At 44.0% G+C, this 144,179-nt stretch overlaps 1 protein-coding gene across 1 annotated transcript; it reads left to right on the forward strand.

The window, feature by feature from the left end:
• Positions 1 to 46,012: 46,012 nt before the first annotated feature.
• Positions 46,013 to 104,818, forward strand: ADGRA3 (adhesion G protein-coupled receptor A3). Its single transcript, XM_066632551.1, has 19 exons — positions 46,013 to 46,337; positions 65,687 to 65,758; positions 67,545 to 67,616; positions 70,683 to 70,754; positions 71,548 to 71,619; positions 72,019 to 72,179; positions 73,814 to 74,027; positions 74,763 to 74,927; positions 82,390 to 82,591; positions 83,581 to 83,730; positions 87,485 to 87,646; positions 87,939 to 88,142; positions 89,612 to 89,825; positions 89,975 to 90,183; positions 91,881 to 92,005; positions 93,052 to 93,175; positions 95,941 to 96,086; positions 100,138 to 100,233; positions 101,099 to 104,818. Exons 1-19 carry the CDS (start codon positions 46,105 to 46,107, stop codon positions 102,345 to 102,347), a joined length of 3,942 nt encoding a protein of 1,313 aa, XP_066488648.1. The 5' UTR covers positions 46,013 to 46,104; the 3' UTR covers positions 102,348 to 104,818.
• Positions 104,819 to 144,179: the final 39,361 nt, after the last annotated feature.

Here is a 144,179-nt window from a genome sequence, read left to right on the forward strand (position 1 = left end):
TCAGTCCGGGTTTTGTCCTATCACATGTACTTGGCCTAGCCTCACAACATCCACCCCACAGATTGCACAATGAAGGCATGGGGGAGGGAGGGAAGGTAGGAAAGGTCTTTTTTTGTGAAATACGACCTGTCAACATGGTAGGTCTAGGCCATGTTTAACCTGGTTCTGCCACAACACACTCACCACACCCACTCTTCGCTCCCTCTCATCAAATTCACTCCACACTTATCCTCACACACCCTCCCTCACCACCTCTCACAGGGGTGCAGGCTCACAGCCCCTTCTTCATCCCCCTTTAACTGGGGTGCAGGCTCACACACCGTCCCTTAGAAAAGATTGGGCTGTTGTTCTGTTCCTCCTCTTTCTACGCTACACACTCCTAATTGTCCTGAGTTTCTGCAGGATCAGAACAGCTCAGTCCACAGCAGAGAGGTCCTTCTGCCTGTTGCTTTCCTCTATGACAGTTTAGCCAAACACCGCTACTGGTTCACCACCTCAAATTCCCTCGGTGTATTCGCTTTTCTATATGAGTCAAACAGGATCATCTATGGTTCAGCTGCTGCAGCCTGCAAAGAAACTTGTGAAATGCCATTATGCAGAAAGCATTTTTCTCCCCCTTCTCCAATCCTGGGCCGTATTTTCCCCCTCAAGAAACACTTGTTTATTGTGTGTTCAATTTTTATCCTGCAAAACATTAATGGATGCTTTTTCAAGCACCTGGGAAGTAAGATAAGTAGCACAGCGGTAGTTTTATTTGACAAAAGTAATCTAAATGCCTATTTGAAATCTAGTAAATACAGGTTATTTTTTTAAAAAAAAATAACTTATGCTTTCATAGTATTTGGTGTTCCAGGCATTATTAAAGATGTGCAGTGATGCCTGGAGATGATTATGTTGTTCTGAGAATATCACAAAACACATACCTGACCCTGAAAGCTGAGCTAATGGAATTAGAAAGAAGGAGAAAAGATCAATGCAGTTTTTCTTTAGCATGTGGCTGTCTTGATTTAAACACAAAAATGAAAGTGAGATTAAAGGATACAGTAGTTAGGATGCGGTGGTGTTGAGTGTTTTTCCTCATTAGACTTAGAGGTTGTCTCCTTAAAAAAAAAAAGGAGAGATGGATCCAGTATCTCATTCCATTTCAGCTCTTTTGTTCTCTCATTTCCTTTTAGTTCAGTTCAGAGAGAACTGAAAAGGTGCACAGTAAAGATGAAACCACACACATATCCCTTGTCTTCCTGATGAAGATAACACCACCAAAAAAAAAAAAAAAGTCTTGCGGTTATGCAGTAAGCTTTCCTAGGCTTTCCTGGTAAAACTTGACACCTCTCCTGTTAGCCTTTTAGAAAATCTGCTTTGAACCTGTTGCAGCAGATGTAGCCAAGCTGCTGAATTCCCCTTACTTGCAGGTAGGAATGAGCCATCACCCCAGAAAGAAAAATAATAGAGGCAGTTCACACGTTCAGCTGAAACTCACAAAGTGATATACATGTGTACAGGAACCAGAAATACTTGAGATCAGCACAGTGCCAAATTTACTGCAACCAGAAACTGGTCTATGAATGGGCTGCAACAGCAATCAAAGGTGTGTGACTAGAACTTCCCCACATAAACGACTGCTGACTAAGGAGCATAACCTTGATTCAACTGCCTTTGAAACTGCCTACTGGATGGGCTTCCAATTGGGAGATCCTAGCCCTATGCGGTCATTCAGTGTGTAGATTAGAACAATGAATGGGGTGTGGGTAATGACAGTATGCTAACAAGCTTGACTCTCATGCTGATCCACTCCCAAAGCCACCCCTACCATGAGTACAGCGTTTGTCTGCAGCAAAGAATGCCATGCTGGGGAGAGTTCCTCCCTGTGCCGCCAAGAGACCCAAGGCACCCAGAGGGGAAGATCTCTCCTCAAACACAGTATTTGTCACAGCAGATAAATATTGTACCTGCACCGGCGAAAGACAGAGTCTGGGGAACATGCTAGTAAGGAGGTGGAGCTAATCAGCACACTCTCGGAGGTGTTACTGCCTTGGAATGCACCCAGGGCAGTGGTGGTGCTTACCTTTGGTGGCGTTCCAGAAGTTTGGGGCTGACCCAAGGATGTTGTCACATCATTGCCAGGAGAGCCACAATTTGGAGCCAGCCAGATTCAAGGGCGGGTGGAAGAGCCCTCCAGCGCAGAAAACAACTTCACTTGGCAATAACATGATACAGGCTGGAGACTCAGGTGGTGTGGCCGTCACCCCTGCGGAGCGCCACGTCCAGCGCAGCCCACACCAGTTGCACTTCCGCTAGCAATGCTACTGTCTCCTCTCTCCCCCACGTTCTTCTGCTCAGGTACTGAATGTCTTGCATTGGGTGTCCCTGAAGGTCAAATCCATCATCCTAAAAAAGTACAACTTCCTTCCCAGTTAGTGGTTGTAACTGGCTGTAATGTTCCTCTCCAAAGACATTTCAGACAGTACAAAAAAGAAGAGCTACAGAGAAGAGTAAGGAATAAGCTAAGGGGGAATAAAATGTAGAGGTAGGTAGGCAGCTCTGAGGATGGTAAGGAGTGAAGAAACAGGTATGGAAGGCTAGTTTGAGAATGTGAGGTGATGGTTCATTTGGAAATTCTACTTGCAGAGAATAGATATAAAGTCACCTTGATGATATAAAATATGAGGGCAAGGGAGGCTATTCATGAAGCAAAATCTCATGATCAGATAATTCCGAGGGAGGGAGGAAGGGAGGGAGGGAGTGCTGACTGGAATATGTGTACAACACAGATTGCGGCTGCAATCATATATACCAAGGTGGTCCAATTTTGGGAAGCCGGGAGGCATGACCCTTGTATGACCTGCAGCTGTGCTGACCTGGAAGTAATTGACAGTGATCTGATGATGATACCACCAGTTATTTCCATATTTTGAGCTGCTAGCTCGGGCAACGCAAGGACCGCACAGGGTTGGGCTGTAACATTATGAGGTATATCCCAAGGTTCCTATTCTCTGGAAGGATACCTTCCCCCAGGGGCAGGAAGATCTAACCCAACATGTCACAAACTACCATTAAGCTGCATTAAGTTTGTCCAGAAGTAGCATCAGGCTGTCCCAACACTAATATTTCCATGTTTTTAGAAAAAAAAACACATATTAATGATACTATTCAGTTGAGGTGTAGTAGGCAAGCACTAGAAATGTGCCTTCTGTAGCTGTTTCCATTCCATGAAGCACATGATCATGAAGCACATTATAGTACAAAGCTGTTTTATTCTGTCCCCCTACCCAGAAGTTATGCATTCCTATGGTAAAAGACTTTCCAAGGTCACACAGGTCTTTCCCAGCCTTGTGACCTGAAATAGTGACCTGGAGATGCTGTGGATTCAATCTGGGACTTTTTGCATGCAAGTCATTTGCTGTGATACTGAACCATTGGTTCATCCCAACAACGAATACCGTACATTTTGCTAGGGCAGCGGTTCCCAAACTGGTGGGTCATGATCCAACAGCCAGGGAAGCACTTGTTCCCACCCCATTTGGGGTGGGGAGGAGGGAAAGCAGCAATGTGATCCCCAAGATTGCACTGCTGCTGGGGACAGGAAGGGTTTTTTTTACCTACCTGCAGCCAGCGCTGCTGGACTGGGGGATGCAGGGAGTCCTCCGCAGGGCTCCTTGTGTTTGCAAAAATGTAAAGGAAAGGAAAAAAGACACTTTAGTTTTGTCCCAAAAACTGGAAGTGCCCCCTTTTCCTTTTTTCTTTACACTTTTGTAGGCATAGGGAGGATTCCTAGCATCCCCAGCGCCCTCCAGAACGACACTGCTGACTGCAGGTAGGTTAAAAAAATCCATCCTGACCTCGGCAGCAGCACAATTCTGGGGATTGCGTCGCTGCCTTCTCCCTTCCCTCACAACAACTTACAGTGCTCCCAACTCCCTTGTAGGAGTTTGGGAAGCACTGTGCTAGGGGATATGTGAACCACCCCAACCACTCTCCCGTCAGTCAAGAAATTAGTTTTACAAGAACTACTTGGGTTTCTTTTGAAATTCCTGAGGTCTTCATCCCAAGGACAGCTTGCAAAATTCCCTCTGAATTTCACTTAAGGCAACATGTCACAGTGGCCATGCCAATTTGACCATGCAAAGATTATCAGGTGCAATGTCTGGTTATTTCATTCTGTCTCACCCTGCAGCCTACAGAATCTAATGAGCCTTGACAAATGCTCACCGCACAAGTTGAACAGATCCTGGTGAGCTTTGGCTTCTGTCCTTAGGTGTATACAACAGAAATGGGATTGAATCCATTTGTTCAAGTAGGGTGGTTGGCTCTCTCTCTCTCTCTCTCTCTCTCTCAGGCTCCTGTAATGATTTGGGTCCCAGTCCAGGGAGAAGTTTTTCTGCACAACCCATTGCATTAAAGTGCCTTAGGCCACAATGTGCTGAAGGCACCTTCATGTGATTCACATGGCTTTCTAAAGGCCTTTGAAATACTCCAGGGAGATGTACGTATATCAAATGATAGATTTTCTTCCGCACGTAGCTACAGCATTCAAGCTTTGGCCTGATGCCCAGAACAGACCCAAGATATATGTGTCCCTCATCCCTGCTCTGTTATAAAGCCTGCAATTGTTATATAGCTGGATTATAGCCTCTGACATACCTTTGGAAATTGGTACACCAGAGGATTCTGCCAGATGCAGGGGAGGGCACTGGGACACAGGTTGTGCCTGTTGTCTTGTGTGCTCCCTTGGCATTTGATGGGCCACTGTGAGATACAGGAAGCTGGACTAGATGGGCCTTTGGCCTGATCCAGCGGGGCTCTTCTTATGTTCTTATGATTTAAAACAAACAAACAAAAACTATTGTTCTCTTAGGCTGAGGACAGGCCCGAGATAAGAAGGGAGCATGTTTTTCAGATACACTCCAAGAATGCCTTCAAACCTGAACGATCAGACTTCCTAGCAAATGCTGGCTGAACTCCTGCAGTCTTGCCCTCACCCCTGGCTCCACCTGCTCATCACTACTGCCTCCTCATGCTTGTGGAATGGTCAGGCATCCAAGCTGCAGGATAATTCATTAGCTTCCCTTTAGCAGAGGCAGAAGCAGCAGCAGTAAGTCCAGGGAGAAGTACAGTGTGTGTCAGCAGAGTGGAGGATGCCCCCTGGAGCAGGTAAGCCCAGTGTAGGAGTGGGGTGAGGGCAGCACAGGAGTGCAATTGGGCTGGGGAGGTTGGCCACAGGGGCATGCGTGGCAGATCGGGCCTGAGAGAGAGAGGGATCGGTGGTACCAGCACACACTGAATCCTATCTCCCTTCCCTCCCTATCTCCCTGCATGGATAGATTTGGACTTGTGCCAGCAATATAGCTGGCACAGGTCTGAGTTGACCCATAGCAGCTGCTGGGGCTTACCCTGGGGCAAGGGAACCAATGTCTCCTCACCCCAAGGAGACTTCCAGCAGTCAAAAATCCCCCACGGGATGCAGCATAGCCCACAAGAGCACCACTGAGTCACTGGGTAGGGATTTAGATAGGTTTGGGTTCTTCATTTCAGGTTAAGTGTGTATAGGATTGCAACCTGAAAGGAATGGAGCCACTGCCTGTGTGCAAGAACATTCTAGTTCATGTAATGACACAACTGTATCAAACATATGACACAGTAAGGATGCAATCCAAAGCACAGTGGCATAGCTAGAAGGGGTGCAAAGCGCTAAATTTTGCAGGGAGCCTCACTACAGCATGCTGGAGCCCCTCCTCTTCCTTCCTGAGGTATCCCTCCGTTTGCTTCCCCTGCCTGGAATGGCTCCACAGGGGAGCAGTAGGGGCCCCTGGCATGCTGCAATGAGGTTCCCTGCAAAACGTAGTGCTTTGCACCCCCTCTAGCTATGCTACTGCCTATGCATACTAGGAAAGTTTCACTTACAATAGGCCTTATTTAGACGAAACATTGCTAGGACCGGGCAATACACTACGCTCTTTAAAAATGAAATGTTTTTCTCCAACAGCAGTACGTTTTTATTATCCCCGTAGGCCTGTTAAATATTTCCTACATCCAAATTAGCCCTTGGCAATTTCCTACTAAATGTCACAACTTGAAATTATGGGCTTGGCTGTCGGCAGGCTGCAGATCCCGACAACTCTGAACTGCCAGCTCATTCCATTAGCATTCAGAATGGCTTCTCATATTACTTTTCCACAGACCACTACTTGATGGTCTCCTCTTATGCGTAGAGAAGTCCCCAAAATACATCCATATTTGTAACTTGGGAATAGGTTGAGACACATCTAGCAAACTTCTCACAAGCAAGTTAGCCAGATGTGAGTTTGGAAACCAAACCAAACCTCATATTACTCACAAAGGACTGATTCATACAAGACATGGGGTTTCCCCCCCCCCTACACACACACACAAATTGCAAGTAATTCCAGCTGTCTTTGGTCAGCCACTCACATTAATAACCGCCTTGTGTGACCTGGCTGATTGCAGACACGGCTGGTAGAAATTCTTCTGATTGCAGCAACTGGAAAATTGCTGACATTCTGCTGCAATGTTTGACATTTTGCCAGCCATGATTAGCAGGGTTCATAAAATAGATTTCCCCCTATAAGCACATGATCACACATGCTGAAGACTAATTCATGATACACATATGTACAGTGGCATCGCCAGGGAGGTGTGGGGTGTGTGTGTCACACTGGGTGATATGCATGGGGGGGGTGACACCACTACTGGCCAAGATGTTTAAAATCTTGGTATTTTCGAATAATACCAGCATGTTATTTATCATGTGTAATTTCATGCAGAATACAATGAAACAAACCACATTCTGTCAAAGGTTATAGCCAAAAAACCAGTGGGGCAGGGCAATGCCCACTGCCTGGGACATTGCCCCACCCACTGCATGGGAGGAGGTCCATCATGGGGGTGTTGTGCTGGCCTCCTGCACTAGGTGACTCAAACCCTAGTCATGCCACTGCATATGTACGTAACTTGTGAAACAGCACAAAGATGCATTTTACATTTTCTACAGACATGCATTTTGAGAATTCGCAAAGCAGCTCTCAGTATTCATAGAAAAGTGCGCGAGCACATAGATACTAGCTCTATTGCCCAGTTAAATTAATTAATATATGCAAACCAGCATTTATTACAAAACTCTTTTGTTGCTCAGTCTAGGTAAGAACATAAGAACAGCCCCACTGGATCAGGCCATAGGCCCATCTAGTCCAGCTTCCTGTAACTCACAGCGGCCCACCAAATGCCCCAGGGAGCACACCAGATAGCAAGAGACCTCATCCTGGTGCCCTCCCTTGCATCTGGCATTTTGACATAACCCATTTCTAAGATCAGGAGGTTGCGCATACACATCATGGCTTGTACCCCATAATGGATTTTTCCTCCAGAAACTTGTCCAATCCCCTTTTAAAGGTGTCCAGGCTAGACGCCATCACCACATCCTGTGGCAAGGAGTTCCACAGACCGAACACACGCTGAGTAAAGAAATATTTTCTTTTGTCTGTTCTAACTCTCCCAACACTCAATTTTAGTGGATGTCCCCTGGTTCTGGTGTTATGTGAGAGTGTAAAGAGCATCTCCCTATCCACTCTGTCCATCCCCTGCATAATTTTGTATGTCTCAATCATGTCCCCCCTCAGGCGTCTCTTTTCTAGGCTGAAGAGGCCCAAACGCCTTTCCTCATAAGGAAGGTGCCCCAGCCCCGTAATCATCTTAGTCGCTCTCTTTTGCACATTTTCCAATTTCCACTATGTCTTTTTTGAGATGTGGTGACCAGAACTGGACACAATACTCCAGGTGTGGCCTTACCATAGATTTGTACAACAGCATTATAATACTAGCCGTTTTGTTCTCAATACCCTTCATAATGATCCCAAGCATAGAATTGGCCTTCTTCACTGCCGCCGCACATTGGGTCAACACTTTCATCGACCTGTCCACCACCACCCCAAGATCTCTCTCCCGATCTGTCACAGAAAGCTCAGAATAATAATAATAATAATAACAACAGGTATTTATATACCGCCTTTCTTGGTCTATTCAAGACTTTATTCAAGGTGGTTTACATAGGCAGGCTTTATTAAATCCCTTATTAAATAGGGATTTTTACAATTTCAAAGCAGGTTCTTTCTTTCAAGAACGACTACATGCAAGGTGTTTCATTCCATCTGGCTTCACATTCTGGCCTCCATCCTCCCACGCTCAGAGCAGATGGAATTGCTCGGCTTCAGCTTGTCAGCTGCTCCAAGGTCACACGGTGCCGGTGGCCTCGAACTGGCGACCTTGTGGATGTTATCTTCAGGCAGACGGAGGCTCTACCCTCTAGACCAGACCTCCTGCCTCATTTAATAGTACTACTAGGGCAGCTGACATCTCTCTCTGTCTCTGTCTCTCACACACACCCCCACCCACCGTCATCAGCCTATATCTAAAGTTTTGATTTTTTGCCCCAATGTGCATGACTTTACACTTACTGACATTGAAGCGCATCTGCCATTTTGCTGCCCATTCTGCCAGTCTGGAGAGATCCTTCTGGAGCTCCTCACAATCACTTCTGGTCTTCACCACTCGGAAAACTTTGGTGTCGTCCGCAAACTTTGCAACCTCACTGCTCATCCCTGTCTCCAGGTCATTTATGAAGAGGTTGAAAAGCACCGGTCCCAGGACAGATCCTTGGGGCACACTGCTTTTCACCTCTCTCCATTGTGAAAATTGCCCATTGACACCCACTCTCTGTTTCCTGGCCTCCAACCAGTTCTCAATCCATGAGAGGACCTGTCCTCTAATTCCCTGACTGTGGAGTTTTTTCAGTAGCCTTTGGTGAGGGACCGTGTCAAACGCCTTCTGAAAGTCCAAATATATAGTGTCCACGGGTTCTCCCGCATCCACATGCCTGTTGACATTTTCAAAGAATTCTATAAGGTTCGTGAGGCAAGACTTACCCTTACAGAAGCCATGCTGATTCTCCCTCAGCAAGGCCTGTTTGTCTATGTGTTTTGAGATCCTATCTTTGATGAGGCATTCCACCATCTTACCTGGTATAGATGTTAGGCTGACTGGCCTATAGTTTCCCGGGTCCCCTATAACTATAACTAGTCCCGGGAAACTATAGGTCTCATCATATAGACCAGGGGTGTCCAAAGTTTTTGGCAGGAGGGCCACATCATCTCTCTGACACTGTGTTGGGGGCCGGGGGGGGGAATAATTAATTTACATTTAAAATGTGAATAAATTTACATAAGTTGACATAAATGAATATATTAAAGATGAACTTATATGAATGAATAAAGGTCTTGCAATAGCTCAAGGCCTATAAAAAGCCTTGCACAAAGCAAGGCTGGCCTTTCCTTTGCTGCCGCTACTGCATCACAGATGTGAAACAGCAAGCAGTGAAGGAAGCCCTCATCCCACAGCTCATGCAAGAGGTCAAACAGTCGCCCTCACGCTGAGAGCAGTTGCGTCGGGCCAGTGCAGGCTCCAATAAATCTCTGGAGGGCCAGAGGCTCATTGGAGACTGGGGGCTCCCTGAGGGCCATATTGAGAGGCCTTGAGGGCCGCAAGTGGCCCCAGGGCCAGGGTTTGGGCACCCCTGATATAGACCAGTGGCTCTCAAACTTTTAGCACTGGGACCCACTTATTAGAATGAGAATCTGTCAGGACCCACTGGAAGTGATGTCATGACCAGAAGTCACATCATCAAGCAGGAAGAGTTTTAACAATCCTAGGCTGCAATCCTACCCATAGTTACCCAGAAGTAAGTCTCATTTACTATCATTGTTCAAAGCATATACATAGCCTATTAAAAGTATAGATCTGTAACATTTCCCCAGTGTAGTCACACACCATGGTGGTATCAAGTCTAATATATTAAAAATAAAATATTGAAATGAATGAGGACCCACCTGAAATTAGCTCCCAACCGACAGTTTGAGAAACACCGATGTAGACCTTCCAGAGCAAACTTATTTGTGTTGCTTGTTTCAGATGCTGTTGCCATGAACTTGTGATCTTCTCCTGTGGCAAATACTTTTCATCCCAGATGCAGTTACTCAGAGGAGTACTTGTGAGACAGCAGGAAATGGCTTGTAGCGCTAGCAGTTACGTGAAGTGTGTGTTCTCCAACATAGCCCAGAGTTCCCAAGGTCTGTTGCTAGAGTTGGAATCCAAAGAACTGCAACAAACAGACAGTATTACACTCTTGATCAAGCAAGTGCTACAAGGTCACGCTTAGACAATGTGAGGGGTTCATACTGCCAGTCAATCACATTAGTGTACACCCAGGGTGTCAAACACAAGACCTGCAAGCTGGATTCAGCCTGCAGCTCTTTATCTAGCTTTTGTGATAATTGAGCTGTCACCATCCTTTCAGCAGTGCCACTTCTGCTGAGACTCTGGGAGGCAGAGACTGGAGGTCTCAGATGGCAAGGGATGCTACAGGGGTGGGGGAGAGGGACAGACCAGAGGAGTGAGGGTGATACTGCCAAAGTGCTGGGAAAATCCAATTATTATGCATTTCAGCAGCACCACTTCTGCTAAGGTGTCACTTCACAGAGCACCTGCGCTGCTTAGAGACACCTTGGCAGACAGCACTGCTGAAAGAGCAGCCTGTGTGATAAATAAATAGGCACTCCAAGCATGATAATTGGGCATTCCCATGTCATGAAGGTATAATCAAGATTTGCACATTTTCTCTTCTGTCATATGCAGCTATTGTGTTTCTCTGTGAGACCAAGGTGTTTATTTCTGGCCATCATCTGCTTAGAGATGTCACTTCTGGTTTAATGATGTCCTCTCCAGCCATCAGCAGGAACCATGAATGCTATTCAGACACTGATGAAATGAGTTTGACCTCCCTGGAGTACTCCTCCTTTCTGTGCCTGAAAATGGCTCTGAGGTCTAAGCATACATAATCCTACATAGTATACTTGCTTATGGTCCTGCTTTAGCTTGCAAAACTAGTTCAAGCCCTGATATCTCCCCTCCTACTTTAAATGAAACTATAACATTAAGGCTGCAATCTTATATGCACTTTCCTGGGAGTAAGCCCCATTGAACACAATGGGAATTACATCTGCGTAGACATGCATAGGATTGTGCTCTAAGTATCTCTTTAGCACAGGGGTGTTCAAACTTTTTGGCAGAAGTACCATATCATCTCTCTGACACTGTGCCACGGGCTGGGAAAAAAGAATTAATTTACATTTAAAAATTTGAACAAATTTACATATATTTACATAAATGAATATATCAGAGAAGGAATTTATATGAATGAATGAAGCTCTTTCAATAGCTCAAGGCGTATAAAAGGCCTTGCACAAAATATGGCCATCTTTTCCTTCGCTGCCACTGCTGCTTCATAGACATGAAACAGCAAACAGTGTAGGGAGCCCTCGGCTTGCAGCTCATGGGAGAGTTGACCCTCACACTGAGAGCAGTAGCACTGGGCCAGCAAGGGCTCCAGCAAGTGTCCAGCAGGCCAGAGGCTTGTTGGAAACTGGGAGCTCCCTGTGGGCCAGACTGGGGGCCCCAAGGGTTGCAAGTGGCCTCCGGGCTGGGGTTTGGGCACCCGTGCTTTAGCACTACACTCAATAGAAAAAGAAGCACTAACCTCTCTAAGTAGAGAAAAAGGAAGTGACAGCTTTCATATGGGAACCGTGTGCATTTTTCAAATGGCCCACTTCTTTTCACTGAGGCAGAATGGCCAAAAAGCCAAAGAACTTTTTTTAAAACCAATCAGCAACACAATATGCCTTCATTTTAGAAAGAAGCATTACTTGAGCTTGTGTGACTGACAAAGGAAAAGCAGCTGCACTTGAGTAAAGTGCTTGTTCCAGTGGACCAACCAGTGCATTTGTGTGCTCAATCCTGCAGAAATGAAAGGCTGACATTTCTTTTTCAAACCTGAGTCATCTAATAATGAGGCAAACAGAAGGCCAATTCTGCACAGTTCCTCCCTGGTCTAATACACACATTTACCTCCTAATTTGCACCCAATTTGCCTGTTGAAGACCCAAGAGCCCAATCCTATCCAACTTTCCAGCACTGGTGCAGCAGCAATGCAGCCCCAAAGTAAGGGAACAAATGTTCCCATACTTTGAGGAGGCCTCTGTGATGCAGGACATCACCACCACAGGATGCAGGGCATATCCCACTGGCACGGCTGCACTGGCACTGGAAAATTGAATAGGATTTGGCCCTAATTCACTCAAACTGCCTGCAAGCTGGTGAAACTACAGTTGGTCCTTGGTATTGGAATGTCCGTTCCCAGACCTCCCCCCCCCCCACACACACACAAATACCAAATATCCTGGGATAACGGAATCCATGGGGAGGGCCTCAAGGACATGACTTTCTGAGGAAGTGGCCATCTGAGACCTCCAGGAGGTGTTCTGAGGTGTGAGGAGGCTCTTCCCATTGTGTCCAGGAGGTACAGTGAGGCCCTCCTGACATGAGTCAGGACCCACATTGAGTCAAATTTGAGGATGTCCAATCTATGGATAATGAGGGCAGACCTGTATATTACTTCAAAATGCTGGTAGAGGATTGGAAGATTACCAAATCCTCTTCCATATAAGAACTCCTTGTACCCAGAAAACTAGCATATCAGGAGAAGTGCTGTAGCCTACCAATCCTTTGACAGGCGAGAACTCCTCTTTCGAACATCTACGTTTTGTTGCCTTTTGGATGCCTAGGTTTCTAATGTTCAGAGCACTTAATACAGAGGAGCAAACAATACTGCCATTTCTCACTCCAGGACGCTGCAACCAAAAAGGTAACAGGTCTTCTATTTCATCCACTTCTTTTGTGACCTAGTCCTGAGAACAGAGAATAGATTCCCTGACACAGGCAGAGATACCAGCAATTACCTTCAGGTTTCTAGAAGATGGTTGGCATCCAATACATGTAAAAAGTTTTAAATGCAAACAGGAAAATGGGTTTAGCACTGACTGAATTCAATGAATGGCATCCAACAACCACTGAAAAATCTGTACATTCAGTGCATGGATTATTTATCACAGAACCTTGTACCGTATGTACAAGATTTTTTCCCTACTAAAATCTAAGGAAAAGCTGTTCAAAAACTGAAAGAGATTTTTATATGGAGAAAGCCAGTTACAGCCCCATTGATTTACACATGCACTGAACTTTCTCCATCTGAAATCAATAGGGACTTAAAAGGTGTCATCTTTGGTTGGCCCATACCCAATATTCCATTCTTTTTATCACTGGCATGCACCTTTTTGACATACCAAACGTCTTTTGCTCTGACTTCCCAAAATCATTGGGGAAGCTATCTAGTCTGAGTTTTTAAACTCAGAAGGGGAAAAAAGTTCAGGAGGACTATGTCAGAAAAGCATGGCGTAGAGAAGGTATTGACTGGCAGGACTGTTCATCTTCTAAGTAAGATATCTGATACAGAAGCTGGGCTTTTGAGAAAAATAACAATAATATCCAGCATTTGTAATGTATATAGCAAGTATTGATATTGCCTCAGATTCATTTTTCAATATTCCTGACATTAGCGGTCCAATCCCAACTAAATCCCATGGGGGAATTTCAGCTGTTGGATGTCTCCTTGGGGTAAGGGGACATTTGAATGGGTGGCTCTGGGAGAGTCCAATTATCACGTGGGTCTGATAAAGAGCTTCCGAGGGCCCAATCCAGCCTGCACCTGTTCTATATAATCTATAGAGGTCAGACATAAAATGGTGGTAAGAAACCCTTCTTTCTGCCTGCACCTCTGTGACATTAGAGCAGCACAGCCAATCATCTTAAACTTTTTTGGTTGGCGGCTCCCTTGAACTGCTGGGTCATTGGCTGCAGCTCCCCATTAGGGTTACAGTTCTGTACACTGTATACTAGAGCAGTGGGTTTTTGGCAAGGGTCTCGTGGCTCCCCTGGTTGCTTTCTAAAGCTCCCCAGGGAGCTACGGCTCACAGTTTGGGAATCACAGTGCTATAGTATTCCTACAAAATCCTTTGAATTATAACAAAACATTGCCTGAACAGGCTGGCTGTGTTCTAGAATCGTCACTACACTATTTCAACAATGCGGTACAGCACTTTTTATAATATATAGCAATGAATCAGTATTATGAACTTTAAAAATATGGTGACCAGAAATGGGACATCCTCAAGGCTAACACTAGAACTGACAGAGGAAAAATTAAGAAAATCCTCGGCTCCAACCAAGTTCAATTTCTTACTGAATTGACCCGTGAACCACTAAATCGTTAGTTTCTAAAAACCCAATTTTACCAGCCAATTATTCAGCAGAACATGACATGATCAATGATGCTGAAGGATTCAAGCGAGTTGTATTGATCAATTTTTTTTGTATATGTATGTATGTGTGTGTGTGTGTGTGTGTGTGTGTGTATACACACACACACACAAAACACAACTGTCAGCTCATTTGGGTTCACTGCTTATAAAGTGATGTTTAAAACAATTAATGAAGTAATGCCGTGAACATGGAGGGCAAAAGCAACAATTGATAATAAAAAAAAATCAGAACCCTAAGTGCTCAATTAATAATTTTCCTACTAAATGATTTCTTAAAGTATTCTGGAGGGCAAAACCGAAGTGGCAGGGATCTATAATAATTGTCTCTCCATAGTAGCTTAGCATTTTGACACTTTTCTAAAAGGAACTCAGGGAAAGGAGCTGAAAGACAAGTTAATCCCCCAAATCCATTCACAATTATTCTAGAGATGGGAGGGGGTGGGGAGGGGAGAGACCAAAAGAGACTAGAAGCTAACTCTCCAGCAGCACTTAATTTTGAATCATATATTATAGGTGCTGCAGCTTAAAAATATATAAGACAGAGAAGGACAATCACAACCCACACGTCAATCCAATTTGCAAGCATTTTTAACTAATTTCCTTTCCCCGCTAGTCAAAACTATACATCTGATTGGCTGAGTGGGGATATGGTAGTGTCATTTCCAATCTCTCCATCTTTGGGTACTCAGTATTGTTCTTACCTTCCAATCCTGTTCAGGCATTATAAATCAGTGTCTCTAAGTCAGCAGTTCTCAACCTTCCATGGTCACGCCACTCTTCTTTTGCAGCGGCCTCTTCTTCCTGGCTCTCCCTGGTGGCACCCACCCAGGAGAGCTGGGAAGATGGTTGCTGCCATCCTGGTTTGTGTGAGATGTCACACGATCCAAGATGGTGGCACCCAGGAGAGCTGCTCCATCCCCCTCTTCCTTTATCAGTTATGGGAACGGAGAAACAAAACATCAACAGGTAAGGTGAAACTGCATTCGGCACATTGTGTCAAGAGCCAGGAGGTCTTGCACCTTTTCTCATAGGGAACTTGCTCCAACTCCTCAATCACTGTTGCTCCTTTGATCTCTTTCCAAAGTAATATACAAGCAACAAACCCGAATATGCCACCTAGTGAACACTGAAAAGGAAACTGCAGCCAATCCCAGCAGTCCCATTTTCAGGGGGAGCCATAAAACATCTTAGGTGTACATCTAAAAGCACTGTTCCTACTTAGAGCGCCTTCCACATTAATGCTGAATGTGCAGGTGATCAGGGGCAAGTGCAGTGGACATGCTGACACTAGGGCAGGGTCAACAGGTAGGGTCCTAGTCCCCACTCTGCATTCCAGGAACTCAAGGGAGTGAGGGAGAAACATGCACACCTCCCCTAGGACAGCATGATATTCAAAACACCATGGAAGAATGCAGCCTACGGAGAATGCTGAACTCTTCCCTCACCAAGCTCTTTTCTCCATAACAGTTTTCTCCATAATCCCATCTCTCCAGTTGCCTTCTCCTTAGCAAGGGTTGCAGATGTGTGCTTGCCACATCATGGGGAGAGAGCTTGGTGGTGGTGTTACAGGCGTAAGTATCAAGTAGTTTCCACCTGCTGCTACAAGTTGTTGTGTCCCACAGCTGCCGTGCAGCTCTTCAGTAACTCCTCAAGTTCCCAGACCCAGATTTTCACCAAACATCTAACTCAGGGGTGACCCACCCACAGCATTCCATGAGCCACTTTTTACGTTCAGAATCTTTGAACATGCCACTCTACCTACCTCTGGCATCATCCCTGCTAGGTGCGACATGACCAGGACACCCTGCGCAGTCAAGAGGGGCTCCAGTGCTGCTTGCCTCCACTAGCAGTCAAAGCCACTGTGCTTTGTCCTATCAGCAACCTGGGCGAAACCTCCATGCCTGACCAGGTGGACTGGTTCCGGGTGAAGGCCACCAATGAGGCAGGGCTAGCGCAAGTCAGTCAGTCACTGGTTGCCTGCACCAAATGCCAGGCCAGGGAGGTAGTGCCCCAGCATGCCTTGCATGCGGGCCTGCACTAGCCCCACCTTAGTGGCAGCCTTTGCACCCAGCCAGTTGGTGTGGTCAGGTACAGAGGTTTTGCCCAGGTCACCAATGGAGGATTAATTCTGCTGTGCTTGCCATTTGGAAAGTGTCCACATTCCACTAGAGCAGGGGACGGCAACCTTAAACACTCAAAGAGCCATTAGGACCCATTTTCCGGAGGGAAAAAAACCTCAGGAGCCACAAAACCCTTCTGACATCTAAAATGAAGATAACACTGCATATATAGTTTTTGTTTTTTACCATTATGCTCTTATAGGTCCCATTTTTATAATGTAGCCCCCTTGTAGCTTTTAGTTAGTTTTGTCATACATTCTTGTCCTGTGTTTTCAGACGCCTGGTCCTCTATGGCAGGGGTGCTCACACTTTTTTGGCTCGAGAGCTACTTTGAAACCCAGCAAGGCCTGGAGATCTACCAGAGTTTTTTTTACAATGTTCGCACCATCATAACATATAACATTTATGTGTACAATGTATGTTGGTGTACCTTGAGCCCCACTGAATATAACAGGACTTACTCCTGAGTAGACATGCCTAGGATTAGGCTGTGAGGCTGCAATCCTAGCCACACTTACCTGGGAGTAAGCCCCATTGAGTACAATGGGCCTTACTCCCGCCGTTTCCTCCCAGAGGCACCTGAAGGGGGGGTCGGCACTCTGCGATCTACTCATTTTGCCTCGCGATCTACCGGTAGATCGCGATCCACCTATTGAGCACCCCTGCTCTATGGTGTTTTGCCTGATTCCAAGGCCATTCTCTGCCTGGAGAATTATGCCCACTTTAAGCAAATTAGCTCCCCTTCTTTCCCCCAACAAATGACCCTAGTTCTGCCCTGCAGTCCTGCTGGACCCCACCTCTAGGGTAGCTCGCCTGTTCAACCTGCAGATGTCCTCTCTCCTGCCAGCAGCCTCCCACCACTACAGCAGACCCTGGGTCATCAGCAGGTCTTGGGCACAGCAGCCACACTTCAAACTCCAGTGTCTCCAGCAGTCCATTAGTCACAAAGTCAGTCAGAGTATCCAGGGCAGAGTCCAAAGTCAATAAGCCAAGTCACAGTCCAAGATCAGATTCCAAAGTAAGTCAGTCAAATCAGTCAGAGTATCCAAGTCAAAGTCAATAAGCCCAGTCAGTCAGTCTCTTCTACAACCCACACCCCCTTCCTGCCTCAGGTGCTCCTTATATCCCTGAGGGCCCTAATGCCTTCAAGTGGCTGCAGCTGTGCAGCACACTCTGCTGGATGCCCAGGCCTTACCCTTAAAGGGGCCACTGCTGACACCACATCTAGCTCCTCACCAGATCTTCCAGGATTCCAATACATATGGCGGTTATGACATCTGCTTATCTTACATGGATACTAAAGAACTCCCCCCCCCCCACCTTCCAGAGGAACCCTGCTGGAAGGAAAAAAGGACACAGACTCCAGAAGACTCTGGGGAAGAGAAGAAGCATGGGGAGGAGGGCAGCCACAAGCCCGCTTCTGCCCTGCCTGCCTGCCCTCCCTCACTCACTCAGGCTGCAACCCTCTCCACACTATCCTGGGAGTAAGCCCCATTGACTACAATGGGACTTCTGAGCAGACAAGTTGGTTGGAGCTCTCAAGTTGCAGTCCCCTCCACACTTTCCTGGGAGGAAGCCTCACTGACTACTTGTGAGTAGACCTGCATAGGAGGGAGCTGAGGCTGCAGCCCTACACACCTTCCTGGGAGTAGCCCAGGTTCTACAGTGGGGCTTGCTCATGAACAGACCTGCTGAGGCACGGGCTCCCACTCACCCGTCCTTGCGCTTGGCCTTGACAGGCTCCAAGGCTGCCATCCCAGGCACCCTTTCCTGGGAGTAAGCTTCATCTGCTGTAATGGGGCTTACTACTGAGTAGACACACAGGATGTTTCCTCTGCTGTGGAGGAAAAGCCTCTCCTTGCACTGAGTGGGGACCTGCTCAGGGAAAGGCAGGCTGCAAGGGCTGAGGAGGAGGGCATCCTGCTGGAGAGTTGGGGAAGGGAAAAACAGGGAGCTTAAGCCTGCAGAGTGGGCAAAATTGAAAAGGGAAACCAATGTGGGGCAGGTGGGGGTGAAGGGAGAGGAGGGCAGTGAGCTCAGGGGGTGGAGGGAAGCAGCCTGCCCTCCCAAAACAGGTGCCTCCTGTTACCCCCTTTGCCACTTTCACCGGGAGGAGCCCCAGCAGACAGCTGAAAGAGCCACATGCGGCTCTAGAGCCGCAGGTTGCCAACCCCTGCACTAGAGCCACACGTACCACGGGTTGACCACCCCATCTAACTGTAAAGGCTTATTAAACTTAGTTCTGTTTTTAATCCCTTAAATAAAAAAGTCAATACTTCTCTCTTATGTGTGGTTATAACTCTGTCTCCTTTGCATAAAAGTCCATTTCCCTTGGTATTTACTATGTGTTTTGTCCTGCCTCAAAAGAATACCAGAAATGGCTGCTGTTAGGAGGATAGAGTCAGTATTAATAGCTATGTAGAGGCTTAAATTCAACCCTCCTGTCCTGCCCCCCCCCCAAAATGCACTCAAAATGGACTTGCTAAGCCATCTTGTGTTACTGGCGCTTTTGGATTTTCAAAGCCAAAAAAAAAAAAAAAAACCCAATATGAAGGATTAATGGTTAAGGTTATGCAAAATCCAGTTAATCAGCATGTCTAATTTTAGCTTTAACTTGCGGCTGGCAATGGCATGTAGTTTGCTCTGGGGGTTTATTTTTTTAAAATAATGACTGAATACACTTTTAAAGGTAAATTTATCTTAACTTAGGGCCAAATTAATGCTTTTTAATTGCTGAAGTAGTGATTTGAATAGCATTTGCATGATGAAAAAAAGAAGAATTCTTCAGAGGTGTCTTTTCGGGACTGCCAAGTCAGCATTTCAGTTCTTTGCATTTAGATAATTCTCTTATTGCATGCTCAGTTGTTAAGTTCTCTCAATAAAGCATCAACCTGAACTTGGCTTCTGAGGCCAATTATACAAATTACACCCCTTCTCCTTTCAGCATTAAGCTGGGGGAATCCAAAAACTTGAAAGGTGGACGGTGAGGAAAACCCCAAACAACAGGCTTTGCCTCTGCCCTTTCTCACCGCCCAAGACTAGGAGCTTAAGTATCCGGAATCCTTTCAAGCTGTACGTTTTTTGTCTAAATTAAGGGTTACCACACAGGGAATGAATTACTTCTAAATTAACATCTTAAATCAAGCGTGAAGTGGATTAAGTCAAATGTTTAAATCTTATTATAAACAGAGTTCTTAGTGAAAAGAACTGAGGCCACCCCAGTCCTTCTTACAAGTCAAAAATGTCCAGGCAGGAAATGGAAGTTGTTGCCATTTTGTCTACTATTTATTTATTTATTACAGTATTTATATACCATCTTTCTCATAGACTCAAGACAGTTTATATAGGCAGGCTGATGGTATACCCCACTTTTTTCAAATGGGGTTTTTAGAAGTGTTATTCTATGAGAGAAAATCATAGGATCATCCATTTCTCCAGATGTTTTCCTTCATAGTGCAATCATCATCTTTGATCAAACAGCTTTTGTAGGTTTTTTAAGCACTCCAACCATCTAAGCCAGTGTTATTCAAACTGTGAGGTGCGGCTCATTAGGGAGGCGCCAGGAACTCAAAGGGGATGCATGGGATGTCCTTTCGCAGCGATACAGACATACCCCTGGGCAGAATAAAGTGATCTTGGAAGCTAAGCAGGGTCAGGCCTGGTTAGTACTTGGATGGGAGACCGCCTGGGAATACCTGGTGCTGTAGGCTTATACCATAGTCTTTCGAGACTGAAGGTTGCCAACCTGGGCAGAATACGAGCCCATCTTCTGCCCATCTCTGTGCTTTTTTTAAAAGTAGAAGAAACAGTTGCTCAGCTGCAAGAGTGGCTGCTGCCACCCCGCCCTCTTCTCCCTCCACTCTGAGGCTGCCGCCTTCTGTGTTTGCTGCATGTTGTTTGCAAAGCTCTTCAACCCCCATCTGGCAAGTACCAAGCATGCTCAGCTTGCAGTCCTTAACCTTCGCTGATCCTTGTCTGGTTGGTTCTTAGTTCTCACCCTAGGATCGCTTCTTATCAAAGTGAAATCTCTCTTTTCAACCCCCTCCCTCTGTCACTCCCCCTTTCGATCTCCAAACCTTCTCACTTTCCTCCCCCTCCCCAAATAAAATGCTTCCTATTTTACCAGTCATCAGGACTCTTCAAAGTTGCTTCCATGCAGTTGGCAAAGGGGGAGGGGAGAGACAAGCACACACTTTACTTGGCCAGGAGCAGAAAAAGGGTACTGTTTTTAAAGTGATTTATTAATCTTGTTGTTTGACTGAAGAGGAAAGGCTGTATTTTTAAAGTGATGAATCATGCTATTTGAAGGGAATACCTATCAGCCATTGATGAAGTTATTGCCAGCCCAATCCTATCCACACTTTCCTGGGAGTAAGCCCCATTGACTCTAATGGGACTTACTTCTGAGTAGACATGCATAGGCTTAAGCTGTGCATCTCCTAGTATAGGAGACAAATCAGCTTCCTAACCAAACCCTTATCAGTTCTGATATATTTTCATGGTCTATTTTTGTTTTCCGCACATTTCATTAAATTAATAAAGGGTTCAATCCTATCCAAGGAGAATAGGAGAAATGACTAATTGGATTGGGGTCCACAGGGGTGTGTGTGTGTGTGTGTGTGTGTGTAATGTTGGTCAGACTGGTTGTTCACAAAGTTCATTTGATAAAACAATAATATTGGTATGCTTACAAAGTTTAAAAAAATGAGTTCTCCTGGACCATACAAAATCTACCTACTCCAGCATCCTGTCTCCAACAGTGATCAGCAGCTGATCATTTATAAAGCATGTATATTGCTGTGTATTAATAATATATTTTTAAGATCCGCATTTAATGATATGATTAATATAATTAATATTAATATAGTTAATATTTCTGGCCACTTCCTGTTTAATGATGTCACTTCCAGCCCTCAGGAAAATGATTGGGAGTCATGGCCAACAGCCACGGGGGTCAAGGGAGCCACTGGCCGGAAAAGTTTGAGTACCACTAGTCTAAGCCTATGCAAGTCTAAGCCCTGTTAACCCATTTTTGCCCAGCCCATAGGTCTACATATTTGATCCCTGTTGTGTATATGCAACATTGGGCAAAAATTGTTTAAATGGCTTACTCCAAGGTAAGTTTGTGTAGGATTATGACCCTTCTCAGTGGCATAGTCAGAGGGGGTGGAAAAGCACTAAGTTGTGCAGGGAGCCTCACCACAGTGTACAAGCAGCCTCTCCCCTTCAGAGCCATTGCAAGAGGTGGAAGCAAAATGGAGGTGTACGCCTCCAAAAGAGAGGGACCACTTGCATGCATGCTCCCTGCAAAACTTAGTGCTTTGAACCCCCTCCAGCTACGCCACTGGTTCTTCTGCAATTTGCTGACATTCTCTGATGGAGTGGGCACAGCACAATGGTGCCAGTGTGTCTCAGTGATTGCAGATTGGCAGAGTAGGTTGCCACCTTTATAACGAGGTGGGCCCCGGAGTGACTCTTCTCCTTCCGGCTTCTGTGTTTTTCAGTCCCCTGGAAAGCATTGTTCCACAACCGAGCCAGGGCTTGCTTTAAGCCAATTGGACCAATTTGTCCCAATTGGGTTCCATGCCTAAGGGCCCCCCACACTACAGCCCCCCCCATACTAGTCTTGTCAAACAAAACAATGCATTACAACGGATACCTAATACCACACTGCAAGTTTTATAAAAACCAGCAACAATTTTAATTTTCTTCTGAATTAGTAAAAAGTCAATAGCATTTGTTTATATTGTTTATAGTTTGAATTTTTTTACTGTACATGAATTATATAATATGCTAATTAAACTATCTACTTTTCAAAGCTAATCTACACCTTTTGTCTGTTTACTTGTAGGTTTACATGGATGCAGTTTTATATTAAAATGTGCTTAGATCCATTTGGTTCATTGATTCACATGCCCTTTTTAAGTGCACATTTTGGTTGCTTTCCATTCTACCATAGTAATATAACGTCTAAAATAAATTTTATTTATATTTCTAAAAAACACTACAGACCTTGGCTGTGAACTTGGGGCCATATAAAAAGTGTTTCCAAATGGGTCCCATGGCTCCTAAAGCAAGAACTAAGCCAGGATGTCTCAAATTGTGAGTCAGGACCCATTAGGTGGGTCGTGAGCCAATTTCAGATGAGTTGTGTGCTGCCTAGCTTAGCCACCACTGAAAATACAGAGCTGAAAACACAGGGCATAGAGCTGCTGGACAGGGCAGGCTCCCGGTGGGAGAGAGGCCTGGTGCTTTGCCCTGAATAGGTGGGAACATGGGGCACTGGAAAGACGGGAAGGCTGGGTGGTTCCAAGGATCCAAGTCTGCTTTGACTTCCAAACTGGAATCTTTGAATTCCAAGCTACGAAAAATAACAGCATGAGCCGTGTAATGGGACCTTTGGCTGATCGAGGCTTGGGATTGAAGCATAAATTGATTGTCACTTCTGGCCATGACATCACTTGCAGTGGGTCCTGACAGACTCTCATTCTAAAAAGCGGGTCCTGGTGCTAAAATGTTTGAGAACCACTGAATGAAGCTATGACATCTCTAGAAATCCTTTATCTCATAAGGATGCGGCAGTTCATAAGGCATCAATTTACCAAGTACTGTATCAATTTACCAAGTACTGTACCACTTTAAAGGTTCACACCATCACTTTGAATTGCCCAGAAGCAAAGAGGAAACCAATGCATTTGATGCAACATAGCCTGTGGGCTTCAGTTAAGACCCCTTGCTGCTACACTGTATAACAGCCGAAGCTTGTGAGTGCTTTTCATACATCATTCATACACCTATGAAGAGCCCTTAAAGATCAGCCACATGAGATGGGTGGATGAAAATTAAGATATGGATTCTAACTCAGAAAGGACTGCAGCTCAGAAATAAATCAAGTGATTTTTATATGTAGCATGTGATGAGCTTCAGAATACATCTCTAGGGAAAGTCTTAAGTAGAATCTGAGCCAGCAGCAGGTAACCTGGGATTTCTTCTGCTGTTCAGCTTATTCTTTGTAAGGTGTAGTTCTTCCCTTATACAAGCTAAAGTAAGCTTGGACAGATTTTTTTTTTTTCAGCCAAAGTACTTTCCAAATGAAAAATGTTGCTCCAGATTCAATTTCACATTCAACATGATAAATGCATAAATCAGGACAATGAAATGAGGACTTTCTCCTACAGAGCCACAAGTTTTCAAGGTGGTTTAGAAAAACCTATAGACACTTTACTACATAAAGTACTGCATTAAACAGGAATGCAATCCTAGGTCACAGACTATACGAACTATATCACTTTAGACTGCAAGTAGAAGACTTGATTGAATGCTCATTCATTAAAAAAAATCCTGCATATAGAAAACTAGCATCTAATGGAGAAGATTGCCAACCTAGCCTCTTCCTGGACATGCTAGTTTTCTATGTGCAGGGACAGGGTTCTTTTGGGGGAGGGGAAGAGTCAAGTGGGCTGCTACTTGCAATCTGAAGTAGTGTGGCCCAGGCACCGGGCTTACCACCACTGCAAGAACTAGATCATTGTTAACTGAAGTGCCTAGGACTTTCATTCCTCCAACAAAATCCAGTGGTCTAGGTTGGTTCATAATCAAATGACAAGGCTAGCTTGAGAATTTTTGTTAGGATTTATTGTTTTATAAAAGGGGAGGAATGAAAGAAAAATGGGGGGCATAACCATTTAGTCTCTTTAGCACAACCCTGAGCACATGGAAATCCTCACAAGTAGTCAATGTGAACCTGCCCCTCCTCAGCTTTCAGCCAGGCACACTGCAGCAACACATCCAGGCATCACCCATAGTTACAGCAAGTTCACTAATCTTTCCCTGTCCCCTCCAGATGAGTCTGGGTGCCTTACATAAGTATCCATCAGCCCCCTTCTCACACCATTCTTTTCCAGACCCCAGGACAATGGATACTTATGTACAAGGTGCTGATGCCTGCGAAGGGCCATAAGGAAAAAAATAACCTCCTATACCTACAGCTAAGTCTGCAAAAGGGTATGGATTCTGCCCTTTTATTGTTATAACAGACTACACATTAATCATGCACTTTATTCATGATTTTTTTCCATTCATGATCGGTATGACCCAGTCTAAGTTAAAAGGTATTCAAAAATGGAAAAGTTAAGCACATGATTTATCTCTTCAATTTAAATGGATCCTTGCCTTTGGAGAAGCAAGGAGATTTACAGGGCAATCCTATCTCGCACTGGAACAGGCAAGCCAGGAGGCTTGCACTGTATCCAGCATGAGACAGGGCTGCAAAGTGGCTCACCCTTACCCCCAGGTAAACCACTGCAGCCCCTATGGGTCTCCTCGGTCGTACGCCACCTCCTGAGGTGGCACAAGTTCGAGGAGAGCAGAGCGGCTTGAAGCTGTTCTGCGCTGCTCAGGTGTAGGGGCTAGGATCCAACACAACAGCTGGATCTCAGCCCCGCCTCCCACTCCCCGTCCGTGCGCACGCCCCGGGACTGTCCTCCCCCCACCCTCCCCCCACCCGGACCACCTCCCTCCTGCCTCCTCCCTGCCCACCTAAGAGCCTTGCATCAGCCAAGCTTGGCCAACGCAAGCCTCACTCCCTCTGTCAGTGCAGAGGCTGAATTCAGCCTCCATGCGCCGGCCTAGCCAACTCTCGAGGAGGTGCAAGCGTGCCTTATAGCACATTTGCAACCCTCCTGGGCCGGCACAAGGGACTTGCACTGGCACAAGGGCGTGTAAGGATCGAGCCCTTACAGCCCAATCCTTCCCTTGCCACCTGGTGGTGGTGAGGCTCCCCTGACGGTATTAAAGCAGCTAGCGCTTGTCACACAAGTCAGCGCACTGTTGGGAGATTTTAAAAATTTTGGCCAGTAATGGTCTTACCTACCCTGTGCACATCACCTGGCGCGGCCCTCACCTCCCCAGCAATGCCACTGATACCTAGTTTGTCCTAGTGCAGATCCTGCTGCTTGCAATGGTGGCCACGTCATGCATGCCAGCCACCAAGCGCATTATACTGGTAGAAAAGGCCTCTGCTAAACAAGATTTTGTTAAGAATATTGTCCCCCAAATGAAATCTAGCTCTATCCCTTTCCACTTATGCCTGCAATAGCACCTTGACATGCAGGCTTAGCCCATGCATGTTTAACCTGAAATTCTACCAAGTTACCTGGAATTTAGTCCCCCTCCATTTATCTCTGCTTTACAAATGCATTTGATTATGTGCTGCCACGTCTTCTTCACAGTGTTTACAAATTGACTACTGCTGCTTTACTAATTGTTCAGGTAATTGAGCAAGTACTGGCAGTACATTTAGTGACTTGTACTTTTTTTTCCTCTCCTGACAAATTTCTCCACCTTTTAAAATTACTTTGAAACGATTCCCTTGGTTTAATTTCCCTTGCACTTTCAATGTGCTCACACTCTGCACATCAGTTTAAGAAGAAATCTCCGATTTTGCAAGGAGTCAAAACAGCCTCCAGCAATGCCATCTTCAGAGATTCCAGAAGGCTAGCATGTCCACCTCTTCCCTGCATGGGCCATTCGGAGCCTAGCAAAAAACAATCCAAGCACTTCAGATACACTCAGAGAGGATTTTCAAGGGCAGGACAATTCAAGAACGAATTATGTTTAGCCTCTGATTTAACTGATCTTTTTTTCCCCTTTGCTCCACAAACCAGGTTCTGGTGGACCTGTGCTTTTTGGGTATCATTCAACCAGAAATTGTGCTTCTCGCAAGATTGGGGCATTCTGAGCCTCACAGAGGCAGTATATGGATGCATCCTGCCTCTAGGAGGCTCAGAAAAGCCATTTTAATGCCTTGTCAGTGTGTGCCATGAGATGGAAAAAGTTGAAAATCACTGGGCTAATGCCTCAATTCTTCCTTCTCTCCAAGTACAAAACTACAAAACCTTGATGCTCTCTCTCTCTCTCTCTCTCTCTCTCAAATCAACTGCAATTACCTTCATACTTTGCTTGTGAATGCCCAGACCATTTGGCTGAACAGTTTGCTGTACTGGATGTAATTTGATCTGTTCCAGCAAGATATGATGTACTTAAACACCATCTGCAGTTTTACACATGCAGCCATATAGCATAGGATCTTCTTGGAATCTAGGTACCCTCACTGTAATCCATACACTCCCAGGAACACCAAAACCCAGTTTATGGAGCGAAGAAAAAAAAAAAGGCAAAAAAGAGGGGGGAAAAGCAGAACAATGATTTGAATCAAAGGCTAATGAGAAGTCAAGTAAAAGAAGAGCGGAAGATTGCACACACGATTTAGCAAGTAATTAGTTATTTAAAAGTGAACAAGAGCAGATTCAGTGAAGTGGCAAGAATGAAAATCAAACTGAAAGGGATTAAGAAATTGTCAGAAAGAAAATTGAGAATATGGGTTGTTTCTAAAGTTATCTTAAGTTATGTTCCACTCATGTAGGAGGGCTTGCACATGCAGAAGTTACTGAGTAGGGCAAGGTTCCTGCACATAAATTGGAATGGAAACCTGCCTCGGCTTTGTGCAGTGCCTCATACAAGAGGTCACATAAATCAAACAGTACCTTATGGTTGCACAATTTCTTCTGCATGTACTTGGGCAATTTTTTTTTTTTTAACACAGAACAGCATACAATACTACCTTCTTTCTGCCTGGTCTCATTGGGTATAACCCAACAAGCAAGAACCAGGTGTTAAAGACCATAAAAATTGAAAAGATACAGAATCCTACAATGCAATCTTATTTATGCCTACCTAAGGTAGTCCCCACTGAGTTTAATAGGACTCATTCCCAGGTAAGTGCGTATAGCAGTGGTTCCCAAACTGTGCACTGCGGTGCCCAAGGGCACCGGGGTGCTGCAGGACATCCTTGGGGGCCTCTTCTTCCTTGCTCTCCTGGGCACCACCATCTGAACCATGAGATTCAAGAGGGCAGTGCCCAGGAGAGCTGGGTGTCACCATTTTGGATTGTGCAAGATCTAACACTATTTAAGATTACAGCACCCAGGAGAGCCAGTTGATAGCACCGTTGTGACAGGGCACCATGGCTGTGGAAAATTTGCGAACTGCTTGTCTATAGGATTGCAACCTTAAAGAAAGAAAGAGGGTCAAAGAAAGTCCCCCCCTTCCAGAACAGGAGATCAAGGAAATGTAAATATAAGAGAATGGGAGGTTAAAAATATGCAGTAGAAAGGATTTAATAATAGAAGCACAAGATTTTAATTGAAAAGACAGGAAAGACTCAAGTGCACAGTACTTAGTAGGGAGGAGAACAAAGCAAGATCAGCACAAGAAATATAGACAAAATTATGATGGAAAAAAATGATTTTTGAAAACTGCAGAGTGGTTAAAGGTAGAAAAAAGAGGGGACTGATGCTGGATTTCCTTAATGGCAAGAAAGTCACAAGCAAGGCCTTTTCTCCTAGTGAGAGAAGCAATGATGGCTGCTAGTGGCATCACTAGGGTTTGTGTCACCCGGCGTAAAAGACCAGCACATCACCCCCCATGATGGACCTGGTGGTGGGCATGGTGATGGGCATTGTGGTGGGCATGGTGATGGACCACTATCCCAGCCCCACTGGGTTTGGTGTTTTTTTTTTGTCTAAACAACATGGTTTGTTTCATTGCATTCTGCATGAAATTACACATCGAATGATATACAACAGGGGTGCCCAAACCCCGGCCCTGGGGCCACATGCGGCCCTCGAGGCCTCTCAATGCAGCCCTCAGGGAGCCCCCAGTCTCCAATGAGCCTCTGGCCCTCCAGAGATTTGTTAGAGCCTGCACTGGCCCGACGCAACTGCTCTCAGCGTAAGGGTAAATGTTTGACCTCTTGTGTGAGCTGTGGGATGAGGGCTTCCTCCACTGCTTGCTGTTTCACATCTGTGATGCAGAAGTGGCAGCAAAGGAAAGGCCAGCCTTGCTTTGTGCAAGGCCTTTTATAGGCCTTGAGCTATTGCAAGACCTTCATTCATTCATATAAGTTCATCTTTAATATATTCATTTATTTAAACTTATGTAAACTTATTCAAATTTTAAATGTAAATTAATTCTTTTTTCCCCCGGCCCCCGACACAGTGTCAGAGAGACGATGTGGCCCTCCTGCCAAAAACTTTGGACACCCCTGATATACAACAGGATGTTATTATTCAAAAATATCAAGATTTTCAAAATTTTGGCCATTTTATAGTGTCATCCCCCTCCCCTTGTGCATCACCCCAGTGCAGCTTGCACCCGCACATCCTTTAACGACGCCACTGATGGCTACCTATATTCCTAGCTACCATCAAGGGAGTCACAAATCACTATAACCTTTTGTCACTCACACGGAATTGCTGTGCTATTACAGTTCATAGTAACAACCAATCTACGTATGTATGTATGCATGCATGCATGTATGTATGTATGTATGTATGTAAAGGCACTAAAAAGGCTGAAGACCACTGTCCTACAGTATGCTCCATTTATTTCAATAGAAGGAAAAGATCAGCACACAGCCAAAAACATGAATGCAGGTCTGCTGCTATCAGTGAAATGAATAGAAAACCCCTTGTAAGCAGTGGAAATCTCTGCGCATGGCAGATCACTCACATCTACAGGAAATCACTGAATTGCAGCAGATTTTATAGTTAGCAAATCACTAATCACTACAGACGCAGTCCAGAGAATGAGTTACTTAAGATATACTCCATTCAAAGAACTTCCAAAGGGCCAGTGGTATTCGTGGCTTTCCCCTCTCAAAATAGGAGGTCCCCATACCAGAAGACAAACTGCGCTTGGAATTCCCTCATGTTTCAAAAGTGATTTATGATTCTCTGTACTGTGACATATATTGTTAATATCAATCATCCCTCACAGTTTTCAAAGAGGTAAGGCAAAGAGATTTATTTTCTGGTAAGGCTTCCATCTTGAGTGACATGTTCAATTGTTTTAATTTATTTTCCCGGCAAGTTTATTTTTATAACTTCCAACATGTATCTTGCACCATAATGCACAACTTCATTTACTGATTCACAGAAACAGCTGAATGTCAACACTGAAGTAACCTTCCAGAAGAACTGCGTGATATGTTTATTATCAAAGATAACACTATTTAATATTAGATGACAATAGGCAAGAATATTACCGTTGGGGAAATGTGCTCCCTCGGGTATTCAGAATGTATAGAAATTACATCCTGAATGACACATGAAACAAATTTACAGTGTCTTTAACACCAATTTTAATGAAAAAGGGTGTTATAGAACGATCAGATCTGCAGGGAAAATAGGGAACCTTTCAAATTAGTGTTCCCCATAGCACAATTAATCTCAATTTAATAGGACGACTAACGTCTGTTATTTGAATACTGATGATTAAACATCTACTGATGATTAAAAAGTGTAATAGAGCTGTTACAGGAAAATGGATATGAAACTATGCTGAAGCTTTGAATACTTTGCAAATATATTTTAATGTGCAGTTGGTATTTATTTAATTTGCAGTGGTATTTAATTAACATGCAATAAGTTTTTATGAAGTCTAAATTAAATACTGTACTTGCAAAAAGCCTAATTAGAAAGGTCCCCGGGAAGTGCAAAGCAGAAGTCTCTCTTCTACACCATCGTCTTCCAAATGAGATTATCCATGGAGTTCCAGCAGGCAAGATGGATTCCATTAGCCAGGAGCTGCTATCTTTGTTATCTTTAAATCTGTACTGTACAGATATGGATGACATGAGAAAAGTTATAACGATGATCTGACTACAACTTGCATCGATCAAATGAAAGATGTGATGTCTGATTCAGCACAATTTTTTTCCTTAAATTTTTTTCTGAGATAAAAATGCAATGGCAAACAAATTCCAGTCTCAAAATAGACTTCATCAGTCCAGTGGTGTTGCTAGGGGGGTGTGGGCCACATTGGGTGACGTGCATGGGGGGTGACACCCCACGAATAGCCAAAAATTTTTAAATCTTGGTATTTTTGAGTAATACCATCATTATATATCACTAAATTTCATGTGGAATGCAATGAAACAAACGGAGTTGAAATATTTATATTCTATCAAAAGTTATAGCCAAAAAAAGTTACACATTACAAGGGATGGGCAGCTACTGTCAAGAACAGCAGCCCTGCCTATTTCTCCCCAAATCATCTAGTGAGGAAAAATCACATGATTTGATGTTATCACATTTCCATATTCCAAGAGCAGCAGCCTATGAAGCAGAGTGGGAAATAATAAAATGCAATTTCACATCCCATTTTTTTACTTGCCAAATGTTGCAGGAAAGAAAGAGGCTCAGGACTGCTGATTTCGGCAGCAGCCATGCGTCTAACACCACTACCTATTCCTTCTTTAGCTATCATCTTTGGCAAGAGTATGTGGTAAAAATGCATCGCAAGAATGGCAGATTCAGAAAGCTGGGATTGTGCAGTGGTTTGGGAGTTGAATTTAGACCTGGATGATCCAGATTCAAATCCTTGCTCAGCCATGAAGCTTCCTGGGTGACCTTCAGCCAGTCAATATCTCAGCCTCACCCACCTCACAGGGTTGTTGTGAAGAAACAGGAGGGAAGGAACTAGGTACACCACTCCAGGCCCCTTGGAGGAAGGAAGGCAGGTACAAAAACATGGATAAATAAATTTATAGCCAGTCCTTTCTCTTAGGAACTCAGGACAATGCATGTGGCATCATCCCGCTTATACTCAAACAATCCTATCCAACAGGCTAGGCTGAAAGTACACAACCGTGAGTGATTACAAGCATTACATTGTCACAACAACCCTGTGAGGTAAGCTAGGCTGACAGATAATGGCTAGTCTAAGGCCACTGTGACATGTAGCATGGGATGCAAGGCAGGGCTCTGTGTTAAAGGAAGAGCTTCAGGACAGGAGGCCATCACTTTAAGGAGCAAAGCCTCTCTTCCTCTCTACCTATGCAAAGCGAACATCAGGGGAGGGAAAAGGTTCTGAACCTGAGGGGTGGACTTTCCTAAACCGTTGGCCCTCCTTACCCACAGGCTTGGTATCTCTGGATTTGAATAGCCACAGGTGTGGACCCTGTGATTGGAAGGCCTTAGAGGACATCCTCGATGCAACCGGAAGTGGCTTCTAGTTGCATCCCAGAGGTGTTCTGAGGCATAAGGAGGCCATGTGCAACCTCCAGAAGGCCGAGCGCAGCCCCCAGATTATTTCATTATCCATGAAATTCAGTATGCATTGTTGGGTCCAGGAACAAATCCCCTGTGGATACTGAGGGCCCACTGTATTAACCACACACCCCTTCCCCATTTCTTTTCTGTAGAGCTCCTCAGTAACCCCATTCCTGAGCAGCAAACTATGAGGACTGCAAGACTCTCTTGCCACAAGCACCAGAAGCCATCTCTTCCTTTTGCCATACCACACGGACCTCCCGCCATGGGACAAGCAAGAATTTGAACCCATGTTACTTAGTCATAGCCCAACACTCAAACCACTGTGCCACACTGATTCTCCTTTTTTCAGGGCCATCTAAGTCTCTGGCTAGTTCATTAATTGTGTGCACCAAATGACTATTGTTTACAAAAACCTATGCAACAGTGCGGTATGACAAACTTTTTCTTTGTATGTTGTTACTAGCATGTTTAAGAACATAAGAACATAAGAACAGCCCCACTGGATCAGGCCATAGGCCCATCTAGTCCAGCTTCCTGTATCTCACAGCGGCCCACCAAATGCCCCAGGGAGCACACCAGATAACAAGAGACCTCATCCTGGTGCTCTCCCCTACATCTGGCATTCTGACTTAACCCATTCCTAAAATCAGGAGGTTGCGCATACACATCATGGCTTGTACCCCATAATGGATTTTTCCTCCAGAAACTCGTCCAATCCCCTTTTAAAGGCGTCTAGGCTAGACGCCAGCACCACATCCTGTGGCAAGGAGTTCCACAGACCGACCACGCGCTGAGTAAAAAAATATTTTCTTTTGTCTGTCCTAACCCGCCCAACACTCAATTTTAGTGGATGTCCCCTGGTTCTGGTATTATGTGAGAGTGTAAAGAGCATCTCCCTATCCACTCTGTCCATCCCCTGCATAATTTTGTATGTCTCAATCATGTCCCCCCTCAAGCGTCTCTTTTCTAGGCTGAAGAGGTCCAAACGCCATAGCCTTTCCTCATAAGGAAGGTGCCCCAGCCCCGTAATCATCTTAGTCGCTCTCTTTTGCACCTTTTCCATTTCCACTATGTCTTTTTTGAGATGCGGCGACCAGAACTGGACACAATACTCCAGGTGTGGCCTTACCATCGATTTGTACAACGGCATTATAATACTAACCGTTTTGTTCTCAATACCCTTCCTAATGATCCCAAGCATAGAATTGGCCTTCTTCACTGCCGCCGCACATTGGGTCGACACTTTCATCGACCTGTCCACCACCACCCCAAGATCTCTCTCCTGATCTGTCACAGACAGCTCAGAACCAAAGCTCAGCTCAAAGAAAATGTTTCTTTGCACATGTATGTGGTGCTGTGTCCATGTCAGGAGAACATGGTCCAGGCTAGTCTTGTAGCATTTAAGAGCTCAGAGGCCTCAAGGAAGACCATAACTTTGGCTTGTCAGTGCAATCACTTTAACTACTTTAACTTGATGGTTTGCCAAAGCAAAGCTAGAGAGTAGAGGGTCCATTGCCCTGGATAGCATGTCTTGAGGGGGTGTCAAGAGGATGTCTTCTGGAGGGCTTCTGAGACCTGGGGAGGCCACATGTAGGCTCCCTGCACCTCAGAAAGCCTCCTGAAGGCCTTAGAAAGGTTCATCTGGTTCTCAGTGAAAACTAGAAGTGCCTTTCTAAGGCCTCCAGGAGGCCTTCTGAGTTCCAAGGGTGTGAGTGGGGTGTTAAAAATTTATGGGCACCAGGTACCAGATACCCTAGCTATGCCACTGCTGATTGACAGCAACCTTGCCTCTCACTTCTTTGGAAAGTGCACAGCACATGTGACCCCTGTGAACAAAAGCCATATCCAAGGAGCTTCCTGACCTAGAGTAAACAAAGCTCTAAGGTTCTTTTTAGTGAGGATAGAATTGGGAGAAGAGACACTATTTACCCAATCTCCTTGTAGAACAGTGGTTCTCAAACATTTTGGACTCTCGAGCCCTTGACTGTCTTAAACAGAATTTCAGGGAGCCCTGCAATCACATGTATGGAGTCTTGGGGAGCTCCAGAATGCTGGCACATGCACGAAGTGACATAGTGCAGAGCAGAGTGGCCACTTAAAGTGTGCTTGTGGAGATCCTGAAGGGTTATCAGGGAACTCGAGGGTTCCTAGGAGCACATTTAGAGAAAGGCTGGTCTAACACAATGGCAGGAAGAGTCCAAGAAAATATTCGGTTTAACTTGAAAGTTTATATAACTCATGGTAAACTTTGGTTGGCCTTAATAATGCTATTCTACTTTTTTCTGTGAATTTTTTTCTAATGGATTAACACAGCTGCCTCTTTTCCACCTGTTTTTATGATATGATTCATAGAGTATTTCATATGCAAGATTTACAGCATCGGAGCCATTCGATTCCTTAAGAGTTTGAAAATGTTCTTTTCAAATGTGTTTTTTTTTACTCCACAATTCAAATGCGGCTCTATCTAGAAAACCTCATCAACAACCAAAGTGAATGCAATTGTCTTATTCTTCAGTGATAAGCAAAAACTCTGATGTATTAGTAGTTGGTCAGCTTTATTTCCTTTTGTTATAAAACTGACTGTAAGAGAATAGCATCTTTGGGCTACTGTTTGTGTTAAGGCTAATACAGAAAATACACTTTGTTTCCATTTTATTTAACCGTTATATGTTTATTACTCTACTCACACTGGAAGATAAGTACACAGACATCATGTTACTTCAACCCACTGATAAATGGACCAATTTGCACATTCCAGGGGGGAAAAAAGGCTCAAAATGGCATTTGCAGTGTATAAAACATATACATTTTACTATAATTGCCACACATTTTATCTGAGCAAATGTAAATTTAGAGATTCTATAAAGGGCATCTCTTTTCATGCTGAATGCATTGTTCTGTAGTTTGTACAGATAGGGAGGCATTTAAGCGATTCCAATAAAATTTAAAATTATGGTTCTTTTAAGTACAATCTTTCTAAATAACGCTCTTTTTAAAAAAGAAAACAGAGATAAGCTACAATTCGCCTCAAATTCCTATCATTTTTTTCAGGATCGTTACAGACTAATTATGATTTGGGATTAGAGACTGCATTTTCTCAACACAGTCAATTTATATATATTTAATTCACTCTCCCCCCCCCCCCACTGCTTTTCATAGACAGGCATACTTTTTGTGTTTGTAAGACCAATATATTGTGTGCAGTACAGGACTAATTTTCAAACTTTGCTTCCCAGTACCTCCCAACCTCTATCAACTTTTGGGGGGCCTTCGGACTAACCCCAGCCAACCTGAAGCCAAGCCCAGATGCCACCCCTAGCATTATTAATTCCACTGCCATGTATCAAGGTGAATGAATATCAGACTATTTTGACATGAATGTATCCTATCCTCTTCTCCTCTACTTGCCCCACCAACCCACCTATACCTGGCTTTTCCAGGCATTGACCCAAAGGACATGAAAAGAACAACTCCATCTGCTGAGAGACAGAAAGAGAGATGATAGCTACCCATTATTTTCCAGCTGCCAAGTCCTGGCACTTGCAAGTTCCCTCAAAATATCCCACAAGTCCTCAACCCACACCTGGATGACTGTGGGACAGGAGGGAGATCCCAAACCACAGATTAGGACTTGCGGCCTGCAGGTTAACACCTCTGATGACTGTAAAGCGGCAGGAAAAGAGGTAGCATTGTCCAGAATTAAAATGTACCTACTTCTGGGCACTCCATTGGCAATATTCACTATGGCTATATATTCTTCTAAGGGCGCAATCCTAACCCATTTTCCCACACTGACATAAGGGCAATGCAATTGCGAGGTAAGGGAACAAACATTGCCATACCTTGAGGAGGCCTTCATAACTGCCCCCAACTGCAGGATGCAGCACATGCCCCACTGGCACAGCTATGCCAGTGCTGGAAAGTTGGTTAGGAACGCGCCCTAAGTCAGTCACTAGTAGCTTGTCCTTGGTAATCTGATTCACTTTCCTACTGCTGCATTTAACCCTGCCTATCCATTTCCCCCATCTATAAGACCTGGATTCGTTTCTGGCTCAGTCACCTGTCTACAGTCCACCTTCCAGGAGACAACATCTTGGTTTGGCCCAGGGGTGCCCAAACCCTGGCCCTGGGGCCACTTGCGGCCATCAAGGCCTTTCAATGCGGCCCTCAGGGAGCCCCCAGTCTTCAATGAGCCTCTGGAGATTTGTTGGAGCTCACACTGGCCCGACGCAACTGCTCTCAGCGTGAGCTGCTCTCTCTTGACGTCTCGCATGAGCTGTGGGATGAGCGGCCCCTCCACTGCTTGATGTTTCACGTCTGTGATGCAGCAGTGGCAGCAAAGGAAAGGCCAGCCTTGCTTTGTGCAAGGCCTTTTATAAGCCTTGAGCTACTGCAAGACCTTCATTCATTCATACAAGTTCATCTTTAATATATTCATTTATGTAAACTTATGTAAATTTATTCAAATTTTAAATATAAATGAATTCTTTTTCCCCCCAGCCCCCAACACAGTGTCAGACAGACAATGTGGCCCTCCTGCCAAAGACTTTGGACACCCCTGGTTTGGACTAATTCTGGCACAATATTGTTGGGGAACCTGGGGTAAGACCCTAAAAAAATCTCCAGAGGTGTAGCCTTCCTGATCCTTGACAGTGTACTGGATACTAGCACTGCCACCGACCTTAAGAGCTTAGTCCAGCCAGGTGGGCTCTCTGATGAGTAGGGGATCTTAGCTAATATCAGACCTGGCTGAACCCTGACTCTACCCTTACTTTGGACCAGCCTTTTGCAGGATGTTTAGCCTTCCGGCAAGCTAAACCTGAAGCTCCAATCCCCCCCTCCAAATCAGTTCAGACATGCTTCAGCTACCTATGGCCCAGCGCTGAGACTGCTGTGCCAGCAGAATATCCCGATTGTATCATTGCACTGGCTTCCTGAGCCAACTCCAAACATTACATGAATGCAGCAAGCATGGGATAGTGGTGCCACTCCTAATATCAAGTGAAACTGCTGCATGGCACATTCAGGCAGAAAGGCTAACACTGCAAAGGGAGCACTGGGGAGGACACACCTTTCTGGCACCCTAAATTAAAGGCTTTCATCCACCACACAGAGCCAACCGTGTTCATGCAACGCTACACATATATAGTGTAGTATTTTTACTAGGGCTTCAATATTTATCAATTGTGACTCACCACCTTTAAAATTCTGGGTCTTTCCTCCAAAGGAGACTATCTACCCAATTCTACTCAGAAGTGAGTCCCATTATAGTCAAGGGAGCTTACTCCCAGGGAAGTGTGGATAGGATTGTATTGCTGCCTAAGTATTCTAAAATATTGTCCCTGGCAGTGACGAAGCTAGAAGGAGCGCAAAGTACTAAGTTTTGCCAGCGCCTGAACACGCCTTGCAAGCGGCCCCTCCCTTTTGGAGCCATTCTGGGCGGTGGGAGCAAAATGGAGGCATATGCAAAACTTAGTGCTTTGCACCCCCTCTAGCTATGCCACTGGTCCCTAGAAAAGGGATGTCCCTAGGAGAACGTGCAACCTTACTGATTATTTCTTAAGCACTTAAATAGCTAACATGGCACTATAAGCAGTACTAAAGTAAACCAAAGTTTCCCTTACGAAACGTGTGTACAGATCCTTTCATACACAGATGCTTTCAATAAAGGTTTTTTAATTACAGAACAAAAGGTTTTATAATGCAAGGTTAAAGCACAAGCATTCTAAGCAATCATACCATTCTAGCCCTGGGGAGAACAAGTCAACACAAACCCTAGAAAATTCAGAAGAAAATTACCTGTAATCGCAAACAACGTTTGCAGGCTATCGTTAACTTCAAAATTAGAAACTGCTTTCGCAACGCCCACATACATCCGTGGGCACTTCTGATAAACATTCCAAAGCTATGAAGTGCCACTTATAATGGGAATAGTTATGGGAGTTACCAGGCTCTTCCCATGACAAGTTGCCTTGCTCCAGGCTCTCCCTGCTGCTTCGCTCATCCTCACTTGTCACCTAAGGCCTTGTCAAGACTTCTCTCCCAACTAACAGCCCAATTCTAACTGGTGCTGAAACAGCCAGGCCGATACAGTGGTCTGCGCTGTTTCCAGCACAAGGTAGGTGCCAGCTGCAGGGCAACTTGGAGTTAGGGGATATTTTCCCTCTTATCCTGAGTAACTCCCCAGCCATCCCTATTAGGCTACTCAGATCTGTGCTAGAGAAATCACTGGTACAAATCTGAGCAGCCCATATAAGGCTGATTGGACCAGGAGTGGAGGTTATGATTTGGCCTGTGCTGCCGTGGCCAATCCCATGCCCCCGGCCCAATTCACCTCCCAGTCTGCCCTTCCCCCACCCCAAAATGCCCCTTCCTACCCCAGTTATGCCTTCCCAACACCCTCTCCCACTTCTTGCACTGGTCTGCATGGGCTGGCACAAACTTACCCTGCCCATGCCTGGATCTGGTGCTGAGAGGCTGGTGCACATCCTTGCACCTGCCTAGTAGGCTCTCAAGTAGCCACAAATATGCTTTACAGCATGTTCGTAGCACACCTGGGTTGGCATAGGGGGCCTGCATCAGCCCAACTCAAAGGTTGGATTGCCAACCTGGAGGGGCCACTTTGAACTCACAACACCACTTTTAGGAAAACTATTGCTATGAGTCACTAAGGTTGAATCTCATAGCAAAGCACTCAAGCTGTGCTTTGCAGTCTGTCGGTAGATGCAAACAGAAACACAGCCAAGCCAGGAAATGAAACCCACCTCATCCTGCTCTAGCTTCACCTACCATATAAATGTTTCAGCAACCACCCAGGCAAAAGTAGCATGAAAGCATCAAAGACTATTCAACTGCTCACACGGTGCAGCCCAACAACTTAATCTTACAATTAATCTCGCCGCAATAGGAAAGCACAGCAAGACGATGTAACCCTTGTATTTCAAGACTGGAACAGTCGGTGAAGAGACAGATACTTTTTTTGCCCTGGGAACTCGTCTCACCTGATAATTACACCCTATCAGGAATACTAAATTACTGTTTTGATTTTCAGTATGATGTTTTAAAGCAGTAATGACATACCTGCCAACATCTGAAAACCAGAGGAAGATTTACAAACTGCTTTTGCGTGAATGGTAGATTTCTGATATGTTTAGTTCTTGTACGTAGAAAACTTGCATCTAAAAAGAAAGTTCTGGTCTACCCATTCACCTGGCATATTATTTTGCGCCAGGATTGTTTTCTGTATATAAAAATATTCAGCCATCAGTATTTAGTAATACTATTTTATGTGTTACACCAGCAGTTTTCAACCAGTGCGCCGTGTCACATTGGTGTGCCATGAATGGCTCACAGGTGTGCCGTGGGAGTTTGGGGAAGGGTCATTTAGGGCCATTGGGGGATGTGAGCCCTTCACCCGCAGCATGCTGTGCATGGCCAATTGTCCAAAAACGGATGGTGTGCCTTAACAATTTTAGTGCCTTATCAGTGTGCCCTGAGATGAAAGAGGTTGAAAATCACTGTGTTACATTACTGTTTAATGTTTAATCTGAGCAATGTGTCTGGAAAGAGGAGAAATAAATGTTGACAATAAACAGCATAAATATCCCAATATATCTGCAAGCCCCTTTTCCATAACCATTCCCAGCCCCAATCAATAGTACCTTGTGAGCAAAGTTTGAAAAACAACCACAACACGAAGGGCCCAATCCAACTCCACTTTTCAGCACCAGTGCAACTGCAATGCAACCCAAAGGTACCTTGAGGAGGCGTCTGCGAATGCCTGCCCACTACAGGATGCCATGCACACCCCACTGGCACGGCTGCAGTGGCACTGAAAAATTGGATAGGATTGGGCCCTAAGTATTCACTCAGGACAAACAGATCCTACCCACTCTATTATGTGAAGGAAGGTATGTTACCAAGTCATGATTATGTGCTTTCAAATTCTAGTGGGGGGGGGATGCAAATTAGGGGAATGGCCGTAGATCAGTGCTTCCCAAACTTTTTAGCACCAGCACCCACTTTTTAACATGACAATCTAACTTTACTAACTAGATATCTCCCCCAAAAGAGAGAGACACCTAGAAAAAAACAATATTTTATTATTAATTACACAGGCCAACACACATTTTGCTTCCTTAAATGTTACACCAATTCCCGGGTATATTTGGGGTGCCGATTCCAAAAATGGTATCCGTGTTACCCTATCACGTCTAGTTTTGGAGACACGGCATAGCCTCTTTAGTGAATGGTTCAAGCAGCTTCCTCATGAGGAAGCCTACACCATGGCTCCCTCATGAGGAAGCTGCTTGAACCATTCACTGATGAAGCTATACTATATCTCCCAAACTAGACGTGATAGGGCAAAACGGATGCCATTTTTGGAATCGGCACCCCAAATTCATAACAAACCACCATAAAGTTTGGGGAAAACTTTTCTGACCCTCAATTTTGTAGGCCTGTGTTATTATTAATTCTTAGGATCTTTTGCTCCTGAAGCTGCTAGGGACCCTACATATAATTTGTGCGTGTAGACGTTTGCTAAACTCTTCCTAGAAATGGAATTCAAGAACTGTTTCCGGAAAACTTTACAGCTAATCCTGAGTACCCAGTAGGCTAAACTGGAGAGCAAGATATGTAGTTAGGCCAGACAAAAAGCTGCAGCTAGGTTCACACATGATCTATGGCACACCAGTTACTAGAGAAAATGTGACATTTTAATTTGGGGGTACGAAGATTATCTTCAACCACAAGTTAGCTTCCCAGCTAACAATTTTCTTTTGGAACACTGCGTAAAGGTGATTGCAAAGCATTTTTCTAATGTTTGAAAACGTTTTTGCAACCCACCAAAAATCGGCTTGCGACCCACTGGCGGGTCCCAACCCACAGTTTGGGAAACACTGTGTAGTGTAGATCTATATAACATGCAATCATCATGACCACAAAGTGAGAGGCTTTTTTCTTTTTTTCCCCCAGGAAGGGAACTGAGATCCATGCAGGAGCCCTACTGGTTTACAGAAGTTTTTTTGACAACCATAACTCACCTAGGCATTAACCCCATTGATTATAAAGGGATGTACTTCTGAGTAGACATGCATAGGATTGAGATCTAAGGCTGCAGTCCTAACCACACTTAACTGGGAATAAGAACCATTGATTATAATGGAACTTACTTCTGAGTAGACATGCATAGGATTGAGCTCTAAGGTTGCAATCCAATACACACTTACCTGGAAGTAAGACACATAGACTATAATGGGACTTACATCTGAGTAGACATGCATAGGATTGGGTTCTAAGGCAGCAATCCTAGCCACACTTTACCTGGGAGTAAGACCCATTGACTATAATGGGACTTACTTCTGAGTAGACATGGATAGGATTGGGTTGTAAGCCCACTGAAATCAATAAGGTTCAAAGAGCACCTCTCTGCCTGAGATCTGGCTGAATGAAGACTTACTGCCTGATCTCATGCAAGTTTTGATGGAAAACCACAAGGGTGGTTTGAAAGCAGCCTAGCCAAGGTCTCACGGGGATTTCCACTTGGATGTGTGGGCATTTCTTCACCCTTGCTGTCCCATCATCCTCAAAGTGAGAAAGAATTGCTCCTTTGTTCTAACTGCCCTGCAAGTGGTGGGTTTAGGATGCAGAAGATGTTGCCTTCTGTTCTGTTAAAGCCAGTGCTTAGTGCTCCCAAGCCACATAAATTTACTCCAGTGGTTCCCAAACTTTTTAGCACCAGGACCCATTTTCTTTAAGCGAAACCCTATTGGGAAGGACCCACTAAGGTTTACCAGACATTTTAAAAGGAGACCAAGAATGAAATATTTATTTATTTAAAGTAATAATAACCAGAAAATATACCTTCAAACATTTATCTTCCCAAATTTACACATGCTTGCAAACCGCAGGAGCTCAGCTCCTTGTAGGGTAGTTAGCAGCAACAGTATGTTTTGAATAGTCAAAGGGCTCCAGGCAACTAGTTATCTGATGTTTCTATCATCTAATGTCGACCCACCAAAAATCAGACCCACTGTGAGTCTCGACCCACAGTTTGGGAACCACTGCTTAACCACATCATAGGAAGCTGTCTTGTACTGAGTCCAACCACTGGTCCAGCTTGATCAGTATTGTCAAAACAGACCAGTAGCCACTCTTTAAGGCTTCAGAGAGGAATTTTCTAGTCTTACTTGATGATGCAGGGATTGAACATGGGATGTTTCGGATACCAAGCAGATGCACATCCCTTTCCTGCCTAACAGAAACCTGCATGCAATCTACTGTGAACACTAGGATCTTCTTTGAAACAGATGGTGTTGGGAGGGAGGGGAAAGAAAGGTAGAGTGTCTATCTTGCCCTTCCTCCAAGAAGCTCAGGATGGTGTATATGGTCCTGTCCTCTTTTCTCCCAACAACAACCCTGAAAACGAAGGATAATCTTTAGAGTGGATGACTGGCCAAGGCCACTCCGTAAGTTTGCACTGTAGCTCAGGGGGGGAATTTGCACCTAGTCTGACACTAACTACTACACCACAGGAACTCTACAGAGTAGGTTCCATTACACATAGATGGGACTTCCTCCCTGATACACAATACTTTGGATCAAGAAGCACATATCCAATATGATGTTTTATTAAAAGGTTATTTGAATAATAATAATAATGTACGAGGATTATGTAGCCATGGACTTCCAGAATGGCATAAATGAAATTTCCATTGCTCCTCAGCCTCTGCCTTCACACATGGTAGATCAGGTGTTTATTTCATATATAGTAGATCAGATTTTTTAAAATTCCTCCCTCCACCCTTCAAATTATCTATTAGTTGACAGAATATGACAAAGAAGATAAATATGTTTCTGGGTTAGTAGTTGAAAATAAGGAAGTCTGGCAGCACCTCAAACTGTTGCACGTCTTCAGGGCAGGGTGAGATATACAGGAACTTGCTTATCTACTTTGGTGATTTCAACCTTTTTTTTTTTTTAACATGCTCTCATTCTTAAGTTTGCTTTCTAGCCCTTTTGGCCCAATGTTGCATATACATAACAGGGATCAAATATGTATACCTGTGAGCTGGGCAGAAATGGATTAAATATGGTTTCCAGGGCTGGAAAGTTGGATAAGATTTGGACCTGAGTTTGTACTTGTTAATTTTTGGTGTTTTAAAATAAAAATTATAATTTAAAACACCAGGAATGAACAAGTACAAACTTAGGGCCAAATCCTATCCAAGTTTCCAGCTCTGGTGTAGCTGTGCCAATGAGCTGTGCTGTGCACTGCATCCTGTGGTAGGAGGGTAGTTAGGAAGGCCTCCACAAGTTTTGGAGATGTTTGTTCCCTTGTCTCAGGGCTGCATTGCAGCTTGCACTGGCGCTGGAAAGTTGGATAGGATTGGGCCCTCAGAAAGTTAGAAATAGAAATTAAAATAAAAATAGAAATAAAAAACAGGTGTTGAAAACAGTTGTGTGGCAAGTGTGGAGTTCTGAATCGACATTTCTTTGTTCTTCTACAAAATCATATAACATAATAGGTATTGTATCTTAAAACAGTTCTGTTGGTTGTGTCTAAAACAAATTTTGAACCACAGGAAAAAATTATGTACATAAAAGCTGACAAGCCTGTTGACCGCAAGGTTGGCAGTTCAAATTCGTGCGGTGGGGTGAGCTCCTGTTGCTTGTCTCAGCTCCTGCCAACCTGGCAGTTTGAAAGCATGTAAAAAATGCTAGTAGATAAATAGGTACCACCTTGGTGGGAAAGTAATGGTGTTCCTTGTGCTTTGGCATCTAGTTACCACATGACCACAGAAACTGTCTACAGACAAACATAGCTTAGAAACAGAGGCTTAGAAATAACTCTTTGGCTTAGAAATGGAGATAAGCACTGCCTCTACAGTTGGACATGACTAGGCTTAATGCTGGGGGGAAACTTTACCTACTTTAAAAAAATTATGTGTGTAACCTACTCATTGAATCCATAATTCATTAAGGGCCCAATCCTATCTAACTTCCCAGTGCCGGTGCAGCTGTGCCCATGGGATGTGCACTACATCCGATGGTGGGGAGGCAGTCACAGAGGCCTCCTCAATGTATGGGAACGCTTGTTCCCTTACCTCATGCCTGTATCGCGGTTGCACCGGAGCTGGAAAGCTGGATAGGACTGGGCCCTACAGCACTGGCTCTCACACATTTAGCACTGGGACCCACTTTTTAGAATGAGAATCTGTCAGGACCCACCAGAAGTGATGTCATAACCGGAAGTGACATCATCAAACAGGAAAATTTTTAACAATCCTAGGCTGCAATCCTACCCACACTTACCCAGGCGTAAGTCCCATTTACTATCATTGTTTAAAGCAGTGATTTTCAACCTTTTCCATCTCACGGCAGAGAGACAAGGTACTGAAATGGTCAAGGCACACCACCACGTTTTTGACAACTGACAAGGCATACCACACTGTCGGTGGGGGCTCACATCTCCCACTGACCCTATTAATAAATGACCTTCCCCCAAATTCCTGTGGCACACCTGTGGACCACTCACAGCACACCAGTGTGTCATGGCACAGTTGTTGAAAAGGGCTGGTTTAAAGCATATACATATTAGCTAGTGAAAAGTATAGGTCTGTAATGTTTCCCCAAATGCAGTCACACACCATGGTAGCATCATAAGAACATAAGAACAGCCCCACTGGATCAGGCCATAGGCCCATCCAGTCCAGCTTCCTGTATCTCACAGCAGCCCACCAAATGCCCCAGGGAGCACACCAGATAACAAGAGACCTGCATCCTGGTGCCCTCCCTTGCACTGGCATTCTGACATAGCCCATTTCTAAAATTAGGAGGTTGCACATACACATCATGGCTTGTAACCCGTAATGGATTTTTCCTCCAGAAACTTGTCCAAGTCCCTTTTAAAGGCATCCAGGCCAGATGCCGTCACCACATCCAGCAGCAAGGAGTTCCACAGAGTAAAGAAATATTTTCTTTTGTCTGTCCTAACCCTCCCAACACTCAATTTTAATGGATGTCTCCTGGTTCTGGTGTTATGTGGGAGTGTAAAGTGCATCTCTCTATCCACTTTATCTTTCCCATGCATAATTTTGTATGTCTCAATCATGTCCCCCTTCAGGCATCTCTTTTCTAGGCTGAAGAGGCCCAAACTCCCTTCATAAAGAAGGTGCCCCAGCCCAGTAATCATCTTAGTCACTCTCCTTTGCAACTTTAATTTCCACTATGTCCTTTTTGAGATGTGGCGACCAGAACTGGACACAATACTCCAGGTGTGGCCTTACCATCGATTTGTACAATGACATTATAATATTAGCCATTTTGTTCTCAATACCTTTTCTAACGATCCCAAGCATAGAATTGGCCTTCTTCACTGCCACTGCACATTGGGTCGACACTTTCATTGACCTGCCCACCACCACCCCAAGATCTCTCTCCTGATCTGTCACAGACAGCTCAGAACCCATTAGCCTATATGTGAAGTTTTGATTTTTTGCCCCATGTGCATGACTTTACACTTACTGACATTGAAACGCACCTGCCATTTTGCTGCCCATTCTGCCAGTTTGGAGAAATCCTTCTGGAGCTCCTCACAATCACGTCTGGTCTTCACCACTCGGAAAAGTTTGGTGTCGTCTGCAAACTTTGCAACCTCACTGCTCATCCCTGTTTCCAGGTTATTTATGAAGAGTTGAAGAGCACCGGTCCCAGGACAGATCCTTGGGGCACACCACTTTTCACCTCTCTCCATTGTGAAAATTGCCCATTGACACCCACCCTCTGTTTCCTGGTCTTCAACCTGGTCTTAATCCAGGAGAGGACCTGTCCTCTAATTCCCTGACTGTGGAGTTTCTTCAGTAGCCTTTGGTGAGGGGCCCTGTCGAAGGCCTTTTGAAAGTCCAGATATATAATGTCCATGGGTTCATCCACATGCCTTTTGACCTTTTCAAAGTCTGTTATATTAAAAATAAAATATTGAAATGAATGGGGACCCACCTGAAATTGGCTCACAACCCACCTAGTGGGTCCCAACCCACAGTTTAAGAAACACCCTTAATGATTAAGGGCTAAATATAGTTTTAAAGGAGCAAAAAGAAAGAGGGTGGCATCCTCAAATCTTTCAAAGCAAGGACTCTTCCTCCACTGGACAACAGGACTGCAGCCCTGTGCAGGAAACAAGACGAACTGCCTTCAATGAGACCTGCTTCCAGCCCAGGAGGCGGAGCACCACATCCCCAGGTGTTCCCAGCACAGCTCCCTCCTCCCACTTTGAGACAGGTAGGACAGCTTCAGAGCGCCTGACCGCGCATGCGCAATGCCGCCGCCAAAACCACGACCGTACCAGGCGTCCCTCCCCTTTTCGGGACAGGTAGGACAGCTTCAGGGCGCCTGACTGCGCACGCGCAGAAGGTGCGGAGACGCACATGCGCAGGGTAGAAGCCACCACAAGGCGGCCGTTGGGCTTCCGTGAGGGGACTTGGACGGAGAGGCTCTTGCCCCTCCCCCACCCCCCCTCAACCGTCGTCGCTTCATGGCGGCTCCTTCGCCCCCCGTCGCCTGAGGAGAGAAAGAAGAAGCGCGGCCATGGCGACCCCTCGGCGGGAGCTGCTGCAGCTGCTGCTGCTCCTGGCGCTGGCGGAGGGAGGCGGCGGCTGGGGCTCGTCGGGGCTGCCCGCCGGCTGCAAGCAGGACGGCGGCGGCCGCCCCCGGGGGGGCGGCAAGGCACCCTCGCCCGACGGGGGGAAGGTGGTCTGCAGCAGCCTGGAGCTCGCCCACGTCCCGCCGCCCCGCGCGCTGCCCAACAGGACCGTCACCCTGTGAGTAGCGCCAGGCGCGCGCCCGTCCAGGCGGGGAGCGGGAGCCTTGCCTCACCACCCCCCTTTCACCCCGGGGCCACCCGCGCAGGCAGGGCGGGAGCGCGCGAGGGGGTTAGCTGAGCCCCCAGGGGCGTCTCACGGCGAGTGCCAACTTTCTCCCAAGGTGGGAGGGGGTCTTTGGACAAAAGAACAAGCTTCTTCACCCAGCATGTGGTTGGCCTGTGGAACTCCCTGCCACAGGATGTGGGGACATCACTTGACCTGGGTACACAGATTTGGAGAGATTCCTGGAGGACAAGTCCATCACAGTCACAAACCGTGATGAGGATGTCCTGGTTTTAGAAGTAGCCTGTGGAACTCCTTGCCACAGGGTGTGGGGATGGCTTCTGGCCTGGATGCCTTTAAAAGGGAATTGGAGAGACATATGCAAGAAAAGTCCATCACAGGTCACAAGTCGTGATGGATCTGTGCAACATCTTGGTTTTAGAAGGGAGAGAGGGGTTAGTGAGCCCCCAGGCCTCCTGGAGCCATCTCATCAGGGGGTTTGGAATTTCTCCCCACGAGGCAGAGGGAGGGTTCTGGAACAAAAGAACATATTTCTTTATCTAGCGTGGTTAGTTTGTGGAACTCCTTGCCACAGGACGTGGTGATGGTATAAGGCATAGAAGCCTTTAAAAGGGAATTGGACAGATTTCTGGAGGAAAAGTCCATCACAGGTCACAAACCGTGATGGCGATGTGCAACCTCCTGGTTTTAAAAGGGGGTGTGTGAGGGGTTTTTTGTTGCACTCCCAGAGGCATCTCGCAAGGGGTGCAAAGTTTCTCCTTGGGGGGAGTGGTGGGCAGAAGAGGGGTTCTGGAAAAAAAGATATATTTTTTTACCCAGTATGTGGTTAGTCTGTGGAACTCCTTACACTAGGATGTGATGATGGCATCTGACTTGGATGCCTTTAAAAAGATACAGGACAGATTTCTGGAGTAAAGGTTCATCACAGTGACAAGTCGTGATGGGTATGTGTAACCTCCTGATTTTAGATGTAGGCAACCTCCGAATACCAGATGCTAGGAAGTGCACCAGAATACAGGTCTCTTGTTGTCTTATGTGTTCCCTGAGCATCTGGTGGGGCACTGGGAGATGCAGGAAGCTGGACTAGATGGCCTCTGACCTGATCCAGCTCTTTTGTGTCCTATGTTCTTAGGGATGGGGAGGAGATAGAACAGGGAATGAAGGTGGCAACAATCAGAAAAGTCTTTGGAGCCCAGGTCTACTGGGCTTCCCAATGTGGGAAGAGCTGAGCTACCAGGGCCTCTCAGAGGCATTTTATCAGGGGCTGGAAAGTTTCTTTTGGGCCCCTTTCCAAAGCGGGAGAGTAGTGAGAGGTTGGGCAGGGCAGGGGGATGATGGTGGCAGCAGGAAGAGTTTTTGGAGCCTAGGTCTTCTGGGCTTTCCAATGTGGAGCTCAAATCTACCTGCTTGCACAGTATCAGCAGTTAGATACAGTAATATGGAAAACAAAACTCACTCCTAAGAGTCCAATTCTCTGCATGGCTACTCAGAAGTAAGTCCCATTACAGTCAATGGAGCTTACTTCCAGGTAAGTGTAGATAGGATTGCATCCTGCGACCTAAGGGTCAGTATAGGATTTTGAGCCTCTGTATTGGGCCAGCGGCCTGAAATGGAGGCTCAGGATCAGGTGGAGCAAAGCTCTACAGGTCCTGCCTGCCTCCCACCCTGTCCCCTCCCCCGGCATGTCCTCTCCCTGCCCCAGAACATCTCTTCCCTGCCTCCTCCGTGCCCCACTTACCTCTCCGTTGCCCAGCCAAGCAGCAGAGCTCTGGTGCTCCACCTGTGCTAGCCCAGTGTTGGGCTAACCCCGGCTGAGCATTGGCACTAGGGTCTGCAAATGTACCTTATGGCACATTTGCGACAGTGCATGCTGGCAGTGAGCACTGTATAGGGTTGGGCCCTAGAGTGTCTCTGAAATAATTTAAATATAGAAAATCATTGTGGAAAGTCAGCATTGTTGTATTTCGGCTCACACTAAAATGGAAAGTGTCCTGTGTGCACCAAAACTTACTTCTGTAGCAGCTGTAGCCACGCAGCTGTGTCTCTGAGCTCCTGTCCAATCCTTCATGATAAGCAGATCCACAAGCTAAAGAGCTGCTGTAGCAGGACAGTTTCCTCCCAGATTTGACACTGTGTTTAGAATGCTTGTGTATGCAATCCTTGGCCCAGCACATATGGCTTTCGGTAGCAGCTGCTGCTGCACACCCATCAACCCATGCAAGTAGCGAGTCCACGTCCCCTTTATTGGCACCTGGCTCCCTTTTTTGACCCTGGGCACAAATTACCCCCTTTACCCCCCTCTCATGGGCCATGTGAGCTCCCTCTTTTTTTAAAGGTCTGGTTTTATTGCATGATCATGTGTAGCCTGTGTAAATAGAAAAAAATGTTTTGCCATCTATATTAGTGGTCTTCAACCTTTTTCATTGCATGATCCCAATATATAAATAAAATCAGAGACTGGGGACCCGACTGTCAGTCTTGGCCCCCTCCCAGCACCCTATCTGCCCACCTCATCCCCCTCACTACCCACTTTCTGCCCCTGTAATGCCCTCCCATCACTGTTCACAGTGATCAAATATTCTAACGAGCTTTTCTACTGGTGCAGGATCTGTTGGGGCAACATCTGGTTGGCGGAGCAACCAGCACTTTCAAGTGCTGCAGTGGCGAAGGGGTTGCTTGCTGCCCGCACCAGGGAATGGCTTTTGCTGCATCACCAGGCATTCTTGGTGGGTGTCGAAGTTTTGGCATGCTCTCAAGTGGGGTTATTTGGGTGTGCTCACTCTTACGAGGCCATAGGGTGAGATTGCAGGGCCAGCTGATAGGTGGCGTTCCAAGCTGCTTTGGCTGTGTGGTTTTGGCAGGAGCCAAGCCCAGAGGTAGAGACCATGCAAGAGCCACAAGAGAGGATCCCAGACTTGTTCTATGAGCCAGTAAGTACCTCTAGGTACTTATTCGTATAACGACATCATCACTTAATGGCATGCTTTGGGGAGCATAACCCTTCATTAACTGATGCATGCCTGTATGATCATGTCAGTTTACCACAGACTAGGGCTGCTTTGGCCTTGCTCTGTTCCTGAGCATGTAGGGCATGCCCAGAGCTGGACACTTTGGTAGGAGGAGAGGTACTGCTTTGCAAAACATTTACTTTAAAATGGTTTCTTGAACTTCTGACCTGAGGAGTGTTCCTTGTAACTTCAAAATTTGTCTGCCATTGGTGAACATTAGTTGGAACTAATTTATATGTATGATTCATGCTTAGCCTGTGGGGACCTGTGTGTCTTTGCCTTAAGAGTGGTGTCTACCACATCTTTCCCTCCACCTCTAGCTCTGACAGCTCTGCTGCCTAGTCCAGCAGGGATTTCTCCCCTGGCCTCAAGGAAGCCTCAGAGTTGGGCAAGGGGAGGGGGTTTGGCAACACTGAACCCTCCTCTACACCCAGCTTGTATAAGCTTCCTTGTCTGACCTGACTTCCCTAGAAATTCCCCTGTTTAGCTTTAGCCCTCCACCTCCAGGCATCCCATGCAGTTCCCAGGCAACCTCTCATCAGGGGCTTGCCTGTGTTTATGCTCCGGGGCCCTTTCAGCCCACCCCCACAACCAGCTCTACCCCTTCCTCCCCCCTGCTGGCTGGTCAGGGGCTGTAATGGCCACCACCTTCTCTCTCAGTTTGCAGTGACTGCTGTCACATCCCTCTGTGCCCCCAGAAGTAGCAAGTGGGCCTCAGTTGGCTTTACCCAGTCTGCCAAACTGGGCCCGGGTTGTGCTACTTAGATGAGGGTCCTGCTCGCCTAGAAGGAGAGGAATCTGGTCAGTTCGATCCCAGATACTACCTTTAGACTCTCTCAAGGTAGCTTACCAAAGACTTAAAATGACATGAAAACAGTTAGGACCAACTGAAAAGACAGCAGGGTAAAACTAGGTTAGAACGAATACATTATTTCGCAATCACTACACAACCCTCCAAATTCTGAATGAAGCTAGTAGATTTCAAACTACCTTCCTGTATTATTGTAGAGTAGGGATCAAGCAGGTCTCTTTTGTGAGAATGTTCTATAAAAATTACTACTTAACTTGCTGTGATTTCCTCTCGTAAATAAAGTTTCTGATCTGTGTTGTTTGTTCTCAAATTTTAGTTATTTTGGCTTCATAGATGAGATCATTATGGTACTATTGAGCTCCTTGAAAAAGAACCTTTCCAATTGACCAGTTTATAATCCAATAGTACTTCAGTCATTATAACCCTATCAGAACATCTTTTCAAGTAGCTCTGATACAGCAGTCTTCCCAGGGTTCAAGATTTGCCACTGGGAAGATGTTTGCTCTCAACCATTCAGACTAGCACATCTGCTGCAAATACAGTTACACTGGTGTAAGGCACTTATTGGAAAATGCCTATCACAAATTGGTAGTAAAATCACAATTCCCCTCATTATTCTATGGCAAACCATTCCTCTGCTATAATTGTGTGGTACTAAGAAAATAGCCCTTTAAAAATATAAAGGTAGCAAGTCTACTCCTTCTTCTACAGCAATACCCATCAATTCCAAGAGCTTGTCAAGCTTTCTGTAAGTTTAATTCTGACCAACTGTGCTCTCCCTGCTTTCAGTACTGTAAATTTTCTCTGATTTTAAGTTAGAGTTGCGAACGTGAATATGGTTACTATACACAGCAAACCTCAGCATGCAAATATGTGCGCACGCATACATTCCTCATGTAATAGTCTCTTTCTACTGCACAGTGTTGCTAAGATAGAAGTATTTAAAAATAAAGAAAAATATTTAAAAAGGGAGATCAGGGCATTCCATGAATTTCTGTATTGAGGAATTATAAATCATTGAGACAGGTGTGTGTGATGCAATGAAATAGAACATGTCGTTTTGAAACTTTGCTACATTTTGGCCTTTTGTAATGCCACTGGTTGGTGTTGATTGCTAGAATTGTTTTGATTGTATAATTCAGTGCTCTCTTATTTGTATAGCTGGATAGGGCATCGATTTATTGATAATATTAGGCACCCTACACTGGTCATTCACATTGAGAGGTTAATTATATTAAGCCCAAGCTTAACACCTTTTATGAATGAAAGAGATTGCTATTGTAAAACTGTCTTGTAGTGAATGTTCTGAACACCCAGGCTTTTGAGCTTAATGTCATGCTTTGTTTGTTATTAAATAAAGTCAAACCTTGAGGAAGAGGTACATCTTGTGGCCCTCAGGAATTCTCAATCCGCCCCTCAGGGAGCCCCCAGTCTCCAATGAGCCTATGGCCCTCCAGAGGCTTGCTGGAGCCTGTGCTGGACCAACACAACCACTCTCAGTGTGAGGGCAACTTTTCAACCTGAGCTGTGGAATGAGGGCTCACTCCACTATTTGCTGTTTCACATCTGTGATGCAGCAGCGTCAGCTAAGGAAAGGCTGGCCTTGCTTTGTGCAAGGCTTTTTAGAAGCCTTTAGCTATTGCAAAAACCTTCATTCATTCATATAAGTTCCATCTCTAATATATTCATTTAGGTAAATTTATTCAAATTGGAAATGTAAATTAATTCTTTTTTTCCCCCTACACAGTGTTGGAGAGATGATGTGGCCCTCCTGCCTAAATGTTTGGACACCCCTGTTCTAGAAGATTAGTTTGTGGAACTCTTTGCCACAGGAAGTAGTTATGGCATCTTGCCTGGATGCCTTTAAGAGGGGATTGGACAAATTTCTGGAGAAGTTCATTACGGGTTACAAGTCATAGTAGGTATCCGCAAGCTCTTGGTTTTAGAGGCAGGCTGCCTCTGATTGCCAGATGCAGGGGAGGGCACCAGGCCGAAGGTTGTTTCTGTTGTCTTGTGTGCTCCTTGTGGCATTTGGTGGGCCACTGTGAGATACAGGAAGCTGGACTAGATGGGCCTTTGGCCTGATTCAGTGGGGCTCTTCTTATGTTCTTATGGATTTCATTGTTCTTTCTGGTAAGGGTTACTGGCTTCTGCAATAATATTTTACAGGATGCAACTTTTAAAGCAGATATTCATAACTGCTATTCAAACTGCTAGAGTTTGAAAAGGAGGGATAATGTGAAGGGTGAAAATGGATTTTTCGGACAGTCCTAGAACTTGGGTTATCAATTGGAATTGGTTATCTCAAGGTACTGAAAATACCAAAGTACTTCACGCAATGTACTTACTAACCCATGGAATTCAGTAGTGCAAGATGTGGCACTAGTTACTAACTAAAATGGCTTTTTAAAATAATTGAACAGAGAATCTACTCGTATCTATTAGTGTTACTAGCCATGCTATATGGAATCCAAGTTTCGAGGCAGCATATGACTGAAATACTTAGGGCAACATTTCTCAGCGTGGATCAGGACCCACTAGGTGGGTCATGAGCCAATTTCAGGTGGGACCCCATTCATTTTGATGTGTGTTTTATTTTTAATATATTAGACTTGATGTCACCATTGGTATGTGACTGCCCTTGGGGAAATATTACAAATCAGTACTTTTAACAGACTACTATGTATATGAATTTAACAGGGATAGTCAATGGAGCTTAGTGATAAAGTGTGGCTAGGATTGCAAGACTTCTTTGCAATCCTAGAAGTGTGAAATTTTGCAAGAAGTTTGGCTGAGGAATTTTTTAAAACAGATTAGCAACTGCTTGGGAGGGTTAGGAGGGTTCTTTATTTTAAGTAAATGTTCAAACTTATGGTAAACTCTTAATTTACTTAAGTACTTAATTGATTGGATTTTGTTGTATGGAGGGGTTGCAAAAGATTTTCCTGCTTGATGATGTCACTTCCAGGTTAATGACATCACTGCCGGTGGACCCTAACAGAGTGTCATTCTAAAAAGTGGGTCCCGGCGCTACAAAGTTTGAGACCCACTGTTTTAGCTTATTCAGTTTAGATGATGAAATTGCATGGAGTTTAACACACTCACACACTGCTGCTAAGGTTTGGTTTGGGATGTCTTCATGGCTGCTAGATGCTAGATACAAACAACTGTATGACACCTTTCCAGCCATCATTCTTTTGCCTTTGAGCTTCTGAGAGGTATCTGGTTGACTGCTCTTGGAAACATGGATGACAGGGAACTTTCAGTTTGAGAGGCATGTTTGAAAGGCTGTTTGAAAGGCATATGCTTATGAAAGAGCATTGGTGTTTTGAGAATCTTTATTATGTTAGAGGTTGCCCTGCATACAACCTGTCAACAGGTTGTTAGCATTACATTTATAGACACGTACACAATGCATTGCCTATTATTTATCTAGTCTTCGGTATTTTTGTTGTAATGAAAATTGAGAGATTTCTTGCTGGAAAATACAAGTTTAAAAGTCATTGCAACTTTTAAAAATATGATTGAAAAGAATCTACACCACCCAACACAGTGTTATAAGTACTAGATATTAAAAGAGCTTCCAGGATGTTCATCTTTCTGGCAGATCTCAAACTGTAAGGGGGATATGGAAGAAAGAAGACTATATGAGTTAATTGTGAAGCAAGTGGGCCTAAGTTCTCCACCCAGCTCTGAATTCTCTGAATAGCAAGCAGTCTAATCTGATGACCCACCAAGAAAAAAAAAATCAAAATCCAGTGCTTGACTACAAGCAGGTTCACAGCTTGATCTTATTTTCCATTAGCTGCTGCTGTGTCTGAAGCAGCTACTAAAGTAGCATTCCAGACATGTAGAGCAATGCAACTGCTGTTATTGGAAAGACAAGCTGGCTCTTGTGCCCACTGAGCCCTCCATGTCCCAAAAGCTCCTTGCGTTGCAAATCTATCAAATGAGGTTGCTTTAGTACTAGTACAGCCTTTCCTAAGGCTTCTGCTGTTCTAGTAAGTATGGAAGAGTTGCCCCCAGAGTAAGCGTGCAAGATATTCTTTTGTTATCACAGTAGAGTGCTCAGTCCCCAGTGCTTGTATGTTTTCCCTGTGTGGGACTAATCATTTTTTTCCCCCTTTTCATGATGAGGGGACAGTGAAGGGGTGTAATGTAGGGGTGTCAAACTCGTCTCATACCGGGCCGAACAACATTCATGATGCCTGCTGAGGGAAGTGATGTCATTAGGCAGAAAGTGATGTCATTATTCCAGCTATGGGAGAGCCAATTTTCATGTGGGCTGCCCTTACAGCAGTAACATCTCAGCACTGCTCAGTGACCTGCTTTCTGTTTAGATACTGGGTTTAGTATCACAATCTCTCTAGCTTCTGTGACCCCAAAAACCTTTATCTACAGTAAACAGTTGTATTGTTTTTAGCATCCAGTGGCATTTATAATTCTTTCTTTTACTAAAAGTTAGTATTCTTGTAATGACTACTTTAACAGGTAGAGTACCACTGTCAAAATATTCTTATTTAAATGTTAGGAAAGTCATCCCAAAAGTCCACTACCAAAATTGATAAATATACTTTACTTCCAAAGCTAAATTATAACCAGGCAAGGCTTGTTTTGTTGTCTATAGATGTAGTCCCTTCTTAAGTACAAGTTAGTTTCTGGAGGTCTGTACTTACTTCAGTTGAAACATTATTTATGTGACATAAACAAAATTGTGAGCAACTTTCTGCAGTAGTTGAAAAACTGTAGAAATATTTTTAATAGTAATTATTATTGTTTGTAACTAACATGTAAAATATTTAAAAATTTATTTACAATACATTGCAGGTAGTATTTTTCAGGTGGGCTAACAGGGCTTGCTTAGCTGGGCAGTTGCATTTGTATTCGCATTTTACAATGTGCATTTTAGAGTGAATTACAATTTGCATTTGAATTATTTGAGGAAGAACATGGGTATAGTTCTATTATGTACTGTACTGGTTCTCCTTTACCCACCACTTCCGCCTTTCAAAATCTAGCATCTCTCCATTGCAGAAATTATCGCTATCACACCTGCATGAAATCATCCAAGCTGATAGACTGCACCTGCATACAGCATAACAATGCTGGCCTTAAGTTGGGATGTCATTAAGCCGGGACTGCTTGTATTTTCTCATGGGGTTTTCCCCCCATTCTTGATGATTTTTTGAGTCGTCATTCTTACAAATGGAGATAAGTGAAACTAGGAAGTTAAATTAGCTTTTGTATGTTCAGTTACTGATGGCAAGAAGTGAGGCTATCACTTAACCGTTTTCTTCACAAAAGTTAGCATGAGCATAATTTGCGTTTTTGTTTTTCATCTGACTGGAGACTGTTCAAACTTGTCAGTGTAAATCCAGCTTGTCTATCTTATCAAAAGGAGGAACCAAACTGAGTACTTTAGGGAATAAAAAAGTTGTCTAGACTTGATTTTATGACCTTATTGCTATACCCTGCGGTAATAGACTGCCAATTAATTTAAGGTATCTTGTTTCTTTATAATTGCCAAGCTTAGGAACTCTGCATACATATTGTACTATCAGCACCTTTTTCAAAATATGTGATTTAAAACAAAACAAACTCTTTTTGTTAGCCTATTAGGTAGTTATAAGGATGAAAAAAGTATTGCAGAAAAATCAGGCCAGCTTGAGATTCCTTGACAGTGGGCAGGTTAAAAATGTAATACACCCAGTCCCCATCTTAAGTTCAGGTCAGGTTTCAGGTGTTTGTACTTAGGCTGAAATGTGTTTACATTTCATTTGTAAGTTGAGTGAAAAGCGGTGTGCCCCAAGGATGTGTCCTGGGACCGGTGCTTTTCAACCTCTTCATGAACGACCTGGAGACAGGGTTGAGCAGTGAGGTGGCTAAGTTTGCAGACGACACCAAACTTTTCCGAGTGGTGAAGATCAGAAGTGATTGTGAGGAGCTCCAGAAGGATCTCTCCAGACTGGCAGAACGGGCAGCAAAATGGCAGATGTGTTTCAATGCAGGTAAGTGTAAGGTCTTGCACATTGAGGCAAAAAATCAAAACTTCACATATAGGCTGATGGGTTCTGAGCTGTCTGTGACAGATCAGGAAAGAGATATTGGGGTGGTGGTGGACAGGTCGATGAAAGTGTCGACCCAGTGTGCAGCGGCAGTAAAGAAGGCCAATTCTATGCTTGGGATCATTAGAAAAGGTATTGAAAACAAAACGGCTAATATTATAATGCTGTTGTACAAATAGATGGTAAGGCCACACCTGGAGTATTGTGTCCAGTGCTGGTCGCCACATCTCAAAAAAGACATAGTGGAAATGGAAAAGGTGCAAAAGAGAGCGACTAAGATGATTACGGGGCTGGGGCACCTTCCTTATGAGGAAAGGCTACGGCGTTTGGACCTCTTCAGCCTAGAAAAGAGACGCCTGAGGGGGGACATGATTGAGACATACAAAATTATGCAGGGGATGGACAGAGTGGATAGAGAGATGCACTTTACACTCCCACATAATACCAGAACCAGGGGACATCCTCTAAAATTGAGTGTTGGGAGGGTTAGGACAGACAAAAGAAAATGTTTCTTTACTCAGCGTGTGGTCGGTCTGTGGAACTCCTTGTCGCTGGATGTGGTGACGGCATCTGCCCTGGATGCCTTTAAAAGGGGATTGGACAAGTTTCTGGAGGAAAAATCCATTATGGGTTACAAGCCATAATGTGTATGTGCAACCTTCTAATTTTAGAAATGGGCTATGCCAGATGCAAGGGAGGGCACCAGGATGAGGTCTCTTGTTATCTGGTGTGCTCCCTGGGGCATTTGGTGGGCCGCTGTGAGATGCAGGAGGCTGAACTGGATGGGCCTATGGCCTGATCCAGTGGGGCTGTTCTTATGTTCTTACTTCAATGCCTGTAAGTGAAGGGCCTTCTGTAGATACCATAGATACTCACTTATAGTGAAATTTTTGCCAAATAATCAAAGCTCAAATTATCACTTCGCCTTATCTCTGAGTCAGTCAGAGGGCAGAGCCTTTCAACTCTGAAAAGTTTCCTTTCTGAAGCTGCAGACAGGCACCAGGCAGGCAGGGCAGAGATAGTTTCTACAGCAACTGGGAAATTCCTGCCAAAGTTAACCTTTTAATCTCCTTCCTTCTGCTGCAGCCTTGTTCTGCTTTGCAAATGCTTGCGAAGTAGGTCTGTTTTTTGAAACACCAGGATGGGATCCTCCTTCCCAGGCTACAATTCAGTGCACCATTACTTAAGAATAACACCCATGGAAAGCAGTGGGTCTACTTCTGAGTAAAAAGGGTTGCAAATATATGCAGCTGCATCTCTCTGCTTTGAATTGAATTGTTCACAGTTATGTTGAATAACACACAGTTAGGTGTTATGGGTTGTATGTTGTATGTAGAGCTTCTGGCTTAACACCAGACACCTTAAAGGTGGATTTACAGAAGAACAGAAGAACAGCCCCACTGGATCAAGCCATAGGCCCATCTGGTCCAGCTTCCTGTATCTCACAGCGGCCCACCAAATGCCCCAGGGAGCACACCAGATAACAAGAGACCTCATCCTGGTGCCCTCCCTTGCATCTGGCATTCTGACATAACCCATTTCTAAAAACAGGAGGTTGCACATACACATTATGGCTTGTAACCCATAATGGATTTTTCTTCCAGAAACTTGTCCAATCCCCTTTTAAAGGCATCCAGGGCAGATGCCGTCACCACATCCAGCGACAAGGAGTTCCACAGACCAACCACATGCTGAGTAAAGAAATATTTTCTTTTGTCTGCCCTAACCCTCCCAACACTCAATTTTAGTGGATGTCCCCTGGTTCTGGTGTTATGTGAGAGTGTAAAGAGCATCTCAGTATCCACTTTATCCTTCCCATGCATAATTTTGTGTCTCTCAATCATGTCCCCCCTCAGGCTTCTAGGCTGAAGAGGTCCAAACGCCGTAGCCTTTCCTCATATGGAAGGTGCCCCAGCCCCGTAATCATCTTAGTTGCTCTCTTTTGCACCTTTTCCATTTCCACTATGTCCTTTTTGAGATGTGCCAACCAGAACTGGACACAATACCTTTTGATTCATGGTTCAGCCTTTTTCAGTTGCATATCCCTTGGCATCCCATTTCCATAAATTGTACCCTTCCTATTAGCAAAATGTTTGTAATTAATAATACAAGCCCTCATCTCCCCCATATGAAAACCCAGACTTCATGTATTCATCACAGTGTTTTCTCTTTTCATCTGTTTGAAGAACAGAAGACTCTGCCTTTGCACTGTTTTGCATCAGAAGTGTGCTGAGAAATTCTGGGTGATTGATCACTTTCCATGTTATGTCTCAGATTTTTTACTGTGCTGGTTTTCAAACACTGGTGCATACATGAATTGATGACCAAAAACTAACTATTGGTGGGGCTTTCACAGTGAACTAGCTACCTTCCTTCCTGCCTTGCTGGCCCTGCAAAGCATTCTGGAGCACGACCTGCCTTTTTCTACCATTATTCCATTATTTTTCAAGTACCCCTACAGATCCTGTTGAGTGTCCCTGGGAGTATGTGAATACCAGGTTGGGAACCACTGTTTTACTGGTATGTTGTTTACAGTGCACTTACTGTGATAGTGTTTACAAAAAGGTGGTGAAGACCAGAATTTAAAAAAGAATAAAAATGTATCTTATGATCTTTTATTATGTTTTTAATAAATTAGAAACTACAGTTCTTGGGTAACAATTAGTGGTAGGTTATTTTTCAGGATCTGGGTAAAATCTATAGTCAGACACCCCCCTAAGTTTAACCCCCGACTTATCAAGGGTCATAGAAAATTCCATGATTGTTGGCTCCAAACCTGCCCTCGACTTATCTGTGGGGTCGACTTATAGGCAAGTGTCTGCGGTGATTTGATTCTCGCATTTTAAGGGTTGTTTGTATGTCGATATTTGGTGTAAACCTGCTGGTATGAAGCTGCTGCTTTAGTCAAGCCATGAAATGCAGAGGATTAAAAAAAGAGCCTCTTGTCATGGGTCTCATTAAAATCATATCTATTTTCTTGCTACCTTGCTTTTTTCCTGGGTGGTATTTGGTTTTTTGGGACAAGTTAAGTCAGTAGAAGATGAAGCGTTCAACAAGACAGGCGTGTATAATGCTTTTTAAATATATATTTATACAGAAATATGTTAATAGGATATGGTCTTGGATCAGTTTATTCAGTACAACTTCTGCAGATGGTGTTTAAAGTTGGTACTGTGCAAGTCTGTGAGAGTTTTACTTTGCCGAGTGTGGTAAGCTTTTACAGTTTTCCCTGGAATTTTCCCCAGAAAAATATTTATGCTTCAGAAGGCTTTCCATGTGGTCACTGTTTTCAGTAGGAAAGATCTCTTATGATGATACAGATGGCAGCTTATCCTTTGAGGGGATACCCTTTCATACTAATATAGGATGTTCTCTTTAGTGTTAATAATGGCCAATGTCCAAATAATTAGTTCAGCTCACACAAGAGACCTATGCTAGTCATGTGGAATTTTTTCACCCTTTCTCCCCCTCCCCTTTTGGACAACTGTCCACATGGCAGATCATAAACTTCTTTTCAGTTTGCCACATAGTATGGAGAAAGGGCTGCTGTTCAAGAAAAGTAGGTCTAAAACCCCTTTGGACTTGTTGATTTTTCTGATACAGTATAGCTTTTATGAATGTAAAGTGTTACGCTTTCTTACCTTGTAGACCTGTTAGATGGAATGGTGGAGAATGAATGAAAAATTATTTAATGATAATTTGGATTGTGGCTAGTAGTAACTCATTTCTTTTCCAAAAAAAGCACCCAAAAGTACAGTGTAATTTTCCATTTCTTGGATTGGTCACAGCCTGACAACAATAATGAAATTAACATAAGAACAGCCCCACTGGATCAGGCCAAAGGCCCATCTAGTCCAGCTTCCTGTATCTCACAGCGGCCCACCAAATGCCCCAGGAAGCGTACCAGATAACAAGAGACCTCATCCTGGTGCCCTCCCTTGCATCTGGCATTCTGACATAACCCATTTCTAAAATCAGGAGGTTGCGCATACACATCATGGCTTGTACCCCATAATGGATTTTTCCTCCAGAAACTTGTCCAATCCCCTTTTAAAGGCGTCTAGGCTAGATGCCAGCACCACATCCTGTGGCAAGGAGTTCCACAGACCGACCACATGCTGGGTAAAGAAATATTTTCTTTTGTCTGTCCTAACCCTCCCAACACTCAATTTTAGTGGATGTCCCCTGGTTCTGGTATTATGTGAGAGTGTAAAGAGCATCTCCCTATCCACTCTGTCCATCCCCTGCATAATTTTGTATGTCTCAATCATGTCCCCCCTCAGGCGTCTCTTTTCTAGGCTGAAGAGGTCCAAACGCCGTAGCCTTTCCTCATAAGGAAGGTGCCCCAGCCCCGTAATCATCTTAGTCGCTCTCCTTTGCACCTTTTCCATTTCCACTATGTCTTTTTTGAGATGTGGCGACCAGAACCGGACACAATACTCCAGGTGTGGCCTTACCATAGATTTGTACAACGGCATTATAATATTATCTGTTTTGTTCTCAATACTCTTCCTAATGATCCCAAGCATAGAATTGGCCTTCTTCACTGCCGCCGCACATTGGGTCGACACTTTCATCTACCTGTCCACCACCACCCCAAGATCTCTCTCCTGATCTGTCACAGACAGCTCAGAACCCATCAGCCTATATCTAAAGTTTTGATTTTTTGCCCAAATGTGCATGACTTTACACTTACTGACATTGAAGCGCATCTGCCATTTTGCTGCCCGTTCTGCCAGTCTGGAGAGATCCTTCTGGAGCTCCTCACAATCACTTCTGGTCTTCACCACTCGGAAAAGTTTGGTGTCGTCTGCGAACTTAGCCACTTCACTGCTCAACCCTGTTTCCAGGTCATTTATGAAGAGGTTGAAGAGCACCGGTCCCAGGACAGATCCTTGGGGCACACCGCTTCTCACCTCTCTCCATTGTGAAAATTGCCCATTGACACCCACTCTCTGCTTCCTGGCCTCCAACCAGTTCTCAATCCATGAGAGGATCTGTCCTCTAATTCTCTGACTGTGGAGTTTTTTCAGTAGCCTTTGGTGAGGGACCGTGTCAAACGCCTTCTGAAAGTCCAGATATATAATGTCCACGGGTTCTCCCACATCCACATGCCTGTTGACCTTTTCAAAGAATTCTATAAGGTTCGTGAGGCAAGACGTACCCTTACAGAAGCCATGCTGACTCTCCCTCAGCAAGGCCTGTTCATCTATGTGTTTTGAGATCCTATCTTTGATGAGGCATTCCACCATCTTACCCGGTGTAGATGTTAGGCTGACCGGCCTATAGTTTCCCGGGTCCCCCCTCTTTCCCTTTTTAAAAATAGGCGTGACATTTGCTATCCTCCAATCTTCTGGCACCATGGCCGTTTTGAGGGACAAGTTGCATACCTTGGTCAAGAGATCTGCAACTTCATTCTTCAATTCCTTAATAACTCTTGGGTGGATGCCATCAGGGCCCAGTGACTTACTGATCTTTAATTTATCAATGAGGTCTGAAACATCTTCTCTTTTAACCTCTATCTGACTTAACTCCTCGGTTAGGAGGGGCCGATCTGCCCGAGGTCTTCTGCCGTGAAGACAGATGCAAAGAACTCATTCGATTTCTCTGCCATCTCTAAGTCTCCTTTTATCTCCCCTTTCCCTCCCTCACCATCTAGAGGGCCAACCACTTCTCTGGCGGGTTTCCTGCTTCTAACATATCTGAAGAAGCTTTTATTATTCCCCTTAATGTTGCTGGCCATGCGTTCCTCATAGTCTCGCTTGGCCTCCCGTATCACCTTCTTACATTTCTTTTGCCACAGTTTATGTTCCTTTTTACTCTCCTCATTAGGGCAAGACTTCCATTTATGGAAGGAAGCTTCCTTGCCCTTCACAGCCTCTCTAACTTGGCTGGTTAGCCATGCGGGCACCCTCCTGGATTTAGTGGAACCCTTCTTTCTTTGCGGTATACACCTCTGCTGGGCCTCTATTACTGTTGTTTTAAGCAGCCTCCATGCACTCTGGAGAGATTGGACTCTTTTTACCCTCCCTTTCAACCTCCTTTTAATTGGTTGAAATTATTTTTACCAATAAAACAATATATTTTAAAATGTGTATTTCCCATATTTCTGTCCACAAAGGCACTCATTGCAGCTTTGTATATTATGTTTTAATTTAGACCAGTCTGAATGACTGAATAATACAATAACAAGTAGAAAGAAACATATAATCAGCTCAGAATTTTGGCAGAAATACTGAGAGGACCCGAGAGTTGGTATAGACATGGTATGTAAGCCTGGTTTGTAGACATACTGATGCCCACACACTTTTGCTTGCTAGATTCAGAGAAAATTGCAGGCTATGTTTTCCTGAGAACCCAAAAGTAAGGTATATAATTAGTGTGCGCAAGAGGAAGAACTGTTCTTGTTTCCCAGACTTGTGCCTGCACTTGCTTGTAATGCCAGCCTATGGTTGGATCTAAATGACCCTTTAATATTGCTAACTTTGGTCGTTAAAGGCTGTTATGCATATCCTATGTAAAAATAAGTAGTTTCCCACTAGTGAAGCAGAAAGTATGTGAGACTAAGTTATCAGATTTATAGCTACATCCTATGCATTTGTAATGCTTTTTTTAAAAGTGATGAAATATTTTAGATTTTTGCAATCCAGGTGAACTGTAATAGTATTAAACCTTTATTGCCAAACAGCAGCATGTGAGGGAAAATGCTAAATCAAATGACTTCCATGTTATAGTGAAATATTTTGCCTGTGAATATGTATTCTGAGGTGTCTGCATTTGAACTGTTATTTCTGTTCCATTACGTTCAAAATATTTCCAATTTTTGTTCAGTAGCAACTGAAGTATTACTACATGTGTTTTGCTCCATGATACATGACAACAAATATTCAGCTCCCTTTCACAAAGAGCTGGATTAATTAAGGTATCTATTCTGCTGGTCGATTTGCAATCCACATACATAATATTTTCTCTCTATACTTAAATTGGTATGTTAGTAGTTTGGACTTGCATTATTTTGAATCTTTCTTTAGATTGTGTTTTGGAAAATCCTGCACTTTGTTTTTTAGCTGATTCTGCTTTTATCTTCCATCATTTGTTGTTAATTGGTTAAATCAAGCGTGTCAAACTTGTTTCATACAGCAGGTCAAATAGCATTCATGGTGCCTGCCTGCTAAGGGCCAGAAGTGACGACATTAAACAGATGATGACCAGAAATAAGCACTTTGTTCTTACTTAGTAACTCATTAGTTGCTAATGACAGAAGAGAAATTATACTATCTTGACCATATTTTCAAGATATGGATGAGCCCAATTATCATACGGGCTGCCCTTCAGCAGCGCTTCTTCTGCTGAGTCATCACTTTGCAGCTGAGAGGTACTTTTCAAAGTAATGTCTTGGCAGAAGTAGCCATGCTGAAAGGGCAGCTCACACCTTGGCAGCTCTCCCTTTCTCACCCGTCTTTGTTCTGTCCCTTTTCCTTGTACTGTTCCTTGCCTCCTGAGGCCTCCTTCTGTCTTTCCCTCCCAGTGTCCTGGCAGAAACAGCACTGATGGAAGAGTGGTGCTGGGATAATTCAATTATCATGTGGGCCATCCTTTCAGCAGTAACATCTCAGTCAAATGTTGTGTGATAATTGGGCTCACCCAGGAATCCCCTTTCAGCAGTGTTGTTTCTGCTGAAGCATCATTTTGCAGTTCAGCAACTGAAAGCAACTGATGATGGCACTGGGAGATCCAATTTCCACACAGGCTGGATGAAGAGCTTATGGCCTTATGTTTGACACCTCTGGTTTAAATCATTGTCTTATTATTTTTGTGTCCTCCTCACCCAGAATATTTTGAGCTTACACTTATTTAGCAAGCTTTGTTTGTCATTTCTGCGATTTTAAAGTTTTTAATCTTAGGATGTAATTAGTTACACTTAAATAAGGTATTATTGGATAACCACAGTATTATGGTCCTTTAACAGGAGATGCCATAAGTTGAACCTGAGATAACCCTACATGTAGGACTTGTGCTCTTTTTCTGTTCTGTGCATCTTCCCTTAGAAACTCTTGAACATCTGAACTGTGCTATATACAGTGGGTTCTCCTTATCCATAGGGGTTCCAGACCCCCTTCCCCGCAGATAAGAAATTCTGCATATGCTGTCATCCACTCCTGAGGCTCTCACAATTATTACCTGGAGCCTCCAGAGACCTTTCCTGGATTGACTGGGCTGTTGAAACACTTCATTGGCCTCTGTGGGCCTCAGAATGGCCTTCAGTAGCCTCTGGAAACCTCAGACCAGAAGTTGACTCTGAAAACTGGAAGGAGCTTCCACAGGCTTCTGCAGAAGTTGACTCTGAAAACTGGAAGTAGCTTCCAGAGGCTTTCTGCAGCTATTCTGATGCCTGTGTGACCAAGGAGAGGCCTCTGGAGGCACCAGGTAAGGACAGTAATTGCGAAGTGCCTCCAGAAGTACCCATGTGGACCATCTGTATCCACAGATAGTTGAATCTACAGATATGGAGGGTCCCCTGTGCGTGTTTAGCAGTATTTCACTTTGACAGAACCAGATTTTCTTAATTGTTTATACTTGACTGTATGTGGAAATTTGTCAGCTAAAGTTTTATACATTACTAGGTGTATACAGTACTAGGAACTATACAGTTCTCCAGGTGGCTATTTGGTGGGGAGGGGGTGAAAACAAAAAGCTTTTTTAAAAAAACAAACCCCCCACCAAAAAAACCTAAAGGGTAAGAATATTCATTTTGGTTGAGTCCTCAACCTCTTAAGAATCCTGTTACAAGAAGTGCCAGGATTGCCATCTTGTTACAGAAAACCATTTTCACATAGTGAAAAGGATCAAGGAATGGTAGGTGTTAACATGACTTGTTGATTGAACTGGGGCAAAAAGTAGTAGGAGTCTCAATGACTACTTTCTCCTCATTGACTAGAAATGTGCTCCCAGATCATCAGTTTGAAAATTGATGCCGTGAGACAAAGTCACAGTTGTTGCTAGATGCACTGACTAAGACAGTTTTTTAGATAAAGATTTGGCTATAGCTGCTGTAACCATGTCACGCTGTCCTTCCATCACCTTATTACTTAACAATGCATTTTGACTTTGACTTAAAAATGCACATGGCTGTAGCAAGAGAGTGAGCAACCTTTTAGCTACAGAACAACTGCTATGTCACTCGGTGAGGAATTGGTGAAGCAATCTTAAATCTGTTACTTGCTGATACTACAGTTTAGTTTTTGGTCCCACTATTTATATTCTTTTTATGCTGTTCTATCTCCTCATATAACGCCAATTTAAAAAGCAGGTGATAATAGAAAGCTTTTGCCCCAGCGTCACTGCAGTTTTTATGAAGAGTTCTTTATGAATCTCGTAATTTTTCTGTTTATTTTATAGGATTCTGAGCAGCAATAAGATAACAGAATTGAAGAATGGTTCCTTTGCTGGGTTAAGCCTTCTTGAACGATTGTAAGTTCTTTAACTCTATATATTTAGGTATCATAATAGGCAAAATCTGTAGCCTTTCTTTAACTGTATTTGTTTAAAAAATATTGAGATGATCCAGCAGTTAGTATATTTAACTGAATGTCTTTCCTGTTCTTCAAATTATACAAAACCAACTGCTTCAGAAGATAATGTACTTGAGAAAAAAGGAAGCTATTTCAGTGCCACCGAATATTCATAACCCCACCTGAGCATCTTTTAGCCTTTCCTATGAATGTTTGTTCACAGAAGTTAGTGGCTGTCTGCTGGTATTCCTTTGCATATTTTTAGATTGTGAGCCCTTTTGGGACAGGGAGCCATTTGGTTATTTGATTTTTCTCTGTAAACCGCTTTGTGAACTTTTAGTTGAAAAGCGGTATATAAATACTGTTAATAAATACTGTTAATAAAGTTATTTACTCTCATGTAAATGCAAATAGTGTTGCAGCCTTAGCACCCTATTAGGTTATCATATGCTTTCTTCTCTGCTGTTAAAACTAGCTTGCATTACTGCTGGTGTTCATGTCCGCGATGATAGGATTGCCTGTCTGTGCTGCTAGTAGGCACAGTAGGAGACTTGTCTTCTAGGAAATCTAGTTGAGTGACTAGTTGGGTGACTTCTGAGCCTAGGGAAGATTTCTCCTCACCTTCTCAAATGAGTCACTCTGCCTCTGGTATTTGCCATTACCTCCCTGGGTCCTCTCTAGGGCTGCACTCTTTCTCCTGTTCTTGATCCCCACTTTTTTTTTCTACATGGTGTCATAGCACAGGAGTTTTTAATGGGACACATCTTAATCCAGTACTGAAAAGATTATGTTCTTTGTTAAAAGATGGAAGAAAGAAAGCAAAACAAAATAGAAGGTGAAAAATGTATGTTTTAACAGCTCAATTTACTTGGCATACAAATGGAGATTTCCCCCATCCCACTTTTCTTGGACTGCTGTTTTGGCTGCCACAAGTAGGCTTTCTCTTTTAATAACTGCAGAGGTCACCTTAGTAAGCAGATGAACTTTGATTAATGAGCCATGAAAGGTCAAGGCTAGCCTAAAGCATTTATGTCAAATACCAAGATTCAAGTAACTTCTGACCTTAAAGAATTATTATTTTTTAATTATTGCTGAAGGAAGCAAGGAACTAGACCCACAATGTTGCTTCATATATTTTGGAGTAGAGCTTTGGGTGTTGCTAATACAGTTCTTCCTTCTGAATTTTCATGCAACGTAGTAACTTAAAGTTATCTTCATATTGCAGTATCTTGCTAGTTAAGTTTTGAGGAGTCTCCATTCATGCCAGGGAAGGGTTGTCCAGAACTCAGTTCCAGTTTGGAGACTACTCATGTAGACATTAAGAGGATTTCAGCCAGTTTTGACCAGGGGTGTCAAACATAATGTTGCTGCTGTAACTGGGTGTGTATTGGGGTGCAGTGACGATGGGGTACAGGGTTTTGTTGTGTTGCGTACAGATCCCCACATGGGCACTGCACCACACTGGTTAGGGTTGCATTCCTTGTTTTTTTTAGTTCTATATGTCTCCAACTTGGTTCAGTTTTAGAATCCTGTAACTATAAATCATTGTAATGCAGGAAATGTTAGCACTAGTTACATGGGTAATCCAGGCTGAAAATCAGTTGGGAGAGGGATCATGCTTGTCCCATTTTTCTTAAGAAAGGATTAAGAATTAGATTCCCCCCCCCTCAATTATATAAAGAGGTTATCTAGTTTCAGTCATGAAAACTTTTCATAATAAACTTTTTTATAACTTTCTTTATCAGGGACCTTAGGAATAATCTCATTAGTGCTATAGATCCAGGAGCTTTTGGAGGACTATCATCTTTAAAAAAACTGTAAGTATTTATATTTGTTACCTTGGAATTAAGTAGAATGTAAGGAAGCAATAGTTGAAATATAATATGAACTAGAGCCTCTCTGATTTCTTTAAAAAGCTTTTAAGAGATAGGCATGAGGCCACTTACTTTTCAGAGCTTTATAGCTGTGGTTTAAATGTATGTTGTGTTCTGTTTGATCTGAAGAATGTATAAAAAAGGACAACTAAAATCAAAACTCTTATGGAGCATTATGGTTATTGAAGGTAAACTGAATAACTTGGATCTTTTGGGGCTGTGATGACTGCTAACTTGTCTAACTGATACTCAGCGAGAGATAGGAGTTGGGCTCATGCATTTGTCTTCCACTTGCTCCTCTCCTCCACTAAAGGGAAATGTTTACATTTATTTGAACAGAGAGTATCACTAGCTCTGCAAGATAAAAACTTTGCTTTTTTTGTGTGCAATGGATTAGACAGATTCCCGGAGGTAGATAAAAGTGGTGCTTCCATGTTAAGAAGTCATGTGCCTCTGTTTACCAGATGCTGAGGACAAAATAGGAAATAGCTGTCTCAGGACATGAATTTTCTCTAGAACATCTGGCTAGACAAGATGAATTTTTCAAATGATTCAACAAGGGGTCCTTGCATTAACTAGGAATATTGGATCAGATGCAGTCTTGTTATTACTCTTCTTATGTCTTCTAAGGTTTTGACTGTAATGCTTTCATGTACATCCAAAGCTTTGATGACTTAAAGATTGCCTTCTCATGTATGACTTTATTCTGTACACAATCAATAATACCAGGCTGTACAGAAAATGAATGTCACAGTGTATCCTTAGATGAAGAGCCAATGATCTAACACAGCAGTTCTTAAAGTTTTTGATCTCTGGATCACTGTACACTTGTAAAAGGAGTTTTGGGGAGCCCCAGAGCACCAGCACAAACTGGGCAGGAGGGTGATGGCAGCCACTTATGTGTTCTCTTGGAGCCCCTGAAGGAGTCTTGGGGAGCTCCAGGATTCCTAGGACCACACTTTGAGAAACACTGATTTTAGCTTGATAAGCTTTCAATTGCTACATGTTTTGGCCATTGAGCCTTGCAATAATCATTGCTTCCCAGTGCTCAGTCTTAATGCTTCCTGGTCATCTTGGAAATTAAGATTTTGTAGTGGGATCATAAATTGTGGTCTGGATGTTAAGTGAAATTCTCAGACAGATTTTCACTGGGAGTTCAACAGTTGCTTCATATTCAGTTACCCCAATTTTGCCAATCTAAAGATTTATATGAATTATGGTAAATATAAGGAAGTCCTTAAGAAGATTGGTATTGTCACAATTGGCTGCTGTTGCTTGTTCAGATGTGGTCAGACTTGAGGCCAGCCCAGCAGTTGTGTGTGTTTTGTTTTTTTTAAGAAGTCTTGGTCACTGCCCCAGAATCAGTCTTGAAACTCACATGCTGCTATTATGAAAGCTTTATTTTGTTCTGAAAATTGAATTAATTCTGTAAGCATTTAGTCTCCATATTAATCCATTTTTGCGCACCCCACAGGTGTATACACTTGTTCCCTGTTGCATACATGCAGAAGTTAGGCAGAAGTGGCTTTGAACCAGAGTGGCCAGTGGTAGCTTAATTTATCCCAGTATATCCTGACCTTCTACCTCTGAAGATGCCCACAAGGAGACTCTTAATAAAGTCATCTAGAAACCTCTGAGAATGTAAATAATATTGTGTGTGCTCAAATTTTTATATGACATCAGAATTATTTGATCAACATGAACATGTTTTAATTAGTGAATAGGTGTCCTATCGAATCATTCTGGAAAGTAGTGTTTTGAAGACATCAAACCTGAATTCTTGAATCATTAATACAGGTGGAGCCTCTTTATTTGCGGAATTTCTATCCATGAATCTGGCTCAACACAGGTCCCCAGGACCTGCATGGAGCCAGACTTGGCCCCACCTGAGCCCTGTAGAAGCAACGGAGCTGTACTCCAGTCACCTCTGGAGGCGCTTCTAAGGCCAATGGAGGCCATGTGCAGCCTCCAGAGCAGCCATTTTCAACCACTGTGTCGTGGCACATTGGTGTGCCACAAGTGGTCCACAGGTGGGCCACAGGAATTTGGGGGAAGGTCTTTTATTAGTAGGGCCAATGGGGGATGCAAGCCCTTCACGGGTAGCATGGTGTGCCTTGTTGGTTGTCAAAAACCTGATGTTTTGCTGTGAAAATTTTAGTGCCTTGTCAGTGTGCCGTAAGATGAAAATCGCTGCTCCAGAGCTTTACAGTGGCCTCTGGAGGTCCTAGAGAGGCACTTCTGGTTTTGACCAAAAACCAGAAATGCCTCCCTAGGACCTGTGGAGGCCTTTCTGAGGCCTGTGGAGGCTGCGCGTGGCCTCTGTGGGCCTCAGAAGAGCATCCGGAGATGACTGGATTACAGCTCCAGTGGCCTCCAAGGCTTTCAAGGTCCTTTCTGAGGCCTGTGGAGGCTACATGCAGCCTCAACAGGCCTCAGAAAGACCTCCGGAGGTATTAGAAGGGCACTTGCGGTTTTCTGGCAAAAACTGGGGTGCCCTTCTAGGATCTGTGTGTGGCCTCCACGGGCCTCAGAACAGCTCTGGACACAACTGGAGCTTGGTAGACCCCGAATTTCACATGACTTGGTTTCATGCAAAATTTGGTATTTGCGTGGGTTCCAGCAATGGAACCCTCGTGAATAACGAGGCTTCGCTGTATTTTTAACTCTTTCATATAGGTTAGAATTATTGTATGGACGTTCCCAAATTTGAGTCCTTGTTTCTAGAGTTGATTGCTATATTAAATGTACTGGAATAAGACTGAAATCCTATACACACTGTCTTGGAAGAAAGCCTCACTGAACACACTGGGACTTACTTCTGTGCAATGTCGCACTGGTAAGTTACTTGATCATTGAGTTAAGTGTGCAGTTCAGCTCAGCATCTCTCCTGCTACGTATACAGTTATTTGAATATCAACAGTTATTTGACTGGTAGATAAAAGTAGCATTTGGCAAGGTATGTATTGTATGGTGAAATGAATGAATTTTCTGGGTTTCTTCTCTTGGCAGAGATTTAACAAATAACCAAATAGGATGCCTGAATGCAGATATATTTAAAGGACTTTCAAATCTTGTTAGATTGTAAGTATTTTGTTATAATTTCTGGTGCACATATTAAGCAAGTGTCATCTCTTATTTTTGTAAATTCCTTTGATAAAGTACAGGGTGTCTCAAAAAAGTACAGACATGCTGTGGTGTCTGTGGGGGTTCTGTTCTGGAACTCCCTATGGATACTCAAAACTGTGGATAATGGGGACGCCCTCTGCCCTCCAGAGGCAAAGGAAGCTGTGGTCCCCTAGCCTCCATAGGCTCTTCTAAGCTCCACAGAGGCCGTGGGCTGTGGCGCGCAGCCTCTGCAGGGCTCAGAAGAGCGGAGGTGAGTTCTGGGGGGGCACATGTGCCTGCGGATAAAAGAAACTGCTGATATGCAATTTGCAGATAGGGAGGCTCCCCTGTACATGCACATTTTAATGAGCTTTAATTCATGCATACTATGTTGCAACACTCAAACATCTAAGGCAAGGGATCTCAAGTACTGTTTTTAAAATCCCAAATGTTATGTAAATTTTCGTTGGGTATAAATTTATTCCTCATCATTCACACAGTGTGAATAGATGTATAGTTTTTTTTTTTTTTTGTAGAACTTGAAATATTGTATTGTGACTAGGTGGAACTTTGGAAGTAATGTTTAAACTTGTAGAGAGGAGAGAAACCTATGAGGGCAGAGGCATGGACTGGTGGGTGCTGAGTAGTTCACTTACTGTTTAGCATCACAGTTTCATGCAGTCCATGATGTGACTGCAGCTTTGCCAATTTCCACATCTTTGTAAAATAAGAATTATGCATATCTAATTATCTTTTTTTGAATTCCTAGAAATCTTTCAGGAAACTTGTTCTCATCACTTACACAAGGAACATTTGATCATCTTATTTCACTAAAGTCTCTGTAAGTATGCATCTGTGAGAGGTATCTTTGTTACAAGTCTAATTCTTCAGGTGTGGGTGTTAAAATTAAATGTATAATAAACCAAATTAACTTTCATTTGAAATTGTATAAAGCAATACATCTTCAGACCTGACTAGAAAAAGGAACTAATTTTTTTAATAGCTCCTATTTGAGAACAGCGACAAACATCCCCATCTTTCGAGTAAAATGTTTGTGCACATATATACATGACTGAAATATATAGTTCAGAACAGTATTTTCAGTAATATAGAGTGGGGCTGATTCAGTTTCAGACGTGGAAGTGACTCATTTATGAACTCTAAATTTATGCTGGTTTCAGTAGGATTATGTCTGGGTTTTTTTGTTTGTTTTAAATCTCTATTTGTGTGTGTGTTGCAGGGAGTTTCAGACTGATTATCTTCTGTGTGATTGTAATATGCTATGGCTGCAGCAGTGGTTGCAGGAAAGAAATATAACTGTTCGTGACACTAGATGTGCTTACCCCAAGTCTCTGCAGACTCAACCAGTTCTGAGTGTCAAGCAGGAACTTCTAACATGTGGTAAGACAATTAGGACCAAATGATCCTGATTCTGTCATGAATGTTCTATACTAATTCACTTGGGCATCTGCACCTTCTGTATAGGCGTGCCGCTGTATCTGTGGCGGCTCTATTCTGGAACCCCCCACCCTCTGGAGCCAAGAGGAGATCTGCTCCCCTTGCTGCTGGAGGGTGCACTGAGCCCAGCAGAGGCTGCAGACATTTGTCCGTGGCTTCTGCCTGTCTCAGAGTGAATTCTGGAGGTAAAAAAAAAAAGTCACTTTGGGTTTCTCCGTGAAACTGAAAGTGAAGTTTTTAATGCCTTATAAGGCACTGGGAGGCCCAGGGAAGTTGCATTGTTTTAACAGCAGGAGCCCAATATAGGGGCCCCACTGAATTGCCCCTGAATTGTTGCTTGATTTGCTGGCTTTCATGAACTTGTGTGTTTCATAAGCAGTTCTCATTCTTTCAACTGAACACTCTGAATAGGTAGATGTATTTCTGTTTTGAAATCTAGGGCCTGCACTTTTTACAAATGGATAAGTCAGTAGTGCTCAGATTTAAAAAACAAATGTAGTATTAATGAGATTTTTTTTCCTTTTCCCTCTAAAGATTAGAGACTAAAGAAGACATTGTAAAGACCCCAAGAAACAATCCAAACGTAGTGTTTAGAAGGCCATCAGTGTGATTTCAAGCCATTCATCTTGTATTAAAGTATAATTAATGGAAGAGCACATGCTTTGCATAAGCTCTCAGTTTCAACCCTGGCATCTCCCACCATGACACGGGAAAAATTTCTCTTTTCAACCCTGGAGACTGTAATGACAACTGTCACAGTCAGTGTTGACAGTACTTAGCTAAATGAAGCAGGTGTCTAGCTTAGTATAAAGCAGCTTCTTAGGTTTTTATGTTTTTCCTGTTTAAACCAACAACTTAGGAACAAGTTTGCTGATACTATGAGTAGTCTAGAGGTTTTCAGTAAGCTCTAATAAGTGGTAAATTTATTAGAGTTGATTAAAGGAGCTACAATATCTCAGATGAAGTGACAAAGAAACTCCTTCTGTGAATAGTGAAAAATCTCATCTGCTTTTAAGCAGTTCATTCAGGTTAATAATGTGCAATCCAGAAAACTAGATAACTGTTCATAAGTAGAAAGAAATCTATTAGTTATCCAGTGTACCAAGATCCTAAAGCAGAAAAAAATGCATTTTGTATTATGTTAAAAAAAATTGCTTAATTTTTCTGTTCCTTTATGTGTTCTCTGTCTTTTAACCATAATTTTGAAAATGTCTTAAATGTTTATGGTACTCTTAAGTAATTAAATAAGTTTAGCTATTTTTGTTGTTGTTGTTGTTGTTGTTGTTGTTTGGAGGGGGGCAAGCATTTTTTGGCAGTGGGGGACTAGGCTAGCATAGTAATTCTTCAGTACCTTGTTGAAAGGTTTCAGTGGATCAGAGAAACTCGATTACCAGTAATGTGGGTAAGGGAAAGAAAATACTGTCATGGTAGTATATAACATGGCATGTTCTGGTTTTCTGACATGGTAGTATAATTTTAAAAATGTTTTACCTTTTGTTCAGTAATATTAATTTACCCTGTGACAGAAATTGATTGCCTAAACCTTTGTTTGTGGTATTTTGTCTTAATGGATACAGGTCCACCTCTAGAATTGCCGTCTTTCTATATGACTCCTTCTCATCGTCAGGTTGTTTTTGAAGGAGACAGTCTGCCTTTCCAGTGCATGGCCTCATATATTGATCAGGACATGCAGGTTCTGTGGTATCAAGATGGGAAAATGGTTGAAACAAATGAATCCCAGGGCATTTTTGTCAAAAAAAACATGATCCATAGCTGCTCGCTCATTGCAAGGTATGGGTTTTGTCTGTGGCCTCCTCTTGGTTGCTTGGTAACACTGTAAAATATACTTACAATATGTCAATATGCTTACAGTTTTAAACATTTTTAATATGTGAATTTGTTAAAATTGCCTATTTTGATAAATCCAGGGGATTTCTCCAAGTTGCATGTCTATAAATTATACGTGTTCCATAGCTATAAAATGTAGTGTTTACTTCCCCCATTTTCTGAACTGAACTTCTGAACAGTTTTGCAAAGCTATTCACTAACAATTAATTCCTCAAGCTAAATTTTTCTTCCCTCAGAAGATAGAAACCTACTGGTTCACTATTGTACAGTGGCCACAGTCTTCTCCATCAATTGCATGTGGCTTGCATTTTCCACTGTAAAAGGTGATGCTGGGCTTGGAGTAGAATATAACAAAAAGAGACTTGGACGAGAAGAGTTGACTGGCAAAGCTTAATGGAACTTCTGTGACTGACAACAATGTTATTCAACTGTGGGGTGGGTAGTATTTTGGAGGATATGTTCAGTAGATAACTGTACTGCTTTGGGAAGAGGCCACTCTTTCTTCCTCCACAGGCTGGCGGGTAATCAGTACAATGCCACTTGTTAATGTCTTCAGTGTCTAAAAGTGTTCACTGCCCTCTTATACATATGCACGTGTTAAAGTAATTCTGAAGAAAACCAATTCTTTGAACATATTTTCATGTAGATTTGAATGTCAGTCTTGTTTTTTCATCTTAGCGCCCTGATCATCTCAAATATTCAAGCTGGATCAACCGGAAATTGGGGGTGTTATGTGCATACAAGACGTGGGAATAATTCAAGGACTGTTGACATTGTGGTATTAGATAGCTCTGCACAGTACTGTCCCCCAGAAAGGATTGTCAACAATAAAGGCGACTTCAGGTTTGTGATGACATCTTTTGAAGGAGAATATGTAGATGGTTCTTGTAAACTGCTTTTGAACTCAAGTTTGATTCTGATTCTGTTTTCCTTCAGAGCAATAAAGAATGCATTCTCAATTGCATTACGTAAGGAAAGTCAGAGCCATTGTTTCTCATTGGTCAGCTTGCTGACAAGCAGCTGACACAATTGCTTCAGGTTATAATGAACAGAGTTAAAATACAAAGCTGCAAAACATCCTGTAACTGTTGTGACTATAATTTAGAAGAGCAGATGCTATTTAGTATGGTATAACTGTAGAATACACTGTCAAGTCTTAGCTTCAATGAAAATGTTGGAGTGGGCTAAAATTTTAAGTTCATCTAAGGCCAGTGGTTCCCAACCTTTAGGAGCTTGTTGATCACTGAGGCAAAAATTAGAATTGTCATGGACCACATGCAGTTGTGGATGGTCTGGCCTTCGCCCTCTCTGTTGGTCTCTCCCAAGTGTTCCCTTACAGACTATCAGAGAGGACAGAGAATGGACTGCTCACAGCCACAGCTGACAAGTCGTTGTTGCTGTGAGCGGTCTCCACCCTCTTTGTTGGTCACCTTCCAAGGACCACTTTGTGGACCTTGTGGACCACTTCCAAGGTCTCACGGACTACCTGTGGTTCATGGACCACAGGCTGGGTACCAGTGATCTAAGGAAACAACCTCACTTGGAAGATTTTTGTTAATTCCATCTGTTGTATATAAAGCAACTAGTATGACCAATACGTATATTAATTATGTATATTATGTATATTAATATAACACAACTTTGTTCCCAAGTAGCAAGTGAAATAGACAATCTCGTATATCCATTTCTTAAATTATGTGTCACTGATATACCGCAGACACTCACCTATAAGCCGACCCCACAGATAAGTCTAGGGCAGGTTTTGAGCCAACAATCATGGAATTTTCTATGACCCTTGGATAAGTCGGAGGTTAAACTTAGGGGGGTGTCTTGACTATAGTTTTGTCTGATTTTACACGAGGCCAGATGCTGAAAAATAACCTACTACTAATTGTTACCTAAGAACTGTAGTCTCTCATTTATTAAAAACATAGTAAAAGATCATAAGATACATTTTTATTCTTTTTTAAATTCTGATCTTCACCACATTTTTGTAAACACTATCACAGTAAGTGCACTGTAAACTACATACCAGTAAAACAGTGGTTCCCAACCTGGTATTCACATACTCCCAGGGACACTCAACAGGACCTTTAGGGATACTTGAAAAAGAATGGAATAATGGTATAAAAAGGCAGGTCATGCTCCAGAATGCCTTGCAAGGACCAGTAAGGCAGGAAGGGAGGTAGCTAGTTGGCTGTGAAAGCCCCACCAATAGCTAGTTTTTGGTCATCAATTCATCTGTGAACCAGTGATTGATCACTTTCCATATTATGTTTCAGTTTTTTGACTGTGCTGGTTTTCAATCACCCAGAATTTCTCAGCACACTTCTGGTGCAAAACAGTGCAAAGGCAGAGTCTTCTGTTCCTCAAACAGATAAAAAGAGAAAACACTGTGATGAATACATGAAGTCTGGCTTTTCATAGAGAGGAGATGAGGGCTTGTATTACAAACATTTTGCTAATATGAAGGGTACAATTTATTATTGCCAAGGGATATGCAAGTGAAAAAGGTTGGGAACTACTGCAGGAGATCCATGAATCAAATCCACCTTTAAGTTGGACATGAGGAAAACCATGAATCAAAGACACCTTTAAGGTGTCTGGCATGTTAAGCCAGAAACTCTACATACAACATGCAACCCTTTTTACTCAGAAGTAGACCCACTGCTTTCCATGGGTGTTATTCTTAAGTAATGGTGCACTGAATTGTAGCCTGGGAAGGAGGGTCCCATCCTGGTGTTTCAAAAAACAGACCTGCTTTGCAAGCATTTGCAAAGCAGAACCAGGCTGCAGCAGAAGGAAGTAGAATAAAAGGTTAACTTTGGCTGGAATGTCCCTGGAAAGTAACTATAGGAACTAAGGAGGTGCCTGCCTGAGCTGAGTAACAGCTCAGCTGAGAAAGGAAGCTGTTCAGAGTTGGAAGGCTCTGTCCTCTGATAATTATCTATGGTAACTTGCTATTTCTTGCATACACTCATCATTTTTTTTTAACTTTTCCTCTTTTGGCCTGGTCGCTGGTCACTTTTTTTTAAACTTTTTCTATTCTGGCCTGGTACTCTAACAGCACATTGCCTCTGTAGGTGCCAGCTATAATAGATTTTTTCAGTGTAACTGTTTTCTAATGTCTGTCTGTCATTTCAGCCAGTATTACATACCTTGAAGTGAAAGTATAGCAATTAGCATAGTCTACTGATGGTAGCCTTTCCCTTCCATCTTTTTCTCCTCTTCTCTCCACTCCCCTCACACATGTACAGGTTTGTTTTATGCAGGATGATTTCCTATGCAGATGTCATTTCCATGTGAAAATGCTACACACACATCATGATGTCTGAGAAACCTGTGATCAAAGAATTTTTTTTTACTGTGTGGTCTTTGAATTTAGACTGCATTCAGTGAAATTCCTTGAATTGGTTCAGTAAAACATCTAAGGCCAGTGGTTCCCAACCTTTAGGAGCTTGTTGATCACTGTGGCAAAAATTAGAATTGTCATGGACCACATGCAGTTGTGGATGGTCTGGCCTTCGCCCTCTCTGTTGGTCTCTCCCAAGTGTTCCCTTACACCAGTGGTCTTCAACCTTTTTTGTGCCCCCGTCCTCATAATACCATAACGGCATTGTTCATTGTAACCAAATATTCTTGCTAGAGAGTGCAGAAAAAGTTGCCGTGAAGCCTGGCGCTAGTGAAAAGCATGATCACTAAGAACCTGAACAGGACTGGGATACAATCTCTTCTCCCCCCCCCCCCCCCGCCTTGTGATGTCCAGGGATGTCTAGTCCAGGGGTCACCAAATTTTTTGGCAAGAGGGCTGCATCAAATATCTGATGCTGTGTTGAGGGCCGGAAAAGAAATTCAAATATAAAATTTAAATAAATACATTACAGATGGAACTTGAATGAATGAATGGGCTCATTCATTCAACCTCTCTGGCCCTCAGAACACCCTCCAGATGCAACCAGAGCACAGCTCTGGTCATGTTCAGTTGAATAGGCCAGAGGCTTTCGGGGGAAAATTGACTGGCCACGGGCCAGATAGAGGCTCGCTGTGGGCAGCATCTGACCTTCGGGCCGGGGTTTGGAGACCCCCTACTCTACGCCACAGGTCTTCAACCTTTCAATTCCTATAAGTTGTTGTAAACACACAACACCATTGGGGACCCAATCCCAAGGTTGAAGAACACTGAGAATACAAAATAGGAGTCATATTGGTAGTCTGTCTTAACAAATCTGGTGTCCTAAGGCCTATGTTACTAATCCCATGTGCTCCAGAGAGATTTATTCTCTTAGGGCCCAATCCTAAGGAGTGCTTGCTTACTTGCCACTGGTGCAAACAGTCACAGACACTCTGTAAGGCACGTTTGCAGGCCCTAGTACCAATGCTCTGCCGGTGCTGGGCTAGCACTGGTGGAGCGCAGGAGCTTTGAGGCTTGGTGGTTGCACGGACCGCCGAGCAGCGGAGAGGTAGGTGGGGGCGTCGGGGAGTGGAAGGCATTCCGGAGCAGGAAGAGGCGGGGAGAGGGTGGGGAGGAAGCGTGCCGGGGGACGGAGTGGGGTGGGAGGGAGGCAGGACCGGTGGAGCTTCACTCCAACGAATCCAGAGCCTCTGTGATGGGCTGGCCGCCCGACATGGAGTCTCTTGATTCTATGCTGATCTTTGGGTCGCCATAGAATCAAGTAGCCCCATTGCAGGGCTACTCAGTTTACCTGGGGGAAGCGGCGGCTGCCTGGAGCATGCAGTTTGCAGCGGCAGCCATTTTTTGCACTGCTGTAGCCCCACACTCTGGGCAGCTCAGGATTGAACTGTTAGTTTCTAGAGCACCACACACCCCTGCTATGTTGCATTCCAACCTCAGTGAAAATTGAGAAGTGTTTCCAAAACAGTTTGTTATATAGCATGTTAGACTGCCATTCAAAGAGGAAAAGGCCTTAATTTTCCACTGGGCATGCCCAAGCCACTGTTGCCTGGGTAGTTGCTTGGATCCCTGCCCTATTTGCCCTTTTCCATTAGCTTTGTTCTTAACCTGGTGCAGTTTTCTTCATTTGTAGTGATTGCTATCTTGAGTTCAGAGAATGTAGACTATAAAACCATTTCAGATGATGTTGCTGGGCAAACCTGCATAGCAAATATCACTTTTTAAATACAATTGTGAAGTGCTCATTTTTGAACCTGCAATTAGAGGTAAAAACAGATGGTAAAGGCTTATTTTCAAGTGTTCTCTATTAAATTAACCTGTGCAACTCTGTGATTGTTCAGTGTAATAGGATTTTGCCCCTCTGGAATTCATTGGAAGCAAATGTAATTTCTGGAAATGTTCATTTTATCGGGGGTTCGCTAGAGTTGGGTTTACTGCAAAAGGCTTCTATCTGTAGTAAAGAGCAATTAAAGAGTTATTTTTCACCTTTTGAGACCATATGGAAATCAGGCTTTGACTTGTAAAGGAAATTATTTTGAGCAGATGGCTGTAAATGCACCTAGGAACATTCACTTTTATTATTCTTAGTTTGGATGGCTAGAGCATAGCTGGAAGTGTCTATTTTGTTTTTGCTTAGAAGCCATTTCGTATTGAAATGGTAGAACTAAAATGCATCACTTATCCAGGGACAAAATGGTATATTCAGGCAAAGAAAGGAGGATATATACATTAGAAGTACTTTATTCATTTTAGTCTGATTGCCCCTTGCAGTGTCAAAAAGCCTAGTTCAGTATTTACTCAGCATTACACTTCTCTACAATGGCCTATTATTTAGTGCCTTATATGCAAACAAAATCAGCTATTTCTTATTGCAGCAAAAATGTAAAATAGCAAACCAGTTCTGAAAAACTATTTTAGGATTTTAGTTCGTTCAGGATATTCCTGTAAACAGTTAAAGAACATTAAGAATTCTGGTAAATGGAGGTCCAGGGTCTGTCAGTGTAAGTTTGTCACTTTCTAGCAGGGCACTTATTATCATGATTGCTAACAATGATATGGTGGTTTTTCATAAAACAATTTTATTCATTTTCAGCCTTCTAAATAATAAAATATATGCAAAAAAGTACTGCTGCCTTTCTGTGAGGTTGTATTGACTTGCTGCACAATCCTATGCATGTTACAGATAGAAATCACAGTTTATTTCTTCAGTTTATTTATATACCTCTTTTAAACAATGAGTTTCAAAGTGATTTGCAAAAGAAAGGAATAAGCTGGTTCCATATCCTCACAAGGGTGCACAATGCCAGCAAGGTACAGGAATTTCAGCCAAATAAGAATGCATAAGATTGTGGTCTTCAATATTTCTTTCTGAAGCAAAGATCTCAGAATTAAAACTTAGACTTTGATTGCCTCTGTACCCTTTTTTCTTAAACAAAAACATGTGAGTGGAAATATAAACCATTTCTTCAAGTTATTTAGTTATGTTTCTACACTGTAGTATTTGAGAGATTAAAAATATTTTTCATATGGTTCTTAAGTTCTTGAAAGTCTCTCCAATAATATAGTTTGTTCCAATTGTGTGAGAAGTCAAGTGTTTGCTTCTTTGCTTCACAAGTACAGTGATTGTTCTGACTTGAATTGGTACGATATCTGATTTCATATGTACTACCTTATAGCAAAGATGAGAGGAATAAGATAACATCTGGGACACACTAAAAATGAGACTCTACATGTCAGTGTAAATTCAAAGGAACTATATAAATTCTATATTAACATGTAATTTTGTTTCTCCTTGTTGTAATTGTCATGCTCTCATCTTGTCCTGGCATTCAGTTAAGAGTATTTTTAGCCAGGCTAGTCAGATCCAAGAAGTCACAGCTAATTGGCTCCCTAATTGATCGGATCAATTGGATCAAGTGATCAACAAGTTGATGGACCAGGTGGGTGATAAGGTAATTAGGGGTGGGACCAGATCAGTTAGGGAGCTGATTAGCTGTGATTTCTTGGATCGGAAAAGCCTGGCTATAAATAGCCTTGTATTTATACCCCTACACTCAAATGGGAGTGAGCTTCTCAGAAGTCGGATCACAATTGGCCAGGGTTAGGGTTCTGTTGAAATTCTGGCAGACATACTTGTTTCAGTTTTTTTCCCTCTGCATTTAGTAGAGTTTTTACATCCCTGCTTCTAGTTAGTTTTAGTATTTCTTAAGTATTAGATTAGTTTTTGTTCTATTTTTAGTTCCTTGACAATGTTGTACAGAGTATAGGGCAAACCGCTGAGTTAAAATCTAGACTTGGGAAATAAACCTCTCGCTATGTGATAATTCTGGCCACAGAAACCTTAGTTCCTATGTTAGTGTCACTTTCACTTACAATGCTCAGTTGTCTCTTGACTGTGCTTGAGGGTGCAGGTCTCAGCTCCAAGACCATGGTTCGCAGGTGTGACGTACTCATATTTTCCTAGCTGCTATTAATATTACACCATCTCTCTTTGGAATGTCTTCCTAAACTGGATAACCCCCCCCTTTCAATTTTAAAAAGCAGCTTGCTGTTTTATGCAGACAAAATTTGTATGTCACCCCACTGACTGTATGATGTTTGAATTGAGTAATGTCTGAAAGTCCCATTTTTGTTTGTTCTCTGTGAATTGGTTCCAGCAAGAATAAAGTTTTAAGATTTCCTATTAAACTGACACAAGAGAAGTATATATCCCTTGTTAGCAGTTGGCCTTGTTGGAGAACCACATTGACAAGGGAGTAGCAGGCAAATGAACTGTGTTCCACTCCTCAAAAATGGCTTACCAAGCCCCATTGCCATAGATAACTTCTCTATCCTCATTCCTCAGTCTCTCAATTTGGCAATTGAAAAATAGGATAAAATCATTAAGGGCACAATCCTAACCAGGTCTACTCAGAAATAAGTCCTATTTTGTTCAGTGGGGCTTACTCTCAGGAAAGTGTGGTTAGGATTGCAGCCTATGGTGAGTAGCCATCAATTGCTGACTTCCAGAATATAGAGATGGTTAATACAGTCTTCCACAATCGGCATGGTTTGTAATTTATAAAGGGAGTTTAGGATTATTCCCATAATAATGAGTCCTTTGGGAATGATCACATGTGACTCTTCAAGTGATCTGGTATATAATTCTTTCTTCCCAGTTTGCCAAATTGTGAAGAAGTCTCAACAATAGGATACTGAGATTAAAATGCTTGTAACATTAACATTCAGAGAGCATGAAAATGCTGAAGACTAGCCAAGGTGACCTTTTCCCCAATTCATAGATATGTAGTGGTGAAGTCTCATTTGGTTATGTAGTCTTTAATTCTTCTGTTTCCTAATTTTTTCACACTTGCCATGCAAATTTGTCTAAGCTTTGTTCCTTCAACTCTTTAGGTGGCCTCGAACATTGGCAGGCATTACTGCATACCTGCTGTGCACTCGTTACTCAGCTGGCAGCGGAGTATATACTGGCAACTTGCAGGATGAGAAGAGAGCTTGGCGTAGATGTGACAGGGGAGGATTTTGGGCTGAAGAGGATTACTCCCGGTGCCAATATGCAAACGATGCCACTCGAGTCCTGTATATGTTCAATCAGGTTACTCATGCTTATTTTCTCCCCTTCTTCTAAATTCTATATAAATTGTAAGAATACAGGTTATTCTTTATATTGTGTTTGGATTAAATTCTTGAAGCTTTTCATACTAAATTATTGCAGAATACATGCTGATTATTTAAAGAGTTAAACTAGGATCATATGATCTCCATATATATACATCTGAGCTGCTTCTGCATGTATTTCAAATGGGTTGCTCTTTTCCCCTTTGTGCTGCCTCGGAATTCTACATCATAGAGTCCTTTGACTTGCTGTAAATGGAGGGAGAGGCCTGAAAAAATCTCTCTGTTCATGCAGCTCCTTTGGATTCTGACCTTACTTCAAAGAAAGACTGGGTATGGCTCTGTTCTGGATAGCTGAAATCTTAGCTTCAGTGTTGCTTTTCCCTTGGCTTACCTAGGTCATAAACTACAGATACCACCTTTAGCATTCTGCAAAAGGTTTTACTAGGAAGTACTGTATGAAGTAGCTAAAGGTATTTGCATTTGCAGTCAAGTTTGCTTTTTAAATTTTTATACACACAACTACCTTTTCATTCTACCTAAAGAGTTTCCTGTTTGGTAAATGTCCCAGAAGTTCAGCTCATTTGCTTCCTGTTTTTTACTTGCTCAAAATTATCCATTTGGATTGGACAGATTTCTAAAAGAAAAGTGAGTCGCAGGTTACAAGCCATGAGGGGTTTGTGCAACCTCCTGGTTTTAGAAATGGGCTACCTCAGAAGACCAGGTGCTAGGGAGTAGCACCAAGATGCAGGTATCTTGTCTTGTGTATTCCCAGAGGCACCTGGTGGGCCACTGTGAGATACAGGAAGCTGGACTAGATGGGCCTTTGACCTGATCCAACAGGGCTCTTCTTATCTTCTATAGATCATTCTTTTTTCCTGATTTTTAAGAAATCAGGAACCAATTTTTGCCTTTTAAAAAAAAGAACATAAGTTGTATCCTATTGTTTTCATTTGTGTTCTGTTACAGATGCCCCTGAACCTGACTAATGCTGTAGCAACTGCACAGCAGCTGTTGGCTTATACTGTTGAAGCAGCAAACTTTTCTGACAGAATGGATGTTATTTTTGTGGCTGAAATGATAGAAAAATTTGGAAGATTTGCTGAGAAGTACAAGGAGGTAATTTATTTTCAGATTAAATATCTTTCTAGAAATATCTTTGCTGAAGTTAAACTTCAATATCAATTAATTTCAAAACTATTTTCTTTGAAATAGCCACACACAGAGCAACTCAATTAGAGAGCACTATTTAAATAGGCTTTAAGGGTAAATATCTGTGAGAAAAAGTTTTCCATTTTGCTAGTGAACGTTATTAATCTTTTCCATTTAGACATTTTAGAGATCAGGGTCACTATTAGTGACTGTGATCAAATTTTTAAGAACCTTAGAAATTTTTAATGTATGAAGAATAAACTTTTAAAAAACTGTTGGTAAGTCCTGTTGTATTGCAATTCTATTGATTGTGAAGCAATCAAAGTAGTTCATTAAGTGAGTGATTTAATGTGACTTGAAATATGTGTAGGCTATGGATTGCTGGATGATTTATTGTATTATAAGGATGTTGTTTTTCTGGGTGTGATGTATGAGGTCCAGATTGACACAATCTGACACTGTTCTGCCACTGCTCAAAGGCAATAAAAGCTATAAAAATGCCAGATGGAAATTCATGAGTTGTGTTTGTCATAGTAGGGTAAGCGTGGCAGTAGACAATGCGTTCTTAACTTGGTGAAGTTCCATTTGCTTTCTGAGCTGTGGAAGCAAAAAAAAAATCTATTCATCTATTTAGTATGAACATACTATGTATTAAATAGCCTACTCTGGTGAGAATAAATATTAATGAACTGCTGCTGTTGTATCCAGCTGTAACTGAAAATTTCTACTGCAAATTGGTAGAGAGTTTCAAAACTGTATGGTTACATTTATATATTGCTTCAAGCACATCCCAGTTACATTTATTCATTGCTCAAAGTCCAGTCCTCCGGAGGTCGCACACAACCTCCTGGCTTCCTCAGAAGCCTCCAGGACATGACCAGAAGGCTAAATTTGTAAATTTGATAGCCCAATCCTAACTAGTGCTGGTGCAGCAGGGCACATAGCCACTGTTGCATCCAGTGCTTGCTAGGAGCAGGTGGAGGTCTCCTTGGTATAAGGGGATATTTTTATCCTTTACCTGAGTAATACTCCAGCCTGACTAATGGTGTTAGTTGAATCTGCACCAGCTGAATTGTTGGTGCAAGTCTGAGCAGCTCCATGTAGGGTTTTCAGGCCTGGGAGGGAGTCTAGGATATGGCAGAAGCCTGCTTCCCTTGCTCAGAAACACCCGCTCCACACCTCCGTTCCACCCTCCCACTGCCCTCGGGTGCTTCACTCACCTCCGCAAGTGGTCAGTTGTCGGGATTCAGCATTGGTGGTGCAGTGCAGGCGCCCCTGCCAATACTGCTTGCTCTCCAGGTGCCGCAAACATGCTTTACGAAAACGTACTTTATGGCACATTAGTGACACCTTCAGCCGGTGCAGCAGCCAAGCTTAGGATTGCGCTGTGAGAAGGTTTATTACTCTAGACCAGTGGTTCTCAAAGTTCTACTCAGACTTTGGCAACCCTATGTAGATATTTGCGAATCCTGTAGGTATTTGCAGGGGAGGGAATGGGGGCAGCAACGTAATCAGGACAATCGTGTTGCTGCTGGAAAGGGAAGGGTTATTTAAACTTACCTAGCATTGCTGTTGCTGAAGGGTCTGGGGAACCTGCAACCCCCTCTGCAGCCTTCCCAGCAGCTCCAAACTGCTGGGGAAAAAACACTTCCTATTTTTGTCACAAAACTGGAAGTATTTTTTTCTTTTTTTCTAGCAATTTAACTGCAGAGGGGGTTGCAGGCTCCCTAGACCCTCCAGTGAGCCATAGCAACCTCCAGGTAAGTTTGAAAAACCCTTCTCAGCAGCAGCACAATAGTCTAATTTGTGTTGCTGCTAATTTCTGGTCATTCCCTTAAAGGGGAATGGCCCCTTTTATAGTTACCCCGGTGGGTCGTGACCCACCAGTTTGGGAACCACTGCTCTAAACTTATTTAAATAATCTTGAATAGGTGTGTTTGCCAGCTGATACTTAGTTTTGGGACTGATGAGTTTTTGGCTAATAAAATGTATGGGGCACACCACCATTTATGGAGCTCCTTTGCAAAATGTTGGGGTAAAAATGTTTTCAAAATATCTTTTCTCTCTCTCTCTCTCTCTCTCTCTCTCTCTCTCTCACACACACTCACACACACACACACACACACACACACACACACACACACACACACACACACTTTGGAGCTGGATTGGAGAGCAAAATACAGTGGTGCCTCGCATAACGAAATTAATTTGTTCCACGAGTCCTTTCATTATGCGAGTTTTTCGTTTTGCAAAGCGTGTTTTCCCATAGGAATGCATTGAAATTTAATTAATGCGTTCCTATGGGCAAAAAAAGTCAGAACAAAGTCAAATTTGGTTTACAAAGTGTTTATTAAGTGCTCTTTAAAGACATACCGTATTTTTCGCTCCATGTAAAGTGAACAGCAGTCAACAGTGGCATTAAGAAACATTATCACTGTCATTAACAAATGGAGAGACTTAAAGGTTTGAGTACTCTAGTTTTCTGGAAACCCCAAGAACTCATCATCGCTAGAGTCAGAATTTATGAAGCTCATTTGCTCACAATCACTGACATCACTTTCTTCGCTGTCTTCCTCCCCCTTCCTTAGGGTGAATGTGAGCATAAACTGGCATGAAGATCCCCCGCTCCCTAGGGTGAATGGGATCATACATGATGATCCTCCCCTTACTAGGGTGGACGGGATCATAAACTGACACGAAGATCCTCCCCTTACTAGGGTGGACGGGATCATAAACTGACATGAAGATCCTCCCCTTACTAGGGTGGACGGGATCATAAACTGACATGAAGATCCCCCCTTATTAGGGTGAATGGGATCAGGCTTGCGGGGGGAGGCTGCGATGGCAGGTTGCTGGGGGGGGGCTTACATTCAGGTGCTGGATGAGGTGAGTGAAAGCACCCCTCCCCTGCTGTGTGAGTGTGGGGGGCAGAGCATCTGTGTGTAAAAGAGAAGGGGGCAGCCTGTGTGTGTGAGAGAGGGGGGGAAGTGTTTGTGTTGCAGAGAAGTTGTGATGCTCCAGGCTTGCAGGGGGGGGGGAAGAGAGAGGCTGCGATGCTCCAGGCTTGGGGGGAGAGAGGCTGGGATGCTCCAGGCTTGCAGGGGGGGGAAGAGAGAGGCTGCGATGCTCCAGGCTTGGGGGGGGGGGAAGAGAGAGGCTGCGATGCTCCAGGCTTGGGGAAAGAGAGGCTGTGATGCTCCAGGCTTGCGGGGGGCACAAAACGGGCGGGAGCAAGAACGTGCAACCCCTGACAGGCACACAGGAGCCTGAGGGAGGGAGGGAGGGGTGGTGAAGAAAGCGTAAGGGTGTGTGTGTGAGAGGGAGGGAGGGATGCTGGCTGACCCGCTGCTGCACGAGGAAACCCCAAGAACTCATCATCCTTCCTTAGGGTGAATGTGAGCATAAACTGGCATGAAGATCCCCCCCCTTCCTTAGGGTGAATGTGAGCATAAACTGGCATGAAGGTCCCCCCCTTCCTTAGGTGAATATGAGCATAAACTGGCATGAAGATCCCCCCCTTAAAACAAAACAAAACAAAATTCGTCTTGCGAAGCATGGGTCATAAAAATTCGTTGTGCGAGTCACCAAAAATCGCAAAACGCTTTCATTCTGCGAGTTTTTCGGTGCGCGAGGCATTCGTTATGCGAGGCATCACTGTATATATATTTGAAGGGACATAAGCATGTTCATCTACCCATCTGTCTCTTTTCTGTACTAGCTTGGTGATGTGATGGTTGATATCGCAAGTAATATAATGCTAGCAGATGAACACATCTTGTGGATGGCACAGGGGGAAGCCAAAGCTTGTACTAGAATTGTACAGTGCTTGCAGAGGATTGCTATGTACCGGCTGGCTAATGGAGCTCAAGTTTACTCAACGGTAGGAACCTTTGCATTTTTGAACTCAATTATATATAATTCTATTTTGATTTTAAAAAATGCTATTGACATAGTGCGTTTTGTTTGTTAAAAAGAACTAAATTCTTTTGTGAGCAGTTTATCTAAGTTGTGATCAGCATACATGGAATTGTAAAAGCAAGTTGTGTATTCTGGCCAGTCACTGAACCAACTTTTTAGGATACTTTGCTAGTACTTTTAAAACATTTATTAAAGACCAGTAATTGCTTCTGCTTTGTACGCAACCTTTTTTTTTGTTTGTTTTTGTCCTATAGTATTCTCCAAACATTGCTGTGGAAGCTTATGTAATAAAGGGTTCTGGCTTCACTGGAATGACTTGCACCGTGTTCCAGAAGGTGGCTGCAGCAGACCGTTCAGGACTTCCTGATTATGGACGAAGAGATTCGGATGGCAATCTTGATAAACAGCTGGGCTTTAAATGCAATGTCTCAAATACATTATCAAGCCTAGCACTGAAGGTCAGATACTGGATGGGTGAGCTGGGTTTATACATTCAGTACTTCAAATGCTAAAGCTCTTCCTGGACTGCCATATCAGGTTGCAGGTGGGGAATTGTGCCTTGAAATAATCTCCCCATTAAAATAAAAGGTGCATATTAAAAATGTCATGGAGAAGAGTAGGTTAAACCCATCTTCCTGACATGCTAGTTTTCTTTGTGCAGGGAAACTTTTTTTTCCTGCAGTCTAAAGTTTGTGCAGTCCAACACATGCAGTTTGTCACCTCTATGGTAGCGTATACCACAAGGAATACTTGACTGTACAGAACTAGCCACAAATAACTGTTGTTCAGTGACCTTGAGTTTTAGCAGAAAGAGGAGAAAAGTATCACTAACCCCTTAACACTTGTGTAATTGTAAAACTAACACTAATCATATAGTAGTGGTTGTATATCAGACATTGAATGAAGCACAACTGGTGAAGTCTTTAACCCCTTAACACTTGTGTAATTGTAAAACTAACACTAATCATATAGTAGTGGTTGTATGCCAGACATTGAATGAAGCACAACTGGTGAAGTCTTTGTGCAGAGGATTTGCAGTATCTCTTATTTCCAGTATTGGCAGTACAGGTTCAGCATACTTATCAGTTCAGGTTGAGCCATTATGGATCTGGCTCAGTTCAGGTCCCTCAGACCTGCTTGAGCCAGATTTGGCTCAACCTGAACCCTCTGAAGGTGGTCTCTTCAGGGCTTCAGGCCCTGGAGAGGGCTTTCTGAAGTCTTCCAGAGGAGCTACAGCCTCTGTGAGCGGATGCACATGGCCTCCTCGTGCTTCAGAAAGCCTTCCAGAGGCTACCAGAGCCCTGCATCCGTCACTTTAGGGGGTTTAAAGGGGCCAAAACTGCAGGTTCCTTAATCTGCAGTTTTCAGTATCCGTGGGGGTTTAAGAATGGATCCCTGGCAGATACTGAAACCCCACCTGTATCTGTCTGCATGTATGTAATGTTCTGGGTGCTAGCAAATATGGGTACATATGTATTTCTTATGTCTCTGTTCAGTGAGAATGCTTGGTAATCTGCTTGAAGATGTACTTTAAAAAAAATGTACTCTATCATGGAGGAAAAAGGCATTCAGCCTTTCCCTTTAATATTTAACAGTTGAATTACATTTTTAAAAGTAGTTAAAAGCACTGCTGTAGTAAAATACTGAGGGTATGGATGCTAATATCTTATCCACATGGATCCCTTTCCTGCATTCCCACCCCTGCCTAGAAATCTCTGAGACAGGCACAAAACTCTCCATGTGCTCAGGAGCACTTGCAAGGAAACTGTACTAGACACCGGTTATTGAATGGCCAACTACGCCATGGAAAAATTCCCATGATAACAAGGAAAATAAAATTCAGTACTGTTGAATCAAAGCAGGGATGACAAGCAGACCACGTTGCTCTTCTGGGTTCTGAATTTAACCTTTCTTGTTCTTCTTGTAGAACACTATTGTGGAGGCCTCCATACAACTGCCGCCTGCCCTTTTTTCACAAAAGCACAAAAGAGAAATCAGGCCAGCAGATGAGGCAGTCTATAAACTTCAACTTATTGCATTCCGAAATGGGAAACTCTTCCCAGCAACAGGGAATTCAACAGCTTTAGCTGACAATAGAAAACGGCGCACTGTGGTGACACCAGTTATCCTTACCAAAATAGGTTTGTTCCAAGTAAATTGTACATGCCTAGAACTCAGTGCTGCTTTTGTAGAAAATAGCATTTTCTATATTTGTGTGTTTGTTCTTGACATGGCTTTGCTTCTATATGTTTGTAAATTCAGAATTTTTCTTTCTTTTTAACCAAACAAGATGGCTTAAGCCTTCCCCATCCACACATTCCTATTAATGTGACATTGAGGCGCATTGCACATGGAGCAGATGCTGTGGCAGCACAGTGGGACTTTGATTTGCTGAATGGGCAAGGAGGGTGGAAGTCAGACGGATGCCACATTCTTTCTTCAGATGAAAATGTTACTACTATTCAGTGCTACTCGCTCAGTAACTATGCAGTCTTGATGGTATGTGAGCTGATTAACTTTATTCCTGTCCCAAATAGATTTTTATATTCAAAGGTGAAAAACCTTGTAAGACAAACCTGCTGGGTGAAGCCAAGAGCCCCCTTAGTCCAGCTTTCTTTCCCCCACAGTGGCCCACCAGCTGCCTGGGGAAATCCACATTCACAAACAGGAGAAGGCACACCTCTCTCCTGATATTAGACCCCTGTAATTGGAAAAGTATGACCCTCTCCTTCTGATGTATAGGCCTGTCTGGGAATTGAACACTGAACTTCCTGCTTCCAAAGCAAGAATCATGAACCTACACCAGTGATTTTCAGTCACTGTACTGTGGCACATTGGTGTATGATTGGCCCACAAGAGTTCGGGGTAGGGTCATTTATTAGTAGGGCTGTTGGGGGTTGACAGCCCCCCACCAGCAGCATGGTGTGCCTTATAGTTGTCAAAGAACTGATGGTGTGCCTTGACAATTTAAGAACATTATCAGTGTGCTGTGAGATGAAAAAAGTTGAACGTAATTAGACCAACAAGTAATGATCACTTTGACCACTCCTTTAGCTAATACATTTTGGTGACCTTATCAAAGAAATAAGCCACTTTAATTTTGCTGTGGAAAGTATTTGGATATGAGAGATCTAGGTTCAGCTTCCACTCCATTTCACATGGGTGGCCTTGGCCATAATCCTCTTTTAGCCCAGTCTCTGGATCACCTGTGGCAAGTCAAGATTTTATTTATTTAAATTTTATTACAATCTGAGAGCACCACTTCCTTTAGCACTGTTTTGTTACAGCGCTCTTTATCCTGGGTTGATTAGCAGCTGCTGCAGCCAATGAGAGGAATGTTATCTGACCAATCAGCTCCAATTTCCTGTCTTATCAGTAGTCTTCCGAAATGCTGTTTCAGATAGCACTCGGCTTTCAAGGGACATTAGCACCCTCATCATTTCAGGTGTTACTGTACTTGTTTTAAAATAGTCTGCAGAAGAGTATATGGGGAGTGTTTTGTGAATTGGAAGAGCTTTGTTTTCTTCTCCACTTTCTATTGTGGAGTCACTTGATGCAGTTACGATAGGTGTATATGTAAAAGGTGTAGGGAGCCTAGTCCTATCCCCTGCCAGTCCATAGCATGCAGCGCTGGTAATGGAGCACATGCAGCATGATGTGGCAATCAGCCAGCTAGAGATAATTGAAAGTTGCCTCCTGATAGGCAGCCTAGTTGCCAGTGGGTGTCCCAAGGCATACACTCAGCTTTTTGCTGGTGGAAATCTGAAGAGAAGAAGGGGTGGATCTGGGTCAGGAAAGGGAAATAGGATCCAGTGTGTGCAACTAACTTGACACAAAGATCCCCCTTGAATAGCCCTGGTTCTGCCACCCCTACGTTCTGAACCATCCACAAACCAGCCCTTCCACCACTTTACCTGTGCTAGTGGAGTGTTTCAGGTGATTCTAGCATGCGCATGGATCCTCCAGCCATTTCCATAATGGACCCATAGTGTATGACAGCAACATAGTATTTGTGCCATCACAAGATGACTTATGATTTACTACTGTAAGTGGTCCATAGGGTTGTGCCACTTCTGATTCCCCTTCTGAGTAGGCTTTATTGGGGTGGTAATGAAGAGTATATATTTAAGGAGCCTTATGCCAAATGGGGACATACTTGGGAATAATGTTGTGCATTTTTTTGTCTTACCTGCCAGGATTTGACAGGAACAGAGCTATATACCCAGGCAGCTGACCTTCTGCATCCAGTAATCTATGCCTCTGCTGTGATTCTTCTGATGTGCCTCATGATGATCAAAGTTAGCTATATATACCACCATAGGTAATGCTTTCTAGATTTATATCGTACTTGGTGGATGACCAAATAATACTCACTTTCAGGTTGTTGTATGCAACAGATTGTTTACAATTGCTGGATGCAATTCATTTTGTTGCACGTAGTAACAGTTCAGCAGAGAAAAAAAAGATTTGCTAAATAAGCTGGCAGTTTGATGCATACTTGAGAGTAAGTCGTATTGAATTCCATGGGGCTTGCTGCTGAGAACAGTTGCATGGGGCTTGTGTTTTCACATCTCTTGCTCACTGTTCTCCCCCCCTTCCTAAAATAACATAGACCCATATTGTATTGGCAACCTTCAGTCTCGAAAGACTCTGGTATCGCGCTCTGAAAGGTGGTTCTGGCACAGCGTCTAGTGTGGCTGAAAAGGCCAATCCGGGAGTGACAATCCCTTCCACACCGGGAGCAATTAGCATCTCAAATTTAGCATTGCAAAATATACAGATGAGTGTAGGAATTGCAAATCCTCTAATTTACACTACTATTTAAATAACAGTAGCCAGTGGTTTTCACTTAAGAGGGTTTAATGAGAAGATCAGTAATGGTGGACTGGTTTCCCTGAAGGAGAGTATATCCTCACTACTGATCATCTGTTGTAATTCATTGAGAGTGTTATAGGGCACCCACTGATTACAGTAGGGGGTATCCACTGTTCACAGTAGGAATCATGATAAGGCTGAATAAACATGGCCCAACTTATCACTGGAATTTAATGTGTGCTGGAAAGCCCCTGCAATTTGCAGATGAGCAAATTGGCAGGTGGATGTGATAAGGGTTCCCTGAAGATAGAGTCTGAAAAACACTGATTTGACCATGACCAATTTCATTACCAATTCTCCAGATTCCTACCCTAGAGATCCATTTGACAGATTAACTTATTTGTATCGGTTTATCACTGATAATTTAGCAATATAAACACACAAGGATTCAGGTCACAGAACTTGAATGATTCTGGTTACAAATAGATGCTTTTGTTTAAAATATGTATTTGGGCAGCTATTTAAATCCTGCTGTGTTTTTTGTTTTGACAGTGTCATCAGGATCAGTCTTAAAAGTTGGCACATGTTAGTTAACCTCAGCTTTCATATTTTCCTGACATGTGTGGTGTTTGTTGGAGGCATAACTCAGAGCAAGAATGCTAGCATCTGCCAAGCAGTAAGTGCAGTGTGTGTTGGAGTAAAAGAAATGGTCATGAAAGAGCTGGGGGCGTGGGCATGATTTAAAAAAGCAGTCCAGCATTTTCTTGGGCATCAGTATTAATTGTTGACAGTTACTGGCCCCATCTAGGAAGCTGCTAAATCAAAATCACATCTAGGAATCTCTGAAAACTTTATGCTCAAAGCATATTTTATCTAAAGGTGCTTTCAACCAAGTTGAAGAATCCCATTATCAGGAGCTCTGGTTTTCAGACTTTCTTTCTTCAAAGAACCTTTTCCACATAAGCTACTTTGCATAAGGATTATTTGGCACAGGAAAAGATCTTGGGGCATGTTCAGAAGTGCACACCCAGATCGTAGGCTTATTGGCTGCAGCATTGCCACATTTGTACACACTCTGTTTTCCTATGACTGTACACTAAAGGAGAAGAATGGACAGGAACTCCAGACTTCCTGGAACATGACTTTGAAACCCACTGATCTAGACAGTCACAAACAAAAAGCATTCCCATTAACACTGCGTCAACAGTTTCTTACACAATGAATTGGATATGGATATCCAAGTACAGTCTTGCAAACAAGTCCATAAATGTTATTCAAGTCCTTCTTAAGCCCACTATCCACACACATTAACAAATATGAAAAGCATAAGTAAAATAAAAGGAATATAAGTTTCATGCCCCCTTTAAAAAATACAAGCAACTTTGATGAAAATTCCTTGTCTGTGCACCTGAGATAATTCACTATAGGAAACCAGGCAAATGGCTATGCACCTCACTGCATTGTGAGAATGCCTAAATGTACTAAATACGTGTCACTTTAGGGGCCAAATGACACATTTCATGTGTAGCCTTGGTGGCATATACAACAGTGAAAAGCCACTTCATAAGGAAGCCATTCATTCAGTTCATATGACTGGACAGGTGGCACAGGAAAGGGCTGTAAATTGCTGCTTGAGAAATTGCCCTTTATTTCAGTAGATACATTGTCTTGTAGTGGCAAACATCATTTCTTATTTTTAAAAGTTTATGTAATGCCCTACTCAGACTTGAGTTGGTTTACAATTTACAAAATTAGAAAATATAAAAATCACAATTAAAATCAAGACAATCATTAGAAAGTATTGTATTGACAACCTTCAGTCTCGAAAGACTATGGTATCGCGCTCTGAAAGGTGGTTCTGGCACAGCATCTAGTGTGGCTGAAAAGGCCAATCCGGGAGTGACAATCCCTTCCACACCGGGAGCAAGTGCAGTCTGTTCCTGCTCTGTCTCCCTGGCTATGGGCCTTCCTTCTTTGCCTCTTAGCCTCAGACTGTTGGCAAAGTGTCTCTTCAAACTGGGAAAGGCCATGCTGCACAGCCTGCCTCCAAGCGGGCCGCTCAGAGGCCAGGGTTTCCCACTTGTTGAGGTCCATCCCTAAGGCCTTCAGATCCCTCTTGCAGATGTCCTTGTATCGCAGCTGTGGTCTACCTGTAGGGCGCTTTCCTTGCACGAGTTCTCCATAGAGGAGATCCTTTGGGATCCGGCCATCATCCATTCTCACAACATGACCAAGCCAACGCAGGCGTCTCTGTTTCAGCAGTGAATACATGCTAGGGATTCCAGCACGTTCCAGGATTGTGTTGTTTGGAACTTTGTCCTGCCAGGTGATGCCGAGGATGCGTCGGAGGCAGCGCATGTGGAAAGCGCTCAGTTTCCTCTCCTGTTGTGAGCGAAGAGTCCATGACTCGCTGCAGTACAGAAGTGTACTCAGGACGCAAGCTCTGTAGACCTGGATCTTGGTATGTTCCGTCAGCTTCTTGTTGGACCAGACTCTCTTTGTGAGTCTGGAAAACGTGGTAGCTGCTTTACCGATGCGCTTGTTTAGCTCGGTATCGAGAGAAAGAGTGTCGGAGATCGTTGAGCCAAGGTACACAAAGTCATGGACAACCTCCAGTTCATGCTCAGAGATTGTAATGCAGGGAGGTGAGTCCACATCCTGAACCATGACCTGTGTTTTCTTCAGGCTGATTGTCAGTCCAAAATCTTGGCAGGCCTTGCTAAAACGATCCATGAGCTGCTGGAGATCTTTGGCAGAGTGGGTAGTGACAGCTGCATCGTCGGCAAAGAGGAAGTCACGCAGACATTTCAACTGGACTTTGGATTTTGCTCTCAGTCTGGAGAGGTTGAAGAGCTTTCCGTCTGATCTGGTCCGGAGATAGATGCCTTCTGTTGCAGTTCCAAAGGCCTGCTTCAGCAGGACAGCGAAGAAAATCGCTAATTAGAAAGTACATTTGTATTTGGCATTAGAAAGTATTTGGCATTAGAAAGTACAAGAGCCTAAAAGCAAGGGAGTTGAAAAATAAAACCACATATCAGACTACACTTGGAAGAGGCTGACAAAAGCCTGAAAAAAGTCGCAAGTCTTTAATTGACATCAGAAAATGGACACTGAAGATATCTGTCATGCTTCCTAGAGTGGTGATGTTCTATAAGTAGTGTTCACCACTGAAAATGCCCTTTGCGTTTCCTAACAGTTAAAATGTATATAATAGGGGCTTCGTGCACATTGCAAAATAGCAGCAATTTTTATATATCCATGTGGTTCTGCTATACAATATATTGAAGAGTCTTTTTTCTTAATGACCTGTGTGAGAGAGAGATATGGGGGTCAGGAGGGGCTAATATAGATATTGTCTTTCTTTTCTGAGATGGTTAATGGAGTGAACATTATGTTTTTCCAAGACATTAGTTAATTATTGTCTTAATGTTAATCTTGCAGGTTGGGATAATTCTGCACTACTCTACACTTGCCACATTACTATGGCTAGGAGTCACTTCTAGAAACATCTATAAGCAAGTCACTCGGAAGGCCAAGAGATGTCAGGATCCTGATGAACCGCCACCTCCTCCTAGGCCAATGCTTAGGTGAGAGAAGTTTTTTTTCAGCTTCTGTTTTATTTTACATGTTTTATTTGGCATGTCATTTTGATTTCTAAACTGGATGGAGTAGAACTCACCAAGCCATCAGTGAAATACTAGCACAATGAGCTGCAAAATTGTCTTGTATACTTAGAGCGCCTCCACAGATGCCAGACTTTAGCAGGAAGGTTGGTTTGTTTTATTCTATATTATTTTAAATTAGCTTGTGCTTTCAATTATAGTGTTGAAGGTGAGATTAATCAGTGTCAGTAGCTATTTCAGGTTGATTTTTTTCTTCCTTTTGTAAGATTGAGAAAGTAGTGGAGCAATCTCTGCCATTCTGCACACCACACACAGCAATGGTGTTTACGTCTTGGGTCACCTTTGAATGGGTCTTCTCTCGGTCTTTGCGAAAGGATGAAATGCTTTGGCAGACCAAGAAATCCCAGTAGCCCATGGTTGCTATGTCATGCAGAATCAGTTCGGGTGGTACCAGCTGCCTCACCTTCACCTCTGTAAAATTAACGTACCTTCAAGTCTTGCTCTTATTCTTTTTTATCCAGTACAAATTCTTGCATGTAGTGGTCTTGTTTATGTGCCTTTCTGACAGCACATTTAACCACTGCTTGAACCTTTCTTGTGTTACCTCACTCCTTGCCAGAAGTTAAGTGTCCCTGGATCAGGGATTCCCAAACTTTTTACCACCGAGAGCTACTTTTTAAATTGGAACCCACCTAGCTTTACAAGAGCTGCTCAAGTCTCTGTCTTTATTCTTTTTATTATGGGGACAGACGGATGGACGGATCACCTTCTGAAGCATTGGGTAAACTCCTTGGTCTTTGGATGGGGACCATTCTGGTGGCCTTGCATTTCCTTTCACCTGGCCCTCAATAAGAGCTAAGGCATGGCTGCCTACTCATGAGTAAACACGCACATGTGACTCAGTGTAGCTTTCCATGGCACTCAGTACATTTTCCTTGTCAGCTTCGAGGGAGGGGACTTCCCTTCTTGAGTTTGTTAGGGCCTGCGTTCATCAAATCAGGGCCAGTCTGGTGGTGTTGTGTTCCCGTTGGAAAGTGCCCTTCAAAGTGGGCAGCAGTATGGTCACCTACTAATGAGTAAGCGCACATGTGCTGCTCAGTTTCCATTTCTATAGGGCTCAATATGTGCTCCCTGTCAGCTATTAGCTTGTCAGTGTCACAACCCACCAAAAAATCATGTTGCAACCCACAATTTGAGAACCGCTGCTCTGAATGCAAGCCTATACAGTTTCTTGAGAGTAAGCCCCAATGAACATGATGCGGCTTATTTCTGAGTAGACATCATAAGGTTGTGCTGTTAGTTTCTCTGTATCCTGAGAAATGGTCTGTGTATCAAGATGGTCACTTCTCACTAATGGTGTAGGTAGTATAACTGTATCTCCTTCCTGCCTATGTGTTTTGTGTGTGTATATTATATTGGTATTGATCTATACTTTACTATATGGCACTTGGGACTGATTGATTAGGGCTGCGGCTTTCAAACTCCCTGGGAGTTTGAAAGCCGCAGTAAGTTCTTGCAGGGGCGGGGGGGGAGCCAGTGGGGCCAGGAGGAAGGCAGCAGTGCGATCCCCAGGATTGCGCTGCTCAGGGGGGCTGCAGGGGCTTGGATACACTTAGCAGAGCCTCCTGCAGCCTCCCAGGGGTGCAGGAAGCCCTGCGCGGCTGACCGCAGGGCTCCCTGATGCTTCAAAAGTGAAAGTGGAGCGATTGTGCTCCACTTCCGGTTTAGCGGAAGCAGAGTGCAATCACTCCATTTTCACTTGTGAAGCTTCGGGGAGCCCTGTAGGTGACACTGGTAAGTGTACATTCTGGTAAGTGTACCCAAGCCTCTGCAGCCCTCCTGAGCAACACGATCCTGGGGATCATGCCACTGCCTCCTCCCTGCCTCCTGGCTGCCCCCCCTTAAGGGGAAACAGTCACTACGCCCCAGTCTGAAAAGCCCTGTACTAGGGTGTTAGCATTAAGGTATTTCACTAGCATAAAGAGAGCTGGAATTTGGCAACACATTTTGATAGCTAGGAAAGTATGAAAATGGCACATTTTTACTTCTTCCCCTTGAAATTCTGGGCATGATCCGCCTCTTAATAGCAGTCAGCACTTTTGCACAGGGCAAGCCAAGGGACAGATGGGAAGGAATGTTCTGCTGAGGAGTCCAAACCATACCGGAATTGGGAAGGAAAAACTTCAGCCAGGAATATTTCTGAAAATGGAATGAGCCATATTTGTGTGGGACTCTCCTTTAACATACTTTAACCAACTTTTGGATTGGAAAATAGGATAAAGGGTTGGAGGCAAATAGGAAAATGAGGTACATTTACAGAATACAGGCTGCTCTGTGTGTGTGTGTGTGTGTGTGTGTGTGTGTGTGTGTGACTGTAGCCTCTGACCCCCCCTGAAGTTTAAACTTTGTAAGGGTACCAGGTATCTGTGTGTGTAATATACACACAAACTATGCACCCAAAGTAGCTTCCATTTGTTGAAAGGAAGTTGCACTTGAAATTGCAATTTTTTCTGTTCCATAAGAAGAAATTGCTACTTTATTTGATCACATAAATAAGGAAATGAGCTAGCCATGCTACTAATTCCACAAAAATTGAGTCATATGTCTTGTGATGTAATTTTTTTTTTAACTTTGGGATAAATATTCAAAATAAATAGCACTTTTTGCATCTATTGTAGGAACACTACATACAAATGCTGGATTTGCAAATAAGCATCCAGAGGTAGTGTCAGCAGATGATGTGCAGAATTGCATTTTGTACATCATCCTTATTTTTTAAAAACAGAGTTGCTTCAGGTATATACAGAATGGAAAAATGGCAGGTAGGAGCTTAGAACTTTCCCCACCTATCATTTTCCACCACTCCAAAACTGTTCCTCCAAATGGCTTTCCCTCCGACAGGGTTCAAAATATGTATTTTGATTTTCCACACAACTGTGATATCTGTTGTCTTGTTAAACTAAATGAATTTGTCCACAAGGTGGCAGAAACTTTGGTTTCTTCCGAACTGTCTATCCCACAGTGTATGTTCACATAAGACATTGTTCTGGTGTTTTCATAAGGTGATATGAAAACAAAATCAATTTGGAATCTTCCCTGCATAACCCTGCTGACTGAAATAGGAATAAAGTGTAATTGTGCTTACCCAGCCCTCGTTAATTTCAGCTCGGGTTTTACAGGAGTCAGGCCCAGGGTGCCGTGCTCATTAGTTGCACAAAGTTCCTGTTTCTCCAGCTTTCAGGCAAACATATTTTACTAAAAATAGAACTGATTTGGTTCCTAAGACTTCAGAGCCCTTATTTTAGTAGGCTTCAGATGGATGCACATTTGAAGTTAAACTAAGCTTTGCATAGCTTTTCACCAGAGCCTTGGTTTCTGTATATGTAACTCTCTGCTACCTCTTGCTTTCCTCACTGTGCCCTGTGGCCACATTCAATATCCTGCACATAGCTCTGTTTCCTACATTAATCTCTTAAGGAGACACCGTTTGGATGGAAGCATCACAGTACCTGTAGTGACTTGTAATCCTTACAGCAGATCCAGGCAGCTGTTCCTCAACATTCTCTTTAGCCTTCTCCTCAAACCACTGTGGGCAAGGAAAGCACCACTTGCAGTTAATAGTTCTTGCTGGATTTAGCTGTTTCTTAGCTGTTCTTCTATTCATTACACAGTGACTTGCTGGTTTTAAGTGGAAGGAACCATTATAACATTTATCACCTCTATTTTTTTCCATCACGGGGCTCAAGGCAGTATGCACAGCAATATGTGTTCAGGCACCGCCCCAGATGTAGTCCTGCGTAGTTTCAGCAAGAGAACTGTACTGTAGTGCCCTCAGACAATGCCCTGTGCCCTTCTTTCTACATGGTACCTTGTTAACAGGCAAAACCAAGAACTGAAACACATTATCCAATGGCATTATGGGTTTGGAGCTCTTTCTGAGGGTGGGCCAGCAGGCAGCGCTAAGGAAGTGTATCTACTGTTGTGACCATTGGTTGACATCTGCTTTGTTTTATAGGTTCTACCTTATTGGCGGAGGGATTCCTGTCATTGTTTGTGGGATAACAGCAGCTGCAAATATAAGGAATTATGGAAGCAGGCCTCATGCAGCATAGTGAGTATTGGCTTACTGATGTGTAAAATGAAACATTGTACTGACAATTTTTATTTAAAATGAGGGTGGAACTCCATATTGCCAAAGGCATGTAGCTTTTTCCGATCCTCAATAACAGGAGGGGCCAAACTTGCTTAATGTACAAGCTGCATACGCTAAACTTCAGATGTTTGAGAGCCACAAGAGACATGTCTGAGAGCTGCAATATTTAAGAAGCATTTAAATTCTTAACTGTATTTACTCACTACATTAAACTTAGGTTTTAATCCAGTGGCCTCTCAGTTTATACCAATAATTATATGGTTGAAAACTCTTTTTATTTACCTTTTTAATTAATTGTGATGCAAAAAATATCTCAGCCACCACATTTCTGCAAGTTGCACATTGTATGTCAGAGCAGTTTGCAGCAGTTTGGCCACCTCACTCTGTAATGTATGTAGCACTCAACACATCATGCAATGTCACCACATTCTATGCTTTCCACCTTTTCTCCACGTTATTGGCTGCTGAGGGGAAATGTAGAATCTCACAATATGAGTACATGTTATTACCCATAAATATTCTTCATAATAATAGCTGGGGGGGGGGGCAGGCAGAGGTATAAGCCCAGAGTGTGAGGCAGTTAATTGTGTTGTATTGAGACTGAACAATTTAAATTATTCAATAAATTCAGCTTTAAATTGAAAAATAAAAATAAAACATGCTGTCCTTCTCCCATAGCGCCAGGGGGTTTTATAATTTTAAAAAACCCAACAATTAATAGTATATTATTAATAGCAAAATCATCTTAAAAAGAACAGATTTCAAGCATATGAAGAGTAACACATGAAAACAGATCCTTTCTCAATTTTTGCTGTTCTTGCAGTTGCTGGATGGCCTGGGAACCCAGCCTGGGAGCTTTCTACGGACCTGCCAGCTTCATTATTTTTGTCAACTGCATGTATTTTCTCAGCATATTTGTACAACTGAAACGGCATCCTGAGCGCAAATTTGAACTCAAAGAGCCAGCTGAGGAGCAGCAGCGTTTGGCGACTAACGAACACAGTGACCCGAACCATCAAGACTCAATGTCTGTGTCACTAGTTTCCACTTCAGCTTTGGAAAATGAACACAGTTTCCATGCTCAGCTTCTGGGTGTAAGCCTCACTTTATTTCTGTACGTGGCGCTGTGGATGGTTGGGGCCTTTGCTGTTTCCTTGCATTATCCCTTGGATTTGGTATTCAGCTGCTTTTTTGGAGTCTTGTGTTTGAGCCTTAGTGGCTTTCTAATCATACATCATTGCATCAACAGAGAAGATGTCAGGCATGCTTGGATCACAACCTGCTGTCCTGGAAGGAGCACATACTCGGTACAAGTAAATATTCAACCCTCTTCCAGTACAAGTGGGGCAAATGGGGAACCTGCCAAGTGTACGAATAGCAGTGCAGAATCGTCGTGCACTAATAAAAGTGCATCAAGCTTAAAAAACTCTTCCCAAGGATGTAAACTAACTAATATACAGGCCGCAGCAGCTCTCTGTCCTCCAGGCTCTTTAGTACTGAACACAGGCCCACCACTTGATAACAGTCTTACTGAACATTCGGTAGACAATGAGATAAAAATGCACGTGGCCCCTTTAGAGGTGCCTTTACGGACAAATGGACACCCAGGCCGCCATCACAAAAACAGAAGTAAAGGGCATCGTGCCAGCAGACTGACTGTCTTGCGGGAGTACGCTTACGACGTCCCCACCAGCGTAGAGGGAAGCATCCAAAATGGCTTACCTAAGGCACGTCAAAGTAGCAGCGAAGGACATTCAAGGAGCCGAAGAGCTTATCTAGCATACAGAGAGCGACAGTATAACCAGTCTCAACAAGACAGCAGTGATGCTTGTAGTAGTGTTCAAAAAGGGCACAGGAATACCGAAAAGACAGTGCCAACAAACTTCAAAAAGGACCTACTGCGGAAACAGCCGACAGTGGTTGAACTCGAAGGGCAGCAAAAGTCCTATGGCTTAAATTTGGCTGCCCAGAACGGACCACTGAAAAGCAGTGCCCAAGACGGGACGTTGCTGAATGCTGACAGCACTGGCAACATCAGGACTGGGCTATGGAAACACGAAACTACTGTGTAGTGCTACTGGACAGCATCCTTGCAGAGGGGACTGAAAAGGAGCAGTCCTTTGATGCTATGAATAATTTTCCAGTTTACAAACCTGGGTACGTTTGAATGAGGAGAGGACTGGGTAGGGGAAGATTTGTCCTGTGAAAATATTTTATACTTTTTTGAAGTATCTGTGACATTTTTACAAGACCGGAATTTTTCATTGCAGTTCTGTTTTAAAATGCAGGACGTAAGTTTTTTTAACATGTTAACTTTCTCTCTTAGATATGTCCAACACATTTCACTTTTATATTTAAATGTGTAAAATAAACTGTCTCTAAAATCATCTTTATGTACCATATTGGTTCAAGTAGTTTAAGAAATAGAATTGTAGTTATCAATTTGAATGTTTTATCTCAGTGCATCTTCTAGTGTCCAAGAACTGACACATTTCCGTTTTGTTGAAGAAAAAGCACACCTCATAAATTGCAAGCTGTCATTTGTAGTCAGCGCCCATATCTTCCTTACATAGAATTAATATGTTAAAAACAGGTTTTAAAAATGTCACAATTTAAGATCACTACACCAAACACATCCTGTCCTTGGGGATGAGAGTTCTGTTTCTGCTGGATAAGAGAGTTCTGTTTCTGCTGGTACCTCATCCGAAATAAATCACAGTAGAAAACAAAGTGAGTTTTCTTCTGTGCATTCTGTACAAGTCCTCACTTAAAGTTGTTGATAGGTTCTTGCAAATTGCAACTTTAAGCATAACGACTTATGACGAAACCAATTTTACTGTAGGCTAATTGACCAACAAAATTGACCAACAAAACACCTTCTAATTAAAGACCCAAATAACTTCTATTAATCGTTGAAATAAGTGCGACTTTCTGGGCCAGAGAAAACCCACACAGACATGGGGAGAACGTATAAACTCCACACAGACAGTGGCCCCAGCCAGATCTGACACTGACAGCAACATCAGTTGCAAACAAAAAGTTTTTTGTCCTTTCTCAGCACTTCAGCAACAGAGCTTATAAAGCATTCTCTGAAACTAGACCTGATAGGGCAAAACTGATGCCATTTTTGGACACTGCACTCCAAATACCCAGGAATAGGTCTAAGACAGAAAAATGTATTTTGGCTTGTGTAATGTAGGAAGTTGCAGTGATGTGAACTGCAAATGCCATAAAACAGATTACTTTGGCTTCTCATCACAGTGGACCCTCACTTTACAACTGGTTAACCTTACACTCAAATCACTTTGCAATGGACTCTTCTTAGTGAGCCAAGGTTCACTATACAGTAAGTGATTCACTTTACAGTGGACTCATAATTGCCATTTACAGGACCTTTTGGATGACAGATAAACTCAGGTGTCTCCAAACCCCAGCCCGGAAGCAAGATGTGGCCCACGGCCAGTCTCTTATCCCCTGAGAGCCTCTGGCCCAGTAGACAAAACACAACCAGAGTTGTGGGGTGGAGGAATTGGGAGTCCATTTAAGTGTGTGCTTATTTCTTCGGCTGTGTTGGTGCTTAGAAAAATCCTGGGCATTTGAGCTCATTCATTCATTCATGTAAGTTACATCTCTAAAGTACAGTATTTATTTAAATTTGATATTTTTTTTTCCTACCCTTGACATTGTGCCAGATATTCGATGTGGCCCTTCAGCCAAAAAGTTTAGAGACCCCTGGATACGCTGATCAGTGATATGAATGCAAGCTTTTGGGAGCACCTCAGCCAATAGCATCATTTTTAACATCTTGGCTGTGTGCATAGAGAGAAGAATATAAGCTTTGTAATTTTGTTTTATACGTATTTACTACATTGTATAATCTGATAACCATGGCACCTAAAGGGCATGGTAGACACTTCTTAAATCCCCTTTTAGGGAAATAGCTTAGTTCTGTGACAGAAATGTCAACTTCAGTGATCTTGGAATGAATTGCCAAAGAACAGTGCCTTTATGAGGTTTACATTACAATATTTTTCAAAAGACAACAGTGTTTCCAGAAAGGATTCCCATTGTAAAGCCAGGTTCCACTGTATTGCCTCCTTCTTATATTCTATCTCATCCTTCTTTGCTCCTAAACCTGTATTTCTCCTAGTTTGGTCCACTGCCCCTCTCCAAACCCCGTTTCAGTTGTATCCCTAGTTTCCAGTCCTATTTCACAGATTGCATAATCTGTGTGGGCATAATGTGTACTCATAAGTGGGTGAATCTGGGGTGTCAAATATGTAATATTTATGTGAGACTTAAATCTCTTGGGTTGGGGCATTCAACAAAACTAAATCTATTTGCAATAGTTCCTTAATTGGTATAAAATACAGAATGATTACTACAGGACTTAGTGTTTTATCACATCTGAATACTAGAAGTAAATTGGGAATACATAGAGAGAAGTGAAGAAAAAACATTTTAATTGATTAAAGCTGCAATTCTATACATCAAAGATTGTCCTAGTGTAGTTTTTGTTGGTTGGACTGAGATTTGAGATAGTTGGAGGGGTCTTTTTTATTTTTTTGCTAAAAGTTGGAAGAGCCCTACTAGGCATGCTGAAGATTCGTGGGCATGCCTGGTGGATCTTTGATATTTTCCGTGAATGACAGATCCCTGTACTTGATTACAAACTTATGAAACTCCCCTCTATTTGTGAAGAAATTTACCATGAGGCAAGGAGACTGCAGCAGAAACGTCCTTCTTCAGCACATGGGCTGGGTTGTTTGATTCTTTAGATCCAGACGCAACTAGTTTTCAGTTTGGTTCAAGTAATTTTTTTTCCTTCTGAGGGCCAAATCCTATCCAAGTTTTGAGTACTGATGTAGCTGTGCCAATAGGGTGTGTACTGCATTCTGTGGTGAGGGGGCAGTCATGGAGGCCTCCTCAAGGTAAGGGAATGTTTGTTCACTTACCTGGGAGCTGCACTGAGGCTGCATCAACACTAAAAAGATGGATAGGATTGTGCCCTAAGTAAGTTGACAGCTGTTAAGGACCATTTCTGTAAAAAGCAGTAAAAACTTAACTGAAATGGATGTTGGCATCCTTTTCATTCTACAAAGGGGAAACATGAGGCTGAGAATCAGACTTTTGTGGCTTCATGGAAGATCATGAAATAGACAACTAATTAAAAGTATAGTGGCTATAAGCTTCTCTTTGAACCTGTACACAAAGCCAACATGCTGGGTCACAGGAATTCGCTCCAAAGGGATGCAATCTATTTCTGTGGAAGTCCGTTCTTAAGGTACTTGAAGATGATGTCTTACCTCACTGTCTGCCACTCAGTTTAAATGACACAGTTTTACTTGGCTACCTTGTATCATCTGGTTTGAAAGCAGAATATCTTCAAGAATTTTTCATCAATTAAAAAAAAATGTTAACTATATATTTTATTGACTGTGAGCCGATTCACCCCCATAGTGAAATGACTGTTGGTAGCAAGGACCAAATGAATTGATCCATTCATTCCTTTTCTGTGTATCCTTTCCTGTTAACATAAGAAGAGCCCCACTGGATCAGGCCAAAGGCCCATCTAGTCCAGCTTCCTGAATCTCAGTGGCCCACCAGATGTCTCCGGGAGCACACAAGACAACAAGAGTCCTGCATCCTATTGCCACTCCCTTGCATCTTGGCATACTGAGGTTGCCTACTTCTCAAGCCAGGAGGTTGCATCATGACTTGTAACCTATGATGGACTTTTCTTCCATAAGTCTGTCCAATTCCCTTTGAAAGGCATCTAAGCCAGATGCCATCACCACATCCTGTGGCAAGGAGTTCCACAGATTAGTTACAGGCTGGGTAAATAAATATTTTCTTTTGTCTGTTCTAACTCTCCTGCCACTACATTGGCAAGAAACTCTATGGAATTAGCTGCTATAGTGTGAAAGTTGTGCTATCCCTTGTTTTTTTTATGGTCTTGGGATGATTTGATTGGTCCTCCAAGGTATTCAATTAGAGTGACTTAAGCATTCATACAGTGTTTTAATCTTGGCACTGACAGTTCTTGTTCCTCAGGAGTGCCTTTCCAGGGAACAGTGTCTGTGGATTTCCTTCTGCACATAGTTCTTATGATACAACCCTGTAACTACAATTGTATTTGAACAGTATTGGTTTTCCCAATTTAAGAGTATTATTCAAATTGCAGAAATTACACCCGCAGTGAGAGACTACCTGGACCATCCACATTGATCATGGAGAGTTATTAAGTTTGTGAACTGATTTTAACGTTCATAGAAAAACATTTTTGATGTGAAATCATGTTCTGTCTCCTGCAATAATAATAGAGCCACTAGATGGAACCAGAAGGAAACATTTAGTGAATGTTCAGAATAAACATACAGAAGCTTTGAAAAGGAGCTTGGAGGATACTTTTGTCTGTTTTCTTCCAGTGGCGCTTCTAATGATCTTTAAATCAGTGGGAGTTAAAGTCTTAATGTGGCTGGATTGTGGCACAGTTTATTTTTGGTGGAGTTTTGTCATAACCTAAATGACAAATTGCATCTTTTTCTGTGTACAACTTAATGTATACATGAACATCTAATAAATTAATAACTTTCCTGACATTGGCCTAATGGTGAACTACAAATTTGCTCTAAATCAGTGTTTATTAACCAGTAGTACAGGTACCACCAGTGGTACTTGAGGTGGTGTCTGGTGGTACTCGTGGGACTCCTGTACCTCTGTTGTCCAGCAGTAGGACCAGTAATGTGATGCAACGAACAATGGTAAGAGGTTCAGCTTGGTGGCCAGAGCTCCAAAACATGCTTTTCTGTGCTTGACAAAGCCCTATCATCCACTCTGAGCCTCTCACTGGTGTTTGTCGAGTTACATCTGGCCTCCCAACCCAGAAGCAACTGGCAATGAGGTCATCACCAGTTACCTCCAGAGGTACTTCACAAATAGGTGGACCATGTGAAGTGGTACAGCAGAGGACAAATGTTGAAAACACTGCTCTAAACTACATGTGCTGATGTGTGCAGACTTATTTTTGCAGGCATTTCTGGGCTGAAGTCTGCGTATTTGGAGAAATTAAAGTGGACGTGTGTGTGTGTTGTGCCGAAAAAATTTTCTGATTTGTTCAGGTTTCTGACATGAGTGTCCCCTTGTTACCAGTTCCTTCAGAAGCAGAGACTTCTTAAATTATGTTTTGTGTGTGTTTACCAAAACCTGTATGTGAACATTTCCCATATTTTTGTTTTAAAATGTTCCTGATCAGGAAATGGTTGAACTGTGCATGGTTCCCTGTTTAAAATGCAGATTGACTTACAGTCATTGCTTATTTACTTCCCCTCCCCTTTTAAGTGTTCAGCATCTTCCTTCCATGAGGGAGGCACACTGCTAAATTGCATCCATGTGCCCTGCATGCAGAAGGGCCCAGGTTCAATCCCTGGCATCTCCAGGTAGAACTGGCAAAGATTCTTGTCCCAAAACCCTGGAGAACCACTGCCAATCAGAATTGATAGTACTGCTTAGATCAATGGCTATTGGCTCAATTTAAGGCTACTTCGTAGCTGTAGGGACCCAGCTATAGATCAACTGACCAAGCTTTAGCCATTTCTGCCCAGCTCACAAGTGTACACATTTTATCTCTGTTGCATATATGCAATGTTGGGCAGAAATGTCTTAAATGTGCAACAAGGCACTCTTTCACCACCACCCTGCAAGTATGAATCCTGGCTCAGTTCTCTGCACCCATTTTCAAGGGAGCAAATACAAGTGTCCTCCCATACGCACAGGTCCATATCTACTTCCCCCATCAAGCTCCTGATTCACCTCACTTCATTTATAAAAACTTTGCAAAAGGAAGCTTTTTTCCTTCTTCTTTGACTTTGGAACACTTTGGAGAAGAAAGCGGACCTTGAGAACCTAGACTCATAGCTGCTAGAGGAACATTAGAGGAGATGATCGTGAGAACACGAACAGAAAGCAGAGTCTTGCTTTCTCCCTGTCTATCTTCTTTCTCTGCTATCCAGTTCCTGTTGGCATTCTCATTGTTATCTCCTGTAGTGTTCCTCTAGCACAGGGGTGTCCAAAGTTTCTGGCAGGAGGGCCGCATCATCTCTCTGACACTGTGTTGGGGGCCAGGGAAAAGAAAGAATTTACATTTAAAATTTGAATAAATTTACATAAATGAATATATTAAAGATGAACTTATATGAATGAAGGTCTTGCAAGAGCTCAAGGCCTATAAAAGGCCTTGCACAAAGCAAGGCTGGCCTTTCCTTTGCTACCACTACTGCATCACAGACGTTAAACAGCAAGTAGTGGAGGGAGTCCTCATCCCACAGCTCACGCGAGAGGTCAAACATTCAAACACACTGAGAGCAGGCCAGTGTGGGCTCCGACAAATCTCCAGAGGGCCAAAGGCTAATTGGAGACTGGGGACTCCCTGAGGGCCGCATTGAGAGGCCTCAAGGGTCGCATGTGGCCCCAGGGCCGGGGTTTGGGCACCCCTGCTCTAGCAGCTGCTAATCTAGGTTTTTGAGATCTTCCTGTTCCAAAGCAAAAGGGAGAAAAAAATCTGTTTGCAAACAAACAGTGGTGAGTCATGAGCACCACTCACAGAGGAATGTGAGTAGGGTTCGCTGCTATTTGTGTTACCAGGTATACACATTAGCAGCAGGAACCTATCCCCTGTAGCTATGGGGGGATGACACCTATATGTAAAACACAACACACTATATCCCTTAAAGATGGTGATATCTCAAATAAAGGTTGATGTGTGTATTCTGAATATAATTAGATCTGAATCAAACTGGTGGTGGAGTGTTTTTATGAACTGCAAAACATGTTTAGTGATTGGAGAGGGGCTGCCTTGAGCTGAATTGAGTTTGTGGCAGTGCGTACTGAGCATAGTGACAGTTCCAGACTGGCAAGGATCACATTGCTTGCAAGAACATGAATGGCACTGAGGCAGCAACTGATCCGGACTGTGAACAAGCATGATGGGGGGAATCCCTGGGGAACACTTCAGGTTCCTGGAAGTTCTGTGTTCTGTGCTGAAATGTTTTTTCAAAATCTTGCAATGCACCACAGTATAATTCCCTGGTGGAGACAGGGCATTCCCCATGGATGGGAATGTCCCTCTTCACCTCATGTAGGCAGGTCAAGCCCAAAAGGATGGTGGAGCTCCCTGTGCATGGGGACCAGGCCTCAGATCGTTTCTGCCTCGCGCACAGGCTGGTTGCCCTCCTGCACAGCGCCTCTCCTCTGCCTCCTTTCGAGCCTTTTCTCCCCCCCAGGGCTCATTAACAGGGGCAGTGGGAAAACAGCCAGGCATGTTCCGCCTGTGCAGCGCTCGCAGCCTGCCTCTGTGCCTTGCCGCTCCGAGGTCCCTGGAGCGCTGCAGTCATGCACCCACTTCCAGGGACGCAGCTGCAGCAACAAGGAATTTGGCGTGCCTGGTGGCAGCAGGGAAGGGGGAGTGACTGCCTTAGCCCCCCAGGTCTGCCCAGCGCTAATGCAGCGTCTGGGTTCAGACCAGGCAGACCCCTTCTGGCACAACTTGGCGCCCAGGTCTGCACTACACATCCCCAACTTCAGCCACCTCCACGGAGGTGCGGGCACCATTTTAAGCTGCTTGCTGGGGCCTGCTCTTGCCTTTCCCACCTAAACAGTGAGTTGCAAGGGGCTGGGAAGCCGTCTCACAGTGTTTTAGTTTCTTGGCTCTGGCTGGTGAAATTGTTCCCTAGGCTTTGCCTGACTGAGTTTAAATTGTATTTGGGCTTGGCTGTTTGCTGGGAAACTTCTTTGCCCTTAGTCTTATTTAAAAAATTGTTTTTATAGAATTAATTTGCATTTATAGATATTAAATTTTAAGTTTCTCGTCTGAACTCAGAATGTCCTCTGACATGAGTTCTGAATCCAGCCTTCCTGTCCTGGGCAGCTCACGCATACCCAGATTGGCCAAGTCACTGGGCAGAGCTGTGTCCACTCATAAGGCACCCAAGGCACTACTGCTGCCCCCCCACCCCAGGGAGTGCAGACAGAGAGCATACTGTATAATGTCTGGAGGGAATTATAGATTCCAGATTGGCTCTGCTTTTCAGCCACAGCAGCCCTTCAGCACCAAGGGTAAGAGCAAGGCTAAACACTCTGGCCCCTTACTTCCCCCGGCCCCACAGGGGTCTGATCTTTCTGCTGCCTCAGACTGCTGCCCCCAGACGCAAGAAAAATCTCATCATGGGGAACCACTCTTGCTCGCAAAAATCCCAAGCTCTTTACAACTACAGCTATGGGTTATGGGGGCTCTGAGCTCAGTTCCTCAGAGGAACACTCTTCCACAGAAGAAGGGCAGTTGTCAGGGAAGACCAGGGGAGTGCTGACGCCAACATGAATCGCCTTTTTCCAGCAGAATTCTTCCCCAAAATGTTGGAGAAGGTAATAATAATAATAATAATAATAATAATATACAGTATTTATATACCGCCTTTCTTGGTCTTTATTCAAGACTTTATTCCAGGCGGTTTACATAGGCAGGTTTATTAAATCCACGCAGGGATTTTTACAAATTGAAAGAAGGTTCTTTCTTTCAAGAACCACTACATTCAAGGTGTTACACTCCGATCTGGTTTAACATTCTGGCCTCCATCCTCCCACGCTCCGAGCAGATGGGACAGCTCAGCTGCAGCTTGCCAGCTGCTTCAAGGTCACACGGTGCCGGTGGCCTCGAACTGGCGACCTTGTGGATGTTAATCTTCAGGCAATGGAGGCTCTACCCTCTAGACCAGACCTCCTGCCCCTAGACCGTAATGAAGGCATTAAGTAGGTAAGTAGGTAATGAAGGTAGGTAATGAAGGCATTAAGCCTCAAAGCATCAGCAGAGGGTGAGACTAGTTCCGCTGCACTGTCCTCTACATCTGGAGGGCCTCTTTTTCCTCAAGGGCCTCTCCGCTAGGCAGAGATGCCCTTCCCTGCGGCTTTTCCTAAGGTGGTAGAGTCTGAGTGGGCAACCCCTTTACATGGCAGGAACGATACTAGACTGGTCAACTAGTTCTACTCCTTTCCTAAGGAGGTTCTTGAGAAGACACCTTCCATTGATGCTCCAATCGCAGCCTTGGCCACCAATGCTATTATCGCATCCGAAGGGGAGGGAGGACCCCGAGACCCCTCCAATAACAGAATCAAGGCTGCTCTTAAGAGGGCCTTTGAGGCTTCCTCTTTTGCTCTGTGAGCTGCAGCTGCCTTCTATCTCTCTTCACTAGAGCCACCTTTCTTTGGGTTGACGAGCTAGCTAATTCCAATCCTTCTTTCACTAAAGCCATCAAAGACTCCCTCAAAAAGGTCTCCCTGGCAGCAGCGTTTGGAGCTGACTCCTCCTTGGATGCACTCCAGTTCTCTTCCAGGGCCATGGTGTCCAGTGTAGGGGCTAGACATAACCTGCAGCTTCACTCCTGGGACACCGATTCCGGTTCGCAAAGCAGGCCGGTAGGTACCCCCTTTGTCAGGGGCAAACTCTTCGGCAGTCTCTCGAGCAGGGAACATCAGAGATATCTCGGGTTCTCTTACAGATCCTTTCACCTGCAGTACCGCACTCTCCCTTTTGGGTTTGCCACCTCACCCAGGGTGTTCACCAAAATCCTAGTGGCTCCGGTAGCACACCTCGGGCTACAGGGTCTTCATCTTTTTCCATACCTGGATGGCATCCTGATCAAAGTTTCGTCCAGGGATATAGCTCAGTCGCACACCACCCTTACAGTACAGTGTCTCAGACAATATGGGTTTGTCATCGAAACGAAAAGCGTGCTGACACCCTCCCAAAGATTAAAACACCCAAAAGTACAGTTCAATACCCAGAGTTTTTGAGCTTTCCTCTCCAACAACAGAAGATCACACAGTTTTACACCAGGTACCGGGAGCCACTCGCACTGAGCTCTCGACACTTGCCAGGCTTCAGGGGATGCCAATTTTGTGTCTTCAGCTAGTCAACTGGGCACGCTTTCACACTTGGAAACTTCAGCAGTTTCTGTCACCTTATACAACTCTAATAGAGGGGAGGTCTCAACTCAGAGTTCAGGTCCCTCAGTCACTGAAGAAGGACCTAAGGTGGTAGCTGACCGAGAACCAGCTAGCCCTAGGGGGCAGTCTCCACCCTCATACCAAAACAGTCCTAACTACAGATGCCAGCCTAATAGGGTGGGGGGCTTATCTGAATGGGAGATTGCTTCAGGGACAATGGTCTTCTCTGGAATCATCTCTCAGTATCAATCTGCTGGAATTGAGAGTGATCCGGCTAGCTCTTGCCTTTTTCAAACCTTTTCTGCGCCAGGGGCATGTCTTAGTCAGGACTGACAATGAATCGGCCAAGGCCTACCTGAACCACCAAGGGGGGTCCAAACAGGTTGATGAGGGAATCAAACCTGATCCTTCAATGGGCAGAAAGAAATTTTCTCTCTGAGAGCACAATCCTAACCCCTTACATCAGTGCTTTCCAGCACTGGCATAGCGGTGCCAATGGGATGTGTGCTGCATCCTGCAGTTGGGTGTCACTCATGGAGGCCTCCTCAAAGTAAGGGAATGTTTGTTTCCTTACGTCAGAGCTGCATTGCTGTGGAAAGCACTGACATAAGGAGTTAGGATTGCTCCCTAAGTGCCCAACATCTGGTGGGAAAATTGAATGTAGAAGCAGATTGGCTAAGTCGAAGAAGGTTGGCAAAGGCAGAATGGCATCTGCATCCTCGGAAATTATAGCCCACTTCCGTCTACCAGTACTGGATCTGTTCGCCACAGGCAAAAACACCCAAGTGGCAAGATGCTTTTCCAGGTTGGAGGATCCGAAAGCGGAGGCGATCGATGCATTATTAAGCCCTTGGCCCAAGGGTGGTCTTTACGCCTTCCCTCCAGTTCCCCTCCTAACACAATTGCTCAGGCTGATAAGATCACACAAGGCGTCAGTGGTCCTAGTTGCTCCAAACTGGCCAAGAAGGCTCTGGTATCCAGATCTACTACAGCTATCAGTTCTTCCTCCTTGGGAAATCCCTCGTCGAGTAGATCTGTTGTCCCAGGGTCTGCTAAACCACCCACAGTCACACAAGTTCCATCTGACTGTGTGGAAATTGAAAGGTTAGAACTTCAACGCTTAGGTTTTTCTGAGGGGGTAATCTCCACCATGTTATCTTCTTGACGTTCTTCCACGAGAAGGGTTTACAGAACCACGTGGAAGAGGTTTTGGTCATGGTGTAGAGAAAAGAGCCTTATTCCAACTTCTCCTTCAGTCTCTGTTATTCTTGATTTCTTACAGGATGGGTTAGACAAAGGCCTTAAGACCTCCACCCTGCATTGCCAGGTGGCAGCAATTCAAGGCACCTTAGGAGTGGGAGGTCATTTGTCACTGCTAATGAACCCACATGTTAAATGGTTCTTAAAGGGGGGTGGCACTGATTAATCCTCCTCCCATTCACAGAGTTCCCACCCAGAACCTATTCAAAGTTCTTACAGCTTTGTCTAGTGCTCCCTTCAAGCCTTTAGCTACAATCCCTTCAAAGCTGCTCTCTCTTAAAACTGCCTTCCTGGTGGCTATCGCTTCTGCTCGTAGAGTTTTGGAGTTGGGAATGCTGTCTATCCATCCCAAACTCTGCATTTTTCACAAAGATAGTGTGGTTCTTCGGACTGATTCATCCTGCTTGAGATATCAATTCAATTTTCCACTGTCAACAAGAATTAGTCTTACCATCTTTTTGCCCTAATCCCAAACATCCCAAAAAGAGATCTTGGTACATGCTGGATGTAAGTAGGGCTATTAGATTTTACACAGAGCGCATAAAATCCTTTAGAAAGACTGATGCTCTCTTTATAGCGTCACTAGGAAGAAAAGTATCTCCTGTTACCTTGGCTAGGTGGTTGAGAACCTGCATTTCCATGGCTTACGAAGCTTTGGGTCTTCAGCCCCCTGAAGGGATCCTCCCTCACTCACTGAGGGTGGCAGCCACTTCGGCTGCTTTTGATGGCATTGCCTCCTTGTCAGAGATTTGTAGAACAGCTACCTGGTCTTTACCTCATACTTTTCTGAAGCACTATAAAGTTAGTTCTCATGCCTCTGCGGATGTCGCCTTTGGACGTAAAGTTCTCCAGAAGGTGCTTAACGTTTAATATGTTCTGTGTTTTTGATCCCACCCAACTCAGGGATTACTGCTCAGAGAGATCCCATCTGTCAGGAATGCCCGTCTCCACCAGGGAAATCAGGACTTTTGGCTTACCTTGGTAAGTCCTGTTCCTGGTGGAGACAGGTGGCATTCCGCCCTCCCTTCTTCTATTCTTGTTGGACTTGGCACCCTTCTGGTCCAGTTAAGTTAGTTACACATAATGGGCTAATATTGGTGGTTGGGGTCTAGCTGGCCTTTGTTCTATAACAGGTGTCTGTCTGCCTTTTCTCTCTGAAGTTTAACCTTTATCAGTTATTAAGTTTTCTCTGAGGACTGTGGCTTGGCTATTAGTTTGGGTCCTGGTCCCCGTGCACAGGTCCCCTCTGCCCTCCTTTCAGGCTTGACCTGCCTACATGAAGCGACGAGGGACATTCCCATCTGTCAGGAATGTCCCATCTCAACCAGGAACAGGACTTACCAAGGTAAGCCAAAACTCTGATATTTCTTGCTCAGCCAAGCTATAACCCAGACTTATTTTCCCAGGGCTAGGAATGAGCAATGCTGCACAAATGCAGGGGTTACCAGTCTAGATTTTTGCATCTTTCAGCAATCTAACAAGATACCAGTAAATGTTGCCAACAGTCAGTGAATGTGGGGTGGTGCTTGTGCTTAACTTCAAGAGGTCATTATGAAACAGTCTTGATGAAAAGTTCTGCACCTCCTGCCCTTTAATAATAAACCTTGTAAAGAGAAAATTAATATCATGTGTAAGCATTCATGGCTATACTACCAAAATGATGGATTTTGTATGTGCTGTCTTTTGAATGGGGGGCAGGGGGTGGAATGCCAAGCTAGAAGTACATAATTTTGCTGAACAGGTCTTGAAATTCTTGTAAATGAGCATGCTCCTGCAATTGAAATGTGTCTGAAAACTGGAAGTCTTATCTTTGTCAACCATGACAGTCTCCTGGGCATATGATTAATGAAACAGTGAACCACAACTGGGTTTATTTTAATAGGACAAATCTTGAGAAGCTCATCAACATAAGACCAAGGCCATCACACACCGCTTGGATAGCTTCATTAGAGCCATAAGACTTTAAATTGCTAGGAAGAAATTCAAAATGCAGCCAACAACTCAGTGAGGTTCAAGAAAGAAGATACTGTACTGCCTTTGCCCACATTTCTCACTAGTCAAGTCTTAACTTTAGATTACAAGTTTGTTGTGACAAGAGTTCTTTTTCTTCTTAAGACATAATTTTATTTTTTATTTTTTTGCATTTGTGGTGCATTTGCTTATACCAGTGGTTTCCACCGTGGCCCATTTTGTCCTCCATGGTAGGTTGAGACCCCATGCTCAAAGCCTTTTAGGAGCCCCTGGAGCCTCTTCTGGGTTGCGCTGGTCTTGCAATCCACTCTATTGTCCTCCCTGGGTCGAAGAATGCCTTGTGGAAATGACCAGAAGCTATTTTCGGTTTGCAGAAGAGACTCTGGTTTACTTCTGGGTCGCTTCCATGACTTCTGGTCACTTCCACGAGACATTCTGAGGCCCTCAGTGGTTGTAGGCCTGGCACCATCTGGAAGAGGCTTCTAGGAGCTCCTAGAAAGGCCATTTGTTGGAACACTGAGTATGGGGTTACAACCCACTGGTGGGTCCAGACAGCTAATACTGTATGTATCACCAACCCGGGGGGGGGGGTGTTAACTTTTTTTGTGGGGGAGCTTATTCCTAATGAACCAAATTTAGCTATGGAGTATGGTCCCCCCAACTTTGTCAATTAACCCATTTCTGCCCTGCCCACAGGTGTACACATTTTATCCCTGTTGCGTATATGCAACGTTGGGCAGAGATGGTTTAACACAATGCACTGATCCCTCTATATGTTAATAATTGGCATCTATAACTTGAAGTTGGAGCCATCATGTTGTATGCATGAAAACAAAGATTTATTTTGGAAAATTCTGTCTGATCAACACTCGGTTCGTGCATTTTGTCAGTGATAGATTTTGCTTTGGGAGAAAAAAAAATCCTATATTGGAAGAAGGCTTACACAGGTTGAAAACCCATATGCAGACAACAGTATCACGTGAACACCACAGACTTGTGATGACATTTTAATAAAGCTTGGATTTTAATTAACAACATTTGCTGTGGCTCCTACAGTTTCCCTCCTGGTTTGGCTGGTTATTGGAGGAACACATACTTTAAGTGCTGAGACAGTTGATGACTGATGCTGTTGATCTGCATACTCTAACCATCTTGTTTTAAAATAACATTAATTAATATCATCCTTGGAGTGAGAGTGTTCCTCCTTCCGGTCTTATTTGCACGGCCTCAACAGAAACAGACATCTGCTTGGCCCTCATGGAACAATACAGACAGCAGCTGTTAACTCAGTAAGCTTGTACAGAGCAGCCGGGACTGAGCTGCATCAGATATTCTTGCCTCTCCCATTCGCATCAATCCACAGTGCTTCCTTTCTGATTTTCTTCTTCCCCAGCTTAAGGTATGAATCTCTCTGATAAATCGGTCACAGCCTTGCCAAAGCCAGACCAAAATGGCAAAACCACCTGGGGGGGGGATGATATTGGACTGCAATAGACGCTAAAAGTAAAACATAATTTTCCGAGACAGACACCAAATTAAATTAAGCACCTTCCTTTTTAAACCACTCTGAAACGTATAGAGAGAGAGGCAAGCAGCTGAGTCCTTGAGAGAGGTGGCCGGGACTTACAGTAATTATGTTCCCTGATTTCAGGCCACTTGCAATCCAAAAATCATAAAGTGTTTTCCAGACACTTTTCAGGAGGTTCTCCTTTTACTCTAAGTGTCAGGGTGAGAATCTAAGTGCGGTAGAATGTGAATATGAACATGCAGATTCAGAATGTAGTGAATGAGTAGCCAAACCACTTCTGACATACTTTAGAGTGTATCCTAAATTTAACTACTTAAAGATAATGAAGAAAAGAGAGACCAAAAAGGGCCTATTTATGTACAGTATCTACAATCAATCACCAATTCCTGTGCACTCCATGGCTCCATTTGCTTATTCTCAGGGAACAGGATTGTGGCTTACCTCACGCCAATCACGTCTGTTCTCTGGAAGAGGGAAAGGGGGGGCATTCTTGGCAGAGTGGCTCTTCCCACTCCAGGACACAGGTGTCTCCTCCTCTGGTAGGGGGGGCAGCCCAACCCAGTCCAGTCACGCCTCCCATAAGGACAGGTCAGTTCTTGACAAGCTCCATAGAGCACAGCATTTTAAAAATATTTTTTTTACTCCTCCTCTCTCTCTCTCTCATCTCCCCTGCTGGCCTCCCTCGATTGCCTCTCCTTCCCTCCCCAACCCATTCCCTGCTCATAGTGAGGAGTAGGGAGGCAGCGAGGCCAGGAGCCTGCAGAGCCATGTGGCCTGGCTGCCTTAAAGCAGCTGAGTTGGAAGGCTCCACCGTGGTGGTAGCTTGCCGCACCTTGTGCGCAGCTGCCCAGAAGACTGGTGCCAGCAACGGAGTGGAGCCCAGGCTCCCGGAGGTGGTTGTAGCATGTGGACGAGCACTTCCCTGCCAGGCATGCTGCCACAGCGCTTTTTCTCCTGCTCCCACTGTCCTGCAGCCTCCACAGTAGCTCTAGGCCCCAGAGCACGCCTCCACTGCGGGACATTGCATGGGAAAGAAGCATGCAACTGTGCCAACCACCAGAGGCCCGTGGTGGTGCATTTTCAAGCCTGAGAGCTCGCTCTATAGCCCAGGCTCCAGGCAGAAGTGGCAGTCCAGCTCCCAGGGTGATCCTGCTAAGTACAGGGGCCCCTGGGGAAGTTGCAATGGAACAAGAGGGATGGGTGCAAGCTTCTGGGGGAACCCTTCAGAGGCCGAGGAAGGGGGGATTCCCACTGCACAGGGAACCCCCAAGCCAAGCACCTCAAAAGCAGAGGGCGCTTTGGTTCACCAAACACCCCAATCCATTGCAGAACTGGTTAGGGAGGCGGTAGATGAGGCTGTGAAGCAGCAGATCCCCTCCATTATCAGGAAGAGGCTAACTCAAGGCATCTTTTTCCACAGGGGTCGGTCAAACCAGAGGTGGTCCCCTCTTCCTGATTCCTTCCAATAAATCATAGATTCAGAGTGGAATAACCCCCTACAGCACAAACACAGTTCATGGCTGAGTGACAGATTATACTCTCTGCATGATAAGATCCTACAGTCCCTTTAAGTTCAAATTGTAGATGGCACGATTGCCGCTCTCTCATCCTCTGCAGTACTGCCCCCGCATGGGGAGTGTGGGCCCAATGACAGCTGCAACAAGAAAATTGACTCTTGCCTCCAGAGAAATTTTGGAGCCTCCTCCTTTGCCCTAAGAGCAACCACCACCAATTCCATGTCTCACACGACCTTCCTTTGGGCATACGGATTAGCCCAGTCAGAGAAGGGTCTTTCTAAGAGGGCCAGGAACTGCCTCAAGAAGCTTTCATTAGCAGTGGCTTTCATGTCCGATTCTTCTCTGGACATTTTAGACTTTAGTGCCAGGGCAATGGGCACAAATGTAGTGACTAGGAGCAACCTCTGGTTCCGTCATTAGGATGGGGACGCTGGGTCCCAGACTAGACTTGTGGGGGTTCCCTTTTGAGGGTGTCAAGCTGTTTGGATCAGCCTTAGAGGCTTTGCTCATTGAAAGCAAAGACAAACACAAGATCCTCCCCTTGGGGAAGAAGGAACTGCCTAAGGCAGTGGTTCTCAAACTGGTGGGTCGCAACCCACCATTTCATGTAAAGTTTCCCCCGTACCTTTAAGGGGCAGGGGAAGGGGAGAGGCAGGGAAGCGATCCCCAGGATCATGCCTGTATGGGGGTGCAAGGGGAGTGCTTGTGACTTACTTTATGAAGACAGGGCTGCAGCAGGCTGCAGGGAGCTCTGCGCAGCCCTCTGCAGTGCTCCCTGAGGCTTGGATCTTAAGGAGAAAGCAGGCGCAAAGCACTCCCATTTTACAGGATCCAGACAGACCAGCGCATGTCTCTTCCCCAGGAATAGAAACACCAATAACAGAGGAACAACCCCCTCCAAGGTCTCCCAAAGAGTCCAGAAGAACATGACAACAGGTCAGGAGTCACCCTCTATCATGTAGAAGGGCGCCTCCTTGGCTTTGCGGATACTGGTGGGCTACCACCTCTGACGCCTGGGTAATCTGGACAGTATCAAAAGGTTATGCCTTAAGAGTTCATCAGACTTCCCTGCAACAGATTTTAGCACGTTCCTGTCTCCCTCAAACACCAACAAAAGCTCCAGGAAATCCAACATCTCCTGGACATCTGGGTCATAGAACCAGTTCCTCTGGGGCAGAGGGACAAGGGGTTTACTCAGTATTTTTCCTTGCTCCAAAGAAAAATGGCGCCATGAGGACTACCTAGACTTGAAATGACTGAACCGCTTCTTGAGCAAGAAGAAATTCAGAATGAAAACCTGGAGATCCATCACGGTAGCTTTGGAGCAGGGAGACTTTCTAACATCCATAGAACTATCAGAAACATATCTGCATGTGCCCGTCTTGCTCCAGCATCGCAAGTACCTATGTTTTTGCTAAGGGGGGGGTCATTTCCAGTACAGGGCCCTTCCCTTTGGGCTCACAGCTGTGCCCTGGGTATTCGCCAATATCCTGGTGGCCCTGATAGCATCCCTGAGACAACAGGAAGTTGCCTTTTTCCATACCTGGACAATATTCTGATAAAGCTGTCCGCACTATTCACAGTCACCAATTTGAGGGTCTCCACCGCATTCTGAGTCTCACCCGCTGACAGGTTAGCTACTCCTCCCTCTAACCCAACTGATCCCACAGAATCAATAGCTCCCTGTCTGCAGATCTGGTATCTGCTGGGGTTTTCAAGAACCTAACTCCTGTGGATAATGAGAATTAACTGTTTAATGAGTAGCGTTCACAATTTCCCTACTTCTGGAGATCTTCCTCTGGTTTAAAGTTCACTGACTCCTAGGTTCGTCTGACTAGGTGGACAGTTTTAGGTTCCTCATGGGTTAAGATAGATGGAGCCTCACCTACAATCCCGTCAGTTATACATTTATGGTCCATTATCGCCAGGAAATATAGATTTGATCCATTCACTCATGCTTGGGCTACACTTTGGACCAACCCTTGAAAGGGCTGAAAGGGAAGGTAAAAAGAGTCCAGTCTCTACAGAGAGCATGGAGGTTGCACCAATCAACAGTAATAGAGGCCCAGCGGAAGTGTATACCGCAAAGGAAGAAGGGCTCGAGTTCATGAGGGTGCCCGCATGGCTAACCAGCCAAGTTAGAGAGGCCGTAAAGGGCAAGGAAGCTTCCTTCCATAAATGGAAGTCTTGCCCTAATGAGGAGAATAAAAAGGAACATAAACTGCAGCAAAAGAAATGTAAGAAGGTGATACGGGAGGCCAAGAGAGACTATGAGGAACGCATGGCCAGCAGCATTAAGGGGAATAATAAAAGCTTCTTCAAATATGTTAGAAGCAGGAAATCCATCAGAGAAGCGGTTGGCCCTCTGGATGGTGAGGGAGGGAAAGGGGAAATGAAAGGAGACTTAGAAATGGCAGAGAAATTGAATGAGTTCTTTGCATCTGTCTTCACGGCAGAAGACCTAGGGCAGATACCGCTGCCCGAACGGCCCCTCCTGACCAAGGAATTAAGTCAGATAGAGGTTAAAAGAGAAGATGTTTCAGACCTCATTGATAAATTAAAGATCAATAAGTCACCAGGTGGGCCCAGATGGTATTCACCCAAGAGTTATTAAGGAATTGAAGAATGAAGTTGCTGATCTCGACTAAAATATGCAACTTGTCCCTCAAAACGGCCACGGTGCCAGAGGATTGGAGGATAGCAAATGTCATACCAATCTTTAAAAAGGGAAAGAGGGGGGACCTGGGAAACTATAGGCCGGTCAGTCTAACATCTATACCGGGTAAGATGGTGGAATGCCTCATCAAAGATAGGATCTCAAAACACATAGACTAACAGGCCTTGCTGAGGGAGAATCAGCATGGCTTCTGTAAGGGTAAGTCTTGCCTCACGAACCTTTTAGAATTCTTTGAAAAGGTCAACAGGCATGTGGATGTGGGAGAACCTGTGGACATTATATATCTGGACTTTCAGAAGGCGTTCAACACAGTCCCTCACCAAAGGCTACTGAAAAAACTCCACAGTCAGGGAATTAGAGGGCAGGTCCTCTCCTGGATTAAGACCAGGAAGCAGAGAGTGGGTGTCAATGGGCAATTTTCACAACGGAGAGAGGTGAAAAGCGGTGTGCCCCAAGGATCTGTCCTGGGACCAGTGCTCTTCAACCTCTTCATAAATGACCTGGAGACAGGGTTGAGCAGTGAAGTGGCTAAGTTTGCAGACGACACCAAACTTTTCCAAGTGGTGAACACCAGACATGATTATGAGGAGCTCCAGAAGGATCTCTCCAGACTGGCAGAATGGGCAGCAAAATGGCAGATGCGTTTCAATGTAAGTAAGTGTAAAGTCATGCACATTGGGGCAAAAAATCAAAACTTCACATATAGGCTGCTGGGTTCTGAGCCGTCTGTGACAGATCAGGAGAGAGATCTTGGGGTGGTGGTGGACAAGTCAATGAAAGTGTTGACCCAATGTGTGGCAGCAGTAAAGAAGGCCAATTCTATGCTTGGGATCATTAGAAAAGGTATTGAGAACAAAACAACTAATATTATAATGCCGTTGTACAAATGGATGGTAAGGCCACACCTGGAGTACTGTGTCCAGTTCTGGTCGTCACATCTCAAAAAGGACATAGCGGAAATGGAAAAGGTGCAAAAGAGAGTGACAAAGATGATTACTGGACTGGGACACCTTCTTTATGAGGAAAGGCTACGACGTTTGGGTCTCTTCAGCCTAGAAAAGAGATGCCTGAGGGGGGACATGACTGAGACATACAAAATTATGCACAGGAAGGATAAAGTGGATAGAGAGATGCTCTTTACACTCTCACATAACACCAGAACCAGGGGGCATCCACTAAAACTGAGTGTTGGGAGGGTTAGGACAGACAAAAGAAAATATTTCTTTACTCAGCGTGTGGTTGGTATGTGGAACTCCTTGCCACAGGATGTGGTGATGGCATCTGGCCTGGATGCCTTTAAAAGCAGATTGGACAAGTTTCTGGAGGAAAAATCCATTACCGGTTACAAGCCATGATGTGTATGTGCAACCTCCTGTTTTAGAAATGGGCTATGTCAGATGCAGGGCACCAGGATGCAGGTCTCTTGTTATCTGGTGTGCTCCCTGGGGCATTTGGTAGCCTGCTGTGAAATACAGGAAGCTGGACTAGATAGGCCTATGGCCTGATCCAGTGGGGCTGTTCTTATAACCCTGAATTAAAAATTGGAGAGAAGCCTTTTTTTTTTTTTGAAAGAGTTGGGTCTAGAGAGGAATTTTTACTCTGGATCAGCTGGATAAGGATGATCAGAAGTTCTTCTCCTTTGACAAATTGAACAGTAAATACAAATTAGTGCCCTCAGCTGAATGGTAACTTTTGCAATTGCAGCATTTGTTACTGTTGTCTTCGATGGCTCCACATCAGACCCCTTTGACATCCGAAGCGGAGTGAAGCAGGGCTGTGTTCTTGCACCAACCTTGTTTGGGATTTTCTTTGCTGTCCTGCTGAAGCAGGCCTTTGGAACTGCAACAGAAGGCATCTATCTCCGGACCAGATCAGACGGAAAGCTCTTCAACCACTCCAGACTGACAGCAAAGTCCAAAGTCCAGCTGAAATGTCTGCGTGACTTCCTCTTTGCCGACAATGCAGCTATCACTACCCACTCTGCCAAAGATCTCCAGCAGCTCATGGATCGTTTTAGCAAGGCCTGCCAAGATTTTGGACTGACAATCAGCCTGAAGAAAACACAGGTCATGGTTCAGGATGTGGACTCACCTCCCTGCATTACAATCTCTGAGCATGAACTGGAGGTTGTCCATGACTTTGTGTACCTTGGTTCAACGATCTCCGACACTCTTTCTCTCGATACCGAGCTAAACACGCGCATCGGTAAAACAGCTACCACGTTTTCCAGACTCACAAAGAGAGTCTGGTCCAACAAGAAGCTGACGGAACATACCAAGATCCAGGTCTACAGAGCTTGTGTCCTGAGTACACTTCTGTACTGCAGCAAGTCATGGACTCTTCGCTCACAACAGGAGAGGAAACTGAACGCTTTCCACATGCGCTGCCTCCGATGCATCCTCGGCATCACCTGGCAGGACAAAGTTCCAAACAACACAGTCCTGGAACGAGGTGGAATCCCTAGCATGTATGCACTGCTGAAACAGAGACGCCTGCGTTGGCTCGGTCATGTTGTGAGAATGGATGATGGCCGGATCCCAAAGGATCTCCTCTATGGTGAACTCGTGCAGGGAAAGCGCCCTACAGGTAGACCACAGCTACGATACAAGGACATCTGCAAGAGGGATCTGAAGGCCTTAGGAGTGGACCTCAGTAGGTGGGAAACCCTGGCCTCTGAGCGGCCCGCTTGGAGGCAGGCTGTGCAGCATGGCCTTTCCCAGTTTGAAGAGACACTTGGCCAACAGACTGAGGCAAAGAAGGAAGGCCCATAGCCAGGGAGACAGACCAGGGACAGACTGCACTTGCTCCCAGTGTGGAAGGGACTGTCACTCCCTAATTGGCCTTTTCAGCCACACTAGACACTGTTCCAGAACCAGCTTTCAGAGCGCGATACCATAGTCTTTCGAGACTGAAGGTTGCCAACACACCCAGCTGGAATAGAGGCAGCTGGAATAGAGGCCAGCTGGAATAGAGGCATCTCAGGTACCTTTAATCCTAGCAACATTAGCTGAATCTAATAAGAAAATGAAGCCTACAATAGTGTTATACTATTGTATAATACTTATATTATTTAATGTCATTGAACAAATAACAACCTTCATAGACTTCAGGATATGTGGAATAACGAGTTGGAAAACCCCATTTTAGATGATCAATAGAAGATTGCGATAGCTAATATAACTAAAATATCAATTGATCTTAAGTTACGCTTGATCCAACAAAAAATCTTTGTAGAGTTTATTGGACTCCTAAATGTTTGTTTAATAGGGAATTTACCAAGGAATCAAATTGTTGGCGATGTGGTGAGCATAAATGCATCATTTCAACACATTTTGGTCTTGTGCTATTATACAAGATTGGTCATTAGTAGTATCACTCAGGTTTTGGAGAAATCAATGTATAGCTATGTATATTCTTTTGAATTATATTCCGAACTTATGGAAACTTTCTGAAGGACAACAAAGATGGACTCTGTGCCTTGACAATTTCAAAAAGACTTATACTTAAATCCTGGAAGGACAAATGCCCGCCAGTTCACCCAATGGACGGAAGCTCTCCTGGCACTATCTATATTTGAATCTGTTGTATACAGAAGACAATTTTATGTTAACAAATTTTTTTTAAAACCTTTTTTAGATTTTTTTGTAGTTTTTTTAATTCTGTCACTTTTCTTATTTCTCTCTCACTTGTGTTGTCTCACTTGTTTTTCTTTTATAGACATTATTATGCACTAAAATCGTATCTCTTGTATCATGTTGTTTATCAATAAAAGAAAAAAAGTTTGCTGACTCCTTATTTCGTGCTATGGATGCAATCTATACTAATTTTTCACACTTTCAAGATTTTACATTTCAGGTCTTGGTCTCTAAGGCCTAGTTTACTTTATAAAAAAACAAAAACAAAAACTTACCATCATTTCAATTTTCAACTATAAGAAAATGGTAAAGCTACACTGGCAAACTACTTCACCAGCCAGCTGAGCAACGGGAGGGGGGAGGCCATGAAAAATTGGATTACCCTGAACAACTCCCTCCTTCCACTGGTTCTTTTTAATTCTATCCTTTATACTGTTCAGAGGCACAGTCTGTTTCCTTTGTCCATGCCCTCTTTGCTACTGTCCATTGTACCCAAATAACCATGAGCATATAAATAAATTGGCAAGAGAGGCAAGCGAAAGTGGCTTGGTGTGATTGTGTACAATAAGCCTATTGCACCACTTTTAAAAGTGCCACATAATTGATACATTCTGTAACCTGCATTTAAATCATTTGTCTGAGGGGCACTAGGCAGTCATAGGTCACCCAAGTGCCTCAAATTGACACAGTCCATGAATGTACAGGTTAGATGAAAAGAATCCTAACTTCAAAATCTGATTGCACAAATCCTCATGGGGTGGCGTAACCATTAGAGGTGAGTGGAAACAGCGACAATAAAATCAAAACACGTAACACGCTTTTTGCGCTGCTCGTTTTTGAAAAAAAAAGTTTGAAAAGAGGGAGTTGAAACATGTGCTGTTTTAGAGTTTGAAGTACTTCGGTCAATAAGCACAGTTAAAATGGAACAAAACCGGACTGGTCACTGCCAAAGGTTCAAATTGGAGCCTATTTGTTGAAAATTAATGAATGGAGAAAAAATTGCAGTGTGGAATCATTCCCATCCCTTTCTATTAGATTATGCGGTTATGTTGTAGTCTCAGATTGAAGCATCATGTCAATCCCACTTGTACTGCATTCAGAATTGATGTAGGACTTGGAGGCAATGGGACCCCTTGAAGTACCTTGAATAAAAACCTTGAAGTGTAACTTATGGCCCAATCCTATTTGTTTATAGCACTGGCAGGGAACGCACACTCCACTGGCGCAAGGTGTCACAAAAGCGCCATAAAGCACTTTGTGACAGTGTACCTGTTTGCAGCAGCAGCAGGAAGGCCAGAGCCTTCCGACTCATGCTGGCACATGGAGCTATGCCCACCAGAGCAGAAAAGTGTCATTATGCACCGCATAGTGGGGGTGGGGAAAGGTGGAATGGGGCCAGGGAGAGGGGTGGGGGTGAGCAGTTCAAGCCCAGAAGGAAGCAGGATCAGCTGCACCGGTGCACAATGTATTCGATTTCCCCTTCCTGGGCCTGATCCATCAATGTGGACTTGCACCAGCTATATAGCTGGCATAGGTTCAAGTCTACCTGTTGCACCTGCTGAGGTTCACCCCATGGCAAGGGGACAAAATTCCCCTTATCTCGAGACCATGCAAAATTTCCCTGTGGGATTCAGCAGAAACCACACACATCAGTGCAGGGGAACCTAGGTAGGGTTGAGCTGCCTATTTCCGAGCCTAGTATAGGGAAGTAGGAAGCTTGAGACTCACATACACACCGTTAACTGTCCCCAAGTGGATGGGTACAAAGGAAGACACAACTAACAATTCTGTACAGCTGTTTAACTGTAGAGATCTGGAGATATCCCAAATCACAGATAGGGAAGTGGCCTGTTTTGATCACTAGTAATGAATCCCAGAAAATCCTGAACCCATTTTGAGTGTTTTACACACAGGCTGCCTATAAAACAAGTAACACACAAGGTTACCATGAGCGAAGATATGCAGCCAGTCACTGACATGCATTTAAAAAAAAAGATAACCTGGTCTTTAGCATTAAAAAGGTTACCTGGTACCCTTTTCTGTGGAAAGTGCTTCCCACAGCTCTCTTGCATAATAGCATTCTTTAACTCCTTGCATAACATTTGGCAGCCATTTAGGAAAACCCATGGACTTTCTGGGCTCTGCTGCCTCAGATGCAAGCTAACTGGTCCCTTAGCTGTCCACTTCTGCTCTCTGCTGTTATCTTTACCCGAGGTCTCCTGGGGATCCCACTTTCCACATGAAGTAAAGCCAAAACCATCCATCCAAAATGAGGGGTTTTTCAAAATTCACAGTGCTTATAGCTTGTGCAGTTCCTTCATCTGCAATTCACTAGCTGTAAATCTTTTGCTAGGGTCTTGGAAATGGAAAGGTTTCAACATATACAACAAAGCTTATTCTTTTACGCTGCACTTTTTGCTTTCTTATACATTCTATACATGTGCCATGGGGGGGGGGGAGAGAAAAATATTTTCTATCTTCCACTAACAACTTTTATTTTTCTCCCTCCCCATACAAAATGTTTAACCTTTTAAATGTCCAGAGTCCAGGTTATTTCTGCAAATGCTTGATTGAGCATTCATAATTGTGCATTCTCTACAGTAGTGGTTTTCAATCTTTTTTATGCCACATAAAGTACGAGACTGGGGGCCCACCTTCGGTCCCATCCCCTTCATGGAAATTTTGAAACATTTAGAAAAAAACAACACAAAACCTTTTCAAGCACCCTTACCTGGTTTGCAGAAGAAAATAATTACGGTAGCTGGAATGCTAACCTGTGGTATGAGGTAATTTTCATACTCCCAAATTAAAATGTCACATTTTCCAAATTTCTCCAGTAATTGGTATGCCATAGATCACGTGTGAACCCAGTTTTAGCCTTTTGTCTAGACTGGAAGTCCCTAACTGCACATATTGCTCTCCGGTTCAGCCTTCCAAACAAAAGTCTGTATGTGTGCGTTTTTAAAAAGTGGGTCCTGGTGCTACAGTGTTTGGGAAGCACTGTTCTAGACTGTAAGCTCCTTGGAGCAGGACCCTATTCTCTTACTTACTTACTAGAACAAAACCAAAAAAACAAGATAATTCCTTATAAACTGTTGCATAGCAGGTTTTCCAGTGAAGAATGGAGTTGGGCTTCAGTGCTCAGTGTAGCTTTCTGCAGCCACTCCACAGCTGACTAGCAGAATCAATGGTGTCAACATGTTTTAATTGTATGAGTTGCTGAATGTGGATTGCCTTGGCACAGAATTTGAACATGCGTGGTGCAGCAAATATACAGAGATGCTCATGGCCGCATTGGCAGAGCTGATCTGAAGCAAATGCCTAACGGGCTGTCACATGAAAGAGGGCAGAGGTTTGTTTTTCTGCTGCCCCAGAGAGTAGGACTGCATCTAATAGGCTTCATCTCAGAAGGGGAGATTTTGGTTGGACATCAGGCAGACATTCTTAAAGGAAAAAGCAGTTCAACAATGGAACCACTTACTAGGGGAAGTGGTGGGTTCTCCCTTCACTGGAGATGTTAAATCAAGCACCATTTTGCAGATGCTCTAGAGAGCATTTGATGACCTCCAAGTCCTGTCCAACTCTAACATTCCTTCTCCATGAAGTTGACTAATTTCACTTTATAGTCATAGGTTTTCCCACTCATAGATCAAGCATAAGAAGGCACCATGGAAGGTTTCTCCTGCCTCATCCTGGGTTGGGAAAGCCAATTCAAGATTGTCTGGATGACTCACCATCCCACACCCTTATATCCAGAGGAAAAATGTTCAGGACCGGGGTGAGGCAGTTGAGACCACGCGACCTGAGACATGACATCAAGGAGCTCTGATAGGTAGTATTGGTATAGCATATGACAGTGATGGCGAACCTATGGCACGTGTGCCACAGAGGGCACTCAGAGTCCTTTCTGTGGGCACCCGCGCCGTTGCCCTAGCAGAGAGTTTCAACTCTGAGGTTGAAGCCCCAGAAAGCCACGCATCCTGAATGGTGGGCTGGGTCGGTTGACGCTGGGTTTTTGCGAGGGTGCTGGGCGCGCCACCAGCAGTGGCGGCGGTGGCTTTGGAGGCCCAGCAGGGTGTTGACTGCAAGGGGCGGGTGGCTTCGGGTCTCCATGGGGGTGGCCTCTGTGCCCGGCCCCCTCCTACAGCCCAGGGCTTCCTCCACCAGAGTAGGGATGAACTGACAGCGCCGGGGCTTCGCGCAGGCTGGCTGCTGGGCTGAGTGGCCGGCTGTTGGGGGCTGCTGTTGGCTGCCTCAGTCGGTCTGCGGGCGGGGTCGTCGCTGGAGCACCTGCCTCCGCCGCCCCCGCTATGAACTAGCAGCAGCAGGCCATTCAGGCCAAGATCCAGTGCTTAGATCCAGGAGCACATTATCGCCATCGAAGCTGGGTCGCCACTCCTTAGTCGCTCTCAGGCTGTCTGTCCTGGGCATGTTCGCTGGCTCTGTGGGGGCTCCATCCCCGCAAAGTGGGCATCAGGTGGAAGCTTCAGGCTGCAGTCCTATCCACACTTTCCTGGGAGTAAGCCCCACTGACTATAATGGGGCTTACTTCTAAGTAGACAGGCCCTTAGAGCCCAATCCTACCAACTTTCCAGCACCAGTGCAGCCCCAAGGTAATGGACCAAATGTTCCCATACATTAAGGAGGCGTCTGTGACTGCCTCCCACCATGACAGGAAGCAGTGCATACTTCATTGGCACAGCAGCGGCGGCACTGGAAAATTGGATAGGATTGGGTCCCAAGGCTGTAGTTATCCTCATTCTGCCCCCACCTCTCTTTCACTTGGGCTTGAATCTGGTGCAGGCTTCCTCAGAAGTAAGCCTTTTTTCAATGTAAACTGAATTCTGAGTAAAGTGTCACAGGATAACTGCACATTCCCTGTTCAGTTGTGCCTGCTGCCCTATTCCTTTGCTGATGTATTTATACAGGAGGTGGTAATAAGTATTAATATTTATGCAGCACTTCAAAAATGCTGCCCTGGCATTGTCTTGTCCATACCTGCAGTAACTCTCAGGTAGGTCAGTATTATTATCCTCTTGTTGCAGATAGTTGCCGTCTCTTAGCCACTACACTGCACTTGTTAAGGTTCATTTCTCCCTAATGAGAAATGAAATGCCCTTCTTATTCAGTGTAACTTTGATAACTTCCTTATGTTTAACCTTATCTAATTGGATCCTGGCCAAAAAGTCATCTTTTAAAGTAGGGGAGAGCAACTGTGTACCCTCTTTACCTGCATGAAACACTTGAGAATAGAAGGGATGACAAAGGACAGCACAGTTAGTTCTGAAAATGAAATCCTTAAAGTGGGGAATTCTCTGCCAAATAATAAGTCAATGAAAGCACTTGGGATTGCTTTGTTTGGATCATCTTATGCTTGTGAGCAGCTGTTTTCAGCTTTGAATAATATCAAATCTGACACCAGAAACAGACTAACAGATGACCTGAGTACTGCATGTGTTGCTCTCAACCTTACAAAGTATGAGCCAAGGTTAGACAAATTATCAGTACGCATACAACAGCAAAAAATCACATTAATGGTTCAAAAGCAGGCCAAATGCAAGCTTTGACCTTTCAATAAAAAGTTGTTTGTATCATTGAAAGCTCTGTTATTGTGTTTTTCTTTTAAGACAAAAGATGTTAATGTAAGAGTTGTTTTTTGTAAACTAAAACCTCAGTATTCAGGTATTCAGGTTAAATTGCCGAGTTGGCACTTTGTGATAAATAAGTGGGTTTTGGGTTGAAGTATGGGCACTCGGTCTCTAAAAGGCATCACTGGCATATGACATAGGGAAATTACGTTTGGAAAGGCTAACACATGGCATAATTATGGTTTTACTCACTGCTGCTAACACTACCTACAAGAAAACAAAAATCTTTTAGCTTGTCCAGCAGTCAGGTTACAACGGGGGGGGGGGGGCAAATATGCCAATATAGCACAAGCAGGGGTACCATCCTAAATACTGTACTTGGCCATTTCAGACATCCAGAGCAGTGTCAGTTTTCAGATGTAGTGCATTTAGAGTTGCAAAGGGTATATACACAGAATATTAACCACCAATACAATATCAAGTGCCAGGAAGAATAATATATCCATTTGATAAGTGTTAACTGCCTCTGAGGGAACACATCCAGGGAGCACAACCAGCAGCCCAGCTCCAACAGTAGTTTCACAGCACACTGCCAGGGTTAACTGTTGAAGAACCAGAGAGGAACACCAGAGAAAAAACAAAACAGTGGGTACAGAAATACCACACTGCAGCCAGTTGCCCTGCCCACCCTGTTTATGGTGTGGGACAGGGATGGGAAAATGCAGCAGCTGATTGGCTGCCGGAACGATTTGGGGACAGGAAGTAAGAAGACACCTGAGAGGACCATTATTCTCCCATCAGTCGTGCCTCTGCGCTTTGCAAGGGAGGGAGTGTTCTTTCTAAGTTCCCTGCCCCGGAATGTTTGGAAGGCCTGTGACACCTCCTGGGGTACACAATTCAGCACGAAGCAAGGTGATTGCTCACTAGCCTGGGTGAAGGCCAGCGAGCTCTGCAGGCAAGTGGCCCTGGAGGACATGCAGCCAGGAGGCTCAGAAACTCCAGAGCAAGGTGGCTTGGCTGCATGGGTGAGGAAGGCTCAGGTTCCGCAGTAGCTGGTGGAATCGGGGGGGGGGGCTTCTTCTACCTTGGCAGGGTGTCTTTTAGGGCTTTCAGGGGAAACCTGGGGTGGCAATAAGGCCACATGGAATAGCTGCGCTCTGCGTGCCACTCCCCCAGAGCCTCCCCCATAGCAAGCTGAACTCTGTGGAGGTCGGGCAGCCACAGCCTGGTTCCCAGAGGGGCAAGCGCCTTATCGCCACCCCAGGCTTCCCCCTGAAAGCCCTAAAAGACTGAAATACCCACCCCTCAGCCCTGAGTATGTGCAACCTCCTGATTTTAGAGGCAGAGTTCAAGCTTAGAGGCAGATGGCACCTGATAACAACACAGGAAATCAGATGGCAAGTGCTTTTCCCCCCTCGCTCTAGTACCCGCATGACCCAGGGGGTTCAAGTTAGACCCTGCTGCAGTTTTTCTTCTGTTTAAATAGTTATTCAAATAACTATAGTTTAAATAATAGTTAATACTTTAAAGAAAAAGTGGCCCAAATTTAAATCCAATGCTGCGGTCACAAATCTTCTTTCGGGAGGGGGGGTGCAAGGGTAAATGCTGTGACATGGTTACAATGCCACAGCCAGCTGCTCTGCCCCCCTGTTTATTGGCGTGGGACAGGAATGGGAAAATTTGGGTAATTGATTGGCTGCCTGGTCAATCTGAGGGTGGGAATTGAGAGGCACCAGAGGGGACCATTATTCTCCCTTCCGTCGTGCCTCTGTGCTTTGCCCTGCTTGCCCTCCCGGCATTCTAGGCTGATATTAGCTGGCTGCCCACAAGAAAACTGGCTAGGAATTTTTTGCTACCAGCCAAAATTGGCCACCAGGCTGGTAATTTTTTTCACCTACCCCAGCACAGACCCTGGCAGGGTGGTTTAAAGGTAGGATGGGATGTCAGGTTTGGTCATTCAACTGGTTAAGGAAGGGAAGGCAGCTGGCATACCTCATGGGGGTCAACAATGATAAGCAGGCCCTGACTATGGCAGGGTGCAAGCTTTGAGGCAGATGGTCCTATAACAGGGGGAATCAGATGCTGTGCCATTTCACCCTCTCTAGTATCCACAACTGGGGGGGGGGAGTTCAAGTTAAGCCCTGCTGCAGTTTTTCTAAACATTATTAAATTAAAAGTAAGCACGATCACAGTTTACTAGCTTCCGAAACCAGCATGGAGGTTTTTATCTAACCTTTTGCCTTAAAAAAAAAAATTTCTTAGCTGGTCCAGCAGGTGTGATGGGAGGGCGTTTTATGACAGCGGAATTTGCTTATACAAGACAGGCAACATCCTATGGGGCCAACCTCCCCCTCACTTGCTCTTCTCATGAGTGAGGAGGAGCCAGGCAGGCACCCACTGTCTTGGTTGAAACATGGATGGGAAAGATGATCATGGGAAGAAAAGAGCTTTGTCCTCTCTGGACAAAGATGAAATGTCACCACCTAGGAGGAGCCAGTGTTTCTTGGAGTGAACAAACTCCAAGAAACCTTCCTTCTGGGTCCAAAGACTGTCCCACGCTGAGTAATGAAGAAGGTCAAGTGGAACAATCACTGTTCAGGAAGGTCAAGTGGAGCATCTAATCAATGAAGAGGAAGTTCACCTGCCCCTTGCAATCACTGTTCAGGAAGGTAAAGTGCACCAACCAATCAATGAAGAGGAAGGTCACGTGGCCGAACAACCGCTGACCAACGTCCCACCACTTGGTCCTCCACATCCCAAGACTTTCCTGCCCACCAGCCTTCCAAAACTTCTCCTAACCCTTTGAAGGCTACAACACCGTGCACACCCATACTGCAAGTGTCAACCTCACCTCAGTATCTCACAGTTCCAGTACTGCACCAGTTAAAGGCTGCGATCCTGGATGATTAAATTGAAAGAGTTTGCTGTACTGGCAGGTCTGAAGATGAATAAACAGAAGACAAAAATCTTAGCAAAAACATCTCACCAAGATCAGAGTTTATGAATAAGACAGGATTTAAGGTGGAAAAAGTTAAGGTGGAATGAAGTTACAAAATATTTTATAAGATGGGATAAACTGAATTTCTTTATTAGGAAGGATTTTTGTAATGAAGATGAATGTTTTGTCAAAAATGTTTTTATTTCAGACCATACCAGTTATATTATCTGAGGCATTATTTAATCAATGGCAGAAAGGTATTTCAAAATTTGGCAAGGAAAAAAAAAAACCAAGAGTAAAATATAAGATACTCCAAGATGCAAAAGAGAGGGGAGGATTAGGGCTACCTGCTATGAAGTTTTATTATGCAGCATGTTGTCTATTATGGTTGAAAGAATGGAGGCTGATAAATCTTGAACCTTATCATTGAACAGCAATGATAAGTATGAACCTAATATGGAAAAGGACATTAGCTTAACAACCAACTGTAAATTAGTCCGCACTATTGTGTTCCCCATAACTACATATGGCTATGAAAGTTGGATGATGAAAAAGTTGGACAGAAGGAAAATTGATTCCTTTGAGCTATGGTGTTGGAGGATGCTCTTGTGTATTCCATGGACTGCAAAGATAACGAATAGAGAAGTGCTGCAGCACATAAAACCAAACCTAGCATCGGAAGGAAAAATAGTCAAACTCAGACTTAGCTACTTTAGCCATGGTATGTGGTCAACATCATTGGAGAAAGATGTTATGCTTGGAACTGTCAGTGGTAAAAGACAACAGGGACACCAAAGAACACACTGGCTGGATGTAATCAAAGCAGACACCGACCAAAGTATAAAGCAAGAGATTAAAAAAAAAAAAAGACTCCAATCCTGCTGCCAATTTTTCCACAACCATCTGCTGCACCCCAAACAGTTCAAAATATGACTTCAAAGTTTGGAGGAACAGAAACGGCTACTGCTCATTCAGGCCAGGTGAGGGGGATTCTCCTCCTGTAACATTCCCAGCCACAGCCTTCTCACCTCAGTCTGAAATAGCTCAGGGGTTTTTATGGTGGAAGGGAATTATTCTCAGAGACTAAAAGAAAGCCCAGGTGGTCTGACTCCTGGAAGATTAACACAATTTATCATGCAGACAGGACTTGCTGTTGCAGCAATTTTGATTGGGATGGAGCACCCAAAACTTTGCAAGAACCTGGGGGGCGAAGGTGACATGTAGATGTCCCGAAATTAGCATATCTTCTGAGATTCTCAGTGTGACCTCATCTCTGCTGGGCAAACTTTCATGCTTGAAAAAATCCAGAATGCAGTTCAAACCAACTCCACCTTGGTTTGAACTATAGAAGTGTTGTGAAAGAGAGGGTGTCCCTGTAACCCTAGGCGTAGGCCGACTTGCTGATAGGAAATGTTTTTTCTTCTTTCAGAGTCCCATTTCTTCCACAGAGGTAGCTCTGTATTTCAGCCCTGAAGAGTGGGCTCTGCTCAGTTTGAACCAAAGGCACCTGCATGAGCCCATCATGCTGGACAATTATGCAAATGTCATCTTTGTCAGTAAAGCAGATCGGTTGGCCTTGATTGACAGGTGCCCCAGGGTAGAAGGGTGACCAAATAAATCCTCCAGTGGATGCTGCCAAGGGGAGTTGATGGCAGGGTTGGTAGCCAGATTGCTGCTGTGGCCCCACATTCTCCCCTTCTGGCCAGCCCAGATCTGGGTATCTTGGTCAGGAGGGTACCTCTAATCTGGGGACACAGTGCCATAAATTACCTGGACTGCCATTGTCATTTTGTCTCTTGGTTGCCCTTTGGCGGAGAAACAAAATCCTGATGGAATGATCATCAGGCTCCACACTGAAGTTGCCTTATGCAGAGTCAGAACCTTGGTCTGTCCAGCTACACACTGTCTGCACTGACTGGGAGGGGCTTGCCAGGAGAAGCCATCCCTAGAAGGGTGCAGGTGCAGGCCCAGGGCAACACAGTCAGTATATGCTCCCCGCCCTCACTGTTTAGATATTGACTGATGTAAGAGATTTTAGTATCTCTTTTCCTACATTCAAAATGGTGTACAACAATGAAGGAGAAAAAGATGAGGTCAGTATTAAACATGTTTAGAAGTGTACAGGTCCCATGGAAAAAGAGAGAGAATCCTGATCAGCAAAGGACAAGACAATAAGATTCAGAGGGAGCCATGTGGGATGTCACCGGAAGTGGCCATGCTTGGTGTAGAGAAAATAAAATGCAGTCAATGGGCAGTCAATTAAAACTTGCAACATCCGAGAACATGCACAGAGGAGAAATCGTACCAGTGCTTCGAATGCGGTCAAACCTGATGATGCATCAAAGAACTCACATTGGAGAGAACCCCATACACATGTGACGAGTGTGGAAAGAGCTTCAATGAAAGCGCAAACCTGATGATGCATCAAAGAATCCAACAGGTGAGAAACCGTATCAGTACTTTGAGTGTGGAAAGAGCTTCAGTTAGAGTGTACATCTGACGGTTCATCAAAGAACCTACATGGGGGAGAAACCATATAAGTGCTTGGAGTGTGGAAAGAGTTTCAGTAAGAGGGGAAGCCTGAGGTTGCATCATAGGACCAACAACATAAATGCTTGGAGTGTGGGAAAAGCTTCAGACAAAGTATGAAGCTGACCATGCATCAAAGAAGCCACGCAGTGGGACTTCCAGTGGAGAAGCTGCGACAGATGGTCGTCTCCCTCTCAGTGGGGTTTGCAGCGTGGTTAGAAATCAGAGTGGAAAGTTCCTAGCTGATTAAAACTCTCCTGGAGTAAAGGGGAAGACTAAGAGTTAACCGGGTACATCTTAATGGATCAGTAATCAAACTTTTACTGCTAAAAAAAAAGGTTTTATTAGTCTGCTCCTGGAGGCGATTCTAATGTTGACTGCCATATTGTCCTTGCTGCCGTGTCTAAAGCTGAAATACGGTGCAGCACTCATCACTCCCCATTTTCTCATTTACTTTTGAAGTATAAAGGATTTGGAAATTAGAGTTTTTCCTCCACAGGACTGGGATGAGTTTAAGTTTTGGGATTAAAAGTAACAAGAATATGAGATAATTTGAATTAATCAGAGGGTCCTGCAAATGTGTACTCATTTGAACTTTTATCAGTACAGTTGGCCTAAACTGTAGCTCTCGGAAAACAGCCAGAAGATTCTTGGCCTTGGAATTGCTTTCTTGCTGAAGTTTGTTGACAGTTAATTTTGGTAGATAAGAGTTAATATGAATAAGGCAACCTTCAGTAGGTTTACCTGTGGAAAAAAAGTCTGATGCTGAAATCCTACATAAGCTCTTGGAAAAGATGAAAGAACTGGGTTCCAGGATGGTGAACTTTGAGGGGAAAAATGGGAGAGACTTGTTAAAATAAAAGATGAAATTACAGAGGAAGGTAAAAGTTGGAGTACTTCTTAAAATCTGTATCTGGAGAAGTTAAACAAATCAGTCAAAAAGCAGAAGTATTTGGGGAGTACCCAAATTCAAGGGACCAGAAAAAACATCAGGCAATGATGGAAGCAATTCAACATTTGCTAGAGATAGGAGCAATATAGTGCCAAGATCAGAGAAAGAATTGGGCATATATTCAATTCTCTTTTTAGTCCCTCCCCCCCCCCCCAATGATGACAGCCGGGCAGTATTGGATCTAAAGTGGTTGAACCAATGGATAAGGAAACATAAGTTCAAAATAGAATCTGCAAGATCCATACCAGCTGCTCTGGAACAAAGGGATTTTCTGACTTCCATAGATCTTTAGAGAGTGTACCTCCATGTACCCATAAGACAAATGCACTTTTGTACCTTTGATTTTCTTACAGATTGAGGTACTAACAGTACACAACCCTTCCATTTGGGTTGGTAACAGCGCCAAGGATATTCACAAAAATGTAGTGGCAATAGTTGCTCATCTAAGAAGGATGCATACATCTGTACCCGGATGAGATCTAATAGAGTATCATCCAGGGAGCAGGCTCTCATAAGCACATAGCTGACAATAGAGTGCCTGGAAGAGCATGATTTTGTACTGAAGAGCTTGCTCAGTTCGACTCAGGTATTAGTTCACCTGGGAGTGCATGTAGATACAGCACAGTTCCAAGTGTTGTTGACGCTAGAGAGATAAAAGAAATTATCAGAACTTCTGATAAAGATGATGATGTAAAAAAAAAAAAGAAGAAACCTTGGAGCTACTGATTCTAGGGATGATGGTGTCATACCAAGACTTACTGGCATGGGCCAGATTTCACACTAGACCTTTGTAGAAAGTGCTAAGGCCATGGGCCAAACTAATAGAGCAAAGGATGCACAGATTGATAGACATATTCCCCATGCTAAAAAGAGACATCAGATGGTGGTTAAGGGCCCAATCCTGTGGTCCACGCCGCACCTCCACGGTGCGGACCACAGTCACAAACATGCCATAAGGCACGTTTGCGGGGCTTACCGCTGGGCTCCTGCCAGAGGTGGCTCAGCTCCAGCTGATGCTGAGCCACCGGCCGGCGGGCGCCCGTGTTCCACAGCTTGGTGGTGACTGCAACTGCTGGACTGCGGAAAGGGGAATGGGGACATGGTCAGGGGTGGCATTCTGGGGAGGGGGGAGGTGTGGTCAGGGGTATTCTGGCGGGCAGGGGAGAGGCGGATCCGCAGAGCCAAGCTCTGCAGGATCCTAGGCACTCGTGGAGGGCTGTGTGCCTTACACAAGTGCCTTCATTTTAGCAGCAACCAAACAGTCGCCGCTAAAGTGAGTAGCCCCATTACAGGGCAGCTTCCCTTACCCAGGGGAATGGGACAAATGTCCCCTTCTCCCAAGGAGCCTTCTGCAGTAGCGTGGGAGGCTTTGGATCCGGCGGGAGCCCACCAGGGAGCCGCTGGGTCCTGCAGCTCCAGGCAGCTCAGGATTGGGTTGCCCAGCACTATCAATTGTCAATGGGCATTACTCTGGTGTCTCCTGTCAGGCAGATAATTATGAGATGCAAGTTTGACAGGTTGGGATGCACATATGAAGAGCGCCATAGCTCAGGGGATATGGTCTTGTCAAGAAGCAAGGAAGAGCATCAATTTTCTAGAGCTCAGAGCAGTACCGCTGGCACTATGGAATTTCAGAATCAAGGTGAAGGGAAGCCATGCCCTAGTGAGAACGGACAATGTATTGGCAAAGACATACGTAGACCATCAGGGAGGCACAAGGTCTCAGGATCTCAAGAAAATAGAAAAACACTTGAGGTGGTCAGAGATAAAATTACGGTTGTTAACAGCAGAACATCTAGCAGGGATACAAAACAAGAAGGCAGACTGGCTAAGTCAACAAAAATTAAGAGACTTGGAATGGTGTCAGAGGAGCTCAGAGGTTTTGCATCAGATAGCGGACAGATTCAGAGTCCTTTTCAGAGTCCTTTTTGAGGCAAGGGAAAATGCTCAGATTACAAGGTTTCTGTTGAGTTGGAGTGAGGCATAGATGCTCTGCAAGTGAGTGAGCCAAGGGGCCTTCTCCATGCATTTCCTCCTTTTCAGCTGATTATACAGGTGGGGAAGAAAAGATGCACGCTAGGTACTCCTAATAGCTAGTAACAAGAACATTAGAGCATCAGAAGAGCCCTGCTGGATCAAGTCAAAGTTCCATCTAGTCCAGCTTCCTGTGTCTCACAGTGGCTCACCAGATGTCTCAGGGAGCATACAAGACAACCCAACCTTGACACACTCCCCAAACCAGCCCCTGCCCTGTTCTTCCCCCTTCCTTCTTCCCACCCACACTGATGTAATGGCATCACGGCTTCTCCAGAGGCCACTAGTCACTTGCTGTGGCAGCCCAGCTGGATAAAATGGTGGGTCACACTTTGCAAATGCTATAAAGCACACTGAGCTGCCTGATTTAGTAGCTGTGTGTTTTGGTAGTGCAAAGGCCCAATAGGATTGGGCCATTGTGCACTGAAGTAAGTGAGTTGAATTCCTCTCTGCATGACCTCTCCTGTTGCTGGTCCTGTTCTGATGACACATTTCAACTATGTTTAGTGTTGTGATTGCTGTTTACCTGCAGAATATGGTGATAAAGAATATGCATCTTCAAACTGTCACTATTTTGAGGCATCAGTAACTTCATTATTCCCTTTTCTGCTATTTTAAAATCTAGCATGGATTTGTCCCATATGTCCCTGAGGTTTTGGAGTGCAATCAGCCATTAAATTCTCTGAATAATTACTGCATTTTTCATGTTAAACATGTACTGGGTTTCCTTCATTCTTGGGAGGTGATGAAAGCAATAGGTCAACAGCAGTCAGAGGAGATTGGCTGAAGAATTCCTGTGGTAGCAGGCACTCCCAACAGGAACCTATTATTCTGCCAAATCCCCACTCCAAGCCTCACTTAGGGAACTTATGCCCACTCTAAACTAATTAGCTCACCTTTCATTCCCCAATAGTGGCCCCAGTTCTCTACAGCAGCACTGCTAGACTCCATCACCAGGATAGCTTGCCTGTTTAAACTGCAGGGACCCAGCTCCTAAGGCAGCAGTCCTTCCAGGTATAGCAGCAGTCCTTAGCTCTCCAGCTATCCACAGCCTGTTTGAGTAGTCTGTTAGTCACAAAGTCAGTCAGAGTATCCAGGGCAAGGTCCAAAGTCAAGAAGCCAATTCATAGTCTGAGGTCAGGTTCCAGGTCAGTCAAATCAGTCAGGGTGTCCAATCTGCACTCCTTCTACAACCCACACCCTCTTCCTTCCTCAGGTGCTCCTTATATCCCTAAGGGCCCTATTGCCTTCAAGTGGCTGCAGCTGTGCAGCACACTCCCTGGAAGCCCAGGCCTTACCCTTAAAGGGGCCACTGCTGATACCACATCTACCTCCTCACCAGATCTTCCACAATTCCAATACACCTGATTTAGCTGAAGGAAGAATGATGTCGCTCAAGCCTTGGTAGTCCCAAGTATGGAGATAAAGAGCAAAAATAAGGCATACAACTGAATTCTGCCAAGGGGTAGGGAAAACTAGGAGTAAGGAAGTGTACGAGATGTTTCCTGAATGCAATCCTATGCACACTTACTCAGAAGTAACCACCATTATATGCAATGGGGCTTACTTCCAGGAGAGCATTATAGGATTGTAGCCTTTGTCTTTTCCTGAAATCTCAAAAACTAATTCCATAGATTGTAGGCTGCCCACACACAAGTATGTGGAGGAAGGCATTAAGCCAGACAGCGCTCTGAGTTCCCAAGATCAAAAAAGGGAACAAAACTGCAAATAAGTATATATGTGTCTGACCACTACTAATAAAGTAGTGATAACAGCAAATCTCTCTACCCCATAGTGTGGGTTGTATTGCATTGCATGAACACATAAGCATTTTCCCAAACTCCCTACTCTCATGTCCTACATCAGTTGCATGGTGGATGGGGCCTGTTGGACTGATTGTCCCTTCAAACTCCCCTAATGATTGCTAGTGACTAGAATGACTGCTCTCCTTGTTCCCCTGCCCTCTCTGCCTTTTGAAATGGCTGTAGTCAGGGATCCAGGAGGCAAAAGAGATATAACTGCTGTTACATCTCTTCTGATGCTGTTACATCTCTTCATGCTGTTGCCTCCCTGGTTGCTGTCCTTTCAAAAAAAATGGGGGGGGGGAGAGAGAGAAAAAGGAGCCACAAGCTACAAAGTTCCTCTCTCCATTGCATTAAAAGGGTGATTGGAAGGAAAGGTGATGGTAAGAGTGGCAGGAAGGTTAAGTGGGGGTAATTTTTGGCAGTTCACTGAACTCTGCCTCAGACACAAGAGGGGGGCCTTGGGTCAGATTTCTGCCTGTTGTGTGCTTCTTACTCCTTCTCCCGGCCCCCAACAATGGCCTTTTTATTGTCCAAGGGTAGCAAGGGAGGGCATGGCTTGCAATTGTGTGATCAGCGGCAGCGACAAATGCAGAATCTTGACCCCCTTCCAAGGCTTGATTTGCTCGCATGGAGCAATGTGGACTTGCTTCAGTGATATCACTGGCACAGGTCTGAGTTGCCCCATAGTGGCTGCCGGGCTTAACCTGGAGCAAAGGAACAAATGTCCATTTACCCCAAGGAGACCTTCAGCAGCCATCCCCTCCATGGGATGCAGCTGAGGCCATGCTGGCACCAACACTTTGCCATGCAGGAGTTTAGGTAGAATTCGGCTGTGTGACTCCCTTTGAGACAGATAAGCATTTCATTTCTTTTGGTATGTAAACCACTTAGTGAACTTTTTTTAACTGAAAAGCAATATATACATATTTGTATTCCATTATTATTCCATTATTATATACTATAAGAAAATAACACATTTTCTTTCACAATAATCCCCCTAGAGAGAGGTGATTGATTACTGAACTGGCTATTTAGACTGGATTTGCAAAGGAAAATTTTTGAAATGCCCATGACTGCCAGAGTAAATAGTTTGCAAGGCTCAATTTTAAGCTTTGGGTCCCTGTTGAAATTGCAATTATCCACTGCAATTATATGAAGTCCAATTTTGCATGTCTAAATGTATAACTCCACTGCTTGCTTGTGTAGAACAAATAAGTAGCTGGGAAATAAATCTTTCTGCTTCTAGGGGCAACAAGCAAGATACTGAGTCAGGCTATATACTAACACATTCCAAAGTACATACAACTAGGTTAATGTGCACTATTAAGTTGCTAAAAGATTACCACGCTACCTAACCAATACCTGAAAACCAGCTGTATCAAGGAATGCTAAACAACTTCACAGAATCCCTAGAGGGATTTCTCTCTACTGCAATCTATTTAAAGCTATATTTTGCTTCTGCTACACAAAATTGTCTTTAGATACTAGATTGTGGAATGTTTCTGCCTGAAAACCACTGAATTAAAACATAATTAGACAAAGGATAAAAAGATATTTTGTTTGCAAGTTACCATGGATAGAATTTCTTGATTATTTTGACTCTGGAATGCAGGGTAGCTGTATGCAATACACATGTGTAATTATGCAAACATGTAGGAGGAATTCACATGGTTCAGCTATTCCAATCAGTAGATCCTCTTACAGAGATAAGCTCCACCTGCTGAGTTTCTGCCTGTCACAGACACAAAAGCCCTTCTGGGAGAAGGTGCAAAACTGAACACATATGCATTCACAGCTGGGGCTCAATATATAATGAAATTATATGGCTCCGGTAAGGATTTGTTGCCACAAGAGATTCCAGTGTCCCAGAACATAAATGACCTGGAGACAGGGTTGAGCAGTGAAGTGGCTAAGTTTGCAGATGACACCAAACTTTTCCGAGTGGTAAAGACCAGAAGTGATTGTGAGGAGCTCCAGAAGGATCTCTCCAGACTGGCAGAATGGGCAGCAAAATGGCAGATGCGCTTCAATGTCAGTAAGTGTAAAGTCATGCACATTGGGGCAAAAAATCAAAACTTTAGATATAGGCTGATGGGTTCTGAGCTGTCTGTGACAGATCAGGAGAGAGATCTTGGGGTGGTGGTGGACAGGTCGATGAAAGTGTCGACCCAATGTGCGGCGGCAGTGAAGAAGGCCAATTCTATGCTTGGGATCATTAGGAAGGGTATTGAGAACAAAACGGTTAGTATTATAATGCCGTTGTACAAATCGATGGTAAGGCCACACCTGGAGTATTGTGTCCAGTTCTGGTCGCCGCATCTCAAAAAAGACATAGTGGAAATGGAAAAGGTGCAAAAGAGAGCGACTAAGATGATTACGGGGCTGGGGCACCTTCCTTATGAGGAAAGGCTACGGTGTTTGGGCCTCTTCAGCCTAGAAAAGAGACGCTTGAGGGGGGACATGATTGAGACATACAAAATTATGCAGGGGATGGACAGAGTGGATAGGGAGATGCTCTTTACACTCTCACATAATACCAGAACCAGGGGACATCCACTAAAATTGAGTGTTGGGCGGGTTAGGACAGACAAAAGAAAATATTTCTTTACTCAGCGCGTGGTCGGTCTGTGGAACTCCTTGCCACAGGATGTGGTGCTGGCGTCTACCCTAGACGCCTTTAAAAGGGGATTGGACAAGTTTCTGGAGGAAAAATCCATTATGGGGTACAAGCCATGATGTGTATGCGCAACCTCCTGATTTTAGGAATGGGTTAAGTCAGAATGCCAGATGTAGGGGAGAGCACCAGGATGAGGTCTCTTGTTATCTGGTGTGCTCCCTGGGGCATTTGGTGGGCCGCTGTGAGATACAGGAAGCTGGACTAGATGGGCCTATGGCCTGATCCAGTGGGGCTGTTCTTATGTTCTTAACATGTGACAATATATGAGCCAAACTAAACATATCACTAAATGTGTCATTATGTAGTTAGTGGCTTGCCTTGACTCTCAAGTAACAACTGCACAGGACTGTGATTTAACCCTTTGTTTTCATGCTGACAGCTAAAATCCCCTCCACCCTTTGAAATAGCACTTTCTCTCAAAGCACAATTTGCTATATTGGTGCTTTGGGGGTTAAATAGACACTTTGGTTAGTTTGATGGGTCAAATAAAAGATACTAGAAGGAGAGAATAACACATATTTGAGATTAGCATTAGTCTGTCAGAGAAGATATGGAAGAAGCAATACCAGTTGTTTATAGTATCATTTAAGTTAGTGGTATGGCAGAGTCTGTAGTGGAGTAGCATCTTGCATGAGGGTTAGGTTGTAAAGTCAGCGTGCAAGGTGAAAACCACATACTGTATAGTCAAAATTACCCCTGAAAATCTCTTAAATCATTTAGGGGTCATATATATACTATATCTTTTAAAACTAGAATCAAACTATGACAGGCATGCAGGATCTGAGACTGACTGAGG

This window comes from Tiliqua scincoides, chromosome 6 (genome assembly GCF_035046505.1).
Source record: "Tiliqua scincoides isolate rTilSci1 chromosome 6, rTilSci1.hap2, whole genome shotgun sequence".
NCBI classification, from domain to species: domain Eukaryota; kingdom Metazoa; phylum Chordata; class Lepidosauria; order Squamata; family Scincidae; genus Tiliqua; species Tiliqua scincoides.

Coding starts and splice junctions, on each gene's coding strand:
- ADGRA3 (XM_066632551.1), top strand. CDS start 46,105: ATGGCGACCCCTCGGCGGGAGCTGCTGCAGCTGCTGCTGCTCCTGGCG. Junction 65,759..67,544: donor TTAAGCCTTCTTGAACGATT/GTAAGTTCTTTA, acceptor TTTCTTTATCAG/GGACCTTAGGAATAATCTCA. Junction 72,180..73,813: donor GCAGGAACTTCTAACATGTG/GTAAGACAATTA, acceptor TAATGGATACAG/GTCCACCTCTAGAATTGCCG.